The 144,179-nt window shown below is 41.0% G+C and overlaps 3 protein-coding genes, 1 long non-coding RNA gene and 1 pseudogene across 12 annotated transcripts; 3 read left to right on the top strand and 2 right to left on the bottom strand.

Annotated features, from left to right (window-relative positions):
* The first annotated feature begins 37,282 nt into the window (after positions 1-37,282).
* On the top strand, positions 37,283-41,497 carry LOC101599691 (zinc finger protein 397). 2 transcript variants are annotated; one of them, XM_045134699.1, is made up of 3 exons: positions 37,283-37,723; positions 37,962-38,085; positions 40,216-41,497. In XM_045134699.1, exons 1-3 carry the CDS (start codon positions 37,310-37,312, stop codon positions 41,259-41,261), a joined length of 1,584 nt encoding a protein of 527 aa, XP_044990634.1. In that variant the 5' UTR covers positions 37,283-37,309; the 3' UTR covers positions 41,262-41,497. The 2 variants fall into 2 exon arrangements, with proteins under 2 accessions (XP_044990634.1, XP_004666830.1); XM_004666773.2 differs by having other exon boundaries at positions 37,944-38,085.
* A 7,622-nt stretch (positions 41,498-49,119) lies between these two features.
* Positions 49,120-71,852, bottom strand: Zscan30 (zinc finger and SCAN domain containing 30). Of its 5 annotated transcripts, none has more exons than XM_045134700.1 (4): positions 71,797-71,852; positions 59,419-59,920; positions 59,035-59,173; positions 49,120-51,679 (listed from the first exon to the last, which is right to left on the bottom strand). In XM_045134700.1, exons 2-4 carry the CDS (start codon positions 59,824-59,826, stop codon positions 50,742-50,744), a joined length of 1,485 nt encoding a protein of 494 aa, XP_044990635.1. In that variant the 5' UTR covers positions 59,827-59,920; positions 71,797-71,852; the 3' UTR covers positions 49,120-50,741. The 5 variants fall into 5 exon arrangements, with proteins under 5 accessions (XP_044990635.1, XP_044990636.1, XP_004666855.2 ...); XM_045134701.1 differs by lacking the exon at positions 71,797-71,852 and adding an exon at positions 67,684-67,707; XM_004666798.2 differs by lacking the exon at positions 71,797-71,852 and adding an exon at positions 63,948-64,123.
* Positions 71,853-71,912: 60 nt separating this feature from the next.
* On the top strand, positions 71,913-91,181 carry LOC123455039. The gene is made up of 3 exons (XR_006633656.1): positions 71,913-72,260; positions 73,390-73,492; positions 91,121-91,181. It is a non-coding gene; the product is annotated as an uncharacterized LOC123455039 (long non-coding RNA).
* A 3,155-nt stretch (positions 91,182-94,336) lies between these two features.
* On the top strand, positions 94,337-95,496 carry LOC123455061 (annotated as a pseudogene).
* Positions 95,497-131,122: 35,626 nt separating this feature from the next.
* Znf24 (zinc finger protein 24) lies at positions 131,123-143,428 on the bottom strand. 4 transcript variants are annotated; one of them, XM_045134705.1, is made up of 4 exons: positions 143,161-143,428; positions 137,718-138,214; positions 137,335-137,482; positions 131,123-136,019 (listed from the first exon to the last, which is right to left on the bottom strand). In XM_045134705.1, the coding sequence occupies exons 2-4, from the start codon at positions 138,135-138,137 to the stop codon at positions 135,481-135,483; spliced, it is 1,107 nt and encodes a 368-aa protein (XP_044990640.1). In that variant the 5' UTR covers positions 138,138-138,214; positions 143,161-143,428; the 3' UTR covers positions 131,123-135,480. The 4 variants fall into 4 exon arrangements, with proteins under 4 accessions (XP_044990640.1, XP_004666831.1, XP_044990641.1 ...); XM_004666774.3 differs by lacking the exon at positions 143,161-143,428 and adding an exon at positions 142,250-142,348; XM_045134706.1 differs by lacking the exon at positions 143,161-143,428 and adding an exon at positions 142,250-142,317 and having other exon boundaries at positions 137,718-138,138.
* Between the last annotated feature and the right edge of the window lie 751 nt (positions 143,429-144,179).

Here is a 144,179-nt window from a genome sequence, read left to right as displayed (position 1 = left end):
AGAAATACAAATGGCATATGAACATCTAAAAAGTGTTCTACATCCTTAGCCATCAGGGAAATGCAAATTAAAACTACTTTGAGTTTCCATCTCACTCCTGTCAGATTGGCCACCATAATGAAAACAAATGATCATAAATGTTGGCGGGGATATGGAAAAAGAGGAACCCTTCTACACTGCTGGTGGGAATGCAATCTGGTCCAGCCATTGTGGAAATCAGTGTGGAGGTCCCTAAAACAGCTAAAGATTGATCTACCATATGACCCAGCTATAGCATTCCTAAGCAAATATCCAAAGGACTCATCTCATTTCCTTAGAAGTACATGCTCAACCATGTTTATTGCTGCTCAATTTATAATAGCTGGGAAATGGAACCAGCCTAGATGTCCCTCAACTGATGAGTGGATAATGAAGATGTGGCACATTTATACAATGGAGTTCTACTCAGCGGTAAAGAAAAATGAAGTTACAAAATTTGCAGAAAAATGGATGGACCTGGAAAGGATTATACTAAGTGAGGTAACCCAGGCCCAGAAAGCCAAGCGCCACATGTTCTCTCTCATATGTGGATCCTAGCTACAGATGATTGGGCTTCTGCGTGAGAATGAAAATACCTAGTAGCAGAGGCCAGTAAGTTAAAAAGGAGACATAAAGGGAAGAGAAAGGAAGGGAGGCAGGTACTTAATAGGTTAATATTGTATATATGTAAGTACAATGATTGTGATGGGGAGGTAATATGACGGAGAATGGAATTTCAAAGGGGAAAGTGGGGGGGAGGGAATTACCATGGGATTTTTTTTATAATCATGGAAAATGTTAATAAAAATTTAAAAAAAGAAAAAAAAATTTAAAAAAGAAAACAAATGACAGTAAATGTTGGCAAGGATGTGGAAAAAGAGGAAGCCTTCTGTACTGATGGTGGGTATGTAAACTGGTACAGCCATCGTGGAAATCAGTGTGGAGGTTCCTGAGACAGCTAAAAACAAATATATCATATGACCCAGCTATACCACACCTAAGTATATATCCCAAGGACTTTTTTCACTACCTTAGAGATAGTTGCACAACCATGGTTATTGCTGCTCTATTCACAGTAGCTAGAAAATGGAACCACCCTACATTCCCCTCAACTGATGAATAGATAATACAGATGTGGTACATTTACACATGTAAGAAAATTGCAGTAAGAAAAATGAAATTATGAAATTTGCAGGGAAATGGATGGATCTGAAAAGGATTATATTAAGTGAGGTAACCCAGACCCAGAAAGCCAAATGTCACATATTTTCTCTCATATGTGTATCCTAGCTAGAAATGTTTAGACTTTTGTGTGAGTTGGAATAAAAAAAAATGATAGCAGGATCCAGTAAGCTAGAAAAGGGCTATAAGGGAGGGAGGAGAGGGGAGGACTTAAGGGGATGGTATTGTATATATGTAAGTAAAAGAATAGATTACTGGGAGTTGTATGGCCTAAGTGAGGTCAGGGGAAGAGATTGAGTAAAAGAAGGGTAGGGGGAAGGTTAATCAAAATTCAATAAATAAGCCGGGCGTGGTGGTGCACGCCTTTAATCCCAGCACTCGGGAGGCAGAGGTAGGAGGATCGCCATAAGTTCAAGGCCACCCTGAGACTACAGAGTTAATTCCAGGTCAGCCTGGACCAGAGTGAGACCCTACCTTGAAAAACCAAAAAAAAAAAAAAAAAAAAAAAAAAATTCAATAAATATATTGAGTATATAAGCCATATGAAAACTTACTTTTTGACAACTTTCATAATTGTAGACAATATCTCATGGTAATTCCCTCCCTCCCCCACTTTCCCCTTTGAAACTCTATTATATCCCCTCCCATTCTCAATCAACCTCTTTTTTATTGTGATGTCACATCTTTTCCTCCTATTATGATGGTCTCGTGTAGGTCACAGCACTTGTCAGGCACTGTGAAGTCATGGATATCCAGGCCATTTTGTGTCTGGAGGAACACGCTGTAAGGAGTTCTACCCTTCCTTTGGTTCTTACATTCTTTCTGTCACCTCTTCCACAATGGACCTGAGCCTTGGAAGGTATGATAGAGATATTTCAGCACTGAGCACTCTGCTGTCATTTCTTCTCAGCACCATGGTACCTTCTGAGTCATTCCTAAGGTCACTGCCACCTGAAAAGAGAAACTTCTCTAACCAAAAGTGAGAGTAGCAGCTGGGCATGGTAGCACATGCCTTTAATCCCAGCACTCAGGAGGCAAAAGTTAAAAGGATTGCCATGCGTTTGAGGACACCCTGAGACTACATAGTTAATTCCAGGTCAGCCTGAGCCAGAATGAGATCCTACCTCGTAAAACCAAAAAATAAAAATACCAAAAAGTGAGAGCAGCATTAATATATGGGTATGAACATTAAGAGAAATGTTGACTGGGCAGTTTGGTGAGCATAGTGTATACATTTAGCCAGACACCAGCACATTACACCCCTAGGGCTCATGACTACCCCTGTTGTAGGTTTGGTTTTCAGTATCAGGGATGTATTCCCTCCCATGGAGTGGGCCTCCAGTCAAATTAGAGAGCAGTTGGTTTCCCCCATAACAGACATGTCACTATTGCACCCTTTGTCTCATTTAGCCTGCCTGGCCAAATTTAAGGCTTGTAGTGTTCTCTGTTGAGTATCTCCACTGGTGATTTCTCTCTCTCCCATTGAACTGCATGCAACATAGCTTTTTTCAGCTTGCTGTCAGCTGATCTACATGGAGGAGGTTTTCAGCTCAGCTCTAACAGTAACCTTCAGCCCAAGTATGTGGAGTCTTCATCAGTAGGGTCTTACCATCTATTTATGGTGGGAAATCAAGGGTATCAGCAATGACCTGTAATGTTTTGGGGATATCAGGGACCTCCCTGGCCAGTAACTCACTGGAAGGTATTCCCATCCCTGGCACTGAAAATTTTCTACTAACAATTTATGGCTTCTGAGTGTTCCATTGTCCAAAAAGGAAGGTTTCCATATGACTTATTTATATCCTCTGTCACTCTCAAATAAATAAACAAAAATAATTTTTTAAAACATGGGCAATGGAACTAAATAGGGAGTTCTCAAAAGAAGAAATACAGATGGCACATAAACATCTAAAAAAATGTTCTACATCACTAGTCATCAGGGAAATGCAGATTAAAACTACTTTGAGATTCTATCTCACTCCTATCAGACTGGCTATCATCATGAAAACAAATGACCATAAATGCTGGTGAGGATGTAGAAAAGGAGGAAACCTTCAACACTGTTGGTGGGAATGCAATTTGGTCCAGCCATTGTTGAAATCAGTATGTGGGTTCCTGAGACAGTTAAAAAAAATTTAGATCTACCATATGACCCAACTAAACCTACTTTTTTGGATAATAGCACACTCAGAAGCCATAGACTGTTACTAGAAAAATTTCAGTGCCAGGGATGTTATTGCAGTCAGGTTCACAATCCTGGTAGAAATCACTCAACCAAGAGCAGCTTATGGGAAAAAAGGTTTATGTTGGTTTATAGACTCGAGGGAAAGCTCCATGATGGTAGGGGAAAACATGAGCAGAGGGTGGACATCACCCCCTTGCCAAAATAAGGTGGGCAACAGCAATAGGAGAGCGTGCCAAACACTGGCATAGGGAAACTGGCTATAACACCCATAAGCCTACCCCCAACAATACACTTCCTCCTGGAGGCTTAAATTTCCAATTGCCATCAGCTCAGAAGACTAGCATTCAGAATATTAAGTTTATGGGAAACACCTGAATCAAAACACCACAGATGGAATACCTTCCTGTGAGTTGTTGGCCAGGGAAGTCCCTGTTGCCCCCAAAACATTACAACTATTGCCAAGGCTCTAGGTTTCCCAGCAGAAATAGATGGTGTGGTGTCACCGAGTTTGCAATACAGTCTTATGTTTTGGAAATGGCCATGGGCAGTATGAAGGAGGTTTGCTGGATGCCTGCATGGGGACCCAGTGAAGCCATAAGGATGAACTCTGGGTTGCAGTGGAAACCCAGTGGAGCTGCCAGGACCATGAGATGGCTGCTAAGAAAAGCTGCCACCCTGATAGTTTTCCAGGACTGTGCGTAGCCTAGCTGGAGAAGCAGAATTGTAATACCATAGACTTGTTGCTGGTTAGAATTATCGGACTTGGAGATTTGTCACTGCCTAGCATTGTTGGACTTGAAGCTACAGAGTTTGATGTTTGTCCTGGTTGTTTTAAATCTTGTATTGGCTGAATGTTTCTTTGCTGTGCCCAATGCACAAAGAGCTGAACAGGCAGTTCAAATGGCAAACACACACTTAAGAAAATGTTCTTCAGGGCTGGAGAGATGGCTGAGCACTTAAACGCTTGCCTGTGAAGCCTGAGGACCCTGGTTCAAGGATTGATTCCCCAGGACCCATGTTAGCCAGATGCACAAGGGGGCACATGCATATGGAGTTCGTTTGCAGTGGCTGGAGGCCCTGGCACACCCATTCTCTCTCTGTCTCCCTCTTTCTCTCTTTTTCTGTAGCTCTCAAATAAATAAATAAAAATAATTTTTTTAAAAAGAAAATGTTCATCATCCCTAATCATCAGAGAAATGCAAATTAAAACAACTATGAGATTCCACCTTACCCCAATAAGGATAGCAAACATCAAAAAAATCAAATGAAAATAAATGCTAGCAAGGATGTGGAGAAGTAGGAACACTCATCCACTGTTGGTGGGAATGTAGGATGGTACAACCACTTTGGAAAGCAATACGGAGACTCCTGAAAAAGCTGACTATAGAGATACCAACAGACCCAGTTATTCCCTTACTGGTCATCTACCCTAAAACCTTCAAACCACAGGCCAGAGAGATTTGCTCAACCATGTTTGTAGTGGCTCAATTCTTAATAGCTAAGAGCTGGAATCAACCCAGATGTCCATCACTAGAACAATGGATAACTAAGATGTGGTATATCTACACAATGGAATTTTATACAGCAGTAAGAAAAAGTGACACACTGAAATCTGAGGAAAAATGGTTGAACCTGGAACAGATCATTCTCAATGAACTTACCCAATCACAGAAAAAAAATGCCACATAGGCTTACTCATCTACAGCACCTAACCTGAATCTACCCAAGATACCTTACATATCCAGTAAGCATCTCATGGACTAGACACTAAGATAGATGGGGAGGGAGGGAAGGGCATCAAAGGGGTGGGAAACACAAATCTAGACCCAAACAGCAATGGTACCATAAAATTCTACTTCCTAAAAGGCAGACCAAATGGCTGAACCTTCACCAGGCCCTTACAGGGAACACCTGAACCATGCGGTTAATTTTTTGGTGTTATGGCTCAGCTAAAAAATCTTGGACTATGGGGATGTATGAATATCAATGGAATTGAGAAAAACTATGGGAACTTTTAAAATTAGATGAATGCATTGCATTTTACATTTATGTGTGGTTATCAGTTTATGGGGGCCAGAGGCAGAACGTGGTGGTTTGATTCAGGTGTCTCCCATAAACTTAGGTATTCTGAATGCTAGGTTCCCAGCTGATGGAGATTTGGGAATTAACACCTCCTGGAGGCAGTGTATTGTTGGGGGTGGGCTTATATTCCCCATGCCAGTGTTTGGCACACTCTCCTGTTGCCATTGTCCACCTTATGTTGGCCAGGATTGATGCCCACCCTCTGCCCTTGCCATCATTTTCCCCTGCCTTCATGGAGCTTCCCCTTGCATCTGTAAGCCAAAATACACTTCTTTTTCCCAGAAGCTGCTCTTGTTTGGGTGATTTCCACCAGTTATGCGAACCTGACTGCAACAGATGGTAAAACACTATTGCTGAAGACTCCACATGCTTGGGCTGCAAGGCAAACTGGGGCTGAGCAGAAAACCTCGTCCCTGTAGACCAGTTGACAGAAATCTGGAAAAAGCTGCACTGCATGCAGCACTATGGGAGACAGAAGCCATCACCAGAGAAACAGTGTACACTGCAAGCCTCAGGTTTTGCCCACCAGGCCAAATGAGCCAGTGGGTGCAATAGTCAGCATGTCTGTTAGGGAGGAAACCAGCTGCTCTGTAATTGGACTGGAAACCCACTGTATGGAAGGGGATACAAGCCTGATACTGAAAACCTAATCAAAAGCCTGTGGTGGGGGAGGCCATGAGCCTAAGAAATGTAATGCCTGCTCTTTTCTTGCTAAATGCATATGTTATGCCCACAAAACTGCCCTGTAGGCACTTTACTTAATGTTCATACCCATATATTAATGCTACTCTCACTTTTGGTTAGAGAAGCTTCTCTCTTCAGATGGTGGTGACCACTGGGATGATCCAAAAGGCACCATAAGTGCTGAAAAGACATGACAGAGGAGTGTACAGCACTGAAACATCTCTATCATACCTTCCAAGTCTTAGGGTCCATTGTGGAAGAGGTGCAAAGAATGTACCCAAGGAAGGGTAGGATTGCTTACAATGCAATTGTCCAGACAGAAATTTCTTCGATATCCATGACTTCATAGTGCCTAACACTACCATCACAAGACCTTCATAAGAGGAGGAAAAGATGGTGAGATCAAAATAAAAGATAGGGGCTGCAGAGATGGCTTAGTGGTTAAGGCATTTGCCTGCACAGCCAAAGGACCCAGGTTCAATTCTCATGTCAATCAGTTGCACAAGGGGTCATGCATCTGGGGTGCATTTGCCAGGACTGAATGCTCTGGCATGCTCATTCTCATTCTCTCTCTCTCTCTCTCATAAAATAAAATGAAAAAAAATTAAAAAAATAAATAAAATAAAAGAGACTAATGGAGAGAGGGAGAGGATATGATGGAGTGTGGATTTGTGAAGGGGAAAGTGGGAGAGGGGAGAGAATTATTGTGGTTTAATATCTAAAAATGGAAGCTGTCAATTAAGAAAGGTAAAATATATACAAAAAAGCTTATGATAGGGAAGGCCATGAGCCTTAGGAGTGTAATGCCTACTCTTGTCTGGCCAAATGCATATATTATGCTCACCAAACTGCCCTGTAAGCACTTTACCTAGTGTCCAAACATATATATTAATGCTACACTCGATTTTTGTTAGAGAAGCTTCTCTTTTCAAATAGCAGTGACCACTGGAATTACCCAAAAGGCACTACAGTGCTGAGAAGAAGTGACAGAGGAGTGCTCAGCACTGAAATATCTCTGTCATACCTTCCAAGGCTCAGGGTACATTTTGGAAGAGGTGACAGAAAGAATGTAAGAATCAAAGGAAGGGTAAGACTGTTTACATTTCAATTAGCCAGACAGAAACTGGCCTTGATATCCATGACCTCACAGTGTCTAGAACTACCTTCACAAAACCCTCATAATATGAGGAAAAGATGGTGACATCAAAATAAAAGACTAATGGAAAGAGAGAAGGGATATGATGGAGAGTGGATTTCTGAAGGGAATAATGGGGGAGGGGGAGGGAATTATCATGGCTTATTGTCTGTAAGCATGGGAGTTGTCAATAACAATATGCAATAAAAAAAGAGGAAGAATAGGCTATCTTGTCTTTTAGTCTCCAGAATCTCAAGGGAGTGAACAGTTCTTCCCCCATGCCCCCAAACACTCTATATCTACTCTTACTTCTCCTCCTGGATTGCAATTCTGTTGGTACCTCTGTCTTACCCTCTATAATGGATTTCTGGAGGGTGGAACTCTATGTCTTGAATTTTTCAAGCAGTCTCGGAACCAAGTACAGTGCCTTACTCATCAGTGCTCATTAAAGATTTTTACTTGATTGGTTTTCAAAAAATTTAAAAGTCATGGTACATATTTCATATATCAGTGATATTTTTAATTTCTAACAGCTTCCTGTAGGTCAAATATATTTCATTTTCATGTACTTCCCTCAATTCGCAAGCAAATTTACAATAGTAAATAAGCGTAAGAAACACTGCCTTGTAAAAACCAAAGTGAACAAGTTCTCCAAGTCTGTGTTTGCATCACTCAAAAGCAGCTGTGATAAAGTAACTACAGAAGGGAGGCAAGATGATTTGATCCCTCAAGATATTATATGATTTTTATGTATAAACTCTTAATGACTCTTACACATAAAATAATCCAGAATTTCTTTTTGTTTTGTGTTTTTTAATATTTGTTTATTTGCAAGGACAGAGAGGAAGAGAGAGAGAATGGGTGATATATTTGTTCTACTTATAATACTAGCCTTTGACACATATAACTATATTACTAACATCAATACTTTTAATTATAATAAAATCAAATAATTACAAAACTGGTATGGATTTGATTTACCTACTCTTTGTATAATTTTACAGAAGAATTTATTCCATGGCATAGATTCTTAAGCATCATCTCACAATTTGTCAAATATGTAAGATGTTAATGGTATGTAATCCCTTTCTGGAATAAAATAAAATTATAATTTTAGATTTTAAAAACAGATGAGGAGCCAGGCATGGTGGCACATGCCTTTAATCCCAACACTCAGGAGGCAGAGGTAGGAGGATCGCCATGAGTTTAAGGCCACCCTGAGGCTACACAGTGGGTTCCAGGTCAGCCTGAGAGCTAGAGTGAGACCCTACCTCAAAAAAACAAAAAAAAGAAAAAAAGAAAAAGAAAAAAACAGATGAACAATGAGTCAGTTAGTTTGGTTAGATTCTGTCATTAGCAAAATGTACTGATTTGTTTATTTTCCTGATTTTGTCTTATATTGACAGATTGGCATGCTCACGTACATAAACTGTTAGTTATATTATTCTTACTAGTAAAGCTTTAAGAGTTTCTGGTATGTTCTCTATTTAGAGGGTTTTTATGAGTTACTACTTCCAATTCAGTTTCCTGGGAAACCAGAGATCAGTTGCTATTTCAACACAAAATTAAACTGACTTGACTTGTTAGTTTAGTTTTGTCTTTAATAACCAAGAGCAAAAACATTATTAAAGACAATCTTTAGAGTGAAGGAAGGAAATTTTTAGAGCTAAGTAAAGAATTAATGAAAATGGATGAGGGCTGGAGAGATGGCTTAGCAGTTAAGCACTTACCTGTGAACCTAAGGACCCAGTTCAAGGCTTGATTCCCCAGGACCCACATAGTCCAGATGCACAATGTGGCACATGAATCTGGAATTCGTTGGCAGTGCCTGGAAGCCCTGGTGCACCCATTCTCTCTGTCTCTCTCTCTCTCTCTCTCTCTCTCTCTCTCTCTCTCTCTCTCCCTCCCTTTCTCTCTCTTTCTGTCCCTCTCAAATAAATAACTAAAAATAAGCAAAAAATGAAAATGGATGGATCTGGAAAGTATTATACTAGTGAGGTAACCCAGGCCCAGAAAGCCAAGTGTCACATGTTCTCTCTCATATGTGGATCCTAGCTACAAATGACTGGACTTCTATGTGAGTAGGAATAAAACTCAGTAGCAGAGCCCAGTAACCTAGAAAGGGGATATAAAGGGAATAGAAAGGGAAGGAGGAGGACTTAATAGTTTTATAGATATGTAAGTAGAAGAACAGATTAATGGGGGTGAAAAGGCCTAAATGAGTTCAAGGGAAGAGATTGAGTAAAGGAAAGGTTGAGGGAGGGCTAATAAAACTCTAAGAGGATATAAATAAGTCACATGGAAACATACCTTTTTGGACAATGCAAAACTCAGAAGCCATACATTATTAGAAAATTTTCAGTGCCAGGGTTGGGATACCTTCCAGGGATTCTTTGGCCATGGAGGTACCTGATATGCCAAAACATTACAGGCCATTGCCAAGGCCCTTGGTTTCTCACCAGGAATCAATGGTAAGACACTACTGCTGAACACTCCACATGCTTGGGATACAAGGTCACTGAGAAATCCAGCTGAAGCTGAGCTGAAAACATTCTCCATGTAGAACAGTGGACAGAAAGCTGGAAAAAGCTATGCTACATGCAGTTCAATGGGAGAGAGAGAGATTACCAGTGAAGATACTCAACAGTGGACACTATAAGCCTTAAATTTGGCCAGGCAGGCCAATTGAGACAATGGATGCAATAGTGACATGTGTGTTATAGGGGAAACCAACTGCTCTCTAATTTGACTGGAGGCCCACTCCATGGGAGGAAATACACCCATGATACTGAAAAACTACAATAGGGATAGTCATGAGCCCTAGGGGTGTAATGTCTGCTGGTGTCTGGCTAAATGCATATACTATGCTCACCAAACTGCCAAGTAAGCACTCCTCTTAATGTTCATACCCATATACTAATGCTACTACTTTCACTTTTGGTTAGAAAAGCTTCTCTTTTAGAGGGCAGTGACCTTGGATGACTTAAACAGTACCACAGTGCTGGGAAGAAATGACAGGGGAGTGCTTTCAGCACTGAAATATCTCTATCACACCTTCCAAGGCTCAGGGTCAATTGTAGAAAAGGTGGCAGAAAGAATGTAAGAGCCAAAGGAAGGGTAGGACTCCTTAAAACATGCTCCTCCAGACACAAAATTGCCTAGATATCCATGACCTCACTGTGCCTCACAATGCCTACAAAAAATTATCATAATAGGAGGAAAAGATGATGACATCAAAATAAAAGAGAGGGCTGGAGAGATGGCTTAGCCATTAAGCACTTGCCTGTGAAGGCTAAGGACTCTGGTTCTGGCTCGATTCTCCAGGACCCACGTTAGCCAGATGCACAAGGAGGCATACACGTCTGGAGTTCGTTTGCAGTGGCTGGAAGCCCTGGAGTGCCCATTCTCTATCTATCTGCCTCTCTCCCTCCCTCCCTCTCCCTCTCCCTCTCCCTCTCCCTCTCTATCTCTCTCTCTCTCTCTCTCTCTCCGTCACTCTCAAATAAATAAATATAAATGAACCAAAAAATATTAAAATAAAAAATAAGTAATAAAAATAAATAAAAGAGAGACTGATTCAGGGGGGAGGGGATAATGATAGAGAGTGGAGTTTCAAAGGGCAAAGTGGGGGAAGGAGGGAATTACCATGAGATATTGTTTACAATTATGGGTATCATCAATAAAAAAATATATAAATTTAAAAAAGAATTAATGATATATATCATTAACTACATATATCTTTAACATAATGAAATAGACTTCCAGTTAAGATGGCAGCATAGGAACCATACCAAAGAAGCCTAGGGGAGAAAAAGCAAAAAAAAAAAAACCCAGCAAAATCTGAGTATGGTGGTGTACACCTTTAATCCCAGCACTTGGGAGGCAGAGGTAGGAGGGCTCAATAAATAAATAAAAGCCAGTAAAATAAACTCTTCTACTAAAAAGTGAGGTTTATAAGAAATTTTCAACTGCAGCAGAGAAGTAGGAGAAATTCAGAGCACCTAGACCCCACAGGAGGAGGCAGAAGCAGCTCCAGCAGCAGTGGCACCAGGTCCATATGGCTGCAGCCACAAGGCTTGGCCTGACCTGCAAGAACAGCCAGGTGAGTAGATTCTTTACTCATACCATTCTGCTTTCAAACTCAATAAACATGAAGGAAGAACAGCAGAAACCAACTGAGTGGCTAGTGAGGAAGAGGATTGCGAGGACCAGCAGGAGAATTTCAAGCACCATTCACAGCCTCCCCTCCCCAACCACCAGCACAAGTGCTGGCAAGCACGAGAGACCTGGGGAAGGGAGTTCACCTACACAGCACCCGGCACAGGTGATCAGAGCAGTGGCCCACTGACCCAGCCAGCCTATCTGAGCCCACAGCACAGCAAAGAGGGACCCAAGCAGGTGCACAGCATAATTGAGGCCAAACCCATTCCAAAAGTAGCAGGGATTACACAAGGTTAATACCCACCAAATAAGCCTAGTATGTAAGCTTGAATCAGAAGTACTAATTGCACCTTCCATGTCAGGGTAAATTATATGTTAAATCTCATGGATGGTCAGATATGCCATTCTTAAATCACTTGTCATTTGTTGCTTCCTGATTTATAGTGCTTTTCTTTCCTCTTCTGTCATTCATTAGGGAAGGGTCTCACTTGGTCCCAAATTGGCTTGGAACCCTTTACAGACCAGAAATCTTAGCCTCCCAGTTGACAGGATTAAGGGTGTAGGGCAACACACATCCTTAGGGACTGTGACTCTTTGTGAGGATCTGGTTGCCATAATACCTACTCTTGCATAAATACTCTGTGCTGTTTTTCATCGAATGTGTACATTGTTTAGTTAAATTTTAGTATCTGCCTGTTCCACTCAGCCAACTTGAATACTCTCATAGCAGGCAAACTCAATACCTATGGTCACTTTTGTGGTTATTCTGAGAGTCTTAAGTGCCACACCTAGCACCTTAAGCTCCTACTCTGAAGATATACAACATTAGATTGACTGATACACCTAATAATACTGCAAATGATTAGAAAATCCAAGTATTAAATTAATCCAAGATGCAAAAATCACTACTCTATAATAAAAGAAACACAAAAAATCAAGACAATATAAAGCCATCAAAAAGTATTAATGTGGGCTGGAGAGTTGGCTTAGTGGTTAAGCGCTTGCCTGTGAAGCCTAAGCACCCTGGTTCGAAGCTTGATTCCCCAGGACCCATATAAGCCAGATGCACAAGGTGGTGTATGCATCTGGACTTTGTTTGCAGTGGCTGGAGGCCCTGGCACACCCATTCTCTATCTGCCTCTTTCTTCCTCTGCCTGTCTGTCACTCTCAAATAAATAAATAAAAATAAATTTAAAAGTATGAATGCATCAGAAATGACCTCCAGTGAGACGGATTTAGAGAAAATACCTGAGAAAGATTTCAAAAGAATGATTACAAATAAGTTCAAACAAATCAAAGAGGAAATCAAAGGAATGAAAGAGGAAATCAATGGAGTCAAAGAAGACACAGGAAACCAATTTAACAAAACAAAGAAGTCAACACAAGACATAAATAAGAAAATAGAAATAACAGCCAGGTGTAGTGGCGCATGCCCTTAATCCCAGCACTCAAGAGGCAGATCACCATGAGTTCAAGGCCACCCTGAGGCTACATAGTGAATTCCAGGTCAGCCTGAGCTAGAGTGAGACCCTACCTCGAAAAACCAAAAAAAAAAAAAAAAAAAAAAATTAAAAAAAAAAAAAAAAAAAAAAAAGAAAAGAAAAGAACAAAGAAAGAAAGAAAGAAAGAAAGAAAGAAAGAAAGAGAAATAGAAATAATAAAGAAAAAACAGAAATACTAGCAATGAAGAACACAGTCAGTGAAATAAAAAACTCTGTAGAAAATCTCACCAGTAGAATGGATGAAGGAGAGAACAGAATATCTAAAGTAGAAGATCAGATGGCAGATCTAATACAGTCCAACAAAGAGAAAGACAAACTAATAGGAAAGCATGAATGGGAATTTCAAGATATTCAGGACACTATGAACAGATCAAACATAAGAATTCAGGGTACAGTAGAAGAAGAATTTCATTCCAAAGGCATAGTAGGCATTTTCAACAAAAGCATAGAAGAAAACTTCCCCCAAATTGGGAAAGAGGTGCCAATGCAGATACAGGAAGCCTTTAGAACACCTTCCAGACAAAACCTGGAAGAACCTTTCCTCACCATATTATAATTAAACTACCAAACATACAAACCAAAGAAAATAAAATATACTGAAAGCAGTTAGAGAGAAAACTCAAGTCACATACAAAGGCAAGCCCATCAGGATCACAGCAGATTACTCAACACAAACTTTAAAAGCCAGCAGGGCTTACAATGATGTATTCCAAGTTCTGAAAGATAACAACTGTCAATTAACATTACTTTATCCTGCAAAGCTATCCATTCAAATAGATGGAGAAATAAGGACATTCCACAACAAAAGCAGGCTAATGTATATTTTAAGACAAAACCAGCTCTACAGAAAATACTTGACAGGATCCTCCAAGCTGAAGAGAAAAAAAAGTACACATGTAAGGAACCTGGAAAAAACAAACCATGCTCACATACTGGTTAGTACATGAGAGCAAAGGTAAAACTGGAAGAACTACAAAACAAGAAAAATAGTAAAAATAAATACACACCTTTCAATAATAACTCAGTATCAACAGCCTCAATGCCCCAACCAAAAGACATAGGTTTGCAGACTGGGTTAAAAAGCAGGATCCTTCAATTTGTTCCCTCCAAGAAATTCACCTTTCCACAAACGATGGGCACTATCCTAGGTGAAAGGTTGGAAAATAGTGTTTCAAGCAAATGGACCTAGAAAACAAGCGGGGGTTGCTATCCTAATATCTGACAAGGTAGGCTTAAGTCTATCATTAGTTAGGAAAGATAGGGAAGGTCACTTTATATTGATTAAAGGCACACTCTAACAGGACATTACAATCCTCAACATATATGCACCTAACATGGGGGCTCCCAAATCATGAAACACTATTAGAATTAAGGTCACAGATTACACCAAATACAGATGTAGTGGGTGTCTTCAATACCCCACTCTCATCAATTGACAGGTAATCCCAGCAAAAAAATAAACAGATATGCATCTTGAATTAAATGAAGTCATAAACAAATGGACCTAACAGATATATACAAGACACTTCATCCAAATGCTGCAGAATACACATTCCTTTCAGCAGCACATGGAACATCTCTAAGATAAACCATATATTAGGACACAAAGCAAATCTTAACAAATACAGGAAAATTGAAATAATTCCTTGTACTCTATCTGATGACAATGGGATCAAACATTATGAAATAAACCTATCTATCTATCTATCTATACATTTTGCACATATAAGCATATCAACAGCATTAAATTGAGAATATATCTGAATTATACCTGCCTGACCCTGAAATCTACACTCTGGCTACCACATGATGATTCCCAAATTAATTCATAACAAGAATCATCTGGGGGGCTGGAGAGATGGCTCAGCGGTTAAGCGCTTGCCTGTGAAGCCTAAGGACCCCGGTTCGAGGCTCGGTTCCCCAGGTCCCACGTTAGCCAGATGCACAAGGGGGCGCACACGTCTGGAGTTCATTTGCAGAGGCTGGAAGCCCTGGCGCGCCCATTCTCTCTCTCTCCCTCTATCTGTCTTTCTCCCTGTGTCTGCCGCTCTCAAATAAATAAATTTAAAAAAAAAAAAAGAATCATCTGGGGTAACTCTCAAAAATTTAGATTCCTAAAACTGTCCTTAGCCATTTGTATTGGAGGACTAGAAATAATTATTTCTAACAATGATCTAAATATATATCTCATGCAGGCAAGTCTACACCTGGGAAGGTGCTTCCTCCCACTCCCACACTCTGCTCAGCCCTGTCCTTTCCCCACACAAGAACACAGGGTCACTGAGCCCTGCTCTGCATGCACCAAGCCCCTGACTCCCGGGCCCTTGGCGAGGTTGGTCCTACCACTATTCCAATTTCATATTGGGAAACTGAAAAAAAAAAAAAGTGAGAAACTCCCCCACCCCAACACACACACACAGAGCTAGTACTTAGAAAACAAGAGACTGAAACCAGTCTGGCCCCAGAACCTAAATTCCTGATCATGACCTTATTCTTCTACAGGCATTACCCATTCCCTGCCCTCCTCCAGATACCAGCCTAAATGTGTCCTTTAGAAATTTATTCCCACTCCTGACAATGAAAATTACCATGTAGCCCCTGAGTATATGGTCACAAACTTTACACTCATGGATTGTAAGTAAAGGAAGTTCCACAAAAGCACTCACTGGACTTCTTGTTGTATGTGTTTTGTTTTGTTTAGTTTGTAGGGGGTTATTTGTTTCTGAGTTTTGGTTTATTTTGTTTGAGATATGGTTTCAACTTGCAGTCCACACTGACCTTGAACTCTTAAGATTCTCTGGCCATTTATCTGCAATGATATAATTTCATTCATAAAAGCAAAGTATAAAAATAGCAAATTTTTTAAAACAAGACAAGTCCAGAAAACATAAGCAAATTAGTGTGCAAGCCCTGAAAAAATTAAAAATAAAAATGTATTTGTTGGTCTGGAGAGATTGCTTAGCAGCTAAGGCATTTGCCTGCAAAGCCAAAGGATCCTGGTTCAATACTCCAGGACCCACATAAGCCAGATGCACACAGGGTACATGCAGCTGGAGTTTGTTTTCAGGGGCTGGAGGCCCTGGCATGCCCATTGTCTTTCTCTCTCTCTACCTCTTTCTCTCTCTCAAATAAATAAAATACATTTTTAAAGTATATTTGTTATTAAGGGGGACCAACAGTAATATTGAGTAGCAGATAAACTATTCATTTATTATCAGTAAAAAAAAATGTGAATTTGTCATTGTATACTCTCAAATAGAAACCCAATGAAACCAAGCATCGTGGCTCATGCCTTTAATCCCAGCACTCAGGAGACAGAGGTAGGAGGATCATTATGAGTTTGAGGAAAGCCTGGGACTATAGAGTGAGTTCCAGGTAACCTAAGCTAAAGGGAGACCCTACCCCAGAAAAAAGTCAATTAAAACCTAACATTCCTTTAACCACTAAGCTGTCTTCCCAGCCCGTCAGGTCCTGATGTCAGGGAGATATGCTGATGGCCTAAGGTTGTTCACATACTATACAACTGTTAGCTTATTTTTATTTGTTTGTTTGTTTGTTTGTTTGTTTGTTTGTTTTGAGGCAAGCCCAATAGACTGCCTTTTTTATGCGAGAGTGAGAAAGTGACACACAGAGAGAGAATTGGTGTGCCAGGGCCTCCAGCTACTACAATCAGACTAAAGATGTGTGCACATCTTTATGCATGTGTGCAACCTTGCACTCTTGTATCACTGTGTGTCTGGCTTATGTGGGACCTGGAGAATAGAACATGAATCCTTAGGCTTTGCAGGCAAGTGCTATAACTGCTAAGCCATCTCTCCAGCCCCACTGTTAGTATTTTTTACAGGCCCTTCCACCACAATCATCAATACATGTGCTTTGCTTCCTGCCCAATAGCTACTTTATACACCTACAGAAATAAGTGAGTTAGTCCTAATTTCTTTTTCCTTGTCCTGGTCATGATTCCTACATTTTCTACCATGCCACCTATCCTCTAAGCAACAGTGAGTAATAAACTCTATTAAAGGTGTTGTCTCCAGATCAGTCACTTCACCATTCTTGACTGAAACCTATGCTTTGAACAGGGAAGGCCCTCAGAGAGTCAGAGCACTGGCCATGCAAGTATGAACACCTATGTAAACATCTTGGTATGGCTATAAATGCCTATAACCCAATCCTGTGGGAAGAAGAGACTGGGGAATCACTGGGGTGGGTTGGTCATCTAGTTATGACCAAAGTACAGAACCTCCAGGTTCAGTAAAAGTTTCCATCTCAAGGAAACAAACCAGAAGAGCAATAAAGATCACGCAACATTCTCTTCTGGCTCCATGCAAGTGCCCAGGGCATGTGCATCTGCACACATGTGCGTATACATCACAATACTACACACACACACACACACACACACACACACACACACACATTCTCTCTTAAAATCATATTAAAATAGCCAAAGCATACTAATATAAACTGTCTAGAGCAGGAGAAATGGTTTAGCCATAAGGTGCTTGCCTGTGAAGCCTAAAAACTTATGTTTAAGTCTCCAGGTCTCACATAAGCCAGATGCACAGTGATACAAGTGTGAAATGTGGCATCTGTGCACAAGGGGGTGCATGTGTCTGGAGTTGATTTGTAGCAGGCTAAAGGTCCTGGCACGCCCATTCCCTTTCTCTCAAGAAAAATAAAAAACATCTGTTTATTTTTACATTCAAATCTTTGAATCCTTCAAGTACTTGCTGCCACGAGTTTTATCTTTATACTCTGTCTTGTACATATTTACATATGTATATACCTACATATGTATCCATTCATTCAAAGATCCATACAATGTTAAATGACAATGGAACAATAACATCAGAAAAGAAAATTTTTGTACTCATGTATACTGGTAAGTGGGGTAAGGGAGCATATCTTTTATTTCAATCTTATTATTTCAATTGAACCTCTACTTTTCTTCCCAATGCTTCACACATACAAATGTTCCATGATATGAAAGGGAGAACAATCCATTTGTCTTGTATACCAGAAGCTATCTTTCTCTGTCCTTTATTATTGAAGTGACTTATAGTTAAATGTTTCTCAGTAGACTGACCTAACCTGATAAAAACTGTGAAGTAGAGCACTGTTGAATGATATAATAGTTTGTCCATTTGAACTTTCTGAATGAAGAAATTTATTTGCCACCTAATAGCAATGGCTGAGGCAGATACCGTCTAACAATTATCAAATCAATGATATAAAAAATACCCAGCAACTAGACAAATGAGAAAACTACATCACCCCTCTGAGGCTCAGGGAACATTGCAGAAGAGGGGTGAAAAGAATGGAAGAGACAGCAGATGGGAAGGAGTGCTTTAAGATACTGCCATCTAGACTTGAAGTGACTGATGCATTTATGACCACACAGCGACTATCATTACTTGCACAAAGCCTGTATTAATATGGGTCCATCAACACATCATCATGGATGATGAAGGAGGGCAAGAAAAGACAAAAAAGTAGAAGAGGGGGTAGTTGGGAAAGAAAAAGGGGTTCAGTATAAGACAATGAGGAAAATGGGGAGACGGCACAAAAGGAAATAAGAGGCTATTGTGATCAAAATACATTCTGTACAGGTATAAAAATTGTCAATATAAATGCTTAAAATAAAATAATGAGAATAAAGTTAAAAATATCAACAATTTTTAGCATGATGGTGCAATGCCTTTAATACCAGCATTTGGGAGGCAGAGGAAGGAGGATCACCATGAGTTTGAGGCCAGCCTGGGACTACAAAATGAATTCCAGATCAGTCTAGAATAGAGTGAGACCCTACCTCAGGAAAAAAAAAAAAAAAAAAAAAAAAAAGCAACATGACAACCAGCAGAGTAGTGTTGTAGTTTGAATCTGAAATGTCCCCCACAGGTTCTTGTTCTCTTCCCTCACTGGATTCAATAATCTATGAGGTGAAGATTTTCACATTAAAGCAGGTCCTATGTGCTTAAGATGAGGGAGAAGAGGTGAAGGAGAATCTTTGAAGGCATAGACACAATTAATGCTGAACACTAGACAAGCTGTGTAAAGGGAAGGTTTTGGCCAAGGCACTCAATGGCAATTAGCTGCTATCCCAAATCCTAGATTTGAACTCTGAATCACTCATCTACATCTGTTGCAACTAAGTATTTAATTTATATCTTTAAATATGTGTACTATCTTTCTTCCTTTTTGCATGTGATGTTTATCTTAGCAAACTGTACTACCTCAAGAATAATGCTTGTGGCATACAGATAATGGAGAAGAAAAAGTAGAAAATGAAGCCTGACTTCATTTGAAGAGGTATTGAATCTAAGCAGAAAGTGAGTAAATCATTTCTGTGTGAAGGACTGGAAGTTTTGTTCTCTTCCCTGTACTTTTTCCAAATCTCTTCCTGTGTCCACAGGTCACACCCACTGGATTTACAGACAGTGTCTATGGTGGTTTGAATTAAGTATCCCCGTAAACTCATGTGTTCTGAATGCTAGATCCTTAGATGATGGCAGTTTGGGAATTGTAGCCTTGCTGGAGAAGGTGTATTGTCAGGGGTGGGTAATGGATGTTATAGCCAGCTTCCCCTTGCCAGTGTCTGGCACACTATCCTACTGCTGTTGTTTACCTGATATTCAGCAGGAGGTGAGCCTCTGCTCATTCCACATTTTCCTCTTACATCACAGAGCTTTGCCTTGAGTCTATAAACCAAAATTAACACTCTCTATCCATCAGGTGCTTTTGATCAGGTGCTTTATGCCAGCAATAGAAACGAGCCTGCATCCCTGCCTTATATGGTGTGAGGAGTTTCTTGCCCCACCTAACATGAGTAGGGAATGGCAATGATTCTAAGAGTTGTCAGCTCACATATCACATATCACTTGGTTTTCATATCATTGGTGACAGTGTATTTCAAGCAGAATTCTCTATTCTAGTAAAGGTTAGTTAACATGGTGTCTTGACAAGTTCAAGGATCTGCAAATATGAGAGCAAAAAAATGATGACATCAAAATAGAAGAGGGGGCTGAAGAGATGGTTTAGAAGTTAAGGCACTTATCTGTAAAACATAACAACCTGGGTTTGATTCCCTAGTACCCACATAAATCATAATGCACAAAGTGGTGCATGCATCTGGAGCCCATTTGCAGCAGCTAGAGGCCCTGGCATGCTGGACACCCCCCAGACACACCCCATGTGTGCTTGCAAATAAATAAATATTCTCGGGCTGGAGAGATGGCTTAGCAGTTAAACACTTGCCTGTGAAGCCCCAGTTCAAATCCCCAGGACCCACATTAGCCAGATGCACAAGGGGGTGCATGAGTTCATTTGCAGTAGCTGGAGGCCCTAGCATGCCCATTCTCTCTCCCTCTCTCTCTCTCTCTCTCTCTCTCTCTCTCTCTCTCTCTCCTCTGTCTGTCGCATTCAAACAAATAAATAAAAATAAACAAAAAATTTTTAAACATTCTCTTACACACTCAAAGTATTCCTCCTCTGTGAAATTTTTTTTTAGTCCCCCTTTCCATAAAGCTGGTCTTCTTATCAATGGAATGCATTAGAAGGGTGTTGTAGTCAACTTCACGTTGCTGGGATGAACTTCCACACAGTTTATGAGGAAAGGGTATTTATTTCAAGATTACATATCCAGTGGCAGAAGAAACTGCTTACTCTCAGAGGCTTCTGGGTAAGATGGCAGCATACTAGCCACACCAAAGCAGCCTAGAGAGGGAAATAAATAGAAATACAGCAAAATACACTCTTCTACTGAAAAGTGAAGGTGTATAATTTATTATCAACCACAGCAGAGAACCAGGAGAAACCAAGGTCTTCCAAAAAGGAGGAAACTGGCCAGAATCCTGCTAAGGCACCAGCAGTTCTGATTCATGAGCCCGCCTACCTGGTGGCACAAAGCAGCAGGAGTAGAAACAAAGTGAGGGGATTTTCTACTCACATAGTTTCCTCACAAAGTCAAGAAACCTGAAGAAGAAGACAGCAAAGACCAGCTGAGCAGCTGCTGAAGGAGAATACAAATGGGACCTGCCGAGCAACTCCAGGAACCCTGCAAAGTCTCCCATCCCGCAACCATTAGGGCTGTGAAACTCTGGAGAACCCATTCACTCCAGACTGCCCAGTACCAAAAGAGATCAAGGTGGACACTCAGCATTGGTGAGTTTGGAAGCCATCCCAAAAGGTAACAGGGCCTACTTATTCAAAGCCTGATACATAGGCCTGCATTAGAAGTGCCAATCTCTCTTTCCATGTCAGGAAAGGTTATGTATTACACTTGAATGATAGATTCTTGGCTGGCTTTACCCTTCTCAAATAAGCTGTATTTTAGTATTGACTACTGTTGCCTTTGACATTTTCTGATAATTAAGGCCTTTGTCTTTTTCTTCTGTCATTATTGGGGGCAGGGACTGACTAGCCCCAGGCTGACATAGAGCCCATTTCAGACTAGAAATCTCCACCACCTAGTTTATAGGAGTAAGGATGTGAGGCAATTCACATCCTTAAGGACTTTGGCTTTACTAGAATATCTGTTTAGTTAAATTCCTATGCTTATATAAATACTCTGTGCTGGTTTTGATTGAATGTCTATATTTCTCAGTTAGATTTTAGAATTTGCCAGTAATTTGCTTCACCCAGTCTACTACAATACTTGAATAGCAGGCAAATTCAATATCTATGGTCACTTCTACTATTTCTCTTGAAGTATAAGATCTATAGCCAGCACCTTAAACTCTGACAGTGAAAATATATAAAGTCACCTTTACATGACTAAGAATACTGCAGATAATTAGAAAATTCAAGCATCAAATTAACTCAAGGTACAAAAATCTCTACATTTTACTATAAGAAACACAAAAGGCCAAGACAATACAATACCTCCAAAAATTATAAATCCATCAGAAATTACCTCCAGTGAGACTGTTTTAAATGAAATACCTGACCATAAAAAAATCTGACAAAGATTTCAAAATTTATTATATCTATGTTCAAAAAAATCAAAGAAGAAAACCAACTATTGAAGGAGAACACAGGAACCAACTTAATGAAATATAAAGGTCAATACATGAATAAAGGAATGGAAATAATTTAAAAATACCAATAAGAAATACTAGAAATAAGGGCTGGAGAGATGGCTTAGCGGTTAAGCGCTTGCCTGTGAAGCCTAAGGACCCCGGTTCGAGGCTCAGTTCCCCAGGTCCCACGTTAGCCAGATGCACAAGGGGGCACACGCTTCTGGAGTTCGTTTGCAGAGGCTGGAAGCCCTGGCACGCCCATTCTCTCTCTCTCCCTCTATCTGTCTTTCTCCCTGTGTCTGTCGCTCTCAAATAAATAAATAAAAAATGAACAAAAAATATTTTAAAAAAAATTTAAAAAAAGAAATACTAGAAATAAAAAACTGAGTAAGTCTAATAGAAAACACTGTAGAAAGCCTTACCAGTATAATGGATCAAGGAGAGGACAGAATATCTAAACTAGAAGGCCAGGTGGAAGCTCTAATATAGTCCAACAAAGAGAAAGGCAAACTAATAGGAAGGCATAAATGGGAATTTCAAGACATTTTGGACACTATGAACAGATCAAACATGAGAATTCAGGGAGAATTCAGGGAGAAGAAATTCACTCATAGGCATAGTAGGTATTTTCAACAAAATCATAGAGGAAAACTTCTCCCAAGTAGGGAAAGTGATGTCAAAACAGATACAGGAAGCCTATAGAGCACTAAACAGACAAAATCAGGAAAGAACCTCTCACTGTCATATTATAATTATACTCAAAAAACAATATATGTAGAAAGCAGTGGGCTGGAGAGATGGCTTTATGGTTAAGTACTTGTCTGTGAAGCCTCAGGACCCTGGTTTGAGGCTTGATTCCCAAGGACCTATATAAGCCAGATGCACAAGGTAGTCCATGCATCTGGAGTTCATTTGTAGTGGCTGGAGGCCCTGACACACCCATTCTCTATCTGCCTCTTTCTGTCTGTTGCTCTTAAAGAAATAAATAAAAATAAACAAAAAAATTAAAGAAAGCAGTTAGAGAGAAAAATCAAGTTACATAAAAAGGCAAGCCATCAGGACAACAGCAAATTACTCAACACAAACTTTAAAAGCCAGCAGGGCTTAGAATGATGTATTCCAAGTTCTGAAAGATAACAGCTGTCAACCAAGATTACTTTATCCTGCAAAGCTATCCATTCAAATATATGGAGAAATAAGGACATTCCACAACAAAAGCAGGCTAAAGGAATATATGAAGATCAACTCAGCTCTACAAAAAAAAAAAAAAAGATTGAAAGAATCCTGCATGCAGATAAGAACGAAAAGCACACACATAAGAAACTTGAAAAAAAACAAGCCATATTCAAAAACTAGTTATTATAAGACAGTAAAGGTAAACTGGAAGAACTACAAAACAAAAAAAATGGCAAAAATAAATACACACTTTTCAACAATAACTCTTAATATCAATAGCCACAATGCCCCAGTCAAAAGACACAGGTTTTCAGGTCAGGTTAAAAATAAGGATACTTAGCCGGGCCTGGTGGTGCACACCTTTAATCCCAGCACTTGAGAGGCAGAGGTAGGAGGATGGCTATGAGTTCAAGGCCACCCTGAGACTACATAGTGAATTCCAGGTCAGCCTGGGCCAGAGTGAGACCCTACCTCGAAAATATATACATATATATATCAGGATACTTCCATCTGTTGCCTCCAAGAAATTCAGCTTTTGACAAAAGATGAATACTATCTAAGGGTTAAATGTTGGAAAACAGTGTTTCAAGCAAATGAACCTAGAAAAAAAGCAGGTGCCACTATCTCAATATCTGACAGGGTAGACTTGAGAACAACATTAGTTAGGAAGGATAAGGAAGGTCATTTTATATTGATTAAAGGAACACTCCAACAGGAGGACATTAGAATCCTAAATATATATGTAATTAACATTCAGGCTCTCAATTTCCTCAAGTACTATTTGAATTAAGGTCACAGATAACACCAAACACAGTAGTAGGTGACTTTAGCACCCTACTCTCATCAATTACATGTCTTCTGAGCATAAAATAAACAGAGATGCATCTGGATTAAATGAGGTCATAGAACAAATGGACCTAATGGATATCTACAGAACATTTCTTCCAAATGCTGCAGAATACACATTCTTTTCAGCAGCACAAGGAACATTCTCTAAAATAGACCATATATTAGGACACAAAGCAAATCTTAACAAATACAGGAAAATTAAAATAATTCATTGGACTCTATCTGATCAAAATGGGATTAAATTACAAATCAATAGCAAGAAAAACTATATAGCATACACAAAATCACATAAACTAAATAATACACTACTAAATGATTAATGGGTCAAGGAAGAAATCAAGAAGGAAATCAAAATATTCACAGAATCAAATGTTAATAAGATAAACAAAACAAAACTTTTGGGACACAATGAAGGCAATCCTAAGAGGGAAATGTATAGCTTTAAGTGCCTATATTAAGAAATTAGAAAGGTTGTAATTAAACAACATATGCTTTACCTTAAGGTCTTGGAAAAAGAAGAACAAGGCAAAACAAAACTCAGTAGATAGGTAGAAAAAGGCAGGAATTAATGAAATAGAAACCAAAAAAAAAAAAAAATCCAAAGATTCAATGAAACAAAGGATTTGTTCTTTGAAAGGATAAACAAGATTGATAATCTCTAGCTAATATGATCAAAAGAAAGAGAGAAGAGACACAAATAAGAGATGAAAAAGACACCATTACATCAGATGCCACAGAAATTCAAAACTCATAGGGACATACTATAAGAACATACACTGCACTAAGCTTGAAAATCTGAAATAGATGATTTCCTTGACTCATATGATCTACCAAAACTAAATCAAGATGGCATTACCCACTTTAATAGACCTATAACAAGTAGGGAAATCCAAGAAGCTATAAAAAATAATCTCCCAACTAAAACAAGTCCAGGCCCAGATAGATTCACTGGTAAATTTTACCAGGCATTCATGAAAGAATTAACACAAATGCTCTCAAACTTTTCTATAAAATAGCAAAGGAAGGAATCCTACCAAACTCCTTCTATGAAACCAGCATCACCCTGATACCAAAACCAAAGATAAAACAAACAAAGAAAGAAAGAAAATTACAGACCGATCTCCCTCATGAACATAAATGCAAAATTTCAACAAAATATTGGCAAATAGAATACAGGAATATATCAGAAAAACCATTCAACCTGACCAAGTAGGCTTTATCCCACATATGCAGGGATGGTTCAGCATATGCAAATCCATAAATGTAATACATTATATAAATGGAATGAAGGTTAAAAATCACATGATCATCCCATTAGATGCAGAAAAAGCATTTGGCAAAATCCAACATGCCTTCATGATAAAAAGTCCTATAGAAACAGAATAAAGAGAACATATCTCAACATAATAAAGGCTATTTATGACAAATCTACAGCCAACATAAGGGACACAAATTGGAAAGAAAGTGATCAAGTTATCATTATTTGCAGATGACATAATTTTATACATAAAAGACCCTAAAGACTCTACCAGCAAAGTGTTAGTGCTGATAAACACTTATACCAATGTAGTGGGATACAAAATAAACACACAGAAACAAGTAGCCTTCCTATATGCTAACACAAACATACAGAGGATGAAATCAGAGAATCCCTCCCATTCACAATAGCATCAAATAAATAAAGTACCTTGGAATAAATGTAACCAAGGAAGTGAAGGATCTCAACAATGAAACTTTAAAACATTCAAGACAGAAATTGCAGAAGACACTATGAAATGGAATGACATCCCATGTTCCTGGATTGGAAGAATCAATATTGTAAAAATGTCAATCTTACCAAAAGCAATCTACATATTTAATCCAATTCCCATCAACAGTCCAATGGTAGTTGGGGGTGGTGGCACATGCCTTTAATCCCAGCAATTGGGAGGCAGAGGTAGGAGGATCACTGTGAGTTCAAGGCCACCATGAGACTACATAAGTGAATTCCAAGTCAGCCTGGACTAGAGTGAAACCCTACCTCGAAAAACCAAAAACAAAAAAAAGGTGTGGGGGGAAATTCCAATGACATTTTTCACTACAGTAGAAAAGGCACTCCGAAAATTCATTGGGAAGTACAAAAAAACTCAAATATCTACAACAATTTTGAGCAACAAAAATAAGGCTGTTGGTATTACCACACCTGATTTTAACCAGTATTACAGAGCTGTAGTAACAAAAATAGCATGGTGCTGGCACAGAAACAGACATGTAAATCAATGAAGCAGAACAGAGGACCCAGGTGTAAGTCTAGGTAGCTACAGCCACCTCATCTTTGACAAAAATGCTAAAAGAACTCAATGGAGAAAAGACAGCCTCTTCAGCAAATGGTGCTGGGAAAATTTGATATGTATCTGTAGAAGGATATCTTTATCTCTCTCCATGCACAAGAATTAAGTCCAAATGGATCAAAGACCTTAATATAAAACCAGAAACTCTGAAACTGCTAGAGAAAAAAGTAGGGGAACCCTTCAACATATTGGTATTGGCAAAGACTTTCTGAAAATAACCTCTGTTGCTCAGGCAATAAAACCAATAAAACCATTGATCAACTGCTGGGACCTCATGAAATTACAAAACTTTTGTATAGCAAAGGACGATGTGAATACAGCAAAGAGGTGGCCTACAGAATGAAAGAAAATCTTTGGCAGCTATACATCTGATAGAGGATTAATATCCACAGGATAAACCAAAAAAAAAAATAAGAAAACAAACAATCCAATTACAAAATGGTCTATGGAACTAGAGAGTTCTCAAAAGAAGAAATGAAGATAGCATATTAACATCTAAACAATGTTCCACATTCCTAGCCATCAAGGAAATGCAAAGTAAAACTACTTTGAGATTCCTTCTCACTCCTGTCAGAATGGCTACTAACTTGAAAACAAATGACAATGAATGCTGGCAAGGATACAAAAAAAGAAGAATCCCTCCACACCATTGGAGGGAATGCAATCTGGTATAGCTATTGTGGAAAGCAGTGTGCAGGTTCCTGAGACAGCTAAAAATAGATTCACTGTATGACCCAGCTATACCACTCCTAGGTATGTATCCAAAAGACTCATTACACTACCTTAGAGATACTTGCTTAACTATGTTTATTGCTGCTCTATTCACAATAGTGAGGAAATAGAACCAGCCTAGGTGTCCCTCAATTGATAAAGTGGACAATGAAGATGTGGCACATTCATACAATAGAGTTCTACTCAGTGGCATAGAAGAGTGAAATTATGCAATTTGCAGGAAAATGGATGGACCTGGAAAGGATTACAATTAGTGAGGTAAACCAGGCCCAGAAAGCCATACATCACATGTTCTCTCTCATAGGTGGGTCTTAGCTACAAATGTTTAGACTTGTCCTTGAGTTGGAATAAAACTTGGTAGCAGTGGCCAATAAACTAGATAGATGCTATAAGGGAAGGAGGAGAACAGGGGATTTAAGGAGTTGGTATTGTATGTATATGAGTAGAAGAACAGATTATTGGGGGTGGAAAGTCTTAAATGAGGTAAGGCGAAAAGATTGAGTAAAGAAAAGCTGGGCTGTTGAGCACTTCCAGGCACAGGTTAGACCCTTCAGGACAGGGGCCTGAGCTTCCTGGCATGGCTAAGGACCCCTGGGCTACAGGAGACCACTCCCTCTCCAAGCCCAGCACACCTGAACTTAGGCTTTGTCCATAGCCCTGTGACCTTTGAACAGTGGCTTAGGAAACTCTTTTATCAGCCAGCACCTTCAAACAGCCCATCTCCCTGTGACCCTCTTCCCACCACTATGTAGATCACCTGACTCTCTAACTGTGGGCTGGAATCGGCTAGCAATTGAATGCACCAATCCCCTTAGAACCCTCTTTCCACTCTCAACTACTTATAAAACCATTTCCCTATTATATAAATGGAACTACTCTCTGAGGTCATCTCCCAGGTGGACACCCCTTCCTGCTCACAGCTGCTAAAGACCCTGCTCTCCATCGTTGCCTGGACACCTTCAGGAAACGGCAGCCTTGAGGATCCAAGGATCCACAGGTGGTGCCTGAACAGGGACCCTCTGAGACACACCAAGGTAAGTGTGCACTCTCCCAGACAGATAATTGTCTGTTGGGGGACATTAGGCCCCCCTGTGTCCTCTGCCTCCACAGTTTTGAAGGCTGGAAGGTTTTTCCTTTTCCTTCTTTACTTTTGGTTCATGCTATTGTCTTGGTGTTTCCACTCTTTTTCTATCATGAGCAATATTGTCTCCCACCAAAAGGAATCACAGATTTGTAGATTAAGAGCTCTCCTAAAAGTCAGAGAAATTAAACTGTCACAGAGAGAAGCTATCTCCTTAGACTTAAAGGAACTCCTCCAAGTTGCCCACTCAGTGATTTCTGGGGATCTATGTGGCCCAGTCATGTGGATCCACATAGCTTATCTGAGTAGGAAATGAAAAGTTCAGAAAGGAAATTTCCCCTCACTCCCCTTTCATTTCCTTTCAAGTTTCTCTGCTAGGGCAGTGGAGAAACTGCAAGCTGGCTATGCAAACACTCCAAAGCAACTCTGGTTCAGTGGCAGGCTCATGTGCACTGAGACAATGGTGCCTCTGCCCATGCAGGTGCCATGTCACTGTCTCCCTTCCCACTGGGCCTCCAGCAGTCTCAGGGGCTCCCTTCCTCCTTTCCCTTTCACGAAGCCAGACTTGGGAGGCTCCCATTCAGCTCATGAAGACCATGTGCCATTGGGGCCAGCAACCAGCCAGGTAAATCAACCATTGCCTCCAGGCCTACCAGACCTGACCCCAGGTGAGTGGCCGGGAGCAGGGCAGGGCTGATCTGAAGATGGTGCATCATGCAAGCTCGCACCCCACCCAGCCACCGCCTGCTGTGCCAGCACCAATGAGCTGCTAAAAAAAAAAAAAAGGTCACATTTATCTAAAGCCTATGATGAAATGAAATTTTATGTAAACAACACCATTTGTTACATGATATCATAAATATAATTACTCAGTTTATGTTCTAGGTCAACTTCAACTTACATAGAGGATTACTGAAAACAACAAAAATCTCTCTGAGGGGTGACTTATAATTTGCCAGGTATTTTAAAAGATTGCAATGTCCTGTTACTTAAAAGGAGGAAGCAACTGGCCTGACTTTTAGGCCAGCCTGCCTCAAAACAGAAACAAAATTTGCCTTAGTTACTCCTATTAAATCATTTCCAAGTGTGGTATTAATGACATAAAATTGTCTTTAATCTAGACTACTTGCTTGTCAGTGAATAATAGGATTAGTCAATTTGGTGTTGTTTCTTTTAATAGTCTTATAAGAAAGCTGGGTAATTATGGGGTGAGGTGAGTTGATTGAAGGAACTGGAAAGGAATTTTTCAATGTTGGACATAGAATGTTCATTAAAAATGCTTTTAGAGTGCTACTTATATCAGAATGTTAAAGTATGTGGATAAAGATGTGCATGTGTGTAGGAAAGAATTTTTAGGCTAAACCTAAACACCATGCTTAAAGTTAAAGATGTTTCAACTGTTTACAAACTCTTAAGGATGCTCTAAGTGATTTAATTTCAGTCACTATAATCTTTCTGCTCCTGTTAGGTTAAAATATGTTAGGATAACTTGCTTAAGCTTTATCAAATTTAATTCATAGGTAAAACATAAAATCATTTTATGTTAATGGAAATTTCTATGGTACGTAAAATGAATGGCTATCAAGATTAAGCTAAAATCACTGGTTGTCAAATGGTGTTTTTTCTTTCAATACAGATTTGTCAAGGGTTATATTAGAATTTAGCTATCTGTCTTGGCTCAACTAAGACCAGATTCTGCTCTATTGTATGTAAAGTAACTGTCTCATTTCTGGCATCTTAACTCCAGTGCTTATAACAAAATTAACTCTTAAGACATATTCCCTACTTCAGGGTACAGCCTCATGCTCAAACAATGGTCCTCAACTGAAAAAAAAAAAAATTCAAGTTCTGTGGTGTAGTTTCCAAAGTTCTCTGGGTAACTGGTACCCACACAGGTTATCTGAACCAATCAAAGATGTTTATAAGCACAGGTGCTAAAACTTTATACTATCTTACTTGTCCTTTTACAACAAAATTTTAAAAGGTTGGACAAATGATTTTAAGAAGCTCTTGTAACATTCTTTAACTAAATCTATTTCAGTAATCAAATGTGCTCTATATGTACATACATCCAGGCTGATGTAACTTCCTTTTTAAGTGTATTAATCACGTATGTAGAAGCCAAAGCCAAATGGAATCATCGGAGCAAAAAGGCCAAAGTCATGAGGTCACTGGAGATGATGGGACACTTCTACAGTGGCCCCCTGGAAGTCACCTGTCTTCCTAAGCAGGGAGATCCAAACAAAAATTGGTGTACAGTCTGAAACAGAAGGGTCACAATTGAGGAGCAATCAGTCCTCCTGGCTTCCCAAAGAAGGGAAAACTACTTGGCCAGCATGGCCCTGACTCATCCTAACAGACATAAAACACCAATAAGCTTTGGGGCTACTCCCGTGTCCTTTAAAGTCTCCTTTGGAGAGCCATTAGTGACCTTCAAAATCAATCCTTAATTAATTGTTGGCTATCTGCTTGGTCTTAAAAACACTCAGAGAGAAATGTATAACCAAAGATAAAAAAATATCTTAAATATATGGATGGCCTACTAAGTAATACAACAAGAGCTTTCCAAGAGGGTAAACAAACAAGACCTTAAGACATTTTTCCCATCTCTAATAGTTCTAATTCTATAATAAAAAACAACTATAAATGTCAAAAGGATTATTTTCAAATATCTCTCTATATATAAGTTCTGAGACCAAAAATATATTTGTATAGCCTTTAATGACACCCAATAGCCCTCTAAGATCAGGTGAAATGTTGTGCATATGTTTCTTATAACTCTGCTAATATCTCATCTTTTTTACATGCCATATGGAAACAGATTCAGGCCATGTTAAACACTACTGTGCCATTCAATGAACAGCTCTGGAAGAAAATCTCAGCCAGCTCATGCTCAGATGGTCCTGAGACAATCCAACTCCATCTGCCAGGGCTCCCTCGGCCACAAGAAGGATAGCCCTGAAGGCCCTGAAGGTGACCAGTTTGGTGTGTGCTCACTTCTCATTAACTCCTTACTTTTATTCTTTCTCCTGAATGTTCTCTTCCAAGACTATCATCCTGCACTCCATCAATACACTTCTGGGTCCATTAAAATAGTTCCCCTTTCTGGAAGAGACTCTGCCACAACTTTCTACCCCATTCAGCAGGAAGTAGTGAACGATCTGACGTGTTCCTTGTTCCCTAACAGCAGTTAGAATGTCTTCTTATGAGAGGGAGAAATAAAGGGGAGTAGAGTCATGGTGAATGGACCCCTGAAAGTAAAAGGAGCAGAAACGTTTATCTTATCTCAGTTCCAGAGAACTGTTTTTATAATTCCTGAGCCCCTCAGGGGGCCCAGGCAGGGCCCAAATCTCCTCCAGCCTGCATCTCTGCCATCATATGCACTGAGTTCCTGGCTCTGCAAAGGACAGGACTTGCCCTATTTGATGCCAGTCAAGTTATATCTCTCTGTACAGCTCTAAGCCAACCAGAGCTGAATGCCTCCTCAATATTTCCATAACCATGACTACTTGTGTCAAGATATCCACTCTCCTACTGTGTGAAGGGTTAACCACCCCATACATAAATACTTCCTCTCCCACTTCTTGTTCCCCAGTCTTGACTGTTTCATAGGTGTATGTCTATGAGGAAAAAAAAAAACAAAAAGACCTACAAATTTTATCTGCATCAACTGAGAGAGATTTTCATCCCTCTGCTGGTAAGCAGTGTTACCCTGTCTCTGGGTTCCTTCAGTGATCAACAGCCTCGAATCTCTCCAGAGACAACTGAACTCTCATGGATGTGGTACTTCAAAACTGTCCAGCCTTAGACCTCATTTGTGCTGAACATGGGGATACATGTGCGGTCTTGTGAAAAAAAAAAATTTGTGTTAATGAATCAAATGTTATTGAACAAAATGTTAAAACTCTCAAAAAAAAAAAAAAAAAACTCTGCAAGGAACTGCTTGACAGCTGCAAGCCTGAGGACCCTATCACCTGGTTCTCTAACCTTTTAGTTCCTTGGCTTCTTCTGCTCCTTAGCCCCCTCCTTGCTTGTAGCCCTGTCTCATCAACTTTCTCAGATAACAAATAACTAATATTGCTAAGGGTGCTACCAATCAGGTCCTCATGCACCACCTAGCTCTATCTGGACCTATGGTAAATTATGAAAAACTCACTCAGAATGATACTGCCCCATTATAAAAACAAAGGGTTAGTTGTTGGGTGCTGCCAGGCACAGGCTGGAGCCTTCAGGAGATGGACCTGAGCTGCCAGGTATGGCTAAGGACCCCCGAGGTACAGGAGGCAACATCCTCTCCAAGCCCAGCACACCTGAACTTAGGCTTTGCCCATAGTACATGGCCTTTGGCCAGTTGCCTAGGAAACTCCTTATCAGCCAGTAGCCTTCACACAGCCTATCCCCCTATGACCCTCTTCCATCACTATGTAGATAACCTGACTCTCTCCCTACTGCTGGAATGAATGTCCCTAGGCATTGACTTGCAACCTATATGAACCCACCAATCCCCTTAGGACCCTCTTCCCACTCTCAACTGCTTATAACTCCCTATTAAATTTCCCTATTAAATAAACAGAACTTGTCTCTGAGGTCATCTCCCAGGTGTACATCTCTTTGCACTCACGGCCACTCAAGACCCTGCTCTCCACAGTTGCCTGGACATTTTTTGGGAGCCATGGCCCCAAGATACAGGGACCCACCCTTGGGAGTGGGCTAATCAACATTTAAGACAGTATGAATAAGTCATATGGAAACCTACTTTTTTTTGATAATGGTGTACCCAGATGCCATAGATTATTATAAGAAAATTTTCAGTATCAGGAATAGGATACCTTCCAGTGAGTTGTTGGCCAGGGAGGTCCCTGATGTTCCCAAAACATTACAGGCCATTTCCAAGGCTGTTGGCTTCCCACCAGGAATAGATGGTAAGAACCTATTGCTGAAGACTCCACATACTTCAGCTGCAATGTCACTGAGAGATACTGATGGAGCTGAGCTGAAAAGGAAGCTGAAAAAAGCTATGTTGCATGCAGTTCAGTGGGAGGGAGAGAAACCACCAGTGAAAATACTCAACAATGGACACTGCAAGCCTTAAATTTGGCCAGCCAGGCCAAATAAGCCAATGGGTGCAATAGTGGCATGTCTGTTATGGGGGAAACCAACTGTGCTCTAATTAGAATGGAGGCCCGCTCCACAGGCGGGAATACATGCCTGATACTGAAAACCTCTGACAGAGGAAGTCATAAGCCATAGGGGTGTAATATCTGCTGGTGTTTGGCTTTGTATATTCTATGCTCACTAAACTGCCCAGTAAGTACTTCTCTTAATATTCATACCCAGTATTAACCTTACTTTCACTTTTGGTTAGAGAAGCTTCTCTTTTCAGATGGTAGTGACCTTGGGATGACACAGAAGGCACCATGGTGCTGAGAAAACATGACAGAAGAGTGCTCAGCACTGAAATACCTCTATCACACCTTCCAAGGCTCAGGGTCAATTGTGGAAGAGGTGGCAGAAAGAATGTAAGAGTCAAAGGAAGAGTAGGACTCCTTAAAACTGCTCCTCCAGACACAAAATGGCCTAGATATCCATGACCTCACAGTGCCTGACACTACCTACACAAAACCATCATAATAGGAGGAAAGATGATGACATCAAAATAAAAAAGAGATTGATTGAGAGGGGGCTAGGGTATGATGGAGAATGGAGTTGCAAAGGGGAAAGTTGGGGGAGGGAGGGAATTACCATAGGATATTGTCTATAATTATGGAAGTTATCAATAAAAAATATTTTTTAAAGAAACTTCTTACTTCCATAAATCCAAGCAGAGAGAAACAACTGCAGCAAATAAGCATGAACCAGCAGCCAGCATTACAAGCATAGCTAAAACCTTCTCTTCATGCCTTTGGGCTGGAATCTGAATCTGCCCCAGTGACATGCCTCCATGCATTAGGAATCTGCCTGGTATGGGCTGAAGTTGCAATCTCAATTTTAATTATTTATCATTATTTTCATTTTTTTATACATAGAGAGAGAATTGGCGGGCCTCAGCCACAGTCATGGAACTCAACACTTCCGCCACCTAGTGGGGATGTGAGACCTTGAGCTTGCCTCACCTTTGTGCGTTTGGCTTACTGGGATTTGGAGAGTTGAAAATGGGTCCTTAGGCTTCACAGGCAAGTGGCTTATCTGCTAAGCCATCTCTCCAGCCCAGCAAACTAAATTTTAATGTAACATCTGAGCCTATGGGGCCACACATTTACAGTATCAAATTCAAACTACCACAAACGGATACAATGCCAGGTCCTGATCTAGATTTTAAGATTAGGCTGGAGAGATATCTCAGTGGTTAAAGGCACTTGCTTGCAAAGCCTAACAGTCTGGGTTCAATTCCCCAGTGTCCACATAAGCCCAGGGCACATGCATCTGGAGTTCATTTGTATTGGCAAGAGGCACTAGCACCCCATTCTCTCACTGTCTGCCTCTTTCTGTCTGTCCTTGCCTCAAATAAATTTTTAAATTTTAAAAAGACTACTAAGATCTTTTCTTCTTCATTCACTTTTGTGGAAGCTAACCACTATGTAAGGAAGCTGAGGCTAAACTTCTAAATGATGAAGAAACTACTAAATGATGAGGAAACTAGAAACATGGTGAAAAGTCTGGCCGAAAATAACCAGGTTGCAAAAAGATAGCACCGAGACCCCAGCAAGCTTCCATTCTCAGCCAAGGTGCCACAGCTGTAACCTCATAAAGCACCAATCTCTGCTACACAATGCCAGGATTCCTAACCCTGGAAGTGTGAGCATTGAAACTGCTGTTTGTAATTTCTATGTCCTTAGAGAGGTATATTATCCAATAATAGGTAACAAAGTCGTATTATTTGTCTCGTTTTTACAAATTGCTATTATTTCACAATGTTTGATAATTATTGCGCTATTAATAGCTCTTTTGGCCAATGAGGTTACCAAATACTTGCGATTTAAGTCTTAGCTCATAAAGAACTATTTGGTTCTAGGTATCATTTTATCCTTCTAAGTAACATTTTTAATTCATTTAAGTTAACATTTTAAAAAATAACTGAGTCCAAATAAATGGGAAAATATTTTTAGGAAATAATATCTTTAACAAATATCTCATAAGTGAAAGGGGCAATTTTTTATAATGGGAAAAGCCATTTCTCTGAAGATGTTGAATGGTTAAGAAACACAAGGAAGCATCGTGAGCTTAAGCTCACGGAGTTTAAAAAAAAAAAAGAGGAGACATCGTTTTCATCTGCCACGCAGTTAACTGGAGTGCAACCGGGAAAGCCTTGGTGAGGCGGGAGCCTGGGCCTCCGCCGTGTCGGGCCACTGTCAAGAGCCGCTGGGCTTGCCCGGCCTCTGTGAGAGCGCTCGGCCAGGGCTCCTGGAGCCCCGTGAATGACAGTGTGACTGTCACTTTTTGCTCAGCGCATTCACCCAAGCGTTTACTTTTCTCCCAGACCACAGAAAAGAACTGGGCTGCAGGAGAACCTACTTTTCTGGGAAACTGTAAGAGAGGGGAGGACACCAGACACCAAGAGCGAAGGAGGTGGAGGCCGACAAGCAGCCAGCCAGCCCAAGTAGCCAAGGCACGGTAGGAAAACAGAGCTCCCGGCACTGATTGGCTACCTGGGGGAGAGGGGCGGGGCGAAGGCGCCTGCGTGCGCGTGGGCGGAAGTTAACGGAACACACTTCCGGTCTTTGTGGCCAGCCCCTGGGTTCGGCGGCCTTGGGCATCAGCTGCTGATGCTCTGAAGGCTCTTCGCTCGGCCTGCGGTCCGGCCGTTGGTCGGTGCGGATCGAGCGCCTGGTGCCTGCCCGCGACTCGGAAGCCTGGTCTCACCTGGAATACAAAACCAGGGTAAGTGCGGCCCGGCCTGCTCGGGGCCAGAGCCGGTACCGAATCGAATTCCCATAATCCCACGGGCTTTACTCAGCACCTGACCAAACTGAAGGGCAGACGGTCTGTGGAGATAGTAGCTGTCCAAGTCAAGCCAGTTCTGCATTACCAGATTCATTGCGTAGTTGTGACGTAACTGTGACCGTATTTTGTTAACTTGTGCGTGTGTAGGGGTGTGATTACTCCCGGAATACTCTTTTTTAATTTGTTGGTTATTTTTATTTGAGAGCAACAGAGGGAGAGAGAAAATGGGCGGCCCCCCTTGTGCGTCTGGCTAACGTGGGTCCTGGGGAATCAAGCCTCAAACTGCGAGACTCAGGCTGCGCTTAACCACCAAGCCATCCCTCCAGCCCCCGGAATACTCTTAAGTAAGTGTATTCAAAGTTGAGGTTGGCCTGTTGAGTCTATAATAGCATTTTTTTAAACATGGTCTGCATTTTACAGTTACTTGCTTAATTTCTTAGTAAATTCATTCATGAACGAAATCCTTTTAATGCTAGCTTGGGACAAAGCCTCGAGATAAGTGCCTTCGTATTTGTTGAAGAAACTCAGTGAACACTAAATGTGACCAAATGTCAAACATTCCATAATGTTTTATTTAAATAAATGCTTGTTTATGATTTTTTTTAATGTTACCTTAGTGACTAAAAGTAAAACTTTAAAAAGTGTTACTAAAGTCTGCCTAGATATTATTGCCCTTGCAGGCTGAGTTACTTTATTAAAAAGTCCTGGAGTGGTGCCTTGCCTGGCATACCTAAGGTTTTGGGTTCAATACCTAGCACTGGACAACTGTTACAACTAAAGATGCAGCTCAGGGGCAAGCAAAAGTCCTAAGGAAAGCTCTGGGTTCCCCAGCACTAGACAAGGTCCTTGTCCTCCATACATGTTAAAGACATTTAATTGGAATTGAAATATAATTTAATAAGAGCTAATGCTATATGTAATTTATGTTAATATTGCAGTTTTTTTACTTCTAAAATATTTTCTAACATGGTAGGAATTCCAATAAGAGACACTAAATGAGGTGAATAATTTTTAGTTTGTCATTTAGTCTTAAACCTGTTTGCTTTCACTGTACACTAGAGTAATGTTTTAGAAATTTTTTTCCTCTGCTGTAGGATAATAATACTTTTATATCCCTTAGGAAAGAAGACATTACTCCATGAAACTCTTTCTCAAGCACAAACTCAGTTATACTGGTTTTTTTTAGTTTAGTTTTTTTTTTGTTTTTTTTTTTAAGCTGTTTCAGCCCAGAATGGCTGTGGAATGCAGAGCAATTTCAACTCTGAAACCTCAGACTCATCAGGAAGAAGAGTTAATACTATTAAAAATAGGAGATAGCTTTTCCTGGGGTCAGAAGTTTAAACAGAATGGGAGTAACCAATCTTGCCAAGAATTGTTTCGTCAGCAATTCAGGAAGTTTTGCTACCATGAGACCCCTGGGCCCCGAGAGGCTCTGGGTCGACTCCAGGAGCTTTGTTATCAGTGGCTAATGCCAGAATTGCACACAAAGGAGCAAATCCTGGAGCTGCTGGTGCTGGAGCAGTTCCTGAGCATTCTGCCTGAGGAGCTACAGATCTGGGTTCAGCAACATCATCCAAGAAGTGGGGAGGAAGCTGTGACCCTGTTGGAGGATTTGGAGAGAGAGTTTGATGATCCAGGGCAACAGGTGGGAACATAGGAAAAAGATTGGCAATTCAGTGCATATAGTCTTCTAATGGGCTAGAATATTGTCTTTCCTCAACCATAACCTTGATATGATTATGTGACCATAACTTTCTCCCCCTTTATATGGGCTTTTTCCTATACTTCTTCTCTATCCTTCATCTGTGGCAGTGGGTTCACTGACCTGTTTGAGATTTTTACTAATCAGAGTTCACTGATTTCAGGTTCTATCTGGTCCACAGGGACCAACAATACCATGGAAGGACCTGGCCTGTCATAGAGCATCCCAAGAACTGTCAGGCTTCCAGCTCCTACCTCCGAAGACACAGTTGAAATCCTGGAAACCTTGTATTTTCCCTAAAAATGGTAAATTATAGAAATCTATCTACAAAGTTATATAGGTTGACATCTGATGTTGAGAATGCAGAATGAATTCTTCATGTCCAAGCATCTCATGTGAACATCACTTATGAATCCAAGCCAGAAGTGCTCACTTCAGCAGCACTCATCTTTTCTTGTACCATTTCCCCTGACACTCATGTACCTAATCGCTTTAGAGTACTGAAATGTCTAATACAGTGGTAAGTAGTAGGTTTCCATTGTCAAAGAACTTTCAGGCCTACATAAGTGGTTAACATACAGAAAGGAAGATACAACCTAGGTGCTATGAAGCTCATAAAATGTCATCAAACTCAATTTCAAAGATTGAAAGCATACTTCCTGGAGGAAGAGACATGTAAGCTAAGACTACTTCTACATGTAGATGAAAACCAGGTTTATGGGTGGAGGGAGTGGCTCAAGCAAATGCTGCAAAATCCTGAAAGTCAAAGAATACTACTTGTTCTGGAAACTAGGTAATTCAGCTTGAGAACTGTTAAGAAGAATGATACAGAAACTAAACTCATTGTAAGCCTCATGTCATGCTGATTCCATCATATGGTTTACCAAGTGCAAAGGGGTGTAAGTTGAATGGCTTTGGAAGGGAATGGCATTGCTGGAGTTGTGGTTTAGAACTCAAATGCAGAGTTGGAGAATGAATTGGACAAAGGCAAACCTATTAGAGACTTAAGATCCAAATGGCCACAGTGAATAACTAATGCTCAGGATGAGGAATTTTAAAGCCAATTCCTTCTCTTCAGGATTGAAAGTACATTGCAATAGCTGGTTAAAAGCAGGAGCATAATGTGATAATTGAGTTCTAGTCTTAAACAAATTGGTTAATAGTGGGGCTATTCATGTAAAAGGAAAACCATGGAAAACATAGGTCTCAGGTGTTTTGTTTGGAAAATTTTGATGGTTGTGAAATACTAGCAAAATACCCATATAGCAGTTAGAAATGAGTATGTCACTTGAGAACCTAGGAAGACATGAGCTTAAATATAAGTAGTTATTGAATCCTGGGATAGAGTTTGTAGCATGAGGATGCATGAGATCCCAAAATAGAATCTGGACGAACATATTTGAATTCTAGCCCTAGAAACTAAAATCAGTCCAATATATCTGAAAGGAATTTTTGTAGAAGGAAGGCTCTGTGTGGTAGCTCACACAGGTAGTACTTGGGATGCTGGAGATTTGCCACAGCTTGAGGTCAGCCTGAGCTGCATAGTATGTTAAGACCAGGCTGGGCTATAGCAAACTCCTAACTCAAAAAAGGTGTGTATGTGGAGGGGCGGGGGTTAATGTCCTTGGTCTCCTGCTACGAAGAGGCCAACTAAGTAAGTCCCATAAAGTACCCATTAGATTATCTAGTTGTAAAATTGGTGACCTTCAGATTGCTCTTAGTAGGGTTGAAATATAGAGTAATAGAAACCATACTATAGAATAGGGATGAAAATAGTCCAACCCTTACAAAACAATTTGCTGTGAATGGAATTGGGGTTGCTTAACACATAGGCAGGAGCTTGACGTTTTAAAGGGGAGGCTATGAACAGCTGTCAGTGTAGAAAGAGGTTGAAAATAGAAAAGGCCTGCATAATAGGAGGAAAAGACATCAAAATAGAAGAGAAATTTCTTGAAAAGAAGGGATTCTGTGTAGGGGGGACTTGGGATGGGATTATAATCATGGAATGTTGTTTTATGTATGGAGGTTGTCTATACAAAGTCAAAAAAAATAGAAGTTGTGGGCAATTGGCCACTTGATCTCAAAGACGAAAATTAAAACGTAGAGGTAGGCTTTAGCATTGGAAAAACGAAACACCTAGTTTAACCAGTTGAAAAGATATAAGGGGTCAATGACATTTGTAGCTGGACCCTTCTGTATTCTCTTACATAGACACAGCCACAGTAGTGATGACCTATAATCCCAGCTACTTGAGAGGCTGAGGCAGGAGGATCCCTTGAGTCCTGGAGTACCAGACCAGCCTGATGGACATTGAATGACCCTGGCTCAGAAAAAAGGAAAAGTAAAGAAAGAGTATTGAGAGTGACTGGAGGAAGGTTAAGATCCTTGGGTTTTGCTGTTGATGATTTTTTGTTTGTTTGCCTTTACTATTTCAGATCACAATAACAGTGAAACTGCAGCAAAGGAGGACATCTTAGAAGAAAAGTCACAAGCACTGTCTCAGAAACCTTCATTTGTAGGAGTTAGTAGACATGAAAACAATTTAGAGTGTCAGCAAGGAAGTCCTACAGGAGAGAAATCAAGATCTGTCCACAGGGGCAGCTTAAGCCAAGTCATCTTCACACAGAAATCTTTAGGAAAGACAGACTATTGTGATGAGGCTAAAAGATGCTTGATTCTAAGTACAAACTCCATAACACACCAGAAAATTCCTGTAGAAGAGAGACCTTATAGATGTGATGTGTGTGGGCACAGCTTCAAACAGCATTCCTCTTTAACCCAACATCAGAGAATCCATACTGGAGAAAAGCCCTACAAATGTCACCAATGTGGGAAAGCCTTTAGTTTGAGGTCTTATCTTATTATTCATCAGAGAATTCATAGTGGTGAAAAAGCATATGAATGTAGTGAATGTGGAAAAGCCTTCAATCAGAGCTCAGCCCTCATTAGACATCGAAAAATTCACACAGGTGAGAAAGCCTGTAAATGTAATGAGTGTGGCAAAGAATTCAGTCAAAGTTCTTATCTCATTATACATCAAAGAATTCACACTGGTGAGAAACCCTATGAATGTAATGAATGTGGGAAAACCTTTAGCCAGAGTTCAAAGCTTATTAGGCACCAGCGAATTCATACAGGTGAGAGACCCTATGAATGTAATGAATGTGGGAAAGCATTCAGGCAGAGCTCAGAGCTGATCACCCATCAGAGGATACATAGTGGAGAGAAGCCCTATGAATGTAATGAGTGTGGAAAAGCCTTCAGTCTGAGCTCAAACCTCATCAGACATCAAAGAATTCACAGTGGAGAGGAACCATACCAGTGTAACATATGTGGCAAAACCTTCAAAAGGAGCTCAGCTCTTGCTCAGCATCAGAGGATCCACTCTGGGGAAGAAACTTACATATGTAATGAATGCGGGAAGGCTTTCAGACACAGATCAGTCCTTATGCGCCATCAGAGAGTCCACACTGTAAAGTAACTTAGGACTATGTTGGGTTATGAATACTTTAGTCAGACTTTATTAAAGGACAAATTTTGGAGCAAGATTCCATAAAGGCTGTAAAGTGCCAAGTCTTGAATCAGTCTCACATGCTTCGTGCAGTAATTCTGATACTCATGCAAGTTCTTGAAACTCCATGTGGCTCATCAAAACGAAATGTTGCTCTTCACATTAGGAATACTCAGGAAATAAAAGAATGTAACATTGAAGCCCCATTTTCTAAGAGTATGTCATGAAAAGGGCACAGGGCTCTGTCACTGCATCTGGTCCATGTGCTAGGCTCAGGAGATAGTATGGATTGCATGAGAGACTTGTTTCAAGAACTCAAAAACTTTTCCTGACAGCAACCAGGTGGAAACAGATGCATCTATAATTAGTTACACCTAAAGCAAACCACAATTACATAAGCATTAGAAGAAAAAACATAAATTAGTTTATTCAAGTTACTTTGGTGTGCCAGAGACTAGGGATGCAGTGGAAAATAAGGCATACTTTTTACAAATGACAGTTGCCAGTCAAGCTGTGACACTTGACAATGGGCAGTGCTGTATGACCTCAAGCGTGCATCTTAAAGCATTTCTCCTATTTTCTTGTCCAAGAATTTGAATAGGGTGTTACGGAGGAAGATAGGTAAGAAGCAGTTTTCCCAGTGGAGAGAACATTTCTTGAGTTGCTTTTGAAGTGGCATGTATATAAGCATGGTATAGCAATATTCAGTGCACATGAGCCAAGAGGCCCTTGGTCACAACACAGTGAGGAGCTTTGTCTAATCAGTGTACCTAGGCCATAAAACTTGCACAGGGGAAGTAGTAGGAATAGAAGAAAATTGCCCAGATAGGACTTCTTTTGGTTCTTTAGACAGTGTTGGAGCTGCTGGGTCATATGCTGCCATAGCAAGTGCTTTTACTTGGGAGCTAGTGATTGAACACTGACCTTGTTCTCATACAGCAAGCCCCATTCACTGAGCCATCTCCCTGTTCCATGCCATTGTTTCTAAGGCTGTCAGCCCACAATTCCAAGTACATGCCTCTGAGCTTAAAAAAAGGTCAGTAGTTGAGTCTGTGACTTGTCTCCAGACATCTCACAGGTGTTCACTTTTAAGTCACCAATATTGGTACCTGTTGCAAATCTTGTTTAAAGGAGATGCTAAAGGGAAATAACAGGAAATTGCTATCGTAGTCAGGACCTCCCCTCTTCTGTAGAACCCAGCATGAAGAGTCTCCTTGGGGCTGGAGGTACAACCAGGTGGAAAGTTAATTAGCATAAGAAAGCTGTGTACTTTTGTACAGAATGGTAGCATAAGCAGCAAATCCTAACATTCTGGAAGCTGAGCCTAGAGGATCAAAAGTTAGAGACCAGCCGGGTGTGATGGCACACACCTTTAATCCCAGCTTTCTGGAGGCAGAGGTAGGATCATGACTTTGAGGCCACCCTGAGACTACATAGTGAGTTCCAGGTCAGCCTGGGCTACCAAGACTCTACCTTGAAAAACTTGGACTACATAGTGGGACCCTGTCACAGAAATTTAAAAAAAAGTCACCCCAAAAGTTGAGAGGAATAATGTACTTTGCCCAAACCAAATTTATATGGTATTCTGGAATCTTGTGCATAGAAAAATCTTGCACGAGAATAAAAAGTAATGCTCCTAATGGACATTAATAATGGGTATGTGCTTACCAATATGACCAGCCAGAGAACTAGATGCCCAGTGTTTGATGAAAGCATATTTAAAAAGGGTGGCATCGCCGGGCGTGGTGGCGCACGCCTTTAATCCCAGCACTCGGGAGGCAGAGGTAGGAGGATCGCCGAGAGTTCGAGGCCACCCTGAGATTACATAGTGAATTCCAGGTCAGCCTGAGCCAGAGTGAGACCCTACCTCGAAAAAAAAAAAAAAAAAAGTGGCATCATTTGGAAAAGATGGTAAAACATAACAATATTAAGACCACTCATTTTCCTCTCCCATGGAGAAAGGTTGGCACAAACTAGAAAGGGTAGATAAGTAGAAATTCATCATTGCAAAAGGGAACTACTCTTGGAGAGTGCTTATGTAAGTCAGAAGGAAAAGTCATTAGTTTTCAGTACAAATCATACCTTGTGTTTGAGGAAATGAAGGCTAAAACCCTTAGGTAAAAGGACAGAGTTTAGTTTCAGAGTCCTACTTTGGAGCCACTTGGTAGTCCTAATAAAAACAGCTAAGGGAGCCAGGTGTGGTGGTGTGCACCTTTAATCGCAGCACTCTGGAAGTAGAGGTAGGAGGATCACTGTGAATCCGAGGCCACCCTAATACAGATTGAATTCCAGGTCAGCTGGGCTAGAATGAGACCCTACCTCGAAAAGCCAAAAAGAAAGGAAAAGAAAAGCTAAGGGGCTGGAGGGCTCAGCAGATAAGGTGTTTGCCTGCAAAGCCAAAGGATCCAGGTTTGATTTCCCAGGACCAAAATTAGCCAGATGCACAAGAGGGCGCACACATCTGCAGTTTGTCTGCAGTGGCTGGAGGCCCTGGCACATCCATTCTCCCTCTTTCTCTGACATATAAACAAAAATAAAATAGCTGGGCATGGTGGTGCATGTCTTTAATCCCAGCATCAGGAGGCAGAGATGGGAGGATTGCCATGAGTTTGAGACTACCTCAAAAACAAACAAAAAAATGGCTACACAAATCACAAAAGAAAGTGCTAACAGACAATGCATGTAGTCTGATTTCACAGGTACATTAAAGCTGAAGTGGTACTTGTTTTTCTTAGAAAATTGGGACTCCTATTGCTGCTGAGATATAAATAGTGTCCGACAAATCAGTACCAAAAGCCTAAAGCACTGCCTTTGACTTTGAGAAACCATCAGCCTTAAGAGCTGTTAAAATGTGATTAAACAAATATTCATGATGCATGAAAACTACATAATATATAATTCTTCTGTAAATAGTATTATGCATTAAAAAATGGAAACGGCACATCAAGGTACTACACTGATTACATCTAGGTGATGAAGTTACAGGAAATGAGTTTTTTGTCAATTTCAAGTTTCTACATGCTAATTTTTAAAATATTTTTATTTTTCTCGGGTTTTTTTTTTGTTTGTTTGTTTTGGTTTTTTGTTTTTAAAGGTAGGGTGGCACGCTAGCTTAGGCTGACCTGGAATTCACTATGTAGTCTCAGGGTGGCCTTGAACCCATGACGATCCTCCCACCTCTGCCTTTCAGAGTGCTGAGATTAAAGGCGTGCACCACCACGCCCAGCAATATTTTTATTTGTGCACCAGTGACTCTTGCTGCTGTAGATGTACTCCACATCCATGCACTGCTTTGTGCATCTGGCTTGACGTGGGTACTGTGAAATCAAGCCCAGGCTGTCAGGCTTTGCAAGAAAGTTCCTTTAACCACTGAGCTATTTCCCCAACCCAAACTAATCTTTGTGCATGCATGTGGAGACCACAAATTATTGTTCAGTGGCTTTTTCAATTGTTCTGCTTTATTTATTGAGACAAGGCGTCAGATGATCCCAGAACTCACTGATTAGCTAGCCAGTTTGTCCCTGGGTCCCTTGTCCCCACCTCCTGATTGATATAGAATTACAGTGGGGCTGCCTTGAAAGTTGAGTCCTCACACTTGCACAGCAAGACCTTTATCCATTCTCCCCATTACCAAAACCTAATAATCTAGTAAAATTAGGGGCTGGGAGGTGGCTTAGTGGCTAAGGCACCATCATTCAAGCTACAGTGCCACTGTTAGATTCTCAGGCCCAATGTTAAAGGGCCAGAAGCTTTGGTGGACTTCTATAATCCCAGCATGTTAACACTGATGCTTAGATGGGAGGCAGAGAGAGAATTTCTAGGAAACTCAGAAGCTCACAGCACAGTAAAAGAATAACAGAGCAAGAATCCTGAACAACAAAAAACTGTCTCACACAAGGTAGGTGATGACCCAAAAGTTGTTCCCTGACCTCCACTACACACAATTCTTAGAAATGTTTAAGGGGCTGGGTATGAAGCTCAGTGTTAAGACCACGCCAGACCCTGGGTTTGATCCTTAGCATGCACGCAAACACAAAGAAAGTAAACAGAAGCTGCTAGAACAGTTGAGAAAATAAGCATTTGCTTTCCATAATATTCCTCTCAGGTCTGTTCGATCTCAGCAGTGATGTACTGACAAGGACAAGCCTAGCCATCTTGCATAATATTAAAAATCTCAGCCAGGTATGGTGGTGTACACCTTTAGTCCCAGCACTGGGGAGGCAGAGATAGGAGGATGTCAGTTTGAGGCCAGCCTGGAGCTACAGAGTCCCAAGTCAGCCTGGGCTAGAGTGAAACCTTACCTTGAAAAAAAAAGGGGAGGGCTGGACAGATGGCTTAGTGGCTAAGTGCTTGCCTGTGAAGCCTAAAGACCCCAGTTCAAGGCTGGATTCCCAAGGATCCATGTAAGCCAGATGCACAAGGTAGCACATGCATCAGGAGTTCGTTTGCAAAGGCTGGAGGCCCTGGCGTGCCCATTTTCTCTCTCTCTTTCTGCCTTTTTCTTTGTCATTCTAAAATAAGATAAACAAAAAAAGTTTTTAAATCTCCAAGCTAGTTGGAAAGGTATTCAATGGAGGTGAGAAAGGAAGGATGGAGAGAGGGAATTATGATCATGGCTTATTGTGTATATTTATGGAAATGGTGAATAATTTTTGTTTTCTTTCAAGGAAGGGTCTCACTGTAGCTCAGGCTGACCTGGAACTCACTATGTAGTCTCACGGTGTCCTCCCAAGTGCTGAGATTGAAGGTGAGTGCCAACATGCCTGGCTTCAATTTTTTCTTTAATTTTTAAAAATAATTATTTGAGAGAGGGTTGGCAGATAGAATGAGATAGAGAATGGGCACACCAGGGCTTCCAGCCACTGCAAACTCCAGACACATACACCAACTTGTGCATCTGGCTTTATATGGGTTCTGGAGAATCAAATCTGATCCTTTGGCTTTGTCAGCAAGCGTCTTAACCAGTAAGCCATCTCTCCAGCCCCTTAAATTTTTTTCAATTATCATTTTTTTTTAACTTTTAGTCACAGCTTCTGTAAGCTTAGACAATAAACCACGATAATTCCCTTCCCTACCTCCATTCTCCCCCTCAAATCCACCATTGAATCCCTTTTTTCCAATTAATCTCTCTTCTATATTGATGTCATCTTTCCTCTTATATAGGTAGTGTGGAGCACTGTGAGGTCCTATCAAGGCCATTTTGTCTTGAAGACTGCATTATAAGCAGTCCTACCTTTTGGCTGTTACATTCTTTCCTCCACCTTCTCTGCAATGCACCCTGAGCTTCAGAGGGTATGATTCATGTCTCAGTGCTGAACACTCCAATGTTACTTTTTTTTTTTTTTAAATTTTTTATTTATTTATTTGAGAGCGACAGACACAGGGAGAAAGACAGATAGAGAGAGAGAGAGAATGGGCGCGCCAGGGCTTCCAGCCTCTGCAAACGAACTCCAGATGCGTGCGCCCCCTTGTGCATCTGGCTAACGTGGGACCTGGGGAACCGAGCCTCGAACCGGGGTCCTTAGGCTTCACAGGCAAGCGCTTAACCGCTAAGCCATCTCTCCAGCCCTCAATGTTACTTTTTTTCAGTGTGATGGTGACTTGAGTCACCCCAGTGGTCATTACTATCTGGAAAGAAAAGCTTCTCTAACCAAAAGTGAGAGTAGCCTTTTGGCCAGAATTTCCATCTTCCAATTATTTGCCAAAATGACAAACATCAACAGGAGAGACACACAATCCATATTCTCTAGGCCTTTTAGAAATCATGGGAGTTGCTGGGCATGGTGGTGCATGCTTTTAATCCCAGCACTTGGGAGGCTGAGGTAGGAGGATCATTGTAAATTTGAGGCCCACCTGGGACTACATAGTGAATTCCAGGCCAGCATAGGCTAGAATGAGACTGATCCTACATCAAATAAAACCAAAAATATAAAAGAAAACATGGAGTTGTTCCTTTGGCCACATATATGTGAATCTACATCAAAGGAATGGGTACTATTCAAAAAGGAATGTAACATAAATGTTGCCATAGGAAGACTGGAAGAATCTACAATGTTAGGCACCATGCCATTGAAATTGTAAACAACCAAGTTACGGGCAAGATTCCTGCCAAGAGAATTAATGTGTATATCAAGCACATTAAGCATTAAGAGATAAGATAGCTTCTTGAAATGGATCAGAAGGAAGACAAGGAAGGAACCTGGGTGCAACTGAAACATCAGCCTGCTCCACCCAGAGAAGCACATTCTGTAGGAATGGAAGACAGCCTGAGGTGCTGGAGCCTGTTCCCTATGAATTCATGGCTTAGTAGATGTCATAAATAAAAGATTGTAAAAATGTTTTTAAGTGAAGTATGGTGTCCTCACTCACAAAGGGTGGGAAAAATGAGAGTAGCAATAATATATGTGGATTGAAGAGCAGAATCCAGGCCTTCAGTGCCGGATTGTGACTACTGAGGCATCCAGCCTCATGGACTGAGCAGCTACCAGGTTCCTTGACTCTCAGGCCTGCAATCTGCTGTTGTTGGACTGTCATAAACTAATCCAATAAATTCCCTTTTAATAAAACTCATTCTATCGGTTCTGTTCCTCTAGAGAACCCTAATAACTACCTTAAATGAATGAAAAAAAATGTGCAATTTAGGCACTTTATCAGTGGCCTCTGCCCTTTTCTGATATCCCCAACATGCAGCAAACTCAGGATTAGAAATTTTGTGTATGTGGATATGTGTGCATGATGTCTGTATGGGCATGCCTATGCCAGGACATACACGTGGAGGTCAGAGGGCAATCTTGAGATGTTTGTTCTCTCCATCCTGTTTGAGTCAGGGCCTCTCTTGTTTGCCACTGTGAATGCTAGATTAACTGGCCACAAATTTCAGGATCTTCCTGACTCCATTTGCCATTGCAGTTAGTGCACTGGGATTAGAGGTACCTTTGCCACTTTACCTTCAACTTTATGTGGGTGCAGGAGATACAAACTCTAGTCAGCAGGGCTTGTGGAGCAAGTGCCTTTAACCATTAAACCCTTCCCCCAGTCCCAAAAGGTTTGGAAGTTTAAAGATTTGATGACAGCCTCTAAACTTATGCTTCTGCTAAAAAGGAGTAAGGTCCTGTCAGGCCTCTGGGCCTTCTCACCACTGGTTATTGAGGAGTCCATCTGGTGTACATAAACCCACCACCATGATCTTGACAGGGAGGACAACTGATTCTGATGGATATATGACATACATGGGCTTAGAAGCTCCTTCCATAACTGAACCCCAGATACCTCAACCTCATTAACAATTTGCCTACCGAACTTCAAGCACTAGAGCCCAACTGTCAGTTTTCAAATAATTTTTGGCCCAAATAGTAGAGACTGAACATACCAGTTCCCTAGTGGGAACACTCTTTCCCCACCCTTTAGTCTATCTTGTGTTATTTTACTCTCTGTTCCTAAATGACTTCACAACAAAACCTTAGAACTCAAATTCTTATTTAAATATTTTTATTTATTTGACAGAGAAAAAAAAAAAGAGGCAGGCCACTAGCCACTGTAAATGAACTCCAGACACATGCATCACCCGTGGCTTACGACAGTACTAGTGAATTGAACCTGGGTCCTTAGGCTTCATAGGCAAGCGCCTTAACCACAAAACCATCTCTCCAGCTCAGAACTCATATTTTATTACTGTACATCTCACATTACATTCTTATATAAACAGATGAAGTATGCACTCAAAATATAAATGTTAAGATTAGTTACCAAAACTTATTTACTGAACAAGATTTTTTTTTTTTACCAAAAAATATTAGGATTAGAAGAAAGGCAATAATAAATAAAGTAGTTCAATGTTTCTGTGGGTAATGAGTGTGTGGATGATTTATACTTTATTACCAACATTCACAACTAGTTCACAATAAGCTATTAAATGATATTTAAAACATTAAATCAATAGGAAAAGGCAACTATCCATTGGAAGGATCCCTTTAAAATTATGACTTATCTTGCTCAACTGCACAAGCCTTGGAAACAAAAAATATAGCCCCAAATTTATCTTTCCTATAATCCAAAATAGCCGTTAGTCACCAAATCTTTAAAAATGACATTCTCATATTAAAAATGAACCTCAGTAATTGTGGGTTACAACTGCCAAAGTAAAATTAGGCAAGTAGTTTGTATATAATGAGGGGTTAATTCAAGAAACTGCTCTCAAGTGGTTTTAAGATCTGCAAACCTGGTGCTGAGGAAGGAGCAAGAAATGGGAATAAGCCTGTGACCTTACATTGCTGTGTTCCTATACGCTTCCCATTTCCTAGGACCATGAGATACAAATGTTTCAGATACCACTGTCCCTCAGACTCCAGTGTATTTTTTCCTTAGAATAAATGCAGCTTTCTCCCATACCAATTCTGAATACTTCAAGATCTTGTAGGTCACTTCAATCTGAGATAAGCTATCCAACTCTTTGAATATTAATACGAAGAAACCATTAATGGCTTTTTTGTTGTTGTTTTCGAGATAGGGTCTTGCTCTAGCCCAGTGTGACCTGGAATTCACTATGTAATCCCAGGGTGGCCCTGCATGGATCCTGCTACCTCTGCCTCCCAAGGGCTGGGATTAAAGGCATGTTCCATCACATCCAGCCAACATGGCTTTTGAGCCAGGATCCAAGATAGCTAAATTCTGCTGGAGTGAAATCATGGTACAAGGATATCTCCAAATCCTAATCTTCATGCAATGTGTATGCTATAACACCTGCTCGTCTGTCCTTGACCTGACTAACTTGATGTTTTATGGCTCAAGGGAGCACATGTAGAAAGTCATAGTAACTCATACGTAAGTACCTCTGCCATGTACTTCAGAACCCTGGATTTATCCTGGGAAAACACTTGCCACACTTTACCATAATGACTTGGTTAGTAATTGTGTGAATACAGCCAGCACCCAGTTGTTAGACCTGAACTGACTTCAGCAGGAAGCCCAAGATTGAAGGGAGACCTGGCAAGGGAATAAAATGAGCTTTGATTCCTCAGACACTACAAAAGGGATCTAAAATATTAGTATTTTACAGCCCCACAACACGTTTCAGACGGCTCAGAAACTTTTAACACATGCTGCTACCAGCCAGAAGCACAAAGGCTCTTGTTGGGCAAGCATCCTTGCCAACTTGTAAAGAGCATTTTCAGGATCCCTGCCCCAATTGTGGACTTATATGAGGTGCTCTATGGCAGGTCCATCTGGATGGATGGAGAGAGAAATAAAGGGAGCACTGATAAGTACCCTCGTCCAAAAATGAGTTAGGCATTTCTACAAAATACCAGCCATTCTTTCTGGACAAGACCTAGATAAGAATGTTCTTCAATCACCAAATGGATCTCTTACAGGACTTAAGTGGGCTGGAAGAACAGAAATCCCACTCTCAGAAACTTCCATCTTCTCTTTCCTTGCAGCCAAGGTGCACAGCTCTTACCCACAAAGCTGAACTCTAGTGTGTGTTCTCAGATGCTGCATAAGGCCAGACCTGTGCCTGAATATTTTCTTACATTCATCACATTCATAAGGCTTCTCCCCAGTATGGATTCTCTGGTGCTGGGTGAGGGCTGAGCTTTGATTGAAGGACTTTTCACACTCGTTACATTCAAAAGGTTTTTCTCCAGTGTGGATTCTTTGATGTTCAATAAGAATTGAACTTCTACCAAAAGCCTTACCACATTTAGTACATCCATAGCCCCTGTCTCCAGTGTGAATCTTCTTATGTTGAATAAGGGCTGAGCTCTGGCTAAAGGCTTTCCCACACTCACTGCAACCATAAGGTCTCTCTCCAGTATGAATTCTCCTATGCCTAATGAGCTCTGAGCTTCCCCTGAAAGCTTTTTCACAGTCACAACACTTATAGGGCTTTTCACCACTGTGAATTCTTAGATGTCTAACAAGGTCTGCCCTGAAACTAAAGGCTCTGCCACATTCTTTACATGCATAAGGTCTCTCTCCAGTATGACTTCTCCGATGTCTAATCAGCTTTGACCTATGGCAAAAGGTTTTCCCACAATCCAAGCATTCATAGAGCATTTTCCCTCGGATTCTCTGCCGCGTATTATCATTTAACTTCACATTTAGAATTCCTTCACTTTCATTACATTCAAAGATGCTCTGTTCTGTAGTTTTCTTGTTCAAGGTTACCAGACTAAAATGTCCTTCCTGAGAAGAAACTGGACTCATTGTGCTGCTTGGAGTGCTTCCACTTTGCTTCTCACAGTTGTCCAGACCTTCCAGAGCTTCCTCCATTACATGTCCTGAATGAGGCTCTCCATGAAGACTTCCTGGAGAAACCATGGCCACTGAGGCTACACATTCAACTACTTCTTGCTTTGTTGATGGTACTTCCTCAGCCACAATCTTGCAATCTACAGATGTTGAAAGAAAGTGTGTTATCATACTCATGTCACAAGAAATTGAAAGTATTATAATAAGAACAGAAAATAAGCCAAATGAAATAGGTGCTTATTTATTTATTTTTGGTTTTTTTAAAAAAAAATATTTTTGGCAAGGTCTTACTCTAGCCCATGCTGACCTGGAACTCACTCTGTAGCCCAGTGTGACCTTGAAACTCATGTCAGTCCTCTTATCTCAGTCTGGGGTTAAGGGCATGAGCTACCACACCTAGCTAGTTGCTTATTAGTAAGGAAAAAAAAAATTTGACACATGGCCTCACTATGTATCTAAGGCTGGTCTCAAGCTTGATTCTCCTGCCTCAGCCTCCCTAGTGTTAGGTTCATAAACTGTGACCAGCATGCCTAACTAAGAGGAAAGTTCTTAAACTGACTTTTCAGGCTCAGGAAATGGCTCAGTAGATAATGCACTTGGTTTACAACTTTGAATACTCAAGTCTGTATCTGCAGAACCCACATAAAAGCAAGCTGTGATAGGCTTCTGTAATCCTAATGCATCTATGGTATGAAGAATGGCAAAAAAAAAAAAGGACAATTCCTCAGAAGCTCACTTAACAGCTACCTGAGTACAACATACCCCACCTCAAATAAGGTGGAAGACAAGAACTCACCCTGTAAAATTGTCCTCTGACCTCATGTGTGCATGGCACACACAGGAACACACACACCAAGTTTAAAAACAAAAACATGGGGCTGAAGAGATTTCTCAGTGGTTAAGGTGCTTGCCTGCAAAGCCAAAGGACCCAGGTTCTATTCCCCAGGACCCATGTAAGCCAGACACACAAGGTGATGCATGAGTCTGGTGTGAGTCTGCTCTCTCTGTCTCTTTCTCTCTCTCAAAATAAATAAATAAAGTGGGGCATGGTGATGCACTTTTAATCCCAGCACTTGGAAGGCAGAGGAAGGAGGATCGCAGTGAGTTTGAGCCCACCCTGAGACTCCATAGTGAATTCCAGGTCAGCCTGGGCTACAGTGAGACCCTACCTCAAAAAAATCAAAATAAATAAATAAAATAATTAATTTAAAAAATAACATATTTTTTAAAATAAGGGCTGTAGAGATGGCTTAGCAGTTAAGGCCTGTGAAGCCTAAGGACCAAGGTTCAATTCTCCAGTGGTGCATGTGTATGGAGTTTGTTTGCAGTGGCTAGCAGCATGCCATTTTCTCTCTCTCTTTCTCTCCATTTTCTCAAATAAAAATAAATAAACAAACCTACTAGCTTCCAATCAAAGACTTCAGAAAAGTGGCATGGGGTGGTGAGAAGAAGTGGACTCCTCACAGAGTTAAGCAGATAAATAATGTTAGTGAGTATTGAAAAGGAGAGATGGTGAACAAGACAGACATTAGTCACAGACGACAAACAGAAATAATGATGGGAAACAATTTGGGATTAGACAATGAGGGAAAGGAAAAGAGGTGATAAAGAATGACCAAGAAGCCACGCGTGGTGGCACAGGCCTTTAATCCCAGCACTCAGAGGCAGAAGGAAAGCCATGAGTTCAAGGCCACCCTGAGATTATATAGTTAATTCCAGGTCAGCCTGGGTTAGAGTGAAACCTTACCTCAAAACAACAACAATAAAGAATGACCAGCAAAAAGACACCAAGGATTTTAAATCACTGGTATTTCTAGCAAAATAAGAGAGCAGAGATGAGATTATAAAATGCTTTGGGGGGACTGGAGAGATGGCTCAGTGGTTAAGGTGCTTGCCTGTGAAGACTAAGAACCAAGGTTCAATTCTCTAGGACCCACATAAGCCAGATGCACAAGGTGGCACATGCACCTGGAGTTTGTTACAGTAGCTGGAGGCCCTGGTGTACCCATTCTCTCTCTCATAGATAAATGAAACATTTTATATATATATATTAAAAAAATAAATGCTTTGGGGATAAATAGTGGACAGAGATGGGCAAGGAAGAATGAAGGTACTTGTAGATCCTGGCAGGTTGCAAATAGATCCAATAAATACAAGCAATAGAGTAAGTTACACAAAGCACAAGGGAAGAAACCCTTTGTGTTCCTGCTCAATTTGGGAAAAATCATACAGAAGGTAGATGGAAACAACCTGCAGAAACCCCGCCCCTGAGCCAAACCCTGCTCACAGGGCCCACTCCTTTCTAGATTTCTAGTAACTTGGAACAGGAAATGAATAGTGGCTGCTATAAACAAAAGCTATTTTCAAGCTGGGAGTAGTGGCACATGCCTTTAATCCCAGCACTTGGGAGGTAGAGGTAGGAGAATGGCTGTGAAATCAAGGCCACCCTGAGAGTACATAGTTAACTCCAGGTCAGTCTGGGCTAGAATGAGACCCTGCCTCAAAAAAAAAAAAAAAAATTCCTGAGGGTAAAATCTGAAGAACCATTGAGGTACTCTTATCCTTCCAAAAGTCTCTTAAAAATAAAAATAGAGCTGGGATGTGGAAAAAGAGGAACACGTCTACACTGCTGGTGGGAATGCAATCTGGTCCAGCCATTGTGGAAATCAGTGTGGAGGTTCCTAAAGATTGATCTACCATATAACCCAGCTATAGCACTCCTAGGCATATATCCGAAGGAATCATCTCATTTCATTAGAAGTATGTGCTCAACCATGTTTATTGCTGCTCAATTTATAATAGCTGGGAAATGGAACCAGCCTAGATGTCCCTCAACTGATGAGTGGATAATGAAGATGTGGCACATTTATACAATGGAGTTCTACTCAGTGGTAAAGAAAAATGAAGTTATGAAATTTGCAGAAAAATGGATGGACCTGGAAAGGATTATACTAAGTGAGGTAACCCAGGCCCAGAAAGCCAAGCGCCACATGTTCTCTCTCATATGTGGATCCTAGCTACAGATGACTGGGCTTCTGCGTGAGAATGAAAATACTTAGCAGCAGAGGCCAGTAAGTTAAAAAGGAGACATAAAGGGAAGAGAAAGGAAGGGAGGAGGGTACTTAATAGGTTGATATTGTATATATGTAAGTACAATGATTGTGATGGGGAGGTAATATGATGGAGAATGGAATTTCAAAGGAGAAAGTGGGGGGGGGAGGGAATTAACATGGGATTTTTTTTATAATCATGGAAAATGCTAATAAAATTTTTAAAAAATAAAATAAAAATTGATGTATTCTACAGGGCTGGAGGGATGGCTTAGCAGTTAAGGTACTTGCCTGAAATGCCAAAGGACCCAAGTTCGAATCCCCAGGACCCACATTAGCCAGATGCACAAGGGGGCACACACATCTGGAGTTCATTTGCAGTGGCTAGAGGCCTTGGTGTGCCCATTCTCTCTCCCGTCTCAAATGAATGAATAAAAATAAAAAATTAAAAATAGATGTATTTTACAGGTCAGACTCTGAGACTGACAGACCATGGAAGACCAGATAATTCATAATGGCAGTCAAGAGTGAAATAAGCCAGGCGTGGTGGTGCACGCCTTTAATCCCAGCACTTGGGAGGCAAAGGTAGGAGGATCACAGTGAGTTCAAGGCCACCCTGAGACTCCATAGTGAATTCCAGGTCAGCCTGGGCTAGAGTGAGACCCTACCTCAAAAAGCAAAAAAAAAAAAAAGAGTGAAACAAAGTTGCTTTAACCTCAAAACTTTCTGTCTTTTCTGAATTAGCTGCCTTGCTAGGAACAAAGCTGGGCTGTAGTAGCACTGAGATCAAAAAAAAACCCAAAAAACAAAAAAACACTTTTTTTTTCCACTTACTTTTTCTTTGAAAAGTCATATTTTTATATGACATTAAATATTTCTGACATTCTTTGAGTTCACAACAGCTTAAAAACAATACAGAGGGCTGGAGAGATGGCTTAGCGGTTAAGCGCTTGCCTGTGAAGCCTAAGGACCCCGGTTCGAGGCTCGGTTCCCTAGGTCCCACGTTAGCCAGATGCACAAGGGGGCGCACGCATCTGGAGTTCGTTTGCAGTGGCTAGAAGCCCTGGCGCACCCATTCTCTCTCTCTCCCTCTATCTGTCTTTCTCTCTGTGTCTGTCGCTCTCAAATAAAAAATAAACAGAAAATACTTCAACTTTAAAAAAAAAACAAAAAAACAATACAGAGCCAGGAATGATGGCACACATCTTTAATCCCAGCACTTGGGAGGCTGAGTTAGGAGGATCACTGTGAGTTCGAAGCTACCCTGATACTGCATAGTAAATTCCAGGTCAACCTGGGCTAGAGAGTGAGACCCTACCTCAGAAAACCAAAAAATAAAAAATAAAAATACAGGATCATAATGAAAACCTAGCAGAAGCTGACAGCTGCCCAGCTTTCTTTTCCATCATTCCTTACAAGAAAATAGAAATAGCACAGATTAGGGCAAAACACTGAAATTCACACTGCCCATAAATTTCAGAACGTTGAATTATTAATTACATTAATAATTTATATAGGATTGTGCTTGTTTAAAAATAAAAGCGGTCATAAAAATTACTCTAATATATAACAGAGGGAGGGAGGGAGAAAAACAGATTATAAAGAAACAAAAATTTAAAGAGTGTAACATGGAAATGTAATTGTATAGGGATAAAATTATCAAATATGAAAATCAGAAAAATAATTTAGTATACAGGATTTAAAATACCTCCTTCAAGGGGCTGAAGAGATGGCTTATAAGGCACTTGTCTGAGAAGCCTAAGGACCCAGCTTCAATTCTCCAGATTCTACACAAACCAGATGCACATAGTGGTGCATCCATCTGGAGTTCATTTGCAATGACTAGAGAGAGGGCCTGGTGTGCCTATTATCTTTCTCTCTGTCTCAAATAAAAATAAAAAATAGATATCTTGGTGTACCTCTATAATCCTAGAATTTGGGAGGCAGAGACAAAAGGAGAATCAGCGATTCAAGGCCAGCCTCAGCTACATAGTGAGTTCAGTAAGGCCAACCTGGGCTAGATGAGACTTTGTCTCAAAAACAAAAACAAACAAATGAAACAAGGCTGGGCATGGTGGCACCTACCTTTAAAGAAAAGTACCTTCTCAAGGGTTGGGGAGATGGCTCAGTAGTTAATGGCACTTGCTTGCAAAGCCTATCAGTATGGGTTTGATTGTCCAGTATCATGTAAAGCCAGATGCACAAAAGTGGCACATACATGTGGAGTTTGCAATGGCAAGAGGCCTTGGTGTCCCTGTATACTTTCTCTTTCTCCCTCTGTTTCACACACATATACACATACATGGCAGGAACCCTGGCGTGGAAATATTTTCTCTCTTCCTCCAATAAATAATACTTTATTTATTTGAGAGGCAGAGAGAAAGAGAGAGAGAGAATGAGCATGTCAGGGCCTCTAGCCACTGCAAACAAACTCCAGATGCATGTACCACCTTGTACACCTGGCTTCCATGGGTCCTGGGGAATTGAACCTGGGTCCTTAGGCTTTGCAGGTCAAACGCCTTAGCCACTACACCATCTCTTCAGCTGAAAGAAACATGTTTAAAATTTCTTTCTATATACCTCCTCAAATTCTAAAAAAGTAAAGTAAAATTTTAAGACCAGAGAAAAATGTTCACCTTAGATACCTGGAATTTGTAATCCTGCTTCAGCCTCCCAAGTGGGAGGTGGGATTACAGATGGCTGTTAATAGTTCTTTGCACATGTCAGGGAGACAGTGCATGTGTGGGTACAGGTGCACATATGTACTCATGTGTGGAGGCAAGGACAACCTTGGGTGTCATTCTTGAGGCATCATCCACCTGTTTTGGAGAAGACAGGTTCAAGAGTTCACCGGATAGGCTCGATGGGCTGGCCAGCACGCCCCACTGTGTATCTCTGCCTCCCCAGCACTGGAGTTACAGGTGCATGCCACCCGGGTTTTTACAGGGGTCCTAAAGATGAAACTCAGGTCCTCAGACTCTCAAGACAGGCACTCTACCCACTGAGCCATCTCCAAGTTCATAATTTTTTTTGGGGGGGGGTTTGAGGCAGGGTCTCGCTCTGGCTCAGGCTTACTTGGAATTCACTATGTAATCTCAGGATGGCCTCGAACTCATGGTGATCCTTCTATCTCTGCCTCCCAAATGCTGGGATTAAAGGCATGCACCACCATTGCCAGTGATGATTCTTAACATTAGTATTTCCTTGTTCAAGGTATTATGTGGATTCTGTTACTGGCACACACTATTAATGTCCATTCTAGAAACTGCCTAGTTAGCATGACAAAACTATTTTTAAAAACAGCATATTGGGGGCTGGACAGATGGTTGAGAGGTTAAGGTACTTGCCCATAAAGCCTAACGACTGGAGTTCAATTATCCGGTTACCCACATAAAGCCAGATGTGCCCTGATATGTCATTTTTTTCTCTTTCTCTTTCTGTCAGGCCTGTGTTTAATTCCAGCACTTGGGAGGCTGAGGCAGAAGGACTGTTGTGAGTTTGAGGCCAGCCTGAGACTACATAGTGAACTCCGGGTCACCAGCCTGGGATTAGAGTGAGATCGTACCTTGAAAACCCAAAATAGCCAGATGTGGTGGTACAAGCCTTTAATCCCAGCACCTGGGCAGCAGAGGTAGGAGGATTGCCATGAGTTTGAGGCCACCCTGAGACTACTTAGTGAATTCCAGGTCAGCCTGAGCTAGAGTGAGAACCTACCTCAGGGGAAAAATAAATAAATATAAAAATACTGGACTCTAATGGTGTTATTAGAAAATATTGTAAAAATTCTTTTTTGTGTATGTGGTGTATGTGCATGTGTGCATACATGTGAAAGCCCGAGGTTGAGGCTGGTATCTTCCATAATCACTCTTTAATCACTCTCCACCTTATTTTTTGGACAGGATCCCTTGCTGAACCTAGAGCTCACTGATTCAGCTAAACTAGCCTGTCGGCAAGCCATGGGGATCTTGTCTCAGCTTTCTAGTGCTAGAATCACAAGCATGCACTACCATATCTGGCATTTTACTGGGTATTGGGGGTCTAAACTCAGATCCACATGCTTGCACAAGAAATACTTTACCCTCTGAACCATGTCCTAATCCAAGACCTTCATTCTTTTTTGCTGTTGTTGTTTTGTTTTTTGAGGTAGGGTTTCACTCTAGCTCAGGCTGTCCTAGAATTAACTATGTAGTTTCAGGATGGCCTCAGACTCATGACAGTTCTCCTACCTCTGCCTCCTGAGTGCTGAGATTAAAGGTGTGTGCCACGATGCCCACCCCAAGGCCTTTATTCTTAGTCCAAGTTATAAATTACACTGACTTTCAGATTCTAGGGTGAGTGAGTGGAAGAATTTTAAGGCCAGAGGGGGCCTTCCCATAGTATAGTAAAAGTACCATGGCGTAGTTCCTTACTTCATCCTCAACCCTCAACAGAGTGGGGTGCCTCACCTCTCTCATGGAACACCTGAGGCTCCTGGGGTTCACTCCTGCAATGGTTCTCCATGGACTGCAGTGGGTTATTCAGAGACGTCAGTACTCCCTCAGGTGTCATTTCCTTGCAGATCATTTCTTGGACTTGAGCTGTGTCCTACGAGTAATTAAGTACCAGCACTGTGACTCTGAGGACATACAGGAGGAAACCCCTAGAGCAACGGGGCAAGACAGAGGAATCAGATAATTATGTAAATGACTAGAGAAAAAAACATCAGGACTACCAACCCTGTGACCTGAACCAATGAGTCAGTAATTAATATCTTCCCTAAGACCCAAACCACAACTCATGACTTCTCCAGCAACTATAGTAGGTTAAAATAAAAACCTCGTGCTTCTTACCTGCTGGCGCACTTCATCGAATTCTCTCTCCAGCTCCTCCAGTAGTGTCACGGCCTCCTCTCCATTCCCTGGCCTGTGCTCTTGCACCCAGGCCTGAAGCTCTTTCGGCAGAATGCTCAGGAACTGCTCCAGCACTACCAACTCCAGGATTTGTTCCTTGGAGCGCTCCTCTGGTCTCAGCCAGCAATGGCAAAGCTCTTGTAGGTGGTTCAGAGCCTCCCTGGGTCCAGTGAAGTCTGAGTAACCAAACTGTCTAAAACGCTGGCGGAAGACCTCCTGGCTCCTGGGCTCTCCCTGTAGACCAGAGTCCTTTCTCCAAACATCATTCTCTTCTTTGACCTTCACAATGTTAAGTCCATCTTGTTCTTCTGGAGCATGGCTGGCCAAGGCTGTGGCCACTCCAGACATCCTTGGTAAAAACAGTCTAAAGGGGTGATCAAGCTGAGGCAGAGAAGAGGTAAATCTGAGGAATTTCTTCTGAATTACAGATCTTCAGGGAGCCCTATGGTGGACAACATACTCATGTTACACATGGAAAGCAATGTGCCTCTGTGGTGGTTTGATTCAGGTGTCCCCATAAACTCCCAGCTGATGGAGATAAAAAAATTAACACCTTCTGGAGGCAGTGTATTGTTGGGGGTGGACTTATGGATTTTATAGCCAGTTTCCCCATTCCAGTGTTTGGCACACTCTCTTGTTCCTGCTGTCCACTTATGTGGGCTGGGGGTGATGCCCACCCTCTGCTCATGCCATCATTTTCCTCTGCCATCATGGTTTGGTATATTAAAATTTAGAAATAACAGTGGGCATAATTTTGGAACACTACATAATGCTCTATAAGGACAATTATACCAAGAACCATTAACTGACCAAAGGCATACAGTGTGCAGCAAAACTGGCCTCTGATAGCAAAGCATTCAGCTTTTTATTATGCCATAGGGCCTCCCCAAAGACAGGAACACATGCCAAATAAACTCCTGCTACGGGCCAGGTGGTTTACAAGTGCTAAGTCATGGTCTATCCAGGAACACCATGTGTAAGTATTATATGTATGTCTTACAGATGAGAAAGCTGAGCATCTTTATCCTCCTAAGACTACAAACTGAGCAAGACATAATCCCAGCACTGCTTGATTCTCAAGCACTTGCTATTGTTAATCAAGAATGGATTGCCCAAGATATATGGGTAGTTGCTATAAATGAGGAATGGTGGTGAAAATGCTAGAAGTCATGGAGAATGTCCATGAATATACAAACAAGGAGAAATTCCTGACTTAAAAGTCACAGCACAAAGGAAAGAGTAATGAATTCCTTCACCCATTATTTTAACAAATACTTGAGCATTTACTACATGCTAGACTGCTTACTAAACAGGAATCTCAGGATAAAAGTTCTCTTCCCAAGGTCTCTTGGTTCCATATAGGGAAAGCAACAGGTAAGCACACTGTGCAAAAGCCAAGGATCTTAAGCACAGAAGGAAACACCATTGACCAAGTCAGAGAGGGGCAGAAGAGCCAGAACAAGGTCCTACAGGAGATGCCTTAGCAGGGTGATCTATCTCATTGAGGCAGGGAAGAGGAGGAAGGTCATCTGGGAAAAGCGAACAGTGGGTATGGGAAGCACGGCCTGTGGGAGAAATGCAAGGTGGTTTAGTGTCACCTCTAGTTACAGCTCAGAATCAGCCATGATCAGAGACCCTGGGCTACAGAGGGAGTTCAAGGTCAGCTTGGGCTACAAAGTGAGATCCACTCTGGGGAAAAAAATGAGATCAAGGAGGAGGAAAGAGTGAAGGGGAGTGGAAGGGAAAATGGGAAGGGGAGAAAGAGGGAATGATAGGAAGAAGGGACGAAGGAAAATTAAGAGGGAAGGACAGAAAGAAGGCAAAGAGAAAAAGAGAGAGAAGGGGAAAAAATCAAAACAAAAAAAGGGATAGGGAAACAGTTCAGCAAATTGTTTGCTATGCAAGCATGAAGACCCGAGTTTGACACCCAGAACACATGTAAAAAGCTTGATGTGGTGGCAAGCACATACTTGTAATTCTAGTGCTGGGGATACAGACAGGAGGATCCCTGGGACTCACTAGCCAGCCAGTCTAGCCTACTTGGTGAGTCCCAGGCCAATGAGAAAACCTGTCTCATAAAAGGTGGACAGCATTGGAAGAATAATACTTGAAGTTGTCATCTGGCATTCACATGCATGCACACATGCACGCATACCTACACACACACAACCCTCCACAAACAAATATAAACACAAAAAGAAAGAAAAATCCTGTGGCAGTGCATTATGGGGTCTGTATGGGAATCATCACATTTACTTCAGGACAACCACTTCCCTACCTTAAGCACTTCAAGCCCAGGCACCAAACCACCAAGGATAACCCCTATGCCCAGAGCCCACTGACATGATTCAAAGAAGCCTAACCGTGCCTGGGCTACTTTGCCCAGTCCTCCCACCAAACCACAGGCTTTTTCACTTTCCCCTCACTCCCTCTGCCTCCTGACTCCAGGGCTCCCAAGTAAGTCAAAGTCATGCCCATACAAACATCTCTATTGTCCTCATCATACCAGAATGATAATAAAACCCACTGTAAAACAACTAGCCCAGTGTAGATACTTAAGGAATGGTGGATGAGGCAAGAATGCATGGTTACTGAATGGACTTTACTGGGAGATATCAAGAAGTGTCCAATAAAAGAAAGTGAACCCCCCCAATCTCTTATCATCTCATAGAGGCGAAGTTTGGTTTTCACAGGAAAGATCTTACTATTTGTGGTGCAAGTCTGAAAAAATAGCTTTGACAATGGGAAATGAAGTGACTGCTTTTATCAGAAGTCTGAATTTAGGTGTCAGTTGGTTATGGAATCATCTAGAACAGGGTTAGAAAAGTAGCTAGTCGGGCTGGAGAGATGGCGTAGCGGTTAAGCGCTTGCCTGTGAAGCCTAAGGACCCTGGTTCGAGGCTCGGTTCCCCAGGTCCCACGTTAGCCAGATGCACAAGAGGGCGCACGCGTCTGGAGTTCGTTTGCAGAGGCTGGAAGCCCTGGCGAGCCCATTCTCTCTCTCTCCCTCTACCTGTCTTTCTCTCTCTGTCTGTCGCTCTCAAATAAAAAAAAAAAAAAATTAAAAAAAAAAAAAAGAAAAGTAGCTAGTCTTAAGCTCTGGGACAGCCCCTCCCTCTAAAAGGTTATTCCCTAGACTGTACTTAGCTCAGTCAAAAAAAAAAAACCAAGAAAACTCCAGGGTACTTTTATGCAATTCTGATTGCTGAAGTCAACTTCTGTATTGTAATGTTACTGTTTGACCACTTAATTAAGAGAACACTAACTGGACTGACTCATCTTAAGTTCTTAAATCACTTTATCTTAACAAATTAGATATATATTCAGTTGCTTAAAAGGAAATAATATGTGCAATTTGTCCCATGTGGCTTGTAAATGATGTAGATGGATGGATGTTGACTTTTCCTGTTATTTTGGGGTTTTGGTTTGGTTGGCTTTTTAAGCCACAGTCTCAATAACAACGACAAAGCTCCCCTATGATTCCTGATTTTCCAGCCTCCATTTCCCAAGTGCTGGGATCACAGTCTGTAATCAAGGAATCAAGGCTCAATTCTGTACTGTTCTGAAACCAAATGGTCTCACTCCGGGGTCCATATTTTTGGATGTCTATTCTGCTGATATGCCCTTCTACTTGCTTGACAAAATCAAGGCACTCTTTAGAAACGGGCCTGCACTTTTCACAAATTTAATATTGATTGAATGCCTATATGTGCAGACCCTAGGCTAGGCACTATTTAGTCACCAAGACAATGTCCTTGCCATTACAGAACTAAACACGGTAGGGAGAGGTACACGTTAAACAGAAAGTACGCATAAATACCTTATGGTGACTTAAAAAGAATACTATAAATAAAGTCAATCCAGCCAGGCGTCACTGCCCTCACCTTTAATCCCAGCACTCAGGAGGCTGAGGTAGGATTGCCATGAGTTCGAGGCCAGCCTAGTGCTACAGTAAGTTCCAGGTCAGTCTGGGTTACAGTGAGACCCTGTCACAAAAAAAAAAAAAAAAAAAAAAAAAGGTCAAGCCTGACAATACATGCCTATCCTCTCAGCTATTCTGGAGGCTGAGGAAGGAGGTTCACTAAATTCAAGGCCAGCCTGGACAACTAAGTTCTTGTCTCAAATTAAGAAATGCAATAATCTACAAAGACGACACTAGGTACACGCAGTGTCTGATAAAGCAGCCCAGACCGCGGAAGGCCAAGGCCATGACTAAGCCCTGTGTGGAGACACCCGTGCTCACGGAGGACCGGAACGTGCCGATGCCGGGTAGGCGCTGAAGTCCCGGAGGACGAGCGCGCGGCTCGGGGAGCGTACAGATGTACCGGACGGCCGGCGCTCGAGCAGAGGGAGCCCGCGCGGCCGGGAGCCCGGCACAGCGGCAGGCACCGCGTGTCAGGCCAGGGAGGGCGGCCGGGGGAGAGAAGGGACCGCGTCGAAGTCACGCGGCCGCCTCCCGCCCGCACTCACCCTCCGCTCCGCAGGTCACAGCGCCGCCAGGGACAAAGCGGGAAGTCCTCCCACTGCGCGCACGCCGGAAACGAGGGCGGACGAGCCCCTCTAGAAACTCCGGAGGACTGCGGCTCGGTGGTTCGCGTGCGCCCTTGGGCGAGGGCGTCGGGAAGGGGTGAGTTTGAACGCGCAATCAAACTGTAAACAGAAGTGACAGTGAATCACACTTGATAGCTGAATCGGGTCAGTACCAATGAGAAACTGTTAAGTTTCCAAGCAGTGTTCAATATATGTGTTTTCCAATATGGAAGCCAGTGGCCGACCACATTGAGTTACATATCGTCTGAAAGATACGCCTATAATTGATAAAGCTTGCGTTCACAGTGGTGCTTTCTCCACTTTGTGAAGATCATCGTTTTGAGATATACAATCTTCATGGGGAAAAAAGGTTAAATAAAAATACTAATGTTTGAGGGACTCCTTTAGGAAAACCAAGATGCTTCTCTGAATTCTCTATACAATCCCAGTCACTTGTGTCAAACTGAACTTTAGGACCTCTGACTACATTTGCCATCATTCTCCTTTCAGAACCTGAGTTTTCAGGAGGCTGAGGAGATGGTTTGGCTGCTTAAAGGTGCTTGCTTGCAAAGCCTGCCTGTCCAGGGTTCAATTCCCCAGCCAGCCATGTCATCCATACACACGGACATGCACCGCGCGCGCACACACACAAACACACACACACACACACGTGCATACATATAAATTTATATATGAAAAAAGATTCCGAGGTTTCGGCCATGGTTGTAATATTTAGAAAGTTAAAATTAGTTGGACACAACACTGGCATGCCAAACATGTTTTATTGTTCATAGTTAAGCTGTCTTATTCAGAACAAACACTAGCCTACTTATAAACATTTATTAGAGCGAAAGGAAAGTGAATTTTTCTGTGGATTTACAATTTGGTTTACTCTTTGTTTTCGTTCTCTGTAACACAGGATCTCAATATGTAGCTCAGGTTGGCCTTAAGATCCTTCTACCTCAGCTGCGCAAGTACCAGGATTACAGATGTCCACCAACACATCTGGCTTGGATTGTTTTTTCTTTTAAACCCAGAACTACAAGTTGATTCTAAGGCTGAAGATTCACTCTGTGAACAATCTGGTGCCTATATAGTAATCTTGACGTCTAGCTGAATATAAAGAGAACCACTGGAGGGTAGTAATGTAGTTTCAGCTTCTTTGTGAAGCCCCTTGGATATGTTTCTTCTTTCTCTCATCACTTTTTCTTTCTGCTTTTTTCTTTTTCTTGGGGGGGGGAGGGGTTAAGGTAGGGTCTCACTCTAGCTGAGGCTGACCTGGAATTCACTATGTAATCTCAGGGTGGCCTCAAACTCACAGCAATCCTCCTGCCTCTCCCTCCAGAGTGCTGAGATTAAAGGCATGCACCACCACACCTGGCTTCCTGCCTTCCCTCCTTTTCTTAGTAATAATATATATATGTTTTTTAAAAGAGGGTCTCAATCTAACCCAGGCTGACCCCAAACCCAAGTAATCCTCCTACATTTGCCTCCTGAGTGCTGTGAATAAAGGTGTGTGCATTCATACCCAGTCAGCACTCAGTAAGCAGAGGCCGGAGGATCATAAATCTGAGGCCAGTATAGCTAGATAGTGAAAAAATGTTTAAAAATATAATAGTTAACATTCCTATCTCAATATTTGTTATAGAATATTAAAGTAGCAATGGTGTTAGAAGAATGAACATCAACCAAGGCATAATGAAAGATAACTGTTCCATGATGTTTAAACATGCTGTTCCAAGCATGTTTACTTGGAGATAAAGCATGGTTTAAAGAAACATGTACAGAAACAAACTGATGGAGTACACTGACTACTATGTCAACTTGGTCAGACTGAACTACTTTACATAGTGTTGCAGGTCTCAGTCCTTGTCTCACAACCACAAAAAATAAGGCATATGAACCAAGAGGAATGAGTAAGGAGAAATTTATTAAGTGAAAGAAAAAACCTCGGCAATTGAGAGGGGACTCAAAAATAGCAGGGTTTGTATATGTTGAAAAAGAAAGGAAGCAGGAGAGAGCTTACAGTCTTGACAGGACCCCCAATTAATCTAGGACCTTTCTCAAGCCTGAAAAGGGGCCTTAATAAGGTCTAGTGTCTTTCCTCCCCTTTTTCTAAAATCAGAAGGAATGCATAGACATGGGTCGACATCAATGCCTGAATTAACTTGTATCCCCAGGCTTTTCTTGTCAGGGATTAGTAATTGGGGTCCCCAGGCAAGGGTCTTGAGAATAGAACCATTCATATCCAAGACAAACAATGAAAAATTTTGCAAATCAAACCCAACAATATATTAAAAAAAGATAACACACTACAATTAAGTATTACAGGAATGCAAGTTTGATTTAACATTCAAAATTCAATGTAGGGATTGGAGAGATGGCCTAGTGATTAAGGCACTTGCTTGTAAAGCCTGACAGCCTGGGTTTGATCCCCTGGTAAAGGCAGACACACCAGGTGGTACATGCTTCTGAAGTTTATTTGTAGCAGCAAGAGGCCCTGGCATACCCATTCTCTGTCTGTGTCTCTCTGCTTGCAAATAAATATATATGTATTTTTTAAAATGTATGTAAATATGGCTGGAGGTACGGCTTAGCAGTTAAGGCATTTTGGCCTGCAAAGCCAAAGGACCCAGATTCAATTCCCCAGGACCCACATTAGCCAGATGCACAAGGGGGTGCACGGGTTTGGAGTTTGATTGCACTGGCTGGAGGCCCTGGCACGCCCATTCTCCCTCCCTCTCTCTCTAATAAATAAAAATAAATAAATAATACTTTTAAAAAATGTATGTAAATTGGGCTGGAGAGATGGCTTAGCGGTTAAGCGCTTGCCTGTGAAGCCTAAGGACCCCGGTTCGAGGCTGGGTTCCCCAGGTCCCACGTTAGCCAGATGCACAAGGGGGCGCATGCGTCTGGAGTTCGTTTGCCGAGGCTGGAGCCCTGGCGCGCCCATTCTCTCTCTCTCCCTCTATCTGTCTTTCTCTCTGTGTCTGTCGCTCTCGAATAAATAAATAAATAATTTTAAAAAAAATGTATGTAAATAGAGATCCGGCTTGACCTGACCACAGCCACCATGAGTTGTAACTACCACAATTGCCCAAGAAACACTGGGCACTTTTTCCTTGCATAGTTTCTCAGCACACTATAAACAAAACAACTAAGAGTGGCATGACCTGTAAAGCTTTATGACTGGATACATTATATAAGCCATCTCTTTTTAATTGAAATCATACCATGGAGGAAAATGCAAAAGTTTCTACTCTGATTTCTACTGAAAATTATCCAGGAGTTCTAGGCAATGCAACAAGACAGGAAATGTAGGGTGGGGGGATGCATTCACCATGGAACAGAAACAGCATCTTCACTCATGGATAACATGATCATATGTATAGAAAAATCTAATAATAAACTACTAGAACTAACAAGTACTTTAAGCGAGGCTGCAGGATACAAGATCAATAAGCAAAAATCAATTGTATTTCAGTATATTAACGATCAACCAGAAATTAAAGTGGTAACCCATTAATGGCATAGAAATTTAACAGGAATAAACTTATGAAGTGTTATAAAGTATCTATAAGATATTGAAAAGAACTACAAAATATTGTTAAAAAGAAATTAAGAGGCTGGAGGGATGGCTCAACGGTTAAGGTACTTGCCTTGACAGCTTACCGACCTAAGTTCAATGCCCCAGTACCCACATAAGGCCAGATGCAGAAAGTGTCACAGATATCTGGAGTTTGTTTGCAGTGGTTGGAGGCTCTGGTGTGCCCATTCTCTCTGTCTCTCTTCTACCTCTCTCTGCTTGAAAATAAATAAATAAAAATATGTTTTTTTAAAAAGTAATTAAGGAAGACCAAAATAAATGGAAAACTATACCATGTTCATGAATTAAAAGACTCAGTGTTACTTCAAGATACCAATTCTCCCCAAACTTAATCTCCAGATACAATTCAATTCCAACCATAATCCCAGAGGGCTTTTTTAGTAGAAACTGGTAAGCTGATTTGAAATTTGTATGAAAATACATTGAAATTAGGACAGCCAAAATAATAGCAACATTGGAGGTCTTGCACTACTTGATTTCAAGCCTTGTTACAAAGCCATTGTAATCAAAAGTATAATATGCAGGGTGGGGCAGTCTAGATCAGTAGTGAAGGACTTGTCTAACGTGTGCAAACCCCTGAATTTAATACTCAGCACTGATCCCCACCATTGCTATGATGGGGGTAAAAGTGTGCCTCTATCCAAGGACTTACACATAAATGTTCACAGTAGCTCTTCAACAATGAAAGAAGTCAGGCTGGAGAGATGGCAAAGTGGTTAAGGCATTGCCCGCAAAGTTTAGGGACCCAATTTGGATTCCACAGTACCCATGTAAGCCAGACGCACAACATGGTGCACACCTCTGGAGTTTGTTTAAATAAATAAAATGTAGCCCAAACATCCCACCACTTGGCTGGTGAATAAACAAAATGACAGATACAGACAATGGAATGCTATATTTTGCAATGTTTTATTTATTATCTATTCACTTGAGAGAAAGAGGGAGACAGAGAGAGAACACAAGTACAGGCACCAGGGCCTCTAGGCCCTGCAGATGAACTGCAGGCACACGCACCACGTTGTGCATCTGGCTTTACATGGGTGCTAGGGAATCGAACCTGGGTCCTTAGGCTGTTCAGGCAAGCACCTTAATCACTGAGCCGTCTCATCAGCCCTGGAATGTCATTTTAACAACAACAACAACAAAATGATTTGGTTTTGTTTCTTTTGAAAGAGTGTTGCTAGGTAGCCCAGACTAGCTTTAAACTCTGCATCCTGAGTGATAGGATCACAGGCATGAGCTACCAGGTCCAGCTTCAAAATGGACTACTGATATATACAGCAATATAGACAATTTTAAGATAAGAATATTCAATGAAAGAAAGCTGACAAAAATTTACTTTCTGTAATATTCCTTTTAAATTAATCTCTACAAAGTGCAAAATAGTTAAACTACAAATTAGTAGCGGTGGGAGCAGGTGTTGTTGAGGAAAATTTAGGAGTTGACACATATGTTTACTATTCAGATTGTGGCATGCTATATGAATATGACAATTATTGTCTTTTTTAGTTTATTATTATTATTTATTTGAGTGAAAGAGGCAAATAGAGAGACAATGGGTGTGCCAGGGCCTTCAGCTGCTGGAAACAAACTCCTGACACATGCATCACCTTGTGCATCTGGGCTTATGTGGATCCCAGGGAATCAAACCTGGGTCCTTTGGCTTTGCAGGCAAGCGCCATAACAGCTAAGCTGTATCTCCAGCCCCAATCCTCTCAATTCTTATTTCCCAAGATATTTCTGAAGAACAGGAAAAAGCTAGATTCATTTTGGCCATTTCAGTTAGATATTGAGGCCCAGAGAGAACCAGGAGATGCCACCCCACATGCCACCTCACCCTGGCACAAGAATGCAACTCTTGGCAAGAATGGAACTGGTGTATGATGGAAACTGATCTACAGCACCTCCTGCTGCCCACAATCTAGCATGCTACTTAGATAGACAGCTCAGGTGGGCTGGCCCTGGGGTCTACCCTCCAATCAGGTCTTCTCCTTACATACCTGAACCTGACACTATAAAGGCTGCATTTGGCCTTCTCCCCCACTCACTCGTTGGATTCTCCCTCATCTATGCTTAGACACATGTGAGTGGCTTCCCCTCTCACCCAGTGCTGAGGAGGAGAGGGGCCAGTGAGCATAATATAATTTCTTTGTCAGGGAGAACTTTTCTGTTTGTTTCTGCTTTATAACCTGGGTAACTTCTCACTTTGATCTCATGCGTAATTTTCCTCTGGTCTCTGAATCTACCATGTGCATATTCCCCTTACACTCTAGATCCATCACGTGGATGCTCTCACTAACTCCAGGCCTGCTAGCTGTGTGATTCCCTTAAACTTGGGATAACATGTGTGCAACTCTCTTCATTATGCATTTCTCCTCTGAATTTCTTGGTCTCTGCTTTGATAATTTCCCTCTTATTCTTCCTTAAGCCTCACCATTCACTCTCTTAAGTTCTCCCTGTAGGCAAGCACACAGAAGATACCATGTGTGTGCTTCCAAATCTCCTTACACGAGCTCCTAAAATCTATCCACCACATGCTTGTAGCTTTCCTCTAGTCTCTCTGTAAAAGCCTCAGTTTTCTCTCTCTTTGATGTTTTGAGGTACGGTCTCACTCTAGCCCAGGCTGACCTGGAATTCACTATGTAGTCTTAGGGTAGCCTCGAACTAATGGCAATCCTCCTACCTGTGCTTCCTGAGTGCTAGAATTAAAGGCATGCACTATCACACCTGGCTTAAGCCTCAGTGTTTCTCTCTCCCCCTCTCCCTCCCTCTCTCTCCCTTCCTCTCTCTCTCCCTCCCCCCTCCCTCCCCTTCTCCCTCTCCCTCCCCCCCCCCTCTCTCTCTCTCTCTCTCTCTCTCTCTCTCTCTCTCTCTCGGAGGCAAGCCTTTTTTATGCAAGAGAGGTGGCAGAGAATTGGCACACCAGGGCCTCCAGCACTACAACTGAACTCCTGACACATGTGCCCCCTTGTGTGCAGATGCAACCTTGCACACTTGTGTCACTGTGCTTATGTGGGACCTGAAGAGTCAAAAATGAGTCCTTAGGCTTTGCAGGCAAGCGTCTTAACCACTAAGCATCTCTCCAGCCCAAGTCTCAGTTTCTTTTAAGTGAGCTGTCCACATGTTTCCAGGTTTACTCTAGTCTCTCTTTAAAAGCCTCAGTTTGGGGCTGGAGAGATGGCTTAGCAATTAAGTCGCCTGTCTACAAAGCCTAACGACCCGGGATCAGTTCCCCAGTACCCATGAAAAGCCAGATGTAGAAAGTGGCACATGCATCTGGAGTTTATTTGCAACAGCTGGAGGCTCTGGCACACCCCTTCTATTGGCCTGCCTCTTCTATCTCTCTCTCCCTCCTTGCAAATAAATAAATAAATAAATATATTTTTTAAAAAGCCTCAGTTTCTCTTAACTCCCAATATCCCTTAAATAAACCCCACAATTTGTGATTTCTCCTTAAATAAACTTCATAACTTATCCTTCTTGAGTCTGTCTTTATTATAAATTTTTATTGAAGGTAGGACAGAACCCAAAACTTGGGGTACATAAATTCTAGGGGGACCCATCCTGAACCCCAAAATCCTGCATCATAGTCATGATCACATCAACATTACACTCCATTTCAGATTCTTTTTCTCATGGTAATCTTTTGGTCAGACTGAGGACTTTACTGACACACAGTTTTTGGAAAGAGAACTTCTGCCCTTTCACGATGGTAATTTGTTACAATTTTCCAGCAACTCAGGAATTAGGATGCATCACTTGTTTCCAAGACAGCATTTCTCATGGTGTCTGGACCACTAACCTTGGGAGCACCTGAGAACCTGGGATCCCCATCCTGGATCTTAGTCACAAATTCTGGGGCCCAGTGATCATTTAACAAGGGCTCCAATGATTTTGAGGCAATGCCACTTTTCTGAGGGGGAAAAGTGAATAAAAGAGAGAGAAGAGCAAGGAAGACAGAAGAAAATAAAACAAAGATGAGAGCCTGATTATGTGCTGGGAGAGAAGGGCAGGAAGAGAAGTGAGGACAGAAAAGCAGAAGGCGATGAAGAATTCACTGTCTGGTCAGAAACATTACCCAGCCAAAAAGAACTTTCACTAATAGTACTGGATCCCCACATTCTTCTCAAGACCCAGAAGACCCAGGGAAAGAACCCTGTCAGGGACCAAGCTGGTCCTTACCTACGGCTCGGACTGGAGCAGCTTCGGAAAGCTCCGGGTTGAGGAAGGGTCTCTCGGCAGCGCTGCGCGTGCGCGCGAGGCACCATAGAGCTGAGCGGTCCTCCCAGATCCCTAGAGCGGGCGGGCGGTCGCCGCCTCTACCGCGAGCTGGCGGACGCTTGGAGGAACCTGTAAAGTGAACACGGTAGAACGAAGCATCCTGGGTCATCTTGCCTGACAGACTGTTTCTTGACCCCAGAGAGAGTCGAGGCCACCAAGGTTGTCGCCACTGGGACGGAGAGCCGGTGGGAACTTGGCCTACTGTTCTCTTGATGCCTCGCTGGACTTTGGGGTCAACAGAATGAACAGCAGAAAATTTGGGATGCTGGTGGAATGACGCAGTGGATGGATCCTTACGAATCAGCCTATCAAGCTGGGAAAGAGCCACTTGAATTTGTTAGTGTCGGAAGCGATCCATCAAGGCAGTGAGTAACATTCAACCAATAATGCAAGTATTAAGAATCCCATCCCTTAAGGTGTCTTTCTAAGTATACTTTTAGGTTGGTATCATTTTATTCTCCAGGTAGGCTCTAACTGTAACCCAGGCCGACTTGGAACTCACTTTGTAGCCCAGGATGCCCTTGAACTCACAGAGATCCTCCTACCTCTGCATACCTAGTACTGGGATTAAAGGCGTGCACCACCAAGCCTAGCGTCATCAATTCCTTTTTAGTTGAGCATCTTTCCACTTGGAATGGGGAATATGTCTCGGAGAGAGTTAATGCCCAACACCTGCATAACAGCAGAGGAAGCTTTGTATATTCTAAGAGACAAGCACATGGAAATTAAATAAAATCTGATTTTCTCCTTGTCATCTTGTGTATCTTAAAGGCTTGTTTCTGATATGGTAGTCTCAAACATGACATGTCCAGCCTTCACAATGAGTCTCTTCTGAACCCAGTGTTACCCTGTTGCCTCCAGGCCTCAGACCCTTATGTGGACAACAGGATCTCTTGTGCCAAGACCCCTGACCAGGAGCCAAGTACCCCAGTCACCCAGGAGTCACCCTGGAGTCACCCATAGAACCGCCACAGAAGCCGAGACACTCAAATGCAAAAGCAGCAGGTTTCTTTACTGCAAGCCTAGGCCTGGGCTCCGTCCCCACAGTCCAGCACAGCCATAGTGAGGGAGAGAGCCCCTTTCTTTTGGGGGAAGGGGTTCATATAGAAATTCGAACAAAGAAGTAGGGGATAGATACATGATTGGTTGATTTAAACAGTTCTGATTGGCTTGGGGTTTCAGCGGGCAAAGTTGGGGGCAGGAGCTAGGGACACTCCAGGCAGATGAAGTCATCTGCATTGTCCTTGAAATGGAGATTCCTCAGTTTCTTATCTAAGCAGGTGGTCGGAGCCCCCCCCCCCCCCCACAGTGGAGTGTTTCTGCAATGTCCTCGAGGTGGAGATTCCTCTGAAACGTTAGTGGGAAAGGCAGCAATTAAGCAAGCAAAGTTTATAGAAGCAAAAGGTCAGCACATTGGCCAGCTAGTTTTCTATCTAAGTCAGGCCTGGGCCTTTTTTATTTTTTAACTTAAAATGGTTATATTTGGTCTCGCAGATCTTAGGAAGAGTTAATTCTCCAGTTCCTCCCTGAGGTATCTAATTGCAGCACATGGAGATCCAGGTCAGTTATGAATCTCAAGAGCATCACCATCTGTCAGGTGAGAAACAATGTATTGTATGGTATTAAGTGCTTTCCAGAAGTAGATGTCGCCTGTGCTGATGTCTTCAGAATTGTTAATATCCTCATTCTGCTAGGCAATATCATTTCTGTAGTGCTCCAACCAAAATCATGTGGATTTATTATGAATTCTACCAATCAAATTTTTATTAAGTCCCTTCTTTTTTAAGAGCCCAGATTCATCCATTTCCCCCTTTTTAATAGCTGTATTAACCAACCTGTTAATGTTTTGTATATTTTATTTATAATCTTTTCAAATCATCTTTCTTGTCTACTATGGGGATTCAGTTCAAATTTTTGGAGTCCAACAACTTGGTTTTAAATATCAATTTTGTCACTGCTTTCAATAATTTTACATTTCTATTTCCTCACTTTTAAGTGTATACCAGCTTATATCATGGAGATTTTTTTTCTTTTTTGTTTTTTATGATAGGGTCTCACTGTAGCCCAGGCTGACCTGGGACTCACTCTATAGTCTCAGGGTAGCCTCAAACTCATGGCAGTCCTCCTACATCTGCCTCCTAAGTGCTAGAATTAAAGGTGTGTGCCCCTACACCCAGCCGGAGATATTTTAAGAATTGTGTCTATCCATTGCTCCAAAATAAAGGACCCCAAAACTTAATGATCTAAATTACTTTGGGGGTAGGCAGACTCTTACTATGGATTCCAGGTTGGTCTCCTACTCCCAGTCCTCATGCCTCTGTCTCCAGAGTACAGAGATTATACCTGACCTGACATTCACTAAGCATTTGAAGCCATGTCATTCTTATGATTTTCTAAGTCATCAGTTTGGAAGTTCAGCTTCCTCCTAGCATTGTCTAGAGTTACTCAGGTTGTTATCTACTGGCTTTACTAAAGCCAGGACTAAAATAGTCTGAATCACATGGAAATACTGTTACTTGCTATTGCGTGAGGTCATGTTATCCCCAAGCTGGATAATTTCCAAACTCAGTGAAAGGGCAAAGCTCTGATACTTGTTTAATGCAGGCTCTCACTTATATAAATAAACCAGGATATCTTGGAACTTCCAACCCTCATGCCTTATTCTCTTCCTGCTTTGAGTGCTGGGATTACAGGCAAATATCACCATACTTGGCTTAATATTTTTTATACCTAGAATTTCATTGCATCTGTTAATATCACATCGATCAAAGAAAGTCAGATGACCAGTTTCAAAGCCATTATAAAGTGGAGTAACACAGGTAGATGGGATTCTTTGGGGTCTCATTTCTACTAAAAGAAACACTACAAATACTGAAATTCTTTTTATTTTATTTTATTTTTTGAGGTAGGGTTTCACTCTAGCCAAGGCTGACCTGGAACTCACTATGTAGTCTCAGGGTGGTCTCGAACTCATGGCAATCCTCTTACTTTGAACTCATGGAGATCCTCCTACCTTGGCCTTCGAAGTGCTAGAATTAAAGGTGTGTGCCACCACACCCGATTTAACACTGAAATTCTTTATGTAAAACTTTTTTTACTGCTTTATTTGACAGTTTCACATGTATATAATGTATTTTGATCATATTCATCCCCACTACCCTCTTCCCACTCCTGTTGGGCCCCTTTTCTTCCCAACTAGCCCCCCTCCTCCTTTTTTTTTTTTTTTTTTTGGTGACATACTGAGTTTAATTAGGATTGTTTGCTTGGGTGGGGGTGGAGCATGACACCACTGTATAAAATTACTTCCCCTCCCCAAGCAACCATTAACTGCCATTAGCTCCTCAGGGAGGTGCAGTATTCCATGAACCCCTTCCCCATCCACTGCTGTGAGTTCATAAATGCAATGATCATGTCATATCTAGAAAATAGTATTGTACAGCACTCCACCTTATTTTCTGGCTCTTACATGCTTTCTGCCACCTCTTCTGTGATGTTCCCTAAGCCTTGGAGTGGATGATACAGAGGTTTTGTTTAGGGCTGAGCACTTAATAGTCACTTATTCTCAGCACTTTGATTGGTTATGAGTCTGTATTGACCAGTGCCCACTGGAAAAAGGAGCTTTGCTGACCAGGTTTGAGAGCAGCACTAATCTATGAGGATAATTACAAATAATTAGAAGGTAGCTTGACAATATGTCCTTTTAATAAAACAATGGTCAGCTCCCCCAAAAGCCTATGTCCTTCCAAGTCCTAGGCTTTTGGCAATATTTATAATACTAGACATGAATTCCCTTATGTGGAGCAGGCCTCAAATCCAATCAAAAAGTGATTGGTTACCCCATAACACTCAAACCACTATTGCATCATTGGGCACATCTTGCCTGGCAAGTCAGTATCATAGCACACAGGGTCGACAGCTAGGTAAGACCATTGATGACTTTTCTCCCCCATCACCTCACATAGTATCTTATGGCACAGTAACAAGCTAGCCAGGAGGGAGAAAGCTGGCTTGCAGCTTCATTTATCAATGTTCTTCCACCACAGTGCATGGTGACTTCAGTAATACTCTATGTAAAGCTTTTGAATATAGACTTGGCTTAAAGTAACTGCCACTAGTAAGAAGGCAGTCTGGGTCTTAACTTTGGTAACGGATTCTGCAGGAACTCTTCTTCATATCATATGTTATTTCTTTTTGTTCTGTTTTGTTTTGGCCTTTGATTGCAGTAAAAACTACTACAGAATTAATATTAATACTTTTAGAATCAATCTCCTACCGCTTTTTCCTTATTCTAGGTCTCCTGTCTCCTTTCAGTCCTAGGTCACCTTTTGTATTCTAATTTACTTAGTTTCTCACATTTGTTTAGAATTTCTCTTAAGAATGACTTCTAAGGTTAGCTGTTATACTTCCTGAGAATTCCTATAGCATCACACCTCACCCGTGAAATCTTACATAAGTTCATATATTTACTTCTTGTAATTAGGTCTCTTAGGATATATATAAAAATGGTGTGTTGCTGGGTATGGTGGCGCATGCCTTTAATCCCAGCACTTGGGAGGCAGAGCTAGGAGGATCACCATGAGTTTGAGGCCACCCTGAGATTACATAGTAAATTCCAGGTCAGCCTGAGCTAGAGTGAAACCCTACCTCAAAAAAAAAAAAGAAAAAAAGTAAAAGAAAAAAGAAAAACAGGTGTGTTTTATTGCAGAATAATGTAATTAGGCTAAAGTACATTTATAAAATACAGAATAACCTACAAGAAAATTTAAGAAGCATAAAACTCCACCATTTAGAAATAATCACTGTTAATTTTCATATGTCCTTCAAATAATTTAATTAATTAACAAATATTTACTGTTAATAAGTGTTTATTAAACTAAGCATGGTGACACACACCTTTAATCCCAACAGCAGAAGTATGAGGATCACCATGAATTCAAGGTCAGCCTGAGACTACATAGTGAATTCCAGGTCAGCCTAGGCTAGTGCAAGACTCTCCTCCCCCCCAAAAAAATGTATTTATTAAATCACAGTTTTTTGGTCATTACTAACCTAACTATTAATAATATGTATCGGTAAGGATTCTACTAGGAATAGACAGATGGCTCATTCCAGTGAAATAATACAAATGTTTTAGTCAGCTTCACATTGCTGAAATGAACATCCAAACCAGAAGCAGTCTATGGGAAAAAGGGGTTTATTTCAAGCTTACAGATCCAGGGGAACATTCCATAGTGGCAGAAGAAGCTGCTTCCATATATCCAAACCATCACTAGCCAGCAAACACCAAAAGTGACAAGCATAAAACCCAACACCAAGCAGCAGGTACTCCACCAGAGCTCACACTTCTCTACATACCTTTTAGCTGGAGATTTGATCTGCCCCAAACACACCTTAGGATTGGACTCCAGGATCCTCCCCCAGTGACACCTTCACAAGCCCTGAAGATCCAAATTACAAGCTTTTTAAGATTTATTTATTTATTAGAGAGAGGATAAGAGAGAATGGGCATGCCAGAGCCTCCAGACAATGCAAACGAACTCCAGATACATGTGCCAACTTGTACGTCTGGCTTACATGGTACTGGGGAATTGAGCCTGTGTCCTTAGAAGTTACAAGCTTTTATAAAGCACTTGAATATATGGGGGATGTATATTCAAACTAATATACAAAATTTCATGAAAAGGATGGGCATGATTATAGAAGTCAACAATGGGCGGACAGTAGTGGGAAGCAGTTTACACGACAAGACTACCAATGCTAGAAAATGAAGATATAGCGTATAGAGAGAGGATCTTGCTCCTGCCTTTGGTAAAAGAAACATGAATATAGTTTACCCTCCTTTCCTCCATAGGTTCCATGTCTACAAATTGAACCAACATCTGAACAAAAATACAACAAACAAAAAGCAAATACAGGGCTGGCAAAATTGCTCAGTGGTTAAGGTCCTTGCCTGAAAAGCCTAACGACTGGATTCTGTTCCCCAGTACCCACATAAATGCAGATGCACAGTAGCACATGCATCTGGAATTCGTTTGCAGCAGCTGGAGCCCTGGTCCACCAATTCTTTCTCTTGCTTCTCTCTGTTTTTTTTCTCTCACTGGTTGCAAATAAATAAGTAAAGTTATTTTTTAAATGCCAATGCAATATAACAGCTATCTATATAGCATTTATATTGTATTCAGGTTTATAAGTAATTTACAGGTAAATTAAATCAAATTTGACATAAGGCACTTTAGCACCTATGGATTTTGGTATCCATAGGCAGTTACACAGCACCATGCCCATGCAAATACTGAAGGGTAACTACTTGCAATTCCTGACCTAGCAAGAAAAGAGCCAGGATGTGAGTGACCAACTTATGTTTGTTTGGTATTTAACACTGATTGCTCCACATCCCAGCAGGCCCTCTCAGTTTGTAGCAAATCAGAAAGGATGGTCATACTCCTTTCATCCTGAGGTTGTGCAAATCTGACTGCAAGCCAGAAGATAAAGCACCCCTAGCTATGTAGTCCATCAGCATCAATCCCTGCTGGGGGGAGGGTCGAGAACACCTATTATAGTCCACTCCTTTTATACTCTGTGTGTGTGTATATGTGTGTGTGTTGAGGTAATGTCTCATGCTAGCCCACAGTGACCTGGAATTTGCTATGTAGTCTCCAGCTAGCCTCAAACTCACAGCAGTCCTCCTACCACTGCCTGCCAAGTGTTGGGATTAAAGGTGTGTACCACCAAGCCTTTCAGAGAGAGAGAATGGGTGCACCAAGGCCTCCATCTGCAGCAAACAAACTCCAAATGAATGTGCCACCTTGTGCATCTGGCTTTACATGGGTACTGGGGAAATCAAACTCAGGTTATTAGACTTTGCAGGCAAGCGCCTTAACCAGTGAGCAGTCTTTCCAGGCCTTCCTTTTATACTCTTTTACCTTATGCTTAGGTTTTTATACTCCCAACACTGTTTCTATTTCCTTACAAGTTGTTTCATAACACATACTCCTGTTTGAAACCTATAATTTATTGTAAAATGTAACATTATTTTACTGTTCATAAAGCCTAAGTTGATAATCCCAATATCTTCTTCCATCACCCATTTTATATCGCCTATATTATCTGCCAGCAGTTTGGCAGCTCATAGTTTTTCAACTAGTGAGGTAATATAAACTTTATTTCCTGCATGATTTGAGTCCTTAGTAGTGCTCTTTAGAATCTACAGAATACCATTATTTGGACCTGTTGGCCATGAGAGAAGATACACCTCAATAAATTATCTGAGTCCCAGATGTATTATTCCTTGCCTTGGCATGTAGCAGCATCTTATTTCCCATGGGAATTCTGGCTAGTAGTTTCAACAACCTAAGAAGCTTCAAATGGCTAGGAGGTAGATTTAATAAAAATCAGTACTTCATTCTATATCTAAAAAAATACATATCCTTTGAACATTAGACTGTGTGACTCAGCAAGCCCAAGATTATGGGGATGGAAAGCAAAAAATCCCAAGTGGGTTATTAAGTATATAATGAGTAGAAGTACTCTGCCAATTCTTCTGCTATTCTTCTGACACCTGTGTATGTACTCTGGACAAAATGAAACTTAATTGTCTTGAGCTTAGGCACAGGCATGTCTAATCTTTAGCATTACAACATCTTACAAAAGTATCATGTGTAAAGTTTACTCTCAAGAGTCACACTCTAGTTACCAAAAATTTGCAAAAATAAAGCCTCATATTTTTATTATATTTATGATCTTGTGTTGGGCCACTATATTAGTTATTTTCTCATTGCTGGGACAAGATGACTGACCAGAAGAAGAAGCTTAGGAAAGAAAAGAGTTTATTTTGGCCTACAGTTCCAGAAGTGGGAAAGTATGGCAGGAGCAGGAAGCTGCTATTACACCATTGCACCAGCAGAGAGGAAGTAGAGAACAAGCAGAGGCAGGCTGCAAACCTCAAGGCCTGCCCAAATAGCACACTTTGTCCAGCAAGGATCCACCTTCTAAAGGTTCCATAGCCTTCCCGTATAGCATCATGTTGTTGGAGACCAAATTTTGAAACACATGAGTTTGTGGGGGTCATTACATTCAAACCACCATAGCTGCATTTAAAACTCTCCTCATCCAAATATGGCCCATGGACTGGCTGCGGTCAAGTTAGTAGATCTCTGTGTGAAAGCTTAGTTGTTAGATTACTCCATCTTCATCTCAGTCTGCTGGGTCCTGCATGATGGGACCTATAATGACCCATGACTTCCAAGGATGTAAGCTCTCTACTGTAGTGCCTTCCTCAGAAAGTGACTTATTTAGATGCAGTATTAAGTAGTATACCACAATAATAAACATAGCGACATAGTGTTCTCTTAGATACATAAAAATTTATATCTGGAATATGGTGGGGGTTGCGGGGATTGCTGCCATCTTTATAACTGAATTGGTCAGGCCTCTGCACAGAGCTGTAAACTTTCCTTTCTCTGGATCTGGTCAGTTGGTGTGGGAAGTTCCCTGGTTATTCCTTGCTGGAGAGCTGTCTGCATGCAGTTTGAGCCATTTCCCATGCGCCTGCATAGTGTAGGAGTAGTCTCTTTCTTCTATGGATTGTGACAGGATAGGGGACCCTTCAACTTCAGATTTGCATATCCAGTGGCACTGGACACTGGACTCTCAGCCACTCTCTCTGTGGCTGAGAGCTTGGATCTGTATTCAGGGATGTGCTGTGGATCCAGTGTGGCTGTGGGTTGCACTCACTGATATCTGTATTCCTGGCATTTTGTTTTCATCACTTCCTTGTATTTTTCTGAGGTTCTTCTTCAGTGCCTCTTCAGGACAGAGTATTTTAGCTCTTATTTTGAGGTTGCCTCTAGACTACCATTTACCCAGTGATCAGAATTTTAAAGAAAAGATCTGGTTGTTTACTTTTCATGATGGGTGACATTCAAAGACATGTGTTTGTATTGATTTGGGTAGTGACATGGGTTATTAGCTATATAAAAAGCAGACTAGAAGACAGGAAACAAGGGTCAGAAAGAAATATGAGGATGGACTTCTTGAAATGGACAAAGTATATGAAGATATCTGTGTGCCATGTGACTGTTCAGCAACAAGCGTTCACTGGGGAGAAGCTTCTCACCCAGAGACATGATGATCTGTTCCAGTTTACAGTTGAACTTTTTTTTTTTTTTTTTGAGTTAGGGTCTTACTCTGGTCCAGGCTGACCTGGAATTAACTCTGTCATCTCAGGGTGGCCTTGAACTCACGGTGATCCTCCTACCTCTGCCTCCCGAGTGCTGGGATTAAAGGCGTGCGCCACCACGCCCGGCCTACAGTTGAACTTTTAACTCACCCTTTATGTATCTTACTGACATAGAGCTAAATTTCCAGCAGTAGATACTGTTCATTAATCTCATATGCTGTCTTCTATACATTCTATACATATATATTGCTTTCTGTTTCTCTAAACTGACTTGTCAGCCACCTGCTTCTAATAATCAGGAACTACTATCTGCCCTCTCTGTACAAGGTATACAAATATTTCTCTTGGTTCCTTTCTGTTCCTTTCTATATAATATAATCCCACTAATCTCTTTGCTATTAAATAAACTTTATTTTGGGCTTGTTATTTGTTGCTTCCTGATTTATTGTGGCTTTGTTTCCTCTTCTGTTGTTCATTAGGGAAGGGTCTCACTTGGTCACAAGCTGATTTGGAGCCCTCTACAGACCAAAAGCTTAACTCTGTAGTTGACTGGATTAAGGGTGTGGGGCAACACACACCTTAAGGGATTAAGACTTTGTTAGAGAATCTGGTTGTCATAATACCTACTCTTGCATAAAAACTCTGTGCTGTTTTTCATTGAGTGCGTACGTTGTTTAGTCAAATTTTAGAATCTGCTTGTATTTTGTTCCACTCAGCCTACTTGAATACTCTCATAGCAGGCAGACAGAACATCTAGGGTCACTTTCGTAAATACTTTGAGTCTTAAGAGCCACACCTAGAACATTGAGCTCCTACCCTGAAGATATATAACATCAAATTGGTTGATACATCTAATAATACAGCAGCTAACTGGAAAACCCAAGCATTAAATTAATCCAAGATGCAAAAATATGTACATTATAACACAAGAAACACCAACAATCCAGACAGTATAAATCCACCAAATAGTATTAATTAATCAGAAATGACCTCCACTGAGAATGAGTTAGAGGAAATGCCTGAGAAAGATTTCAAAAGAATGATTATAAATATGCTCAAAGAAGTCAAAGAGGAAACCAAAGGAATGAAAGCGGAAATCAATGGACTCAAAGAAGACACAGAAACCAATTTAATGAAATAAAGCAGGCAACACAAGACATGAATAAGGAAGTAGAAATAACAAAGAAAAACCAGTCAGAATTACTAGCAATGAAGAACACAGTCAATGAAATTAAAAAAAAAAAATAAAAATCTCTGTGGAAAATCTCACCAGTAGAATGGATGAAGGAGAAGACAGAATATCTAAACTAGAAGACTAGGTGGCAGATCTAATACAGTCCAACAAAGAGAAAGACAAACTAATAGGAAAATATGAATGGGAATTTAAGATATTTGGGACACTATGAAAAGATCAAACATAATACTTCAGGGTATAGTTGAAGGAGAAGAATTTCACTCCAAAAGCATACTGGGCATTTCGTTGTTGTTGATTTTTGGTTTTTTGGTTTTCGAGGTAGGGTCTCACTCTGGCCCAGGCTGTCCTGGAATTCACTATGTAGTCTCAGGGTGACCTCGAACTCACGGAAATCCTCCTACCTCTGCCTCCCGAATGCTGGGATGAAAGGCATGTGCCGCCACACCCAGCTTCATACTGGGCATTATTTATTTATTTTTTAATACCATCTCTCCCCCCACTTTGAAACTCCATTCTCCATCATACTCCCTTGCTATCTCAATCAGTCTCTTTTACTTTTGATGTCATGATCTTTTCCTCTTATGATGGTCTCATGCAGGTAGTGTCAGGCACTGTGAGGCCATGGATATCCAGGCCATTTTGTCGTACTGGGCATTTTTAAAGAAATTATAGAAGAAAACTTCCCTCAAATTGGGAAAGAGATGCAGTGCAGATACAGGAGTCCTTTAGAACACCAACCAGACAAAACCTAGAAAGAACCTCTCCTCACCATATTATAATTAAACTGCAAAACATACAATCCAAAGAAAAAATATTGAAAGCAGTTAGAGAGAAAAATCAAGTTGCCTGCAAAGGCAAGCCTTTCAAGATCACAGCAAACTACCCAATACAAACTTTAAAAGCCAGAATGGCTTGGAATGATGTATTCCAAGTTCTGAAAGATAACAACTGTCAACCAAGATTACTTTATCATTCAAAGCTATTCATTCAAATAGACAGAGAAATAAGGACATTTCACACAAAAGCAGGCTAAAGGAATGTTTGAAGACAAATCCAGCTCCACAGAAAATACTTGAAAGAGTCCTCCATGCTGAAGTGATAGAAAAGCACACCTATAAGAAAAGTGGAAAAAACAGACCATACTCAAATGCTAGTTAATACAAGAGAGCAAAGTTAAAACCAGAAGAACTATAAAAAATTGCAAAAATAAATACACACCTTTCCAGAATATCTCTTAATATCAATGACCTCATTGCCCCAACCAAAAGACATAGGTTTGCAGACTGGGTTAGCAGCAGGATCCTTCAATTTGTTGTCTCCAAGAAAATCACCCTTCTACAAAGGATGGACACTATCTTAGGGTGAAAGGTTGGAAAATGGTGTTTGAAGCACATGGGCCTAGAAACAAGCAAGGGTTGCTATCCTAATATTGACAAGGTAGACTTTAGTCCAACATTAATTTGGAAAGATAAGGAATTTCACTTCATATTGATTAAAGGCACACTCCAACAGCAGGACATTACAATCCTAAACATATATGCACCTAACATGGGGGCCCCCAACTTCGTCAAACAAACACTATTAGAACTAAGGTCACAGATTACACCAAACACAGTTGTAGTGGGTGTCTTCAACATCCCACTCTCATCAATTGACAGGTCAGCCCAGCAAAAAATAAACAGAGAGGCATCTGGATTAAATGAGGTCATAGAACAAATGGACCTAACAGATATATAAAGGACATTTCATCCAAATGCTACAGAATACACATTCTTTACAGCAGCACATGGAACATTCCATAAGATAGAGCATATATTAGGACACAAAGTAAATCTTAACAAATACAGGAAAATTGAAGTAATTTCTTGCACTCTTATCTGATCATAATGGGATCAAACTACAAATCAATAGCTAGAAAAGCTATAGAGCATATACAAAATCATGAAAACTAAACAATACACTACTAAATGATGAATGAGTCAATGGAGAAATCAAGAAGGAAATTAGAAAATGCATAGAATCAAATGATAATGAGAACACAACATACCAAAACCTTTGGGACACAATGAAGGCAGTCCTAAGATGGAAATTTGTAGCTTTAAGTGCCTATATTAAGAAATTAGAGGGCTGGAGAGACGGCTTAGCGGTTAAGGCGCTTGCCTGCAAAGCCAAAGGACCTCAGTTCAATTCCCCAGGACCCACATTAGCCAGATGCACAAGGGGACGAACGCATCTGGGGTCATTTGCAGTGGCTGGAGGTCCTGGCGCACCCTACCTCTCTCTCTCTCTCTCTCTCTCTCTCTCTCTCTCTCTCTCTCTCTCTATCCCTCTCTCAAATAAATAAATAAAAATAAAATATATTTAAAAAAAAGAAATTAGAAAGGTCACAAGTAAATGACCTAATTCTTCACCTTAAAGTCTTGGAAAAAGAAGAACAAGGCAAATGGAAAGTCAGTAGATGGGAAGAAATAATAAAAGATTAGGGCAAAAATTAATGAAATAAAAGCCAAAAAAAACTCAAAGAAGCAACGAAACAGTGTTGGTTCTTTGAAAGGATAAACAAGATTGATAACCCTTAGCAAATCTGACCAAAAGAAAGTCAGAAGAGACACAAATTAATAAAATTAGAGGTAAAAAGGCAGCATCACAACAGATACCAGAGAAATTCAAAAAATCATAGGGCCATACTATAAAAATATATACTCCACTAAGTATGAAAATCTGAAAGAAATGGATGATTTCCTTGATTTACATGACCTACCTAAATTAAATCAAGATGAGATTAATCACTTAAACAAACCTATAACAAGTATGGAGATCCAAGCAGTTATCAAAAACCTCCCAACTAAAAAAAGTCCAGGACCAAATGATTCACTCAGACCTTCAGGGAAGAACTAACACCATTGCTTCTTTAACTTTCCCATGTAATAGAAAAAGAAGGAATCCTGCCAAACTACTACGAAGCCAACATCACCCTGATACCAAAACCAGGCAAAGATAGAATAACAACAAAAAAAATTACAGACCAATCTCCCTCATGAACATAGATGGAAAAATTCTCAGCAAAATATTGGCAAACAGAATACAAGAATCTATCAGAGAGATCATTTGCCCCAACCAAGTAGGCTTTATCCCAGCGATGCAGGGATGGTTCAATATACACAAATCTATAAATGTAATACATTATATAAACAGGTTGAAGGACAAAAATCACATGATCATCTCATTAGACACAGAAAAAACATTTTACCAAATCCAACATCCCTTCATGATAAAAGTCCTACAGAGACTGGGAATAGAAGGAACATACCTCAACATAATATAGGCTATGACAAGCCTACAGCCAATATATTACTAAATGGGGAAACTTTGGAAGCTTTTTCACTAAAATCAGGAACAAGACAAGGGTATAGTACTGGACATCTTAGCCCTAGCTATAAGGCAAGAAACACACATAAAAGGGATACAGATTGGAAAGGAAGAGATCAAGTTATCATTATTTGCAGATGACATGATTCTATACATAAAGTACCCTAAAGACTGTGCCAGAAAACTGCCAGAGCTTATAAACACCTATAGCCATGTAGCAGGATACACAGAATATAACCAATGCTTTAACTCATCTCCCTGTCAAGAACCCAACATATCCAAAGTAACCTATACTCTGTATAACTCATCTCCCCAGAAACCCCACACATACAAAGTGTGGTAGTTTGAATGTATGACCCCATGCCCTCACCTGTTTTATTAAAACTGAATTTTATACTTCAGACCCTAACAGGCAGATTCCTGCTAGAGGGGCATTTCACTGGGGGCAGATCCTGGGTTCCAGCCCTATGATGTGCCGAGAGCAAACTGAGCTCTAGCTGTGCTTGCTTGCTGCTCGTTTTGTGTTTGTTGCTGCAGTTTTTTTTTTTTTTCTCTCCTGTTTAGATATGTGGAAATAAGCAGCTTCTTTAGACATTGATGGAACATCCCCTGGATCTGTATGTAAGCTTAAAATAAATCCCTTCCTCCCATAAACTGTGTCTTTTTCGAAGTTTAATCCCAGTGCAGGAGGCAGAGGTAGGGGGATCACTGTGATTTCTAAGCCAGCCTGCAACTAAAACTACAGAGTGGTGTTCCAGGTCAGACTGGACTATAAGTGAGACCCACATTAATTGCCTGCTGGTTATCATCATATCTGTTGACATTAGTGTTGAGAGATAGGGCTGTTGTGTTTCTGAATATCTTCTGAACACAGACATTGGTTGCCTTTATTCTGGTCTTTTTTTTTAAATTAGTTTTGTACTCAGTGAATACAGTCAACTTGGTACCATTGTTAGCCCCCTCCCTGACTACCCTTCTCTGCAGGGAACCTCCTTCTTGTGGAATATGGGCCGTGCTTTGTGGAAATAGCCATCTGTTGTGAGTAGGAGGCAATGTCTCTGTGTATGATGACCCAACATGTGACTCTGACATTCTTTCTGCCCCCTCTTCTGCAAATTTCCTTGAAACACGTTGGGTTCATTTAGGTCTGCTTCAGTGATGAGGTCTTGGGAGCTTCTGTGTCTCTGGATATCTGGTTTGGTAGGAGTTGATTGTTCTCAGTGTCTATCTCCTTCACCGTTGTGCTGGTACCAGGTTCACCCAGAAAACAGCACTGTTGCTTGTTTCCCCAGTTATTCTTAGTTTCAGCTGAGGCCCTTTTGAGGTATGATGAGGTGGTTCTGTCCTTAGGATCTATGTCTATCTGAAAAATAAAAGCAATTCTCCAGCAGAGAGTAAAGTTAGCACCAGATAAAGGGATGACCCTTTTTTTGTTGTTTGTTTGTTTATTTTTAGAGAGAATGTAATATGTGTAGGCCCTCTTGTAGTCCATGATTGGTGGGAGCTTGATAATGGAGAGTGTGTTCAGTTTTGGATATGATTCTGACTTGTTTCCCAGCTCCAGCTATGGGTTCTGTTCCACTGAGCAAATCAGCCAAATCAAGAGCAGTTGGCTTCCTACCATGGCTGTGTGCCACTGTTGCACTAGTGTGAGCATTATGTCAGGTTGTTTGCTGCTGAGTAGCTTAGACCATGAGTTGCCTGGACAGATATAGGTCATGTTCCCCCACTCGCTCATGTAGCACCTTCTGGCACTAGATGCACTGTCTGGGGATTGATTCTCTTCCAGCTTCCAGCCATGTCACTCCATGTTTTGTGCCAACAGCATATAGTGTCTTCAGCAGCAGGGTCTTACCACTAACCTATGGTGGGTCATCAAGTACTCTGACAGAAATCTGTCTTCTTTTGAGAAACCTTGTAGGTCTGTCTGATCAGGAACTCACTCACACACTCATAAAGGCTCAGGGAATTTTGTGGAGGTGTGGAAGGAAAGATTGTTAGAGCCACACATTGGGATGTTATACCCAGAGGCATTGTCTCACCCCAATAACTGACTGCTGCTCCCACAATACATAACCCACAACCCCATGGGGAATACCAGCAGCCCCACTGAGGAGGGTCCCCAGCAGAACAGGGTTAGGGAAGAGGGAAAAGATTGTGCCAACACATGATATATCCATGCAAAGTATGTTGTTAATAAAATAAAAATTAAAAAACAGCCAGGTATGTTGGTGTATGCCTTTAATCCCAATGCTCAAGAGATAGAGGTAGGAGTATCACCATGAGTTCAAGGCCACCCTGAGACTGCATAGTGAATTCCAGGTCAGCCTGGCCTAGAGTGAGACCCTACCTTGAAAAAAACAGATAAAATAAAATAAAAAGAATGATGTTCTAACAAGATGGGCACTAAGTTAATTAAAGCTTTTCATGGGTTTGTACTATTAGACACTTTTCTTTCTTTCTGATTGACCCTACTTTCGGTGAATGTCATTATGCACAGTTTACATGTTGATAATACTAAGAAGACACCAAAAACTAGGAAGACTGACAATACTAAGAAGCCCAGTAAAGTTAGAGTAAGTTCATTGTACAGATATGAAATATAAGTTCCAAATCACAAAGCTAGTGGGATTTTATTTTGAGTCGGAACTCAGTGTCCTGGTAGGTCCAGGGATCATGAGTTGGTTCCAGATACAAAATATCAAGGTCCCTAATCTGTTATGGGGCAATGCCTGTGTTTGAATTCAATTCTTTTTAACTCCAAAGTCTGTGTTCTATCCAATCTCTTCAGTCCCACTCTGGAAAAGTTTATTTGTATGACTAAATAAGAATGAGCTAGGGCTGGAGAGATGGCTTAGCGGTTAAGTACTTGCCTGTGAAGCCTAAGGACCCCGGTTCGAGGCTTGGTTCCCCAAGTCCCATGTTAGCCAGATGCACAAGGGGGCGCACGTGTCTGGAGTTCGTTTGCAGAGGCTGGAAGCCCTGGCGCGCCCATTCTCTCTCCCTCTATCTGTCTTTCTCTCTGTCTGTCACTCTCAAATAAATAAATAAATAAAAATTTTAAAAAAAGAATGAGCTAATTGCTTCTCATTTTAACAAAATAACTATGCTTTAGCACTATCAACATGTGCCCACGAACTCTTATAGTGCATGACTAATTGTACTTGAATTATATACATTTAATTACATATTTAATTTGATAGTTTGCCATTGACAGTTATTGCCATTTCCCACTTACTGATCTTCCAGTTTTACATTTTAATTGCCTTTATTACAGATTCCTTTATTATACATAGGAAAGAAATTCTGGCATGATTTCTTCTTTCCACATTATTATTGGCTTTGGTAGCAGGAGTCACATATACCGGCATAAATTTGGCCCATTCTGATATTGTGCTCTTTGCAGAATAGTCCTATTCATATGTAAATTTGTTGAAATGATTGAAAAACCTGTAAAAGATTTTGTCTTTTAAAATATAGAGTCAGGTATTAAAGACTGAAAAGTATGTGGAAAAAAAAAATACTGTATGGTTGGTTCTGAGAAGATAGCTTAGTGGTTAAAGGGGTTTACTTGCAAAGTCTGAAGGCCCAAATTCAATTCCCAACTGATGGAAAGCTAGCTTTGCTGGAGTAGATGTATTGCTGAGTGCTGGCTTTAGGGTGTGTTATATCCTAGCTTTCCCCTTTCAAGAACTCATCTCACTCTTACTGCTTTGTGCCAGTCTCCGTAGTGAGATGTGATGCCCAGACTCTGCTTTACCATCCTTTCCCTGCCTTGCTAAAACTTTCCCTTGAGATTATAGGCCAGAATAAACCCTTTCCTCCTATCAGCTTCTTTTGGTCAGGTGTTTTGTCCCAGCAGTGAGAAGGTAATTACAACATACACCTTATACCATGTGTACCCTATGGGAATTGTGGGTTCAGGTGGTAAGTCAAATACTACTGTTCTGTGGACTGCTATTGCTGTAATGGTTGTTTAAATCTTACTTAGCGGTCTCATGTCTTCTGCAAGCAGCCATGACATTGTTATAAGTTAATTTATTAGCTTGAAATTAGCATAAACTCCCAGACTTATGGTTGACAATTTTTAGTGGCAAGAATGGAATACTGACACACATAACCTTCTAGAAAAATGAGGGACTTATGGGCTATTTACACTTCAAGGGAAATCAATGGTAATCAGTAGTAATCATATTGGTCAACGTATATAGGCAACTGAGCATCACTAAAGTGCCAGTGTCTGGCAGCTGTAATTTCTCTCACTGCATAGCAGCGGTGAACAGCATGTAGTAGGCCAATGAAACTGGCTAAAGCATAGTTATTTTATTAAAATGAGAAGCAATTAGCTCATTCTTATTTACTGGGATCAGGACATTTTATAGATCTTGTGTTGTCCTAGGGTATCAGGAATCCTTAACCTGATAGTGTTAGCAGTTCTTATCTCTATATCAGAGGTTGTGGTGGTTTGAATCATGTGTCCTCCATAAACTCATATCTTCTGAATGGTTGGTTCCCAGCAGGTGGCAATTTGGGAGATGGAGCCTTGCTAGAAGAGCTGTGTTATGGGTTGTTTGGAGGATGTTATGGCTAGCTCCCCCTTGCCAGAGCCTAGCTCACTCTCTTGCTGCTATTTTCCTCATTGTATGGCAAAAAGTGATGAACAGCCTCACTACTAAAAGTAGGCAAGAGTTAAAGCACTCAAGAGAATCCATTTATTGGACTGATGTTGCATTAGCAAGAGACAGCACAGGAGTTTCTTCCAGCTGACTTGTTACATGAGCCTGAGCAGCCTGCTTACTTAGCCGAAGAAGGGGTATTGGACTAACTATAGCCATTTATTTCGACCAATCATGACCATGTACTTGGAACAATCAAAGTTATTCAGGCTTATGTTTGGGGAGTAATAGGAGCCTTGCCTCTTAGCTCTGGACACGTGAGACTTGAGTTGTGGACTAATTTCAACCTTACCTCTTAGCACCAGTCACAGCAGTCTCTCTGCTAGACCACCAGGGAGTGTTCTCCCTCATGCCTAGGTAGAAATGTTTGCAGAAGGCCACTGATAAATCCTGCTGGAACTGAGCTGATTACCTCCTCCATGGAGACCAGCTGAAAGAAAGCCATTCTGAATGCAGTTCAATGGGAGAAAGAGAAATCACCAGTGAAGATACTCAACAGTGGACACTGAAAGCCTTATATTTGGCCAGCCAGGCCAAAGGAGCCAACAGGTGCAATAGTGGCACGTCTGTCATGGTGGAAACCAACTGTCATGGGACTGGAGGCCTGCTCCATGAGAGGGAATACATCCCTGATACTGAAAACTTAAAACAGGGGTAGTCGTGAGCCCTAAGGGTATAATGTCTGCTGCTGTCTGGCTAAATGTATATACTATGCTTATCAAACTGCCCAGTATGCACTTCTCTTAATGTGCATACTCTTAATATTAATGCTACTCTCACTTTTGATAGAGAATCTTCTCTTTTCAGATGGCAGTGACCTTGGGATGACTCAGAAGGCATCATGGTGCTGGAAAGAAGTGACAGGAGTGCTCAGCACTGCAATATCTCTGTCATATCTTCCAAGGCTCAGGGTCTAATGCAGAAGACGTGGTGAAAAGAATATAAGAGCCAAAGGAGGGGTAGGACTCCTTACAACGTGCTCCCCCCAAACAGAAAATGGCCTGGATATCCGTGACCTCCCAGTGCCTGACATTACCTACACACAGGACCATCATAAGAGGAGGAAAAGATGATGACATCAAAATAAAAGAGAGACTGATTGAGATGGGAAGGGGATATGATGGAGAATGGAGTTTCAAAGGGGAAAGTGGGGCGATGGAGGGCATTACCATGGGATTGTTTATTTATAATCATGGAAGATGTTAATAAAAAAATTTTGAAGAAAAAACAGAAATGTTGCAGAGTCTTTTAGAGTTTCATGAGCCTTGTGATAACTAAAACCCTGGCCCAAAAAAAAAAAAAAAAAAATTATTCGGATAGCCCTCAGTGAGGCTGTTCTTTGTAAGACAGGTAACATCTGTGATAATCCTATCATTTTCTTTCATTTTGCATTTTTTTCAGTTTGGCTGAAAAGTGAATTTATTCATTTATTCATTTATTTATTTAAGAGAGAGAAGAGTATTGGCACACCAGGGCCTTCAGCTACTGCAGATGAACTCCAGACACGTGTCACCTTGTGCTTCTGGCTCACATGGGTCCTGGTGAATTGAATCTGGGTCCTGTGGCCTTCCTGAGCCATCTCTCTAGCCCAATACTGTCATTTTCTCAAAGTATCTGTGGAGTGTCCCCAGTGGCTTGTGCTGGCATAAAAGCTAGAAGCTGCCCGTTTGTCTAATGCTCCTCCCCCCTCACACCCCCTTTTTTGTTCCTTTTTTTTTGTCCTCAAGTCAGTCAGGGCAGCAAGTGGGAGTGAGACATGTTTGCTTATTTACAGGAAAATAAAATGGACATCAAGAGTGCTTACAAAAAAAGCTTAAAGAATGAACCATTACGTGAATAGAGATCTTCAGTAGATTTTAATAGTACTTACCTATCCAATACTCCAGAAAGCTAGATGCCTCTCATCTTTCTCAAAATGGTGCCCAAGTTGTCACTAACTCTGCTTCAAGGGAATTTCTTCACCAGTGTCATGGACAGCTAGATTCATCCTATGCTAACAACTGGTAATTAAAGTTCATCCTGGTGTATAAAAGTTTCTACCCCGTCTTAAAGGCTTACCTATACTGAGCATAAAAGGAGAGAAAGTTCTGATCACTGGGCACAGAAATAAGGTGAAATATTAGAATTTTAGCTTGCTTGGGTAGGGGTTAGCCTAATTTCTATGGAAAAATAAAAACAGGTTAGCCATCATACTACATAGCCCCTCTTGCCTGTTATGCCAACTTTAACTCTATCTGGAGATGGTAGTAATATGGCTTGGGGTTTGTAATGAATACATGGTGTAATAAAGGAACTCTGCAGTGTGAGGATTTAGAATAAACTGATTTGCTATAGTTGGGAACTTCAGTCACTCCTGCTTGTGCTTATTGTACATGTGATAGCCACACAAAGCATGTTCCATTCATGTATTCTTTTTTAAAAGAAAAAATGTTGTTGTTTTTTATTTATTTGAGACAGAGAGAAAGAAGCAGATAGAGATAGAGAATGAGTGCACCAGGGCCTCCAGCCACTGCAAACGAACTCCAGACGCATGTGCCCCCTTGTGCATCTGGCTAACGTGGGTCCTGGGGAATCGAGCCTCGAACCGGGGTCCTTAGGCTTCACAGGCAAGTGCTTAACCGCTAAGCCATCTCTCCAGCCCCATTCATGTATTCTTTTTTTTTTTAATTTTTAATTAATTAATTTATTTATTTGAGAGCGACAGACACAGAGAGACAGACAGATAGAGGGAGAGAGAGAGAATGGGCATGCCAGGGCTTCCAGCCTCTGCAAACGAACTCCAGACACGTGCGCCCCCTTGTGCATCTGGCTAACGTGGGACCTGGGGAACCGAGACTCGAACCGGGGTCCTTAGGCTTCACAGGCAAGCGCTTAACCACTAAGCCATCTCTCCAGCCCCATGCAAGCGCTTAACCGCTAAGCCATCTCTCCAGCCCCATTCATGTATTCTTAATGCTGTAGGAATTGAATGGTTTTGAGTTTCCTTGATTTTGTTTCATAAGTACCTTACTTTTATTCCAAGAAGCTGTGCATTACTAGAAAGAAAGAAGAAGAAAAAAAAAAAACTCCCTTTCCTGTTTCTAGATTTCCCTCTGCCTTACATGTAACAATACATTGTTTGCATATAAACTCCACTCATACTTCTATGCTTATAGTGAGAGGATTTTCAGTATTCCCAGATCTCCTGTGACAATTAGAGCATATGTGATACAGCTGATCAGTGTAATCCATGTCATACTGATTTCTTGATAACTTTCCTCTCAGGATTCTTCAGTGTTTGGAGCACTTCTGTCTTTTTATAATAGGTAAATACTGAGGTGTTTCATCTGACACTTTTATAGTATAAAGAACATTTTCCTTTGGATTGTGTTTGTTGTTCCAGATGGCAGGACTGGAAAGCCAACTTCAGGGGAGGAAATTGTAGCACCACTGGGAGCATTGTCTGAAGAGTCTGACAACCCAGAGAGGATGTCCCTGGAGATTCTGAAGACAGAGAATTATGTGATTTGGGGAATAAATTCAATGGAAAGCATCATAATCTATGTGAAAGAAGACAACATAAGTGTGATGAATGTGGCCAAGTCTTTGCTTGGAGTACAGGCCTTATAGGGCACCAAAGGACCCATTGGGAAAAGGCTTATAAATGTGATCCATGTGGAAAGGCCTTTCGCATAGGCTCAGCCCTGGTTCTGCATCAAAAAATTCATACTGGGGAGCAACCCTATTGTAAGTGGTGTGTTAAAAGTTTTAGTCGGAGATCAGATTTATTAAATATCAGAGAGTCCACACTGGTGAAAAACCTTATAAATGTAGTGAATGTGGGAAAGCCTTCAGTCAAAGCTCAGATCTTATTATACATCAGAGAATCCACACAGGAGAAAAACCTTACCAATGTAGTCACTGTAGTAAAAGTTTTAGCCAGTGTTCAGACCTGGTTAAGCATCAAAGAATACACACTGGAGAAAAGCCTTTATTTGTGACCAATGTAACAAGCATTTCAGTCAGAGTTCTGATGTTATAAAACATCAGAGTCCACACTGGGGAGAAACCATATAGGTGTGATGTGTGTGGGAAGTCCTTTAGTCAGAGTTCAGATCTCATTCTACATCAGAGAATCCACATTGGAGAGAAGACATATCCATGCAATCAAGGTGACAGAAGTTTCACACAAAATTCAGACCTTATTAAACAGAAGGATACACACTGGAGAGAAGCCCTATAAATGCAGTGATTGTGGAAAGGCTTTTAATCAGAGTTCAGTCCTTATTCTGCACCAAAGAATTCACACTGGAGAAAAACCCTATCCATGTAATCATTGTAGCAAAACCTTCAGTATACCTTCAGATCTTATTAATCACCAATGAGTTCACACGGGAGAGAAGCCATTCCCATGTATTCAGTGCAATAAAATGTCCAGTTGAAGATCAGATCTTGTTAAACATTATAGAACTCATACAGGTGAGAAACCTTATGAAGGTGATGAGTGTGGGAAAACCTTCAGTTAGAGCTCCAACCTTCTTCTCCACCAAAGAATCCACACTGGAGAGGAAACCATACCCATGTAATGATTGTTCTAAAAGTTTTAGTCGTCACTCAGATCTTATAAAGCACCAGAGAATCCACACTGGAGAGAGACCATATATATGTATATGTATGCAATCTGTGTGATAAAAGTTTTAGTCAAAGCTCAGACCTCACTAAACATCAGAGAGTACATTCTGGTGAAAAACCTTATCAATGTAATAATTGTGAAAAAGCCTTTAGTCTGATCTTATTCTTCATCAGAGGATTCACACTGGAGAAAAACCATACCCATGTGCACAATGCAACAGAAATTTCATTCAGAACTCAGACCTTGTTAAGCACCAGAGAGTCCACACTGCAGAAAAGCCATAGAAGTGTAATTCATGTGGAAAGGCTTTCAGTCAGTGCTCAGCTCTTGTTCTACATCAGAGAATCCACACGGGAGAAACCATATCCATGTGCTCAGCGTGGCAAAAGCTTTAGTCGGCACTTGGATCTCATTAACCATGAAAGAATCCATGTTGGTGAAAAAGTACAAATGTGATGCATATGAGAACAACCTTGCAGCACTGGTCCAGATCCTACTGAACACTGTAGGGAATGCACTTGAGGGAAAACCCCTCCATTGTGTGCAGCACAGTGAAGTTTTAGCCAGCTGATCTTGTTAATTATGAGAAACTGCATCCTGGGGAAGGCATAAATGTGATTACTGTGGGAAAACTTAGGACACATTGAGTACCAGGGAAACCATAGTTTAAAAAAAAAAATCCTAGTATTGTGCCTAAAAAGTGTTAATGCCCAATTTATGCCACCATGTTACACTTTTTTTTTTTTTGGTTTATTTATTTACTTGAAAGTGACAGAGAAAGGGGCAGATAGAGAGAGAGAGAGAGAATGGGTGCGCCAGGGCTTCCAGCCACTGCAAACGAACTCCAGACGCGTGCGCCCCCTTGTGCATCTGGCAAATGTGGGTCCTGGGGAATGGAGACTCAAACTGGGGTCCTAAGGCGTCACAGGCAAGCGCTTAACTGCTAAGCCATCTCTCCAGCTCCATGTTACACTTTTTTAAAATGCTACGATGAATGTTATTATTATTTTTTTGAGTTAGGGTCTCACTCTAGCCTAGGGTGACCTGGAATTCACTGTGTAGTCTCAGGGTGGCCTTAGACCCACAAGAATCCTCCTACCTCTGCTTCCCAAATACTGGGATTAAGGTTGTGCCATCATCCTCAGATCGAATACTATTCTTTTTTTAAGGTAAGGTCTCTCTATAGCCCAGGTTGACCTGGAATTCACTATGTAGTCTCAGGGTGGCCTCGAACTATGCGATCCTCCTACCTGTGCCCCCCAAGTGCTGGGATTAAAGGCATATGCCACCACCACTAGGCTCAAATATTCGTTTTTATAATAAAATTTAACTTAGAGCTCAGTGAAACTGATAATGGGAAAATTTTGACTCAGTTGTGGGAAAAACTTAAATGTTCAGTCCATGAAGCCTTCAATCTTTTAATGAATCAAACCATAGTAGAAATTCCTATTTTTGCTATAATCTAAGAAAAACTCTTCCCTAGGTAACACACAAGGGGATTTTTATAACTAAAAATATATACTAATGTAGAATTTACAGGCTTTTTTAAAAGTCTAGGTAATTATGTTATTTAACTATCCTAATAGCCTGCCGTACAATGTGCCATTATAGCACATATGCAGGTTTGCGGTTCTGCACCGAAGTGGTCACTGTTCTCAGATCATTGATTTGCTGTGGCTTCTGCCTCTGTTATCTGTAAAGGACAGAAGTTGTGATTATATAAGGGGAATAAAGGAAGTTAAATGCAAAGTACTTGACTTCACAAAGGACAAGTTTTGGTTTTTTAATATTTTATTATTTGAAAGAGAAAGAGAATGGGTACGTATGTCAGGGCCTCCAGCCACTGCAAATAAACTACAACCACATCCTCACCTTGTGCATTTGGCTTACATGGGTCTTGGGGAATCAAACCTGGGTCACAAAGGACAAGTTTTAAAGTCAATGTGGAGAGAAGATTGACCAAGATTTAGAGGGAAATACATTAATTTTAGAGTCTCAAACCTTTAGTGACTTCAGATTTCCAACTGCATATCAGAAGTTTGTTTAGAGAATGTGGAGCAACAAAGCCCATAACTGGCTTTTATGCTGACATTACCCCTACCCTCTACTAGGTAGGGAATTCTACTTCATGCTCAGGGTAGGTATCTTATGAATTTCCTGTATTTGAACATGCTATGCTATTCTTGTATTAAACATACTCTTTTAGCCCCCTTTCTCTGTTTTTTCCTTCTCTGTGTGTGTGGGGGGGGGAATCTAGTTTTGTCAACCTACTGAGCTGAACATGAATTTGTGCAAGCTCCTGTGGTATACACAGTAAATACAAACATGCTGTAATGCAACTCATAAACGTTGGTCTAAAATCACTTCTTCAGTACTATTTAGTCAGCTTTTAAGCATATGAATGGTTTTAAAAATAAATTTCCTTATGTCATAATGTGAAAATGAATGAATAAAGCTGAAAATTCCTAAATGGAATATGATCAGCACATCATTAGTTCATACAGCAAAGTTTATAGTTAATTTTTTTTTTTTTAAATGTGAAAGTCAAAGCTGGGCATGATGCACATCTTTAGTCCCAGCATTCAGGAGGCTGAAATAGGATCCTATTGAGTTCCAGGCCAGCCTGTGCTAGTGAGACTGCCTAAACAAAAAAAAAACAAAAAACAAAAAAAAAAAAATTGCAAATTTATTCTCTAGTTGTTTATTCTTTGTGTTTGTTTTGTTTTGTTTTTTCAAGGTAGGGTCTCGCTCTAGCCCAGGCTAACCTTGAATTCACTATGTAGTCTGATGGTGACCTTGAACTCATGGTGAGCCTCCTACCTCTGCCTCCCTAGTGCTGGAATTAAAGGCATGTGCCACAACACCAAGCTATTTATCTTTTTTTCCCAATATTTTATTTTTTTTATTTATTTGACAGGGAAAGAGGGAGAGTAAAAGAGAGAGAGAATGGGCACACAAGTGCCACCAGCCACTGAAAACGAACTCCAGATGTGTGTACCCCCTTGTGCATCTGGCTTATGTAGGTACTGGAGAATTAAACCTGGGTCTTTAGACTTCACAGCTAAATGTCTTAACCACTGAGCAATGTCTCCAGCACCCATAAGGGATATATGTTGAAACCCCCTAGTGGATACCTGTCTTTCCACTCAGCTGAGGTTTGTTTAGCTCAAGTTAGAGACTATAAATTAACCAAGTGCAGTTCCTTTAGTGTTTGGTTAGCAGCTTTAAGTTTTAAGCACCAACAGGTCTCTGTTCCCAGTGTTTCTCAGTCCCTTGAGTCAGCAGCACCACTGCTATCAGCTACACCATCAGCAACCAGCAGTGCTTGGGACTCTGAACACTGGACCTAGCTGTTTCCAGCTGTGGGGTCAACCAGTCCCAGTGCTACCAGCTGTCAGAGCAACCAACCAACCAGGCTGTGCTATTGGAGATGGAAATCTTAAACAGGAAATCCTACAAAGCCATCCTAAATTATAGTTCTTATTGGTACTCACAGTTAAGCAACATGTGGGCTAACCAAGAGGGCAGACTATGTAGACAAACAGGCTCATACATGAGCACTGCAGAATTGGAGTCAGATTGTGGGTAGAGGAAATGCTCCTGGTGAACCAGGGTAGAGGTATCACAAGGAGCTGAAGAGGGGCAGAGTCATCTGAGACCATGTGGTTAAGTCCAGATCTGGAGCCAAAGCAAATCTCAGCAGTTGTTGGGCATCTCTTCAGACAAGAGTTGAGTCCTTCTCTGGTCTCACTTGTATAGCACTGAACTCATGTTGATTTTTTTCAAGGTAAAGTTTCTAACCCAAGCTGATTTGGAATTCACAATGTAGTCCCAGGCTGGCCTCTAACTCAGTGATCAGTGATCCTCCTGCTTCTGCCTCTTGAGTGCTAGGATTAAAGGAATTCAACACTATACCATGTTTGAACTCTCTTAATTTTTTTTTTTATTTGTAAGCAAAGAAAAGCTGAGTATGAATATGGGCACACCAGGGCCTCTTACCATAGCAAAGGAATTCCAGATGCATGTGCCACATTGTGCATCTGGCTTTACATGAGTTCTTGGGACTCAAACCCAGACTGTCGGGCTTTGTAAACAAGTGCCTTTAACCACTGAGCCATCTCTCCAGCCCCCAGCTTGAACTCTTACCACTTTTTTTTTCTTATTTTTAAAATTTGTATGAATGTGGGAGATGGGGGGGGGACACACATGCTGCACAGGTGCCACTTTGCATCTGGCTAAGTGCTGAGGAATCAAATCTGGGTTAACAGACTTTGTAAGCAAGTGTCTTTAGCCACTGAGCCATCTCCCTGGCCCCACTTTTTCTTATTTAAGTATTGTGCACTGTAATTAGAGCTTGAGCCATTTGAAGTTCAACAGAAGAACTAACACAATTTTTTTTCATTTCATAATTCCATTGTAGATCTATCCTTAGCATATTTTTAAGTCAAAACTTTCCACTGTTTACTTATAGGAAATAATTCCTATCTTCACTGTGGCATATCAACATGCTTGCAATTATTCAGTGTTACTTGAACAATCACAACAAGAACATGGAGACAGTGAATCTAATGGATCAGATAGCTAGTATCTCTACACTGATGGCATGTGCAGATAGATACACTGAACAAAGCAATGATTCACACCCTAGAGGATGCGTAGAGTGAGTCAAGATTTCAGCACACTGCTGATCAATAGTGTAGCAGACAGCTTCAGGTGTGCTGAGATGAAGGGATTTATTGAAGTCTACAGATCCAAGGGAAGTTCCGTAATGGCAGAAGAAGCTGGCCTACTTTCACAGGATCAAACACAGAGAGAAGTGCAAGCCAGAAGTCACACAGCACAGTACACTTTAGGAACTCCAAGTAGGCATACTTTGCATATCTTTAGATTGAAATCAATCCCACCACCACACTTTTAAGATCCACCCAATGACAACCCCTCCTACAAAACTAATACAACAGTATGAATATATTGTGGGGCATCTATTCTAACTACCACAGTAGTGATGAATTGTTTCTTTCTGGCATCCATAGTCGCCTGCCAAAATAACTCTGCATAATTAAAATTGAAAAAAACAGACTTCCCAGTATGGCAACATAGTATAGCCCTGCCAAAGCAGCCTAGAGAGCGAAATAAGAAAAGCAGCAAAATACACTCTTCTACCAAAAAATGAAGGTGTATAAAGTTATTATCAAACACAGCAGAGAAGGAGGAGAGACTAAGATCTTCCAGAAAGGAGAAAACCAGCAAGAATCCCAAGCCAGCTGCGGTTCAGTCCATGCTTGCCCGCTTACCCAGCCAGCACAGAAGTGCAGGAGCAGAAACCAGGTGGAGCACTTTTCCACATCAGCCTCCTCACAAAGTCAAGAAAGTCAAGAAACCTGAAGAAGAAGAAGACAGCAGGGATCAGCTGAGCAGCTGCAAAGGAGAACACAAATGGCACCAGCTGAGCAGATCTGGTACAATTCTAGGCATCTCACCCAGCTTCCCATCCCTCAACTGTCAGGGCCATGAACCTCTGGAGAACTCATTCATCCCTGGTTGCATGGCATCTAGCGCAGCTGATCAGAACACCAGATCCACAGCACAGCAGAGAGGGATCAAGGTGGGCACTTAGCACTGGTGAGATTGAAAGCCATCCCAAAGGACGGTAGGGCCTACTTACACAAAGGCAAGTACACAGGCCTGCACTGGAAGTGCTAATCTCTTTTTAGGTCAAGGCAGGTTGTGTGTTGCATATTCTTGTTTGGCTTTACCATTCTCAAATAAGCTGTATTTTGGAGGTGACTATTGTTGTGTTTAATGTTTCCAGAATCATAGGGCCTTTGTCTTTTTGTTCTATCATTATTTGGTACAGAGTCTGACTTGATCCTAGACTGACCTGGAATCCATTTCACCAGAAATCTCAACCTCTCAGTTGACAGGATTAAGGGTGTGGATAACACCCACCCTTAGGGATGTTGACTTTGTTAGATTGTCTGTTGTTTTAATCCCCACTACCATATAAACACTTTGTGCTGGTTTGGATTGAATGTGTATATTGCTAGTGGAATTTTAGAATTTGCCAGTTAAATCCTCTGCCGAGTATATTAGGATACTTTAATAGCAAGCAAACTCAACATATTGGTCACTCCTGCTGTTTTCTTGAGTATAAGAGTTGCACTTGGCACCTTAACCCCCTACCCTGAAGATATATAAAGTTGGATTTACATGGATAAGAACACTGCAGATAATTAGAACACCTAAACAACAAATTAATTCAAGATGCAAAAATTTCTACATTTTTATACAAAAACACACACAAAAAAAATACAGACAACTTGGCAAAGACTTTCTAAATACAACCCAAATTGGTCAGGCAATAAAACCACAGATTAATCACTGGGACCTCATGAAATTACAAAGATTTTGCACTGCAAAGGACACAGTGAAAAAAGCAAAGAGGCAACCTACAGAATGGGGAAAAATCTTCGTCAGCTATATATCTGATAGAGGATTAATATCTAGGATATATAAAGAACTCAAAAAGTTAAATAATAAGGAATCAAACAAGCCAATCAAATAAAATGGGCTATGGAGCTAAATAGAGCATTCTCAAAGGAAGAAATACGAATGGCATATAAGCATCTAAAAAAATGTTCTACATCACTAGCCATCAGGGAAATGCAGATTAAAACTACATTGAGATTCCATCTCACTCCTGTCAGATTGGCCACCATCATGAAAACAAATGATTATAAATGTTGGCGGGGATGTGGAAAAAGAGGAACCCTTCTACACTGCTGGTGGGAATGCAGTCTGGTCCAGCCATTGTGGAAATCAGTGTGGCGGTTCCTAAAACAGCTAAAGATTGATCTACCATATGATCCAGCTATAGCATTCCTAGGCATATATCTGAAGGAATCATCTCATTTCATTAGAAGTACATGCTCAACCATGTTTATTGCTGCTCAGTTTATAATAGCTGGGAAATGGAACCAGCCTAGATGTCCCTCAACTGAGGAGTGGATAATGAAGATGTGGCACATTTATACAATGGAGTTCTACTCAGCGGTAAAGAAAAATGAAGTTACAAAATTTGCAGAAAAATGGATGGACCTGGAAAGGATTATACTAAGTGAGGTAACCCAGGCCCAGAAAGCCAAGTGCCACATGTTCTCTCTCATATGTGGATCCTAACTACAAATGATTGGAGCTTCTGCGTGAGAATGAAAATACTTAGTAGCAGAGTCCAGTAAGTTAAAAAGGAGACATAAAGGGAAGAGAAAGGAAGGGAGGCAGGTACTTAATAGGTTAATATTGTATATATGTAAGTACAATGATTGTGATGGGGAGGTAATATGATGGAGAATGGAATTTCAAAGGGGAAAGTGTGTGGGGGGGAATTACCATGGGATATTTTTTTATAATCATGGAAAATGCTAATAAAAATTTAAAAGAGAAAAAAATAATCCAGACAATACAATCCCACCAAGAGGTGTAAATCCATCAGAAATGACTCTGGGTGAGATTGTTTTAGATGAAATGCCTATTGCAGTCAGGCTCTCATTGCTTGTAGAAATCACCTAAGAGCAGCTTGTGGGAAAAAGAGGTTTATTTTGGCTTACAGGCTCAAGCAGAACCTCCACAATAGCAGGGGAAGGGATGGCAGGAACAGAGGATGGACATCACCCCCTGACCCACATAAAGTGGACAACAGAAACAGGAGAGTGTGTCAAACACTGGCATAGGGAAACTGGCTATAACACCCATATGCCTGCCCCCAACAATACACTGCCTCTAGGAGTTGTTAATTCCCTAATCTCCATCACCTAGCATTCAGAACACCTAAGTTTATGGGGGACACCTGAATCAAGCCACCACATTCTGTCCCTGGCTCCCATAAATGAACCGTACATGATGTAAAATGCAATGTATTCAGTCCAACTTTAAAAGTTTGCATATTTTTTTTAGGCCCAATGATCTTCATATATCCGTATAGGTCAAGATCTTTTATCTGAGCCATTATACTAAAATATCCCCCCTCCAAACCATATTGGTACAGAATAAACATTCACACTGCAGAAGATAGCATTGGGCATAGCAAAGAAACATTCAGCTAATACAAAATTTAAAACAACCAAGGCAAACACCAAACTCTATAGCTTCAAGTCCAACAACTCTAGCCAGTAACAAATCTCCAAGTCTGATAATTCTAACCAGCAACAAGTCTCTGGCATTCCAATTCTGCCCCTCCAGCTAAGCTACTCATAGTCCTAGAAAACTTCATTGGAGCAAGCAGCATCTCATGGCCCCAGCATCTTCACTGGGTCCCCATTGCAATCTATGGTTCATTGTCATGGCCCCATAGGGTCTCCATACAGGCAACCAGCAAACCTGCTTCACATTGCCCATAGCCATTTCCAAAACACAAAACCGTGTTGGAAACTCAATGACCCTCTCTTTGCTGCATTTCTTATGCTCCATAATGCTAGATAGGGTGCTAATTTGTTAATCTGGTGTGGGAGGGGGGGCTGGATAAAGCAGACTATGAAGAACAGGATACTCTTTTTTTTTTTTAATTTTTTTTAATTTATTTATTTGAGAGCGACAGACACAGAGAGAAAGACAGATAGAGGTAGAGAGACAGAATGGGCGCACCAGGGCTTCCAGCCTCTGCAAACGAACTCCAGACGCGTGCGCCCCCTTGTGCATCTGGCTAACGTGGGACCTGGGGAACCGAGCCTTGAACCGGGGTCCTTAGGCTTCACAGGCAAGCGCTCAACCGCTACGCCATCTCTCCAGCCCAAGAACAGGATACTCTTGAACACTCAGGCCCCTTCCAAAGAGTCTATATTCTTCCTGTTGCCCCAGTACAGGTCAGCTGGACCAATCTCAATGGTTGAAATCTCTCAAACAATTTACAGGTGAATGAGCAGCAGTTTAGGCCCAAAGACTTAATTTTTTCGGTGCCATATCCCTATGCTCACACCAGTTCATTTCTATACAATGCAACCCTTCACAACTTCTCAGGACCCAGGCATAATGCAAGCTTCCCACACAAACTGCCAGCCCAGTCAAGGAAAAAGTCTTTCTCACCCTCATAAGCCAAACCTCACAATCCATAGTTCTTACTGCATTCAGGCCTTTCAACTCTGACCAGAATAGTCCACTAAGCTTTACTTACAGCAGTGCAAAGTGTCTCTTAGGCCAAGGTTTCAAATCCTTCTACATTCCTCTTGAAAATCAACTCCAGGAGGCCAAAGCCACACAGTCAGGTGTCTAACAGGAATCCCACTCCTTGATACCACCTTGCTGTTGCAGTCAGGTTTGCATTGTTGGTAGAAATCACCCAACTAAGAGTAGCTTGTGGGAAAAAGGGGTTGATTTTTGCTTACAGGCTCAAGAGGAAGCTCCACAATGGCAGGGGAAAATGATGGCATGAGTAGAGGTTGAACATCACCCCCTGGCCAACATCAGGTGGACAATAGCCACAGGAGGGTGTGCCAAACACTAGCAAGGGGAAACTGGCCATAACACCCATAAGCCCACTGCCAACAATACACTCCCTCCAGGAGGCATTATTTCCATATTCTCCATGAGCTGGGACTCTGTAGCATTCAGAACACCTAAGTTTATGGGGACACCTGAATCAAACCACCACAATGCCTAACAAACATTTCAAAAAAAGTGATTATATCTATACTCAAAGAATTCAAAGAAGAAATCAAAGGAACCAAAGAAGAAAACACTCCTAAAAGACAACAAAGAAACCAACTTAATGAAACAAGGAGGTCAATATAAGACAAGGGTAAGGAAATAGAAATAATAACAAAGTACCAGTCAGAAATATTAGAAATGAAAAACAGAGTAAGTCAAATAGAAAACTGTAGAAAATCTCACCAGAAAAATGTATCAAGGAGAGGACAGAATATCTAAACTAGAATAACAAGTGGCAGCTCTAATGCAGTCCAAGAAAAAAAAAAAAAAGACAAACTAATAGGAAAGCATAAATAGGCATTTCAAGACATTTGGGATACTATGAGGAGATCAAACATAAGAATTCAGGGCATAGTAGGAAATTTCACAGGGCACCAAAGAGGAACACATAACTGAGACCAAATTTATCCAAAAAGGTAACTGGGATTGCACCAGGGAAGGGTCTCACTTGGTCACAAGCTGACTTGGAACCCTCAGCAGACCAGAAATCTTAACCTCGTTGTTGATAGAGGATCTGGTTGTTATAATACCTACTCTTGCATACATACTCAATGCTGTCTTTTATTGAATGTGTACATTGTTTAGTTATATTTGAGAATCTATCTGTATTTTGTTCCACTCAGCCTACTTGAATACTCCCATAACAGGCAAACCCAATCCCTAGGAACACCTTTGTAGATACTCTGAGAGTCTTAAGAGCCACACCTAACACCTTAAGCTCCTACTCTGAAGATATATAACATCAGATCAATTGATACAGCTAAGAATACCTAGCTAGCTAGAAAATCCAAGCATTAATTTAATCCAAGATGCAAAAATATATACATTATAACACAAGAAACACTAAAAATCAAGACAATATAAACCCACCAAAAATTATTAATGCATCAGAAATGACCTCCAGTGAGAACGAGTTAGAGGAAATGCCTGAGAAAGATTTCAAAAGAATGATTGTAAATATGTTCAAAGAAGTCAGAACAAATCAAAGGAATCAAAGAGGAAATCAAAGGAATCAAAGAAGACGCAGGACACCATTTAAATGAAATAAAGAAGTCAATACAAGACATAAATAAGGAAATAGAAATAATAAAGAAAAACCAGTCAGAATTACTAGCAATGAAGAACACAGTTAATGAAATAAAAAATAAAAATAAAACAACTCTGTAAAAAATCTCACCAGTAGAATGAATGGAGAGGACAGAATATCTAAGCTACAAGATCAGGTGGCAGATCTAATACAGTCCAACAAAAAGAAAGACAAGCTAATAGAAAAGTATGAATGGGAATTTCAAGATATCAGGACACTATGACAAGATCAAACATAAGAATTCAGGGTATAGTAGAAGGAGAAGAATTGCACTCCAAAGGCATAGTAGGTGTCTTCAACAAAATCATAGAAGGAATGAGGAAAACATAAACCATACTCAAATAATAGTTAATATAAAAAGTAAGGGGAAAACCAGAAGAACTACAAAATAAGAAGAATGGAAAGAATAAATACACACCTTTCAATAATAATTCTTAATATCAATGTGTGGTGGTTTGATTCAGGTGTCCCCCATAAACTTAGGTGTTCTGAATGCTAGGTTCCCAGCTGATGGATATTTGGGAATTAATGCCTCCTGGAGGGAGTGTATTGTTGGGGGCGGGCTTATGGGCTTTATAGCCAGTTTCCCCATGCCAGTGTTTGGCACACCCTACTGTTGCTGTGGTCCATCTTATGTTGGCCAGGGGGTGATGTCCACCCTCTGCTCATGCCATCATTTTCCCCTGCCATCGTGAAGTTTCCCCTCGAGCCTGTAAGCCAAAATAAATCTCTTTTTCCCAGAAGCTACTCTTGGTTGGGTGATTTCTAACAGCAATGCGAACCAGACTGCAACAGTAAAGTGGTACCGAGGAGTGGGATTGCTGCTAGACACCTGACTATGTGGCTTCAGCCTTTTGTAGCTGATTTTCAAGAGGAATGTGGAAGGAGTTGAAATCTTGGCCTAAGAGATGCCTTGCAGTACTGTAAGTACAGCCTGATGGACTAATCTGGTCAGAGCTGAAAGACCTGAATGCAGTAAGAACTATGGACTGTGAGTTTGGCTTATGAGGGTGAGAAAGAGCTGTGCCTGGACTGGGCTAGCAGTTTGTGTGAGAAGCTTGCTCTTGTGCCCGTGTCCTGAGAAGTTGTGCAGGGTTGCTTTGCGTAGAAATGAACTGGTGTGAGCAGAGGGATACGGCACAGAAAGAAAAATCTTTGGGTGAATTGTTGCCCGTTCAGCTGCAACTGAAAGATTACAACCTTTGAGACGGGTTAGCTGACCTGCACTGGGGCAACAAGAAGAATGTAGACTCTTTTGAAAGGGCCTGAGTGCTCAAGGAGTCCTGTTCTTCAAAGTCTGCTTTATTCCCCCCTGGATTAACAAATTGGCACCCTACCTAGTATCGTGGAGTATAAGAAATGCTGGAAAGAGGGTCATTGAGTTTGCAACATGGTCTTGTGTTTTGGAAATGGCCATGGGCACTGTGAAGCAGGTTTGCTGGTTGCCTGCATAGAGACCCCATGGGGCCATGAGGACAAACCGTGGATTGCAGTGGAGACCCAGTGGAGATGCCAGGACCATGAGATGGCTGCCGAGGAGCTGCCGGCCCGATGAAGTTTCCCAGGACTGTGAGTAGCCTAGCTGGAGGGGTGGAATTGGAATGCCAGAGACTTGTTGCTGGTTAGAATTATCAGACTTGAAGATTTGTCACTGGTTTGAGTTGTGGACTTGAAGCTACAGAGTTTGATGTTTTCCCTGGTTGTTTTAAATCTTGTATTGGTTGAATATTTCTTTGCTATGCCCAATGCCATCTTTTGCAGTGTGAATATTTATTCTGTGCCATTATGGGGTTTTTGAGGTTATTTTTTGGTATTATGGCTCAGTTAAAAGATCTTGGATTATGGAGATGTATGAACATCATTGAGATTGATAAAAACTATGGGGACTTTTAAACTCAGACTGAAAGCATTGTATTTTACATCATGTATGGATATCAGTTTATGGGGGCCAGAGGCGGATTGTGGTGGTTTGATTCAGGTGTCCCCCATAAACTTAGGTGTTCTGAATGCTAGGTTCCCAGCTGATGGATATTTGGGAATTAATGCCTCCTGGAGGGAGTGTATTGTTGGGGGCGGGTTTATGGGCTTTATAGCCAATTTCCCCATGCCAGTGTTTGGCACACCCTACTGTTGCTGTGGTCCATCTTATGTTGGCCAGGGGGTGATGTCCACCCTCTGCTCATGCCATCGTTTTCCCCTGCCATCGTGAAGTTTCCCCTCGAGCCTGTAAGCCAAAATAAATCTCTTTTTCCCAGAAGCTACTCTTGGTTGGATGATTTCTAACAGCAATGCAAACCGGACTGCAACACAATGGCCTTAATGCCCCAACCAAAAGACACAGGTTTGCAGACTGGGTTTAAAAGGAATACCCTCTTATTTGTTGCTTCAAAGCAACCCACCTTTCCATAAATGATGGACACTATCTTAGGGTAAAAGGTTAGAGAATAGTGTTTCAAGCAAATAGACCTAGAAAACAAACAGATGTTGGTATCCTAATATCTGAGAGGACAGACTTCAAATCAACAGTAGTTAGGAAAGATGAAGAAGGTCACTTTATACTGCTTAAAGGAATACTCCAACAGGAGGATATTACAATCCTAAATATACATACACCTAACATGGGGGCTCCCAATTTCATCAAACACTATGAAATCACAGATGACACCTAACACAGTTGTATGACTTGAATACCACACTTATCAGTTGACAGGTCATTCCAGAAAAAAAAATAAACAGAAGCATCTGGATTAAATGAGGTCATAAAACAAATGGACCTAACACTTATCTACATAATATTTCATCCAAATGCTGAAGAATACACATTCTTTTCAGCAGCACATGTGACATTCTCTAAAATAGAGCACGTATTAGGAAACAAAGCAAACCTTAACAAATACAGGAAAAGTGAAATAATTCCTTCCATTCTATCTGATCACCATGGGATTAAACTACAAATCAATAGTAAGCAAAGCTATAGAGCATATACAAAATCATGGAAAATAAAAAAATACACTACTAAATGATAAATGGGCCAGTGAAAAAAAATCAAGAAACAAGTAAAAGAAATATATAGGCTCAAATGATAATGAGAATACAATATACCAAAACTTTTGGGACACAAAAATCAGTAGACAGGAAGAAATAATAAAGATTAGGGCAGAAATTAATGAAATTGAAATAGAAACCAAAATATCCATGACCTCACAATGCCTAACACTACCTACACAAGACCATTATAATTGGAGGAAAAGATGGTGACATCAAAATAAAATAGATGGGGAGGGGATATAATGGAGAGTGGACTTGGGAAAGGGCAAGTGAGGGGGGAGGGAATGATCATGTTCTTTTGTCTATAATTATGGAAGTTGTCAATAATAAAAAATTAAAAATAGAAATAATTGCAGAAAACAAAACCAGGGAAAAGAGAGGATGCCTATATTTGAATATCATCATCTGACAAGGCTCCTTGTACTTTCCTAAATGAGAAGAACAATTATGGTGAAATGAAAGTTTGTTAATCCTATGAAACCCCTTTCAACCACAACAAAATTTGCTAACGGACTTTGCAAAGGCCTTAGAATGACAGAGTGGGCTAATTGCCAGGGCAACCAAACTATGAGATAACTGTGACTTTCAATCCTAAACCATTCTGACTTAACCTCGGTAAGATGAAGTTTTCTTATAAAGTTTTTTTTTTTAATTTATGTTATTTAAGAGAGAGGGAGAGAGAGGAAGAGGGAGAGAATGGGTATGTCAGGGCTTTCAGCCAATGCTAATGAACTCCAGATGTATGTGCCGCCTTGTGCAGCTAGCCTATGTGGGTCTTGGGGAATTGAAGCTGGGTCCTTTGGCTTTGCAGGAAAACGTTTTAACTGCTAAGCCATCCCCACCAACAGTGTACAACAGTTCTCCTTTTACCACAACCTCGTCAACATTTATTATCATTTGTTTTCTTGATGCTAGCCATTCTGACAGGAGAGTGATGGAATTTTTTTATTTGCATTTCCCTGATGGCTACAGATGTAGAATACTTTTTAGATGTTTATATGCCATCTGTATTTCTTCTGGTGAGAACTCTCTATTTAGTTCCATAGTCCATTTTTTAATTGGATTGTTGGATTGCTTATTGTTCTGGTTTTTTTAGTTCTTTATATATTCTGGATATGAATCCTCTGTCAGATGTGTAGCTGGCAAAGATTTTCTCCCATTCTGTAGGTTGTCCCTTTGCTCTATTCACGGTGTCCTTTGCTGTACAAAAGCTTTGTAATTTTATGAGATCCCAGGGGTTGACTAGTGGTTCTATTTTCTGAGCAATTGGAGTTATATTCAGAAAGTCATTACCTATGCCAATATGTTGAAGGGTTGCCCCTACATTTTCCTCTAGCAATTTCAGAGTTTCAAGTCTGATATTAAGGTCCCTGATCCATTTGGATTTGATTCTTATGCATGGAGAAAGACAAAGATCTATTTTCATCCTTGTTCATATAGATACCCAGTTTTCCCAGCACCATTTGTTGAAGAGGCTGTCTTTTCTCCAATGAATATTTTTGCCTTTTGTTCTTTTTCAAAACTCAGATGGCTGTAGCTGCCTGGATTAACATCTGGGCCCTCTATTCTGTTCCACTAATGTACGTGTCTGTCTTTGTGCCAATACTATGCTGCTTTGTTACTGTGGCTTTGTAATATAGCTTAAAATCGGTTATGGTGATACCATCAGCCTTCTTTTTGTTGCTCAGAATCATTTTGGCTATTTGAGGGTTTTTGTGCTTCCAGCTGAATTTTAGGATTTTTTTTTTATTTCTGTAAAAATGGCATTGGAATTTTAATGGGGGTTGTATTAAATGTGTAGATTGCATTTGGTAAGATTGACATTTTCACAATACTGATTCTTCCAATCCAAGAACATAAAATGTCTTTCTATTTCCTTGTGTCTTCTGCAATTATTTGCTTGAGTGTTTTAAAGTTATCATTGTGAGGTCCTTCACTTCTTGGTTAAGTTTATTCCATGGTAGTTTTTTTTTTTTTTTGAAGCAATTGTGAATGAGGGAGATTCTCTGATTTCATCCTCTGCATGTTTGTTGCTACTGTATAGGAAAGCTACTAATTTCTGTGTATTTTGTGTCCTGCTACATTGCTAAAAGTGTTTATCAGCTCTAACAGTTTGCTAATAGAGTTTTTAGGGTCGTTTACATATAGAATCATATCATCTGCAAATAGTGATAATTTGATCTCTTCCTTTCCAATGTGTAACCCTTTTATGAATGTCTCTTGCCTTATTTCTATAGCTAAGACTTCCAGTACTATATTAAATAAAAGTGGGAACAGTGGAACCCTTGTCTTGTTCTTGAATTTAGTGGAAAATCTTCAAGATTTTCTCCATTTAGTATTATGTTGGCTGTAGGTTTGCCATAAATAGCTTTTATTATGTTGGTATATGTTCCTTGTATTCCCACTTTCTGTAATACTTTTACTATGAAAGGATGTTGGATTTTGTTGAATCCCTTTTCTGCAATCTATTGAGATGATTATGTGATTTTTTTTTTCTTTCAGACCATTCATATGATGTATTACATTTATCGATTGGCATATGTTGAACCATCCCTGCATTCCTGGGATCAACTTGATCAGGGCAAATAATCTTTTTGATATATTCTTGTATTCTGTTTGCCAATATTTTGTTCAGAATTTTTGCATCCATGGTCATGAGGGAGATTGGTCTGTAATTTTCTTTCTTTCTTTTTCTTTTTCTTTTTTTTTTTTTTTTTTGTTCTGTCTTTGTCTGGTTTTGGTATGAGGGAGATGCTGGCTTCCTAGGAATTTGGTAGAATTCCTTCCTTTTCTATTTTATGGAATAGTTTGAAAAGGAGTGGTGTTAGATCTTCCATGAAGGTCTTGTAAAATTCACCAGAGAATCCATCTGGGCCTGGACATTTTTAGTTGGGAGACTTTATAACTGCTTGGATCTGTGTACTTGTTATAGGTCTATTTAAATGGTTTATCTCATCTTGATTTAATTTTGGTAGGTCATATGAATCAAGGAAATCATCCATTTCTTTCAGATTTTGAAACTCGGAGGCATATATATTCTTAAAGTATGTACTTATAATTTTCTGAATTTCTTTGGTACCTGTTGTAATGGTGTTTTTTCATCTCTAATTTTATTAATTTTTATCTCTTTTCTATTTCTTCTGGACAAATTTTCTAAGGGTTTATCACTCTTGTTTATCCTTTCAATGAACCAACTCTTTGTTTTATTCATTCTTTAGTGTTTTTTTTTTGTTTCTATTTCATTAATTTCTGCCCTAATCTTTATTATTTCTTCTAGTCTATTGATTTTTAGTTTGCCTTTTTCTTTTTCCAAGGCCTTAAGGTGAAGCATTAAATTGTCTATTTGTAAACTCTCTTATTTCTTAATGCAGGCACTTAGAGCTATAAATTTCCCTCTTAGGGCTGCCTTTATTGTATCCCAAATGATTTGGTATGTTGTATTATCATCATCATTTGATTATATGAATTTATTGATTTCCTTTCTGATTTATTAAATGACCCATTGATCATTCAATAGTGTACAGTTTGGTCACCATGAATTTCTGTATGCTCTGTAGCTTTTCTTGTTGCTGATTGAAGTTTAATCCCATTGTGATCAGATAGAGTACAAGGGATTATTTGTTGAGACTTGCTTTGTGTCCTAATATATGGTCTACTTTGGAGAATGTTCCATGTGCTGCTAAGAAAAATGTACATTCTACAGCATTTGGATGGAATGTTCTATAGATATTTGTTTGGTCCACTTATTCTGTTATATCATTTGTGTCCTAATATATGGTCTATTTTAGAGAATGTTCCATGTGCTGCTGAGAAAAATGTATATTCTGCAGGATTTAGATGCAATGTTATGTAAGTATCTGTTAGGTCAGTTTGTTCCATGACATCATTTAATTCAGATGTCTCTTTATTTTTTGCTGGGATGACCTGTCAATTGATGAGAGTGGGGTACTGAAGTCACCCACTTCAATTGTGTTTGATGTTATTGGTGACCTTAAGTCTAATAGTGTTTGTTTGATAAATTGGGAGCCCCCATGTTAGGTGGATATATGTTTAGGATTGTAATGTCCTCCTGTTGGAGGTTTTTTTTTTTTTTTTTTCAGTTGGCCTCATTATCTTTTGGGCTGGCTTCCAATCTCACCAGTGCTGAGTGCCCACCTCGATCCCTCCATGTTGTGCTGTGGAGCTGGAGCTCTGATCAGCTGTGCTGGCTGTGCTGCCACTGGGGCTGAATGTCGCAGGTTCATGGTTCTGATGGCAAGGGATGGGAAAGTTCAGATTTCTGGAGTTGCTCACGCAGTTCCACCTGTATCCCTTTCAATACCTCTTTAGTTGATTTCTGCTGTCTTTCCTTCAGATTTCTGTTTGTTTGTTTGTTTGTTTGTTTGTTTGTTTGTTTGTTTGTTTGTTTGTTTGAGATAGGGTCTCACTCTAGCCCAGGCTGACCGGGAATTCACTATGGAGTCTCAAGGTGGCCTCGAACTCATGGTGATCTTCCTACCCCTGCCTCCCAAGTGCTGGGATTAAAGGCGTGTGCCACCAAACCCGGCATCTTTCCTTCAGATTTCTTAACTTTGCAAGGAGGACTATGAAGTTGAAAAGCCCCCTTGCTTTGTCTCTGCTGCTGCCACTGCTTGGCACACCTGGCGGGGCAGTGCCAGGCAGGGGCATGGATAGTACAAATTGGTGGGCCATACATGCCTTGGTGGAACTCTGGCCATTTTTTTCCTTTTGGGTGGATCTTGGTCTCTCCAGTTTCTCTGCTGTGTCTAAGAATAACATATACTCCTTCCCTTTTCAGAAGAAGAGTGTATTTTTCTGGGGTTTTGCTTAAGTCCCTCCCTAGGCTGGTTTGGTGTGGTCCTATGCCACTATCTTACCTGGAAGTCCTAGAATTTTTTTTGTTTTGTATTTATTTATTTGAGAGTGACAGAAAGACAGAGAGAAAGAGGGAGAAAGAGAGAGAATGGGCACATCGGGTTCTCCAGCCACTACGAACAAATTCCAGGTACATGAACCACCTTGTGCATCTGGCTTACATGGGTACTAGGGAATCGAGCCTTGAACTGGGGTCCTTAGGCTTCACAGGCAAACACATAACTGCTAAGCCATCTTTCCAGCCTCCTTTTTGCATTTTTTATGCCTACATAATCAGTGCCACCTAGGTGACATGTTCTGTTGCTGTCTTGAGATGTAGCTCCCTCCCATAACCACAGCTGTGACTTAAAGAAAAAAAAAAAAAAAAAAAAAAAAACCTTCCTTGGAGGCCATTTTTGCATCAAGGAACTCCTTTGGTGGCTACATCAGTTTGATCCCTTCCTCTGTAATGAACTTGCAATTGTGAACTAAAGTTCTTGGAAAAGTGCCACATTTCCTGCACCTACTTCCAAAAAGACTGAATGGGCTGATAAAATTCCTGTGACCACAGAGAGAGATGGAATGTTGCAAGATGAGAGCCAAATTACCTGGGCTACCTTTAGCCGCTCAATAGCCATTATTGCCCACCTCTGTGTCTGACCTTACATCTGTAGACAATCAGTCGATCAGGTGTGACATTTTTGGAATATACTGACAAACCCCAAGCTTCCACCAACCCAAGGGCTAAGAATGTCATCAGATAGCATCTGAAGCCTATGGTAGAGATTCCCCCTCTCCACCCCTTTGCTAGAACCTGCCTATCTTCTGCTTAGCCAATATATTTGAAAAGTGCCTTGGTTAATCTCTTTCTTCTGTTCTGTAAAAATGAACCTTCATGAAATTGTTATTATGTTGGGACATAGAACTTGGGGTAACCTAACTCTGTGTTCCCAGGCCGTGGTCACTCACATTTGGCTCCAGAATAAACTCTCTCTTGACTCCTTTGAGGTGAAAGCTGCATCTTGTGCGTGTACACATTCTTATAAGCTGGAGCCCTTGATGGGTGGGTTCTTGTCCTCAGGACACTTCTATTGTCCCAGTGCAGAGAACATGAGGTTTCTCTTTGTAGCACTTGAACAGTTAAAGCTACTGTCACTGTGCTTGTTTGTTTGCACCTTGAAGCTCACACTCTTTTCCTCACCAAGCTACACATTTATCAGACATTCTCTCACTATAAATCTGGGTAAGAACAGTGAGCAGAATCCTCCACAGCCTGGGTTTTTATGCTATTCTGAAATTGCTTCCACCAAACAACCTATTCCATTGCTATTGAATGTAGTCTCATTCAAATTTTCAGGACAGAATATACTTGGAAGCCAGACATGGTGGTGTACATCTTTAACCCCAGCACTTGGGAGGCAGAGGTAGGTAGATCTTTGTGAATTCGAGGCCACCCTGAAACAACATAGTGAATTCCAAGTCAGCCTCAGCTACACTGAGACCCTACCTCAGAAAACATTTTAAAAAAAGATTCTTTGCTACCATGTAAGCAAATGATTGCTAGCTTGCTTCCTCATAGTCCTTGCTCCTCTCTGAAACCTCTAGAACTGTGCCTTTCTTTTTAGTTGAGGAGATGGTTTTTCAAGATAGGTTCTCTCTGTAGTCCAGGCTGACCTGGAATTCACTATGTAGTCTCAGGCTGGCCTCAAACTCATAGGGATCTCCTACCTTTGCCTCCCAAGAGCTGGGATTAAAGTCATGTGCTACCATGCCTGGCTTTTTTTTTTTTTCCAGTTAGCATTCTGGTTGACCAAAGTGCCATAAGAATGGCCTTAAATCTCTGCTGACAGCTTTTTAGACCCACTGTAGCCTGCAGCTCTTGAACTTTTCCACATTCCTCCCACACAAGAGTGCTGAAGGCCACACAGTTAGATAATCATAGTAATGATTCCTCCTCTTGGTACCCATTTTCTATATTAATTAATTTTCTCATTTCTGTGACAAAATACCTGAGGACAAGCAACTTAAGGATTTATTTTCAATCGTGATTTGAAAGGTAGTCAATCACGGCTGAGACGGTGTGGTGGCAGGAGTGTGAAGCAACCAGTCCCATTGTGAGTGCAGTCAGGAAGCAGACAGAGGAGGGCTGGCACTCCACTTTCTCCTTTTATTCACTCTGGGACTTCAGCCTATGGGATGGTGCTACCACATTCAAGATAGATCTTTCTTATTTAAACCTGTCTAAAAATGCTCTCACAGACATGCTCAGAGTTGTATCATCAGGTGCTTTCACATCCCATCAAGATGATAATGATCAACCATTACAACCAGCAAACCTTTAAAATCTTTTTTTATTATTGACAACTTCCATAATTATAGACAATAAACAATGATAATTCCCTCCCCCCACTTTCCCCTTCATAATGCCATTCTCTATCGTATCCCCTACCCCCAATCACTCTCTCTTTTATTTTGATGTCATAATCGTTTCCTCTCATTATGTACTAAAATGTTTTTTAAATCCTCGTTGGCTTTTACTCATATCACTGTCTTTATTCATATGCTGGAGAGTTATGTGCTGGCTGCTATAATTGTATTCTAATTCCTTGCATTTCTATGAAGCAATTGATGCAACTGCTGGTTTGAGCATTTCTTCCAGTCTTATTTGGTGATCCACTTATTAAATAGCCTACTCTTTTAAAAAAAAAAACACATTTATTTATGAGAGAGAGAGAGAGAAAGAGAGAGAGAGAGACTATGGGTACAATAGGGCCTGTTACTTCAGATGGTTTTATGTGGGTTGGATACGGGGGAATTGAACCCAGTCTGGTAGGCATTGCAAACAAACACCTTTAACCAGTGAGCCATCACCCAAGCCCTTGAATAGCATACTCTTGAAGGCCCAAACCCACCATTGATGGAACATGCCCTGGATCTATAAGCCTAAAATAAACCCATTTCAATCCTAACCTGTGTTTGGTTGGATGCTCATCCCAGCAATGTAGTGCTGACTGCAACATTTTTTGTTGTTTTTTGTCAAGTTTTGACTCAGTGCTGAGAAGTGACAGGAGTGCTCATCACTGAAACATCTCTATCACACCTTTCAAAGTTCAGGGCTCATTGCGGAAGAAGTGATGGGACAAATATAAAAGCCAAAGGAAGGGTAAGACTGCTTACAATGCACTCTTCCAGACAAAAAATGGCTAGGAAATCCATGACCTCACTGAAGAGCCAACCTGACTCCATTTGAACAGCAAGAACCATTTAAATATAATGACTAAGTTAAGTTTCTGTTTCTCTAAGTTTCTATGTCTGAGCTGGGGCCACAAATTGTTCCCTGGTTACTGTTCCAAGGATTGTGTATTCATTCATATTCCTGTCACTTTTCAGCACTTGCCTTCTGAGTTATCCAAGATCACTGCCATCTGAAAATGGAAGATTCTCCAACCAAAAGTGAGAGTAGCATAAATATATGGGTGAACATTCTTAGAAGTGCTTACTGGGGAGTTGAGTGAGCATTTAGGCAAACACCAAAAGACAATACACCTTTACGGCTCAGTTTAACTGTAACAGTGGATCTGCTTCTGTCACCACATTTGCTTGCCTCTGAAAAGCCCCTACCCTGTAATTTCTATGGTTTTGCCCTATGAAAAGAGGCTGAGAAGCTGACTCAGGGCTGCTCTCTACACCCCCACCTTAGGGAGACAGCCACAGATCAGCTCTATTGTGCACAATTAAAAGTTTGCTTCAATTTGGCAATAATTTGTGATTGGTGGTCTTTATTCTTATGAATTCTGGGTTAACATAATGGAGGCTCTGACAAGATAGAAACCCCCCAACCCAAATTCAGAAGCCAGACCCTTCTCTCTGAGCCTCCAGAACTGAAGTGTCACTCCTGGGGGTGTGCACCTTGAAAATGTTCCAAGGCCTGGTATACGACTTCTTTTCCACAAACAGCTGAGATGAATGGCTGCACAAAAAAAATAAAACCAGCAAGCACTAGTCTGGGGAGATCTCCTAAAACCAGCAAGCTCTAGTCTGAGGAGGTCTCCTAGAGTAAGTCATAGTAAGGTGTTTCCTATATGAAATCTGGTACTGGTTCTGGTGGGATCCCTTCTGGAGACAGGTATATGATGAGGCACAGCCGCACTCCTGTCCAGGGCAATTGCAAGTTATTGCACTGTCCACTTGGTTGAGGACAATTGCAGAGCCCACATGGTCCACATGGTCCTTGTTCTAGGCAATAGCAAGACATCATATTGTCTACTTGGTTCTGTGTTTTGGCTCCATATATCATTTGATTGTTGTCTTGGTCCTTTGTCCATCCTTTGTTTGTTCTTTCATATTTCCTGTTTACTGTTTATTTTCTCCTTTTGTGCTCAATATTTTTGGATAGCACCATATCATATCAAGTCACAGGTTGTTCTTTGAATCACCTGGACACCTGGACACCCTGACAACTGCAGGTAAATTGAAAATTGGAAATTAAAAATTGGAATTGAGATTAATCAAGTTTTGGTTTAGAAAATAGTGAATATGAAATCTGAATTTATACCTGAAGTAATTTTGAGGTTTGGTTTTGGTCTCCATAGTTATAAATAGAACAGGAATTTAAAATGGGAATACATAGCCAGGTGTGGCGGCACACACCTTTAATCCTAGCACTTAGGAGACAGAGGTAGGAGGATTGCCATGAGTTCAAAGCCACCCTGAGACTACATAGTGAGTTCCAGATTAGCCTGGGCCAGAGTGAGACCCTACCTAGAAAAACCAAGAAAAAGGGAATACATAACTTCTGAATGAATGAGTGAATATGTGTGTGTATGTGGGGTGTGTGTGTCTGGAGTCTATATGAAAAGTGTACTTGGAATTAATGTGTGTATATATGAATGTATGTGTGGCTCACAGCCCTAAGGCTGTACAATGATAATGGTAAATTTATTGGGGGGGTGGGGTATGTCCTCCACCAAGCCCACTGTCCTAGACTACGTGGCCAACTTTTATTGCTGAGTGTCCCCCAGAAGTAACATTGAAAATAATTAAATCATAGGCAGGAAAAAAATGCAAGATTCTCCTACTCTTAAAAAGTTATGAAATGACAGGATCAGAAAGCTGCCTTGAAGTCCTGAGGGAAGTCTAACATTATCCCTGGAATTCTAAGAAAAAAAAGGGGAAGGAGAAAATTATGCTGTCCTGCTATCTGCCCCAAGGTCAAAAAGTAGATAAAAAAAATAATTAAGTTCTGGCAGATGCTAAAACCTGGGGAAAAATGTCTCGATCTTACATGCTGTGGCTGGGGCAGTTCTTCATAGCAAAGATAAAAGTAGGGGACTACACATGAACAGGCACCTGCAATGTGTCACCTAGTGCTTTCCCCTGAAGAGTGATCTGCAGATGGCCAGGTAGCCTTGGGAATAGGAGGAAGAGCCTAACACACAAAGCTCACTGTTGGACAGAAAGACAACACACAGACCTCGCTGGAATTTATGTTGTCCCCAGGAGAATCCCTGATGGCTCTTAGCTTCCCTGCCTTGCAGAACCAGGAGGGTTGCAACCACAGATAATCTCAAGATCCTGGCCCCAGCATGATGATGGGTGAGTTCAAAATTGCTGTGAACAGATGGGCAAATTCTTGTAAGAAATTTGCAACTGTTTTTAAGTTTACTTTATCTCTCTATGCTTCTATAGGACTACTATGAGACAACAGCCTCAAGATGTATGTTTAAATTTAGAAGTATCCAATAATGACTTTGTAAGAAGACCTCTCAAGTTTCTAATAATGTTCAAATCTGATTTCATATTTTTTAAAAAAAATTTGTTTAAGGATATTCTGGATAAATAATATAAATCAAATCTGATCTACTCTTATATAAAGAACTAATTCAAAAAGCTGGGCTGGAGAGATGGCTTAGTGGCTAAGTGCTTGCCTGTGAAGCCTAAGGATCCCAGTTAGAGGATTCCCCAGCACCCACATTAGCCAGATGCACAAGGGGGCACACGCATCTGGAGTTCATTTGCAGTGGGTTGAGGGCCTGGTGTGCCCATTCTCTCTCTCTTTCTATCTGCCTCTTTCTCTGTCTGTCACTCTCAAGTAAATAAATAAAAATAAACAAAAAAAGTTGTGGGGGAAGCCTTTTGTGCCAGGGGTGGTGACACATGCCTTTAATCCCAGCACCCAGGAGGCAGAGGTAGGAGGATTACTGTGAGTTCAAGGCCACCCTGAGACTACATAGTGAATTCCAGGTCAGCCTGGGCTAGAGCAAGACCCTACCTTGAAAAAACAAAACCAAAATCAAAAACAAAAAGAAAAAACACACCAAAATCCTTTTGAAAAAATACTTAAATGGTCATTTTAAAAGCCTATGATGGGCTGGAAGGATGGCTTAGTGGTTAAGAAGTTTGCCTGCAAAGCCAAAGGACCCAGGTTCCATTCCCCAGGATCCACATTAGCCAGAGGCACAAGGGGATGCACACATCTAGAGTTCTTTTGCTGTGGCTGGAGGCCCTGGCACGTTCATTCTCTTTCTCTCTCTCTCTCCCTTTTTCTCTGTCAAGTAAATAAATAAATAAAAATAATTTTTTTTTAAGTCTATGGTAAGCACAATAAAAGTTTTTGTTGGAGCCAGGTGTGGTGGCGCACCCCTTTAATCCCAGCACTCGGGAGGCACAGGTAGGAGGGTCCCCATGAGTTCAAGGCCACCCTAAGACTACAGTTAATTCCAGGTCAGCCTGGACCAGTGTGAGACCCTACCTCGAAAAAAAAAAAAGTTTTTGTTGGTGATTATAAGATAAACTGACTAAATAAACATAAACTGGAGAGAAAATTTTAAATGTTGGGAATTAAATGTTTGATGAAAAAGATTGTTACAGAATGGTTACATAGATTGGAGAGTAAAAGTATGCAAATGAAGATATGAATAAACTTAAATAGAAGATTAAAGGAAAGTTGATTAACTAAATATTAAAGTACTTGAATAGATGACAGACTTCTTGAGATATAAAATGACTATTAGACCAGGGCTTACATCAGACTAACAAAGGATGGCCCTGGCTGGTAGCAAGCTGCTACGGTATTCATGTTGTAAACTTAAAACTAACTCATTGATGTTAATCTAGTCATGATAATGGTTGTTAAAGACTGACTTTAGAGTACTTAACCAATTTAGCTAGGTTCCTTTTATTTGTCAACCTTTTAAGTAAATCTTAAGGTTAAAATTGGCTCATTAATACTTAATTCTCCTCTAAGGTTATATTTAAAACCCTGCCTCAAAAAAAAAAAAAAAAAGAAAGAAAGAAAGAAAGAAAGAAACATGGGCTGGAGGGATGGCTTAGCACTTAAGGCATTTGTCTGCAAAGCCAAAGGACCCAGGTTCAATTCCCTGGGACCCATGTTAGCCAGATGCACAAAGGGGCACATGTGTCTGGAGGTTTTTTTTGCAGTGGCTGGAGCCCTGGAGCGCCCATTCTCTCTCTCTCCCTTTTTTTCTCCCTGTCAGACAAATAGATAAAAATAAATATTAAAAAAAAAAAAACCTCAAAGATGCCGGGCATGGTGGCACACACTTTTAATCCCAGCACTTGGGAGGCAGAGGTAGGTGGATCGCTGTGAGTTTGAGGACACCCTGATACTACATAGTGAGTTCCAGGTCAACCTTGACTAATGTGAGACCCTACCTCAAAAAACCAAAAACAAACAAACAAAAAAACACCTCTCACAGGGGAATTACTTACTCTCTTTTCCTCTTTTATAAGGCAAATAGACCACTTTTTATTGGAGACAGTGGACAGCATTCATCTGTCATAAACTTGGGAACTATGTCTCAATTCTTCCAAAAATCAGTTTTAATAATTTAGGTTTAACTTACGTCATTATTGAGTAAGTTTACTGAAGTTCCACAGGCAAAATTATACAGCTGATTAAATTTTAAATAGTTATAGATTGTGTCATAAATTTTTGTGCCTATTTAACTTCACTACAGTTCTATAAAATTAATTTGGAGGAGATTGAAAATATTTCTTTCTGGCTCAACAGCTAAAGGTGCTTGTTTGCAAAGCCAGATACACATAGTGGAACATGCATTTGGAGATTGTTTGCAGTGGCAAATGGCCTTGACATGCCCATTCTGTCTCTTTTGTATGAGACTTGTCTTCTTTTTTATTAGATCATAGCAGTTTAGACAAGTTCCTCTATTCTTTGGGTATATTAAATATAGCTGAATTAACCTCAGAAACTGAGTTATAGATTGGGTGGACATCTTATTTAGCTTTTAAAAATGCTAAATCTCTCTCTCTCTGTGTGTGTGTGTGTGTAAATATTATATAAATGTATCCCAATTCTGATGAGCTTTAAAAATTGTAAAGTTTTTCATATCTTCATATATAAGCCAAAACTTACTACACAATATAGATATCTTGCTTATTTTGAATTCTGTTAGCAGATCTTTTGTTCATAGTTTACTCTCTGTAGCCGTATGTGCCTTAAATATGTGAACTCTACTTTTTGTCAATATAGGGCTTTTCCAGATATCAAAATATGGTGATCTGTTTTATACAAAGTCCATGATGTTTGGCTATCAATAAGCAAAACTATTTAGCTGAACCAATCAGTAGTAATAGAATATAAAAGACAATGAAAATTTTTAGATCTTACATTTTATTTGCTTAATGTTATTTTTGGACAGTCAGATCACTGGAAAAAAATCCTAAAATTATCTAGAGTTTTTCTTAATGTGTTTTTTCTTTTAAAGAAAATTAAAGGCCAGAGTAATTTTTATATATTTACTTTTTCAAGGTGGAGATCTTACTATAACTCCTGCTGACCTGGAGCTCACTCTGTAGTCAAAGGCTGTTCTCAAGCTCAGAGTGATCTTTCCTCTGTCTCCCAAGTGCTGAGATTAAAAATATAAACTACCACACCTGACTAAAGCTCTGTAATTTTAAAATGATTCTGTCTTGTTCATGCTGGTTTTGTTGGATGATTTGGTCTTTGTCACTTTGTCCTTCGGAAAATTAAGGAAGCGCCCCATGTCTTAGGGAAACCTACTCTATACAAACAATGTTAATATACTTAGTGGAAGCTTCACATAATAGTCATAAATATTTCTTTAAGTAAAACAAAAATTGTTCAATGGTAAAATGAACTTGTTTAAGAATTACTTTGTGGGCTGGAGAGATGGCTTAGCAGTGAAGCGCATGCCTGTGAAGCCTAAGGATCCCGGTTCAAGGCTCAATTCCCCAGGACCCAAGTTAGCCAGATGCACAAGGGGGCACACGCATCTGGAGTTTGTTTGCAGTGGCTGGAAGCCCTGCTGCACCCATTCTCTCTGTCTTTCTCTCTCTGTCCCTCTCAACTAAATAAATAAAAATGGACAAAATTAAAAAAAAAAAAAGAATTTCTTTGTGTTTGTCATAATGTCTCTCATGTATGTTAAAATCAGGCTAGCTTAACTCAGCAATGACCAGGTGTGACTTTATTCTTTTTCCAGGTTCCTTAAATGTGTGCTTTTCTTTCTTCAGCGTGGAGGATTCTTTCAAGTATTTTCTGTAGAGCTGGTTTTGTCTTCAAATATTCTTTTAGCCTGCTTTTGTTGTGGAATGTCCTTATTTCTCTGTCTATTTGAATGGATAGCTTTGCAGGATAAAGTAACCTTGGTTGACAGTTGTTATCTTTCAGAACTTGGAATGCATCACTCCAAGCCCTTCTGGCTTTTTTTTTTAAATTTATTTATTTGAGAGCAACAGACACAGAGAGAAAGACAGATAGAGGGAGAGAGAATGGGCACGCCAGGGCTTCCAGCCTCTGCAAACGAACTCCAGACGCGTGCGCCCCCTTGTGCATCTGAGTAACGTGGAACCTGGGGAACCGAACCTCGAACCGGGGTCCTTAGGCTTCACAGGCAAGCGCTTAACCGCTAAGCCATCTCTCCAGCCCCCTTCTGGCTTTTAAAGTTTGTGTTGAGTAATCTGCTGTAATTATGATGGGCTTGCCTCTGTATGTAACTTGATTTTTCTCTCCAACTGCTTTCAATATATTTTCTTTGGTTTCTATGTTTTGTAGTTTTTATTATAATCTGGCGAGGAGAGTTTCTTTCCAGGTTTTGTCTGGAAGGTGTTCTAAATGATTCCTATATCTGCATTGGCATCTCTTTCCCAATTTGGGGGAAGTTTTCTTCTATGATTTTGTTGAAGATGCCTACTATGCCTTTGGAGTGCAATTCGTCTCCTTCTACTATACCCTGAATTCTTACGTTCGATCTTTTCATAGTGTCCCAAATATCTTGAAATTCCCATTCATACTTTCCTATTAGTTTGTCTTTATCTTTGTTGGACTTTATTAGATCTGCCACCTGGTCTTCTAGCTTAGATATTCTGTCCTCTCCATCCATTCTACTGGTGAGATTTTCTACAGAGTTGTTTTATTTTTATTTTTTATTTCATTAACTGTGTTCTTCATTGCTAGTAGTTCTGACTGGTTTTTCTTTATTATTTCTATTTCTTTATTTATGTCTTGTATTGACCTCTTTATTTCATTAAATTGGTGTCCTGTGTCTTCTTTGATTCCTTTAATTTCCTCTTTGACTTCTTTGAGCATATTTATAATCCCTCTTTTGAAATCTTTCTCAGGCATTTCCTCTAATGTGTGCTCACTGGATGTCATTTCTGATGCATTAATACTTTTTGGTGGATTTATATTATCTTGATTTTTGGTATTTGTACATAAAATATACATTTAATATAAATATACATAAATATATACTTTTGCATTTTAGATTAACTTAGTGCTTGGATTTTCTAGTTAGCTGCAGTATTATTAGATGTATCAATCAATCTGATGTTATAAATTTTCAGGGTAGGAGCTTAAGGTGGTAGGTGTGGCTCTCAAGACTCTCAAAGTATCTACAAAAGTGAACCTAGATATTGGGTTTGCCTCCTATGAGAGTATTCAAGTAGGCTGAGTGGAACAAAATACAGGCAGATTCTAAAATTTAACTAAACAATGTACACTTTCAATGAAAGACAGCACAGAGTATTTATACAAGAGTAGGTATTATGACAACCAGATCCTCTAACTGTTCCTTAGGATGGTGGTTGCCCCACACCCTTAATCCTGACAACAAGGAGGTTAAGATTTCTGGTCTGTTGAGGGTTCCAAGTCAGCTTGTGACCAAGTGAGACCCTTCCCTAATGTATAACAGAAGAGGAAACAAAGCCAAATCAAGAAGCAACAAATAACAAGCCCAAAATATAGCTTATTTAAGAATGGCAAATCTGACCATCCATCAGATTTAACATATAATTTATCCTGATATGGAAGGTGCAATTAACATTTCTGGTTCAGGCCTATACACCAGGTTTATTTGGCGGGTACTGACCTGGTGTAATTCCAGTTACCTTTTGGGATGATTTTGGTTTCAGTTATGCTGTGCTCCTGCTTGGGACCCTCTTTGGTGCACTGTGGATTCAAATAGGCTGGCTGGGTCATGGGATTGCTGCTCTGTTCACCAGTGCTAGATGCTGTGATCTCCCTTCCGCTGGTCTCTGGTGCTTGCTGGCACTTGCAATGGCAGTGGGGGAGGCGAGGCTGTCGATGGTGGCTCTAGTTCTCTCACTGGTCCACGTGATCCTCTACTTCGAGACCTGCTTCTCTGTTGTTCACTGCAGTTCTCCCTTCATGTTTCTTGAGTTTGGGAAGAGCTCCAGTATGAGTTGAAAATCCCCTCACCTGGCTTTTCCTGTGGCTCCAGCCGAGCCTTGCAGCTGTGGCCCTGTGGCCCTGGTGCCGCTGCTGCTGGAGCCGCTGCTGCCTGCCTGTGTGAGCTCTGGATGCTCTGGTTCTCCCTACTTCTCTGCTTCCGTTTTAATTTCTTATACACCTCACTTTTTAGTGGAAGAGTTTTTTTTTTGTTGTTTTGCTTTTTTTTTTTTTTTTTTTTTTGGCTTTTTCTCCCTTAGGCTGCTTTGGCATGGTTCCTATGCTGCCATCTTAACCGGAAGTCAAACTTGTGTCATTCTTTAACCAGATCTGTTTGGTTAACTAGATGTGTCTTGTCCTTCTTTAACTAAATGTTTGGCTAATCAGATGTGTAAAGTCTCTCTGAGTGATTAATATCCATATGTAGAAGCCAAAGCCAATTGAAAAACATCAGAGTTAAAAAGGACAACCAATATTTTGTTTCCTGCTCCCAGGTGAAAATGTCACAGGAAACATTGGGACACTGGCTAGCTTCTAGCCTCTTGTAAGTCACCTGTCTTTTTATTTTTTTTAATTTTTTTGTTCATTTTTATTTATTTGTTTGAGAGCAACAGACAGGCAGAAAAAGAGGGGGGAAGAGAGAGAGAGAGAGAGAGACTGAGAATGGGTGCGCCGGGGCCTCCAGCCACTGCAAATGAATTCCAGACTCATGTACCCCCTTATGCATCTGGCTAATATGGGTCCTGGGGAATCGAGCCTTGAACTGTGGTCCTTAAGCTTCACAGGCAAGTGCTTAACTGCTAAGCCATCTCTCCAGCTTTGTCACCTGTCTTCTTGATCAGGGAGTACACTGAGATCTGGAAATGGACTCCCAGTCAATCTATCTGCAACAGGAGAGTCACAGCAGCAGAAAATCAGTCCTCCAGGTTTCCCAAAAGAGGGAGGGCCATTTGGTCAGCATGGCCTTGACTTATTCTAGCAAATAACAATGCTAAGAGTCATAGAGCTCTTCACAGATCCCTAAGAGTTTTTCCTACAGAGTCACTACTGACCTCTAAAAATACATCATTAATTTTGGTTGCCTTCATAGTCTTAAATAAATAATACAAGACTATAATCACAGAATATTACAATATAAACAAAGATTCAGACTAATAGGCTCCCCTGTCTGACACTGGCTTACCATATTAAGGTCTTATATTAACTCATGCCTCCTTATGACTCTGCCTGGCACCTATAAGTCAGTAAATATTTGCCTTTGAGTGGGAAGATCTTCCCACTGTCCAAAAGGAACAACTGAGTTGGACTTTATTGCCACAGAATTTAAAACTTCCTCCACAATATTTGGGGAAACTTTGGCAGATGGCCTGATATACTTTCTGAGGACAGAAGTAAAGTGCACACTTCTATAATATGTCGATGACTTGCTCCTGGCAAGTGAGACTTTCGAGGACTGTACCCAGACCACAGAGATTTTATTAGACTTGTTTCAGAGAGCTGGGTACTAGGTATCCCTTCATAAGGCCCAAATTTGTCAACGGGTTAGGTATCTGGGATTTCAGATCTCAAGAGGACACAGAGTGCTGGGACCTGAATGGAGAAGGGAAATCTGGGCCCTGCCTGTCCCAAGAAACACAGGCAAACTAGACAATTCTTAGGGGCAGCTGGCTTCTGTCATATTTTAATATCTAATTATTCAGTAATAGTCAAACCCCTGTATGAAGTCACAAAGGGGTGGGGGGAGAAAAGGAACCATTTGAGTGGAAACTTCAGCAACAGAAAGCATTTTTAACTCTGAATAAGACCTTATTAGAGGCTCCCAATTTGGGACTTCCTGACATAACTCAGGAATTCAATCCGTTCATGTATGTATATATATTTAAAGGAAGGGCTGGAGAGATGGCTTAGTGGTTAAGGCACTTGCCTACAAAATCAAAGGACCCAGAATCAATTCCCCAGGACCCAAATAGGCCATATTTATAAGGTATCACATGTGTCTAGAGTTTGTTTGGAGTGGATGGAGGCCATGATGTGCCCATTCTCCCTCTTCCTCTTTCTCTCTAACACGTAAAAATTAAAAAAAAAAAAATTTTTTTTTAAGGGAATTACACTAACAGTCATGACTCAAAGTTTTAGGCCCTGGCAATGACTGGTGGCCTGTCGTAACAGTTGGACTCAGAAGTGGCTAGGTGCCCCCCCACCCAGCTTAAGAACACTAGGAGCTACAGTTCTCCTAGTATCAAAAGCTGATAAACTGATTAGCTATCAAAGGCTAAATGTCATAGTTCCACATGCTGTAATTGCCTTGATGGACAGAAAAGGAACTCACCTAAGGACTTTCAAAGGCACTAAGGATAAAATATGAACCTGCATGTAGACTACCAACCTCAGGGGTTCAAGGAAAATTCAGCACACCTAGAAAGGACCCTATACTGTGCTTTTACCATTCCCACGACTTTAAAAGTTGCAGGTAAAGAAGCCTAGATTCATCACTCCAGAGTGAAGACAGCTGCTCCACCTGATCAGTCAGCCAGGTAGACAGTGACTAGAGACCCCAAGAACCACCTCCCTGTCATCCTTCGTACCCACCACCCTATTTTGGCCACACTGGAGGCTGGTCAATCTATGCATGGCTGAACCTTAAGGAATTTGCAGCTCTGCTCCAGTTGCAAACCTGGAGGCCAACTGGTCTATGGATGGTGGAAGCCTGAGGAATTCTACATGGGACATTTTGGCTCTTGGTCATGATGCGACCCCATCCATCTAGAAGTAGGAGTAGTCCTGCTACTGGTATTATCAATAGGATTGGGGACAATGACCCCACAGGACTGGAAATTGCTAAGAATAGCCATAGGGCTGTAGATATGGCTCGGCAGTTAAGGCACTTGCCTGCAAGGTCCAAGGACCCAGGCTCAGTTCCTGAGTACCCACATAAAGCCAGATGTACAAGGTAGTGCATGCTGCTGGAGGGGTTTCTTGTTGTTGTTTTGTTTTACAGTGGCTGGAGGTCCTGGTGTGCCATTCTGTCTTTCCCATTTGCTTCTGCTTCTTTCTCTCTCTCACTCTCAAATAAATAAAATATTTAAAAAGAAGCAAGGCATGGTGGTGCACACCTTTAACCCCAACACTGGGGATGCAGAGGTAGGAGGATTGCCATAACTTCAAGGCCACCCTGAGGCTACATAGTGAATTCCAGGTCAGCCTGAGCTAGAGTGAGGCCCTACCTCGAAAAACAAACAAACAAAAAGGAATTAAAAAAGAATAGCCATAGCTATATTTAATTACAGAGTGCATAATTATGAATATCATGTACTTCTTATAGCCCTTTGCCTTTTCCCCATAGGTCAGGCTAGACACCCATGGGCCCATACTTTAAGCTGTCAAACTGCCTGGTATGTCTCAACACTCAGATAGTTGTAAAAGATACAGCACTATTAACACTCCATCTCTGTTAATATACTTTACACAATTGCAGAGAGCATGATTGGAAGGGTTATCTGTTTTTTTCCTTTAATGAAATATTTATTTAGTTATGAGACAGAGAGATGGGAAAGAAAATGAGTATGTTCACGCCAGGGCCTCCTGCTGCTGAAAATGAACTCTAGACACATGTACCATTTTGTACACCTGGCTTTATCTGGGACATCGAACTCAGGCCATCAGACTTTGTAAGCAAACACCTTTAACTGAGCCATCTCCTCAGCCCAGCATGATTTTTATGAATTCTGAGGATCTGAACTCAGATACTTGTGTGTGCATGGCAAGTGTTTTATCTACTGAGCCATTTCCCTAGCCTGTGACTCTCTTCTATATGAAAATGTGGGTACACATTACTGTCTAAGACTTCAGAAATATCTGAGTTATACTTCAAGTTGTTACTTTAGGTCAGGGCCGAAGACCACTGGCTCAAGGAAAGAGTGCAAAGAAAAATTTCACTAGCTCCTCTAACACATGAAATTCTATCTTCATAGATATAAACCTATATGCATATGCATAAGGAAATTAGAAAAGGGAGCCTAATGCCCTTACTTGCAGGAATGCTAATGATATATCATTAATTTAAAGAAAAAGTTACTGAGCAATCCATGTAGAATCCATGTGAGAAGCAAAAGCCTTGGCCATGAATAAATGTTTGCAGGTGTTTGAAGGGGTGACATCCACCAGCTATATTTTCCCCTGCTTGGGTTGGGGGTGAATGCCAGAGATGTCTGGCTTTTCTTTCTTTCTTTCTTCTTTTTTCTTTTTCTTTCTTTTTCTCAATTTTTATTAACATATTCCGTGATTATAAAAATTATCCCATGGTAATACCCTCCCTCCCCCCACTTTCCCCTTTGAAATTCCATTCTCCATCATATCCCTCCCCATGTTTTTTTTTTTGACTGTGTTCTAACAAGCCATAACATACTGGAAAATGCCCATGATGTTGTACAAATGCCACCAAAAGCCATGAGAGAAATCAGAACCCCTGCCTTACCAGACCCAGGGATAAACCTTCTAACTGGATTTGTTCCCTCCTGCTTAGAAGCTATGAAGTTTCAGTTGCTTCACCAGGGTTACTGCAAGGTTATTATCAATGATTCAGAGATAAGTGAAGCCATCAAAGGGGGGTTGATGTGGAAATTGGATGAAGGAAAATTTAGAAGCCCCTGCCCCAAAGTTATGTTTTGTACTGCGTAGACTTTTGTATTAGTTATGTCATGTACTGCATTGTGCTGACATTGAGGTTTTTGTACCCTTTCAAGGTCATGATCTGTACTGCAGCCTCTATTGTAAATCATCTCATACTCCTTTTTATTTCTATAGCACAGTTACAGACATCTGCTCACTAGTTAACCATTTTTTCCTCTTTCTGTAAAACTTGCCTATCACATACTCAAGGTCTCTGGCAGGGCTCTGAGACACTATCTTAGAGAGTGGGATGGGGGGATGTGGGGGCTGGAGATGGCTTAGCAGTTTAAGGGACTTGCTTGCAAAGCCTAAGGATCCTGGTTTGAATTCCCCGTGGCCACATAAAATCAGATGCACAAGGTGCAGCATGCATCTTGAATTCGTCTGCAGTGGCTAGAGGTCCTATGTGCCCACTCTCTCTCTCTCAGAAAAAAAACAAAAAAAGACGATGTCCTTGTTGGCCATTGGTAGAAATAACTTATTTTTTCCTTTTTCTTTTCAGTTGTTTGAGGTAGGGTCTCGCTGTAGCCCAGGCTGACCTGGAATTCACTATGTAGTCGCGGTGGCCTTGAACTCACAGCAATCCTACCTCTGCCTTCTGAGTACTGGGTTTACATGTGTGTACCATCACCATCTGGCTCTTCTTTGGAATGACTATGAGAGGTTCTAGGTAAAGCAGTGACATGACATGATGCTAAGTGCAGAGGTGAACAATCTGCATATAGCTTAAAAATTTTCAAATGCTTCTGTATTTTATTTTGGAGGTAATAGTTGAGAAATAAAAATTATCCAAGTCATCTACAAGTCCACAATCCTAGTAACGGTTTAACACTTTTGGTGGTTTCCTTTCATTTGCCCATGTGAGGGCCCATAGAACAATGAGTGGATGGAAATCACCATCAGAGGCTCCAAAGCCCATGTACAAGTTTGAAGGGAATACCCTAAGGAAGGTGAGGTTGATGCAGCACTCAGCTGTATATTATCTAGTCCAGATAAAAAGGAAGGAAGGGGTGGGGGGAACTGCCAGAGGCATTACGTGAAAAGCTGTTTAGACATTTTCAAGAGCAATATTCAGTTTCTGTTGGCATTTACAATGTATGTACTTGGTGTGTGAAATAGCAAGTAGGGAGAGTAATATATAGCACAGGCTGACAGAGGTCAGACCAAGGAAGGCCAAGCTCATTTTATTAACTTAGATAACGCATGAAGTAGAAGTCTAGAATTTAACATTACAAAGGTTTTCTACAAATCATTAAAAAAATACAAATAGCCTATATTAATCAGGACAGAAACCAAATCCAATGATCTTAAACAAGAAAAGGGAATTTATTGGCTCACAAAACTTTCAAGTCCAGAGGTAGGGAAGGCTTTAGGCACAGCTGGATCTAGGGCCTCCAGAAAAATACGATCAGAACTGTTTGTTTCTCCATTTCTGCTAGCCTGAGGCTCTCCTCAAGTATTTTCTCCATATGGTGCAAGTGCAGGCTGACATTGTCCTTGGTTTCTGGGATCTCCATAAAGCCTTTTTTCGAGAAGTTCCAGCAGACATGCTGAGGGCTTTCTTTAGCCTTGTTTAAATACCCATTCTTCAACTGCTGAGGCTCAGGAGCCATGGGACTCAGGACACCAGGCCTAGTCATGTGCTCACCTAAGCCACATGGAATGGGTTCATCATAATAAATAAGGGTTCTGTTACTAAAAGATTGGTGAAGATGCTGAATAAACAAAAACAACAGATATCTACAGGTAACCCAGTAGAAAGGCAAGTAAAGACACAAACAAGAAATCCATGATAAAATTATGAACAACCAACAAACACAAAAATAGCTCCAACTTCACTATGAAGGAAATGCAAAATAAGGAAAGTTGTTTGCTTTTCATCCCCCTTCTTTTGCCCAACAAATTGACTATCAAGTATAGGGAAGGCTATGTAGGAAATGAAGACTTTCTATACAGTTGTTGACAATGTATACTAGAAATCATGAGAAGACAGTAACCTTTCAACAGACCAATCTATCTTATAAAATCCCAACGTACATATTCACACATGCACAAAGACATCTAAACAAGATGTACTTTCGCAATGTAATAGCAAAAAAGGGGGGCATATATAACAGTATTTTCTTAATATTTAATCCCATTCCACCACTAAAGAATTTTAATGACTATAGTATGGAAACCACTTTTAAATGGAAATGTAAAAGGGCACCAGAAGGATGTGCACTCAAGTGGAAAGTAGAATGTGATTAGAAACTGGACAAAAGTGCTCATGACTCTTACATTTGTCATTTAAATTTTGTAGAATGGGAAGGCAGTCATTATATAGTCTAAGAAAAGGAGAAATGGGCAAAAGTCAGTCACATCAGGACATAAAAATGGACAATAAGAAAAAATGGTTGCTCTCACTAATATTCAAAGGTACAACAAAAAGATCTGGGCTATCAGGTGGGCAAAAAAGGATGCAGTACTGATGGAATATAAGCAAACAGGCATTCTTACTATTGATTGGAGTCATGAATTGGTATTTTTTTTTAATGGTAATTGCCAAAAATGTCAATAGTGTATTTTCTAACCCAATATATCCATTTCCAGCTATTTGTATTATAGCAATAACCACACAAGTAACAAAATTTTATGCATGGGGATTTTAACCATACCTGTATTTATGAAGAATCTAATAATCTATCAATATGAGGTTGGTTAAATGAATTAAGAGTACATTCATAGTATGGAATACTCTGAAGCTATAATATGTCAACATCAGTTTTGGGAGAGACCACATCTCAGTATAATATGTGTACAATGGACATATGTATTTACTTTAGATGACTTAATCCATGGCAAAGCACTTCAACTAGTGCATGTACACAACCCCAATAGTCAGCTACCTGTTAATACTGTGCTCACATGTCTTCATCCAACTCTAAAAGGACAATGTATGAACTTTCTCCATCTCCAGGAAGGCTACCAAAGGAATCATGTCTGTACTGTGAAACATTCAAATGAGCATATTCAATAACACACTATTTATCCACCAAGATTGTGAAGCCATCACCTATTCCTTAGTGAAAACCTATGTGGCCTTGGAGTTCACAGAACCAGGTCAATCATTTCACAACATGTAACCATCCCAGCAGCTTAGACATACCTAAGACACACTGCTAAATGATCAAATGTCAACTGGGTATGAATGTGGAGAATAAAGCACTAAACAGTTACTGTGAACCAATTTGTCTAGTGGGAACTTAAGCAAAACTAGAGATGGTGAGTATACAACCCAGTGCTTGCTTTTTCTGTGCACCACCATCTGGACTGTTTGCCCAGTCCTTCCCCACAGAGCCTGGCCTTGGCTTCCTTCCCCAACAGATACACAGGTAAAATCGAAGGAAAGATGTAAAATAAAAAAAGTGTGAAATTCCAGCTTTTGAGAGTTGACTCCCCTCTTACCTACTCTGATAACAAGAATTCTGTCATTTCAGCAGTCTTCCAAATGTGCCACCTCAAAACCTACTTGGAAAGAAGCCAGCCATAAATAAATAAGCCAAGCACATGCAGATCATTTTTCTTAGTATAGAGGACTTTATAGCTTTATTGGACATCGTTTCCTCTCAGCCACAGAAGAAAAAGACCCAAACAAAAGTTCCTACATTTTCTTGTATAACTTAAAATACATTATCAGTACTACTTATTTATACTTCAATAAATCTTAATCTATAAAACACATTTCTTATAATTGTTATCAGAAAATCTATAAACAAGCTTCATTCTGCCTTGCTTCACCCGCTGGCCTTGCACTTATTAGTTTTCTTAACAGGCTCATGTAAATCTCAACTTCCATTTTAAAATTTCATCCAAGCACCAGATAGAATTCAAACTTCTAGAATGATGAAACATATGAACATGGATCATTTCCATATAGTGATGTACATCATGAATAAAACTTTTTTTTTTTTCAGTCAATGCTTTAACTTCCAGAACAATAGAACCACAGTACTTGGGATTCTCAGCTAAGGAGTTTATAATCCTACTACTACAATGTATTACTTTAATACATTTTAAAAAATGTGTTAAGACTGAAAATTAAAAAAAGTTCAATCAACTCTGATAGTTAAAAGTCTAGTTGTTAACAGCCTAGTTGTTTATTTTTAAAGTAGAATAGTCCACTTGACTTACATGTAGGTACAACCTCAATGCTACTAGAAATTATTTTTTTTTTGAAGATTCATAAATCTTCTAACTGTGAAAGTGTTATCTTGAACTCACCTCTGAAGAATACTGCAGAGCTGGCTAGCTCTTTCAGCTGAGTCCTCCTGCCACAAACAACACACTGGTAAGTAAACTACAGCTCTGGGAGCCTCAGAGGTGACCTAGGAATGCTGATGGGGAAAGAGGCTAACTACATGAAACAGCTTTGTACCACTCCCTCCCTCCCCTGACAGTGGAAGAAATCACCTACTCACAGTAGGATTACAGTACCTAGCACAGTGCCTTGTTGGTAGAAGATGTGAATAACAAATGCAAGCCTGTTTTAGCCTGGTGTTCACCCCTTTTGTACCAAAGGAATAAAAATAGCAAACCTAATTACTTGTTGCCCACCTGTCAGGAAATATTATCCTTAACAAGAATGAAGGCAAAAGAAAGAGTTAAGACATGTCTTTTTCTAAAAGCCAAGACCATTACCTTAATTATACATTTGCCTCAACACTGCCACTCTCTACAAGCTGTTGCTTTGACCTTTGCTTTCACAGTGGTCTATTGTTTATGCTGTCTTCATTTCACTAGTACAAAAACACTAATGACTAGGAAGGTGCCCCTGGATTAGCTAGAATGAGCAGTTTTTGACTTTCCCTGCAGGTTGACTACACTTAGAACAGATTTGTTTCAACACTTAAAGCAAAATATTTGTATATCTTTCCCCATCTACACATCTCTTTTACTTTCTGAAGTTTTATCACCATCACTTATCTGAGATCTTAAGGCTTATTTTCTTTCGAGGATTTTAGCCATCCTTTATCTCCTATTTTTTCAAATATATATCCAAATTGCATAAAAGCAAAAAAAGTAGAATTTTCAAAGGATGGTTTCGAAATGATTGAAGATAGATTTTTAGACTTTATGGTTCCTATGATGCCTTTTAAAGTAGAAAGGAATGTATCCTTACAAACAACATGTCAATGATCAACAGAGAAATAAAGTTATCTGTCTAGAAACAAAAACTTAAGAAAGGGACAAAGAATCAGGTAGTTCGTCACTTGGGGGAAAAAAAGAATATAAGCATCACACGAACAATTTAGGCATTAACACCTGAATTAAGATTAAAATTTCAGCTTCTCTGCAGGTGTAACAGCAATTCAAGATAAAATAATAATGTTGAGTGATTTTTTTTTAACAATTCCCAGTGGATTTTCTGACAGTAAATAGGGAAAAAACTTATCACTTCATGTTTTTAATTGTCTTCATCTCTGAAGAAAAAAACCTGAGTGCTGATTTTTATTGTTTGTAATTTCTTAAACCTTCACAACATTCAGAAGTTTTTCTGCATTGTGTCTTCTCTGATGTCTAAAGAGATTTGAGCTTTGACTATAGGACTTTCCACATTGAACACATTCATAAGGTTTCTCTCCAGTATGGATTCTCTGATGGTTAATAAGCCCAGAATTCTGGCTAAAGGCTTTCCCACATTCAAGACATTTGTAAGGTTTTTCTCCAGTATGGACTCTCTGGTGTTGCACAAGGATGGAACTTCTGCTGAATGCTTTCCCACACTCAACACAACCATAAGGTTTCTCTCCACTGTGGATTCTTTGATGAAGAATAAGGGCTGAGCCCTGACTGAAGTGCTTTCCACACTCATCACATATATGCTGTTTCTTTCGAGAGGGATTTCTCTTTCTTTCAAACCTTGCCTTGGGGAAGCATGTTTCTCCATATTTAAAAATTTGAGGAACACCTATATTAAGAGTGCCAGGGACTTCATGAGACTCTACTGCTGAAGCAACCTCCTGCTTTGGAGCCAGTGCTCCATTTCCAGTCCTAGCGTCATCATCTGAAATACAGAGAAAATATAAGTATCATTCAATTCCTATCTGGGAGAAAAGAACTTGAAGAAATTTTTTTTAAATAAACTAAAAATGAACAGCTTTTGTACACCTATGAACGAGCATGTAAGAGAAAACCATGAATTCACCGATTATGAGTTACCAGCATGGTAATGCAACAGCATAAAAGGTTTCACATAGCAAAAACAGTCAAAGGTGCGGTAAGGCAGATCCAAGACAGCGAGATAGTCTGAACTGGCTAAGTCTGGATAAAACTTTGTGAGCAAAAATGGTTATTAGGAAATTTTTATGACGCTCTTTTGCTTTGGCAAAAAAAAAAAAAACAAAAAAAAAAACTGTTATCAAAGTGCTAAGTTCTAAATAACAAGAAATCTGTCACATAGTAGCTATTCTACAATGAACAAATCAAGGCAGGTCACAGACAATATTAGACTCAGAACACAGGGACCTGATAAGAAAGGACTAAAAGTAAGCTAAGGATATCCTGTGCTAACTAAAGTTACAACACTTGAAATTTCAGTACACCTTGAAATGAAAGGTTTCCTACACGAGAAATGTGTTCTAACCTACTACTTCTTAAGGTATTTAAAAACTGGTTCAGTGAGCTATGTCCAGTAAAAGCAGCTTCAACCAAGCTAGGCGTGGTGGCACACACTTTTAATCCCACACTTGGGAGGCAGAGGTAAATGGATTACACTGAGTTTGAGGCCACCCCAAGACTACATAGTGAATTCCTGGTTAGTCTGGGCTAGAGTGATACCCTACTTCAAAAAAAAAACCTTAAAAAAAAAAGACAGAGAGAGAGAGGACCTGGTCATAGTGGTACACACCTTTAATCCCAGCACTTGGAAGGCAGATGTAGAAGGACTGACAAGAGTTCCAGGTCACCCTGGGACTACATAGTGAGTTTCAGGTCAGCCTGAGCTAGAGTGAGACCCTGCCTCGAATAAAGAGGAGGAGGAGGAAGAAGATTGGATCAGTAACACAAGGACATGAGGTACCATGACCTCCTTGCAGGTGGAGGAAAAAAGGGTCACTGATGGCTTTCCTTAAGAATGAAGCTGTAAAGAGCAAACACAGCTGGCTCAGGAGAATGCAGCCCTCCAACCAGTGACCAACAGCATGTTACTGACACAGAGTTCAGAAGGAGAGGAGTTCAAGTCTAGGAAATATCTTAAGGCTAGTTATCAACAACTATCATCAGTGAGAAACAAGACTTTACAGCACGTGTGTGTAAAGATCAGGTTAACTGGGTCCCACATAAAAACAAGTCTCTAGCCCACATGGTGTTTGGGTCCTCACCACAGTGCCTTAGGGAATGCAGCTCCCAGGATGCCCACTTGAGCTGGTTCTCCACAGCATCAAGCTCAGAACTTGGTAACCCCTGAACTTCTTCTTGAGACACAATGTCCTCTACTAGTACTTCCCGTTTTCGCCGGTGGAGAGAAACCTGCAAACAAAATTTGAGTCCATTGAAGAAGTGTGATATTAAACATGTGTAAAAGAAGCCACACATAAATATACCACAAAAAAACTAGATGGCAGAGTGACAGAACATTCCAGTGGCAACGGAATGAAGAAAAGACAGAAACATTGTTCTAAGTGGAGTGGCATTAATTCAGCAGTTTGCTTACTACTCTATGCCAAGGCTTCTGACCCAAAACAAGTGAGGCAAGCAAACTCACCGGCTGTCCAGGATCATCCAGCTCACTCTCCAAGTCCTCTAACACAGTCACAGCTTCCTCGCCATTCTCCGGGTGATGTTCTCGAACCCAAGTCTGCAGCTCCTTGGGGAGGATAGCAACAAACTGCTCCAGCACCACCAGCTCCAGGATCTGTTCCTTTGTGTGCGTCTCTGGCCGGAGCCACAGGCGGCAAAGTTCTCGGAGCTGGCTCACAGCTTCCCGGGGCCCTGGAGAATCCTGGTATCCAAACTGCCGGAATCGCTGTCGAAAAACTTCTGGGTCAGGGAGATGGTTCCAGGTGATGCTCGACCCCTCTTCACCATCAGGATCCTCCTCCAACTTCACTCTCAGAACCTTTTCCTCTTCATCAGGGTTTGGGATGATAAGTATTGAATCTTCTTCCCCTGACTGTGCAGACATCCTGATTGACAATAAATACTTTCAGGAAAAGGCAGGATATAAGCCTCAAGGATTTTTTGTTTTCTTCACAGGTACTCCTAAGGTACAGGAAATAAAACATATATAAATGACCAAATATCCCAAGGTATTGATTGTAAAGTGGAAAAAAAGAGAACAATGTCTATTCTCTTACTAGATGAAAAACTCCAATCAATATTTATATTGACTGAAATATTTCCAGAATTGGCAAACTATAGGCAAATCTAGGCTGCTATTTCTCTATAGCACTTGTACCAACAATAGCTTGATATTTTATTTATTTATTTTTTTGGTTTTTCAAGGTAGGGTTTCACTTTAGCCCAGGCTGACATGAAATTCACTATGGAGTCTCAGGGTGGCCTCAAAATCACAGCAATCCTCCTACCTGTGCCTCGGGAGTGCTTGGGATTAAAGGCATGCGCCACCACGCCCAGCCCAGCCCAGCTTGACATTTTAAACAGTTGAGGAACATAAAAATATTTCATGACCAGCTATGGCAGCACATATGTTTAATCCCAGCACTTGAGAGGCAGAGGTAGGAGGATCACTGAGTTCAGGGCCGGCCTGAGACTATATAGTGAATTCCAGGTCAGCCTGGGCTAGAGTAAGATCCTACCTCAAAAAAACAAAACAAAACAAAACAAAACAAAACAAAACAAAACAAAACAAAACAAAACTTTCCTGGCCTGTGAAAATACAAATTAAGACATGTATTCCTTAAATCATGTAATCTGTTCCTTGTTCTTCCTACAATGGGAAAGTTATTAAGTTTGTGTAGTTTCAGCTGAAATCTAAAAGAGAAAAAACAAACAAACAACAACAACAAACCCTTAATATATGGCCTTCCCTGAAAGTTTGCCAGTCTATGACTTACAAAGTTAACAAAAGCTATTTCAGGGGTTGGGAAGATGGCTCTGTGGATAAAAGTGCCAGCTATGCAAGCAAGAGGGCTGGAGTTTGATCTCCAGCATCCATGGAAAGAGCCAGATGTGTTTGCACATGCCCCAGCACTGAGAGAGGTGGGAAGTGAGGATCTCTGGGGTCCACTGTTCCACCAGTCTCACCAAACAGCCAGCTCTGGGTTCAGCAAGACTCTATCTCAGGAAAATATAGCAACAGCAGTAAAAGATAAAAGTTGCTTTTGCTTTTTTCTCCCCAAACATGCACATGGTATGTGTCCATCCACACAAATGTGCATACGCTGCACATGCACATACACCCACAGTTATTTCAATAATAATAATAATAATAAAAATTCATGTAAGAACCAGTTCACTTCAAGGCCCACCTACTTCAGTGTTTTCTAAGCATGCTGGAGCCCAGAACTCAGAACTGGCACACACAGGTCAATTTAAAATAACTGCCCCCCCCCCCCGCATGGTGGTGCTATGGATTGAATCCAAGGGCCTTGTACGTGAATGTTACCACAGAGCTACATCCTCAGCTAGATCAGCTTTAAAATTTATCTATTATGCTTATTTGCTTAAGCTTTTTAACATAAAATGTTTTTAATAATATTTATTTATCTGCAAGCAGAGAGAGAGAGAGAGAATGAATGAGAATGAATGAATGAATATAGTGTGCCAGGGCATAGTGCCACACAAACCCCAGATGTAGATACCACTTTGTGCATCTGGCTTTACATGGGTACTGGGGAACTGAACCCAGATCATTAGGTTCTGCAGGCACGTGCTTTAACTCCTGAGCCATCTCTCTAGACATGTTTTTCCCCCTTAAAATGTTTTTTTTAACAGTTAAAAAATATTAAGATGGTTAAGGGACCGTCCTTTAAAAGCCTGGTGGTTTGAGTTAGATTCCCCAGTACCTATGTAAGCAAGATGCACAAAGCGGCACATGCACCTGGAGTTTGTTTGCAGTGGTATGAGGCCCTGGTGTGCCCATATTCTCTCTTCTCCCTATCTGCTTGCAAATAAATAAAAATATTTTGGGGCTGGAGAGAGGGCTTAGCGGTTAAGCACTTGGCTGTCTAAGCCTAAGGACCCCAGTTCGAGGCTCGATTCCCCAGGACCAACGTTAGCCAGATGCACAAGGGGCGCACACATCTGAAGTTTCTTTGCAGTGGCTGGAGGCCCTGGTGTGCCCATATGCTCTCCCTCTCTCTGTCTCTTTCTCTCTCTGTCTGTCACTCTCAAATAAACAAATAAAAAACAAAAAAATTATTAAAAAATATTTTAAAAGAAAATAAATATTAAGATGTTAGGAATTTTTAGTTTTAAAAGAGATGTGGTAAATTTTCCACTGCTGCTTCCTGTGGTGACACATGCCTGTAAACCCAGCACTTTAGAGACTTTAAGAGGTGGATTAGAAGTTCAAAGTCATTCGCAGCTACATAATGAGTTCAAAGCCTGCAGGGGCTACAAGAGAGCTCTAAAAAAAGAGGGACTGGAAAGATGGCTTAGCAGTTAAGGTGCTTGCCTGCAAAGCCAAAGAATCCTGGTATGACCCTCCAGGACCCACGTTAGCCAGATGCACCAGGTGATGCATGCAACCTGGAGTTCGCTTGCAGTAGCTGGAGGACCTGGTGTGCCCATTCCTTCTCTCTCCCGCCCCCTCCTTCTCTCTCATATAAATAAATAAAATATATATTTTTTAAAAAAACTAAACTAAAACTAAAAGGGTTCTCTTAAAAAAAAAAAAAAAAGGCTGGGCATGGTGGCCCATGCTTTTAATCCCAGCACTTGGGAGGCAGAGGTAGGAGGATTGCTGTGACTTTGAGGCCACCTAGACTATATAGCGAATTCCAGATCGGCCGGGGCTAGAGTGAAAACCTACCTCAAAAAAATAAACCAAAAAGAAAGAAGGAAAAAAAAAAAAAGGCAGAAGCCGGATGTGGTGGCGCAGGCCTTTAATTCCAGCACTAAGGAGGCAGAGGTAGGAATCGCCATGAGTTTGAGGCCACCCTGAGACTACATAGTGAATTCCAGGTCAGCCTGGGCTAGAGTGAGAACCCACCTTTTAAAAAAAAAAAAAAAAAAAAGGCAGAAAAAGTTCACTTACTCACATACTATTGGAAAAAGTATAATTTCCTGTAACATGTATCTAGTCATCCACCACACCATAAAGAGCCATCAATCACAGCAAATTCAATGAAGGCTCTTGCAACCTTAACTTCTTGTAACAGCTGTATTTTATGATATTGGATGATGTTTCCCTCCTTTCCCTTTGGGAAAATAGCAATTTTCTGACTCTTTCTTTAGTATTTGCACAGTCATACTTGTGGTGTTGTTTACAGCACATATTACTAATGAGCCAAACTGCTATTTACTCAGAGACCAGAATCTGAAAGCAATAAGTAAAGCTTACTGAAACTGATAATGATGAAGATTAAGAGCCAGAAAATACCTTATCAAACAGACAACGCAAACAGGTGGGATTAAGGACTCTGGAGTGTGGTGGCCTTATAAAATAGGTCCAGTCCAATCTTCGTTTGTTCCTGTTCCAAGATCCTACCATATCAATGGCTCAAATATCTCTCCGTAACACACGGCTCATGGGACTTGGAGGGGGACAATAGAGGGGGGTCGCACAGTCCTGAATGCTTGGTGTGCTCCTGCTCCCAGGTGATCTGGAGTCACGTCAGTGGAGACCTGGGACGTACACCTCCGTCCGTTTCCCCTTCCCAGCATTCACAGCAGAGGACCACAGACCACCCGACCCCTGCAGCATCTGAGACGCAGGACTTCCGCCCTTGGCCAATGGAACTACAGGTCCCGGCAGGCCATTGGCGAGGCACGCCCAGGCCGCGCCTCCGCCCGAGACGACTCCCAGAACCCTCCGCGAGGCGCCAGGGCCTCGAAATAGAACAAAACCGGCCGGTGGGGGAGGGGAAGACCAAGGCTGCAGAGGATGCAGGGGATGGAGAGTTGGCCGCGGACGCCTACAGCAGAGCCGGCCTCCTGCCGACCCCTTCCGGCCGTCCACTGCTGGGCTCAGGCTGCGGCCTGCCCTCCGCACGTCCCGTGAGGCCGAGAGAGGGCCCTTCCCGGCTTCGCGGCCAGACCCTGCCGAAAGCCCGCACACCCCAGTCGGCGTCCCCCTCCTTCTGCGTCCTCCCCCCCTACTCCGGCGCGAACCTCGGACTCGGGGACCGCAGCAGCCTCGCTGTCCACGGCCGACGCGGAGACGCCGTTCACGAGCTGTTTCCCAGAAGCCCCCGGCGCGGACGGCTTCCGGTCTGCAGGCCCGGGAGGCGGAGAGCAGCAAAGCCCCGCGTTGCCATGGGGACGCGCGCCGAGCGGGGGAGGTGCGGCCTGCCGACAATGACCGCATTGAAGCTGCGCTTGGCCTGGCGCGGCGCCTCAGGAGCCGGGCCCTGTGCTCCGCGGAGGAGAAAGCGGGGAGCCCTGCCATGCAGAACCGCGTTCGCCAGCCCTTTAGCGCGCGTCATCCCGTGTGATCCTCACACGGATCGTCTGAAAGAAGTAAAAACATCGCAGTTGTGCCACATTCTGTCACTGAGTTTTTCTTGTACGGTGTTGACATTTCTTCCAAATCTTTTAAAGTAGGAACCTGTATTACATCCACTTCATAGCCGATCAACTGAGGCACAAATAACTTGCCAAGAGCTCCTTAAGAAAGCAAAATTTGTACCAAGAGATAGTTCGAACTTTTGCCTCTCACTACAAAGAGAAAAATGATGACAGTTTAATCAGGGAAATGAGACAGGCTGGGCGTTTTAGCAATGGTGTCACCTTGAATTTACAGAACGTAAGTATGGTCGTGAAACTTCAGTCTGAATATTTCATCCCAAGATACAGCTATAGATGTAATAATGTGCAAACGAATCGGACCACTTCATTCCTTTAAAGTCCTCCAATGGATCCCAACTATCTTCAGTATGATACTGCCCTGCAAGGTTCCCCCATGCTCCTTCTGACCACAACTCAGGCTTACCTGGCCAAGGAGCCTCAGCTCACTGTCTTCCTGGGGGAAGCCCCAGTGAGCTAGGAGGCACTCTAAGAAGTGATCTCATTGATTTACTTACCTATGTTTTGTTTGAAGTCCCATAAAGGAAGGAGATCTTGTCAGTCTTGTTTATCACAGTATCTCCACTTACTTTCCAGCTGCTGACTGGTACATAGGGCTCAATTCACTTTTTGTTGAATAAATGAATGAACTCTAGGCTGGTCACATTGTGCTGCCTTGGCTAGGTCACATGTCAAGTCTTAGAAACGGCACAAAGGAACCCTGTTACTGAGACTGGGCTTAAGTGTAGGTCGAGCCTACCAGAATATTTCAAGATCCTCAAGCTTCGCCTCTGCAAAGTGTCCTGAGCCTCAGTTGGAGTAATGAATGAGCAATGAACAAGCAGCTGACAGAATCGTACTATTTTTCACTCCAACCAGGGTCATCTTCCCACAACCCCTGTTCACTCCTCTTTTCTCACTGCGGGAGGCTGCAGGAAGTGGCCTTTTCACTCTCATGCTTAGCCACTGCCAGGACCCAGCTTGGCTGCTCTTCCCAACCTTTCCTCTTTTGTGACTCCTAAAGGCTAACTCAAGGCATTCTGTTTGTTTCTTTAAGAGTGTTTACACCTAACAAATTTTGAAAAACCAAAATAATTTTAAAAATGAAAAAGCAAAAAGGGTTATGAAACTTATAAATGATTTACTTGTGATTTGTTGTTTTATTATTCCCAATTCTTTAAAAATACTAAATGGAAACCACAGTGAGATTTTCCCCACTGTCACTCTTTCGAAGGCACCCACTTTGAAACACCTTCCTTTTGAGCCCCATCCCATGGACATTTTACTGAATGGTGGCCCTTGTTGCCATATTAACAACCTAATCAAAATAGAACATGGTGTTCCTCTGGGCAGCCGGAGTGTGAGGAGCAGCCACACGATGGGGCTGACAGCCTTGTATACACCCATCCACACAGGCCCCTTGGGCAAGACTGATCTGAGACTTGGGGAGAGCACTTATCGTCCCCTTGTTAGAAGGCATTGAGAGAAGCTTGGGAGCAGTTGCTGCAAGGTCATTTCCCTCCTAGTTTCCCGTCAC

Source organism: Jaculus jaculus, chromosome 15, assembly GCF_020740685.1.
Source record: "Jaculus jaculus isolate mJacJac1 chromosome 15, mJacJac1.mat.Y.cur, whole genome shotgun sequence".
Lineage (NCBI taxonomy): Eukaryota > Metazoa > Chordata > Mammalia > Rodentia > Dipodidae > Jaculus > Jaculus jaculus.
The sequence above is the reverse complement of the archived record's forward strand: the minus strand, read 5'-3'. Positions and strand labels throughout refer to the sequence as shown.

Coding starts and splice junctions, on each gene's coding strand:
- Zscan30 (XM_045134700.1), bottom strand. CDS start 59,826: ATGTCTGGAGTGGCCACAGCCTTGGCCAGCCATGCTCCAGAAGAACAA. Junction 59,174..59,418: donor TCGATGAAGTGCGCCAGCAG/GTAAGAAGCACG, acceptor AATTACTCGTAG/GACACAGCTCAAGTCCAAGA. Junction 51,680..59,034: donor TCAGGTGTTCCATGAGAGAG/GTGAGGCACCCC, acceptor CAACATCTGTAG/ATTGCAAGATTGTGGCTGAG.
- LOC101599691 (XM_004666773.2), top strand. CDS start 37,310: ATGGCTGTGGAATGCAGAGCAATTTCAACTCTGAAACCTCAGACTCAT. Junction 37,724..37,943: donor TTGATGATCCAGGGCAACAG/GTGGGAACATAG, acceptor CACTGATTTCAG/GTTCTATCTGGTCCACAGGG. Junction 38,086..40,215: donor TTGTATTTTCCCTAAAAATG/GTAAATTATAGA, acceptor TTACTATTTCAG/ATCACAATAACAGTGAAACT.
- Znf24 (XM_045134705.1), bottom strand. CDS start 138,137: ATGTCTGCACAGTCAGGGGAAGAAGATTCAATACTTATCATCCCAAAC. Junction 137,483..137,717: donor TGGATGATCCTGGACAGCCG/GTGAGTTTGCTT, acceptor TTTTGTTTGCAG/GTTTCTCTCCACCGGCGAAA. Junction 136,020..137,334: donor GCATTCCCTAAGGCACTGTG/GTGAGGACCCAA, acceptor TCTGTATTTCAG/ATGATGACGCTAGGACTGGA.